The sequence below is a fragment of the Megalobrama amblycephala genome, linkage group LG6, assembly GCF_018812025.1.
Source record: "Megalobrama amblycephala isolate DHTTF-2021 linkage group LG6, ASM1881202v1, whole genome shotgun sequence".
Lineage (NCBI taxonomy): Eukaryota > Metazoa > Chordata > Actinopteri > Cypriniformes > Xenocyprididae > Megalobrama > Megalobrama amblycephala.
In genome coordinates this window covers 31,136,099-31,280,277 of record NC_063049.1, presented here as the reverse complement: position 1 = coordinate 31,280,277, position 144,179 = coordinate 31,136,099, and the positions used below count along the sequence as shown (strand labels likewise).

The following is a 144,179-nucleotide window of genomic DNA, read 5'->3' as shown; positions in this document are numbered from 1 at the left end:
TATGTTGTATTATATTCGAGACGGGAATTACCTCGAAGGTACTGTGGTTCTGTGGTACTGTAGTATTGTATTGTATTATATTCGGGACGGGAATTACCTCGAAGGTACTGTAGTACTGTATTGGTACTGAGTATTATATATATTATATTGACAACTGGAGGTTGTTTGAATTGTCAGTGGTGAAGTCAGATTTGTATTGAGAATTTCCACGACAATCATCTCAATCGTGTATTTATTGTCTTGAAAAGTGTTTATCTGCATGTTAAAGCCATGGTTAGCGACCTCTGGAAGCCTTTGTTAGTTCCTGGAATGTCCTGTTCTTCTTTAGATTACTTTGTGGACTAAATGTGCACAGAGCGCCCTCCGGCTGCAAGTATGCATTGAAAACACAGTATCCAGCGCTCATAGTGATGACAATAAATATTGAATAAATATTACTCCTCTGTATAGAAAATTGACAAACATATGAGAGTCCATCAATATTTCTCCAAATGTGCATGCTTTTAAGCTAAAAGGCTATATGAAATGCCATAGAGGTAACATAATTGTTCAGACACTTTGGATCACAGAAATACATTATAATTTAAAGTATATAATAGAATACCATTATTTTAAATTGTAATAATATTTCACAGTATTGCTGTTTTTTCTGTATGTTTGATATACACCATGATGAGCTTGAGACATTATCACAGAGGGTTTTTTTCACAGCCTACCTGACTGAAAGGCCTCATTATTATGCAAGTCATTACAGGTCATTATGCGATTCTTTTGTCTTCTCAGGTGTAAATCACCCATCATTCCTGATGATTCACGCCTCCACGCATACTGTGTTTCTTGACAAAAAGTGTCTTACAAAAACTAAATCAATATATTGTTATAAATGAAGGAGAAGGCAGGATAATTTGATAAAATCATTCTGAAGCAAAAACTCTAGTCTACAACCTCCAATACCCAGAAGTCTTGTGAACACAGATTTAATATATTTTTTTTGGCTTTATTTCAGTGACTTAAGTTTTTTGTTTTTTCAATAACCATGCATAAACTTTATTCCTTCAAAAACACAAACATGTACATACATGTTCCTCACATATTATTGTAGCCTAGTTTGTGCTGAATACAGTGTAATGACACTTTTTCCATTAATATGTTTATGAAAAACTGAAAAAAGCACAAATGTCAGGGCATGTCAAAACTTCTCCAGGGCCCAGAAAATCCTCAGACCCCAGAGGGTTAAGGAACAAAACTCACCGTCACTGAGATCTTGTAAAGGAGCAAATCCGACTGTCATTGAAATCTCGTAAAGGAACAAAACTCAACGTCATTGACATCTTGTAAGGGAACGAAACTGACTGCTACTGAGAACTCCTAGGTAATAACCAATCTTAGGTAATAACTAGGTAATAATCAATCTTAGGTAATAACTGGGTAATAACTAGGTAATAACCAATCTTAGGTAATAACTAATCTTTGGTTATTACCTAATTTTTATCTAGTTATTACCTAAGATTGGTTATTACCTAGTTATTATCTAGTTATTACCTAAGATTAGTTATTACCTAGTTACTACCTAGTTAATACCTAAGATTGGTTATTACCTAGTTAGGTAATTATGAATCTTAGGTAATTGCCAATCTTAGGTAATAACTAGGTAATAACTAGGTGATAACTAATCTTTGGTTATTACCTAGTTATTACCTAGTTGTTACCTAAGATTAGTTATTTCTTAGTTATTACCTAGTTATTACCTAAGATTGGTTATTACCTAGTTATTACCTAAGATAGGTAATAACTAGGTAATAACCAATCTTAGGTAATAACTAGGTAATAACCAATCTTAGGTAATAACTAGGTAATAACGAATCTTTGATTATTACCTAGTTATTATCTAGTTTTTACCTAAGACTGGTTATTACCTAGTTATTACCTAAGATAGGTTATTTCCTAGTTATTACCTACGATTGGTTATTATCTAGTTATTACCTAAGATTGGTTATTACCTATTTATCATCTAGTTATTCCCTATCTTAGGTAATAACTAGGTAATAACCAATCTTAGGTAATAACTAGGTAATAAATATCTTAGGTTATAACTAGGTAATAACTAGGTAATAACCAATCTTAGGTAATAACTAGGTAATAACAAATCTTAGGTAATAACTAGGTAATAACAATGTAGGTAATAACTAGGTAATAATCAAGGTAATAACTAGGTAATAACTAGGTAATTAGGTAATTACCAATCTTAGGTAATAACTAGGTAGTAACTAAGTAATAACCAATCTTAGGTAATAACTAGGTAGGTAATAACTAATCTTAGGTAATAACTAGATAATAACTAGTTATTATCTATTTATTACCTAAGATAAGTTATTACCTAGTTATTACCTAGTTATAAGATTGGTTATAACTTAGGTAATAACTAGGTAATAACTATTCTTAGGTAGTAACTAGATAATAACTGGTTAGCTATTAACTAGATTAGTTATTACCTAGTTATTACCTAAGATTGGTTATTACCTAGTTATTATCTAGTTATTACCTAAGATTAGTTATTACCTAAGATTGGTTATTACCTACCTAGTTATTACATAGATTGTTATTACCTAGTTATTTTCTACCTAGTTATTACCTGAGATTGGTTATTACCTAGTTATTACCTAAGATTGGTTATTACCTAGTTATTACCTAAGATTGTTATTACCTAGTTATTACCTAGGTTGTTATTACCTAGTTATTACCTAAGATTGTTATTACCTAGTTATTACCTACCTAGTTATTACCTAGATTATTATTACCTAGTTATTTTCTACCTAGTTATTACCTAAGATTGGCTATTACCTAGTTATTACCTAAGGGGCATTCAGAGAACAACGGGGTGCGTTGGAAGCAAGATTTTTAAAAGAGGGGCGTTCAGGTGTTCTTGGGGGGGCGTTCACGAGTTTACACCAAAGATCCAAGCAAGACAAGATTAAACTTGTAATTACTTGCAAAAGAATTGCCTACAACATTCTAAAATCTGCCAGCTTAACGCAACATGTAAGATATGCATTGTTTCTTTTGCAAGAATAATTTTTCCAGTCATAGACCAGCGCTAAAGCGCTGACAAGAATTCACGTACACAAAAATGTGTTTCACGCTGACAACTATCCGGTGGTGGGCACGCAGTGGAGGAATGGAAAGTTGACAAGCCATTAAAAAAGTATTTAATAACTTAATACCAGACTTAATAACCACTTATATTTTCAAATATTTTCAATAAATCATGTTCCCATTCACTACGGTGACAAATTTTAAAATGAATGAAACTAAATTCTATTTATAAGGTAAAACTTTTACATTTTTAAGCATTAATGCCAATGTCTAATGCCAAAATGTTTTCTTCGTTCACAAAGTAATTTACTGGGCATTATTGTTAACTCGCAAGACTGTAAGGAGAAATGACAATTTGATGGATAACTAATTTAAGTATATTCTGTAATCACATTTAGGTAATGTATTAATTCTGCCGTCACATCTGAGCGTGAAACACTGCTTGGATAGTTTCAAGATAGGCTAGTTAAAAATAATTAATAATATAATAATAATTTAATCTAATTTTTCATATGTGTTCTTGTTAGAAGATTTATTTATTTTTTATTTGATTACAAACACAAATTAATCATGACAAACCAAATAAATTTGAATTTAACTAATATATACCATTGATGAAATCAAGCTAATACCAAGGTATTTAAGCCTATAATTATAACAATGTTTGTATTTATTTATTTTTTTCGAAAGTAAGATTAATGTTAAAGCAGCTTTTTGCAATACTCTCCTAAATGCATAATAAAACATTAGCGCTTAAATGACCGTATATGGTTGTTTTTACTGTCCAATGACAGTAAAGTATGAGTGGCATGGGAGAGAGTGTCGGAAGTTGATTTGTTGCCCCTACGAGTTTATAATAGCATATTTTAACTCTATTTTCAAATGGATAAAAACTGTCAAATTGTTTTTAAATGCTGCCTTTATTAAACTATGTTTTAAAGATGTCAATTAACAGTCTCATATGTCTATTTATTTTTAATATAGGCCTACTATTTATTAATTTATAGTTCTATTTTATTTAACATTTTACATTTAACATGAATAATCAAACATTTAACATAAAACAAGTATTGCACAACAATTTTAAATGTCTACTCATTTGTCAATTTTAAAATGATTTATTCATTTACATTTTTATGTTTTAATTAAATTGATTTATGCTATTCCTTATTCTTTCTGTTTATAAGGTGTCACAACAAATCCTGCATTCCTTTTCTTCCGTTCATAATATAATAGCCATAATAATGTCAGAATTATCAAAGAAATTCAATATGCAGACTGTCACAGACACGCCAGGCTCTTCACTCACCCAGTCACAACGCACTCCCTCCCCTGAGTATTAACAAGCTCCACCTGACACTCCTCACAGTCATCATTAGCAGCACTACAAAAGACACTCTTAACCTACCTGTTATGCTTACCTTAAGGACTCCTTTAACACCTGCTTACCTGTCTCCAGTGTTCTCCGTGACTCCTAGTATCTCCGTGTCTTCAGTGAGTGTCATCGTGACCTGTCTGCTCCACGTCTGCCTGCATCCACGTTCCCTGGGAAAAGATAAGAAACATCATCAGATCCAATCACAGCTACAGTCACGAACTTATCCTGCCTTTACTCACCTGCATTCTGCCATTCATCCTCTGGTTGTTAAATAAACACATCTTAATCATTACCTGTGTCTCCGTCCCCTTCTGTGTGTAACATTTCTTAACAAGCATTGATTTAAATGTAATTGAATGTACTAGTACACACTGTATGCAGTACTCCATTTATATACCCTCTTTTAGTACACCATTAACCCTCTGGTATTTCTCACTAAGAGGTCACACTTGTGACCCTCTGCAGTCAATAACTTCTTTTTTTGTAATGAAATTATTAAAATACAATATTTTGGCCCAATACAATTTATTCTTTAATATTTTGTATTTTCAGAGGATTCTGTGGCACTAGACAATATTCACCTCTAAATTGTGCACAATTTATATATAAAATAATACAAATATACAGACATAATCCCTATCTTTGTATTAGGTTTTGTATTTGTATATCATTTTAAGAAAACATCAAAAAGCTAACAAACACCACACTGTAAACCCGAACAATACTACTAACTTATAAAAATAGAGTAATGTTGCAATTAAAGTCTGTTTAATCACTGATGGAACTTAAAACAATTACATTTTCTGAATAATGAATTTAGTTTTATTTTTGCTTAGCTCAACATTTTTGAGTAAACCCTTATACTTAAATTATTATTTAAGTTTACTGAGCAATATAAAGTGATGTCATACAAAGAGTCCATTCAACATTGAACTGGGTTGCAGATTTCAAGTTCCCAGCATCCTTTGCGTCAGGGAGAATAAATGTTGAAGTTGAGTGCTATTTTGTGTTTTTGCACAAGATTAATACAGGGAAAGATGTTTTATAGTTTAATGTTCTGTTATTTTGGTATTTAAATGTATTTCTGTGATGTTGAAGTTTTTAGGGTTGCCATCATGGTGAAGAGTAGTGCCTGTGGTTAGGTTGAGAATGGGCTACGAAACTTCAAGGCATGTTGTTTAACAGTTCATACAAGTAAATATTGATAGTTTCTTTGGTGGTTACATTAGCACATGTTGGTGTTAACTAACACTTAATTTTAGAGATTAGATGTTAGTTTATTCAATATTTCAATCAAAGTATAATTACCGAATTTGTGAAGTATAAAATAATTTTTTTGTTTACTTAAATGTTTTGAGTTATCTGAATTTATTGGGTTTTACAACCACTGCATCAAAATAATTGAAAAATAAAAAAAACATTATACATGGTAAACAATAGTTTTAAGTACAGTGCACTGAAACATTAAATAAAACTAAAAAAAAAAAAAAAATCCAGTTTGACTTAATTGTTATTTACAATTATTCTTTACTTAAAAGATTTGAGTTGCTTTACTTACATTTTTTGAGGTAATCGGTGTCTACAATAAATTTGAGTACTCTGAACTTATCGGGTTTTACAGTGCAGGCAAAATCACTATGATTCTGAGTCATTTTATTTAGATGTGCAGAACATACACAGAAAATAATTCACTTTAATGAGCATTAACATTTTTTCCTCAAGAAAAATGTCTACATTTAAGAGAACAAATCACTAAATTCTGATATCACTTAAATAAAAGCTCTTTATACTGCTGTTAATGGGAAATATAAGCTTTTCATTTCTCTAACACAACTGCATATAGCAACTACAGAACAAGCAAAGATGTTTCATAATTAGAGCATTTGTTTTTAGGCACTTCAATCAAAGGGCAAGATAGTATACTAGCAGTTACATTAGAGACAAACTAACTGCCAAATCAGGTGCACTCTAAAATTAAAGCAACAGCATAAAAACATCCTTGAGGTCCTACAGATGATCAAGAACACAAACATGGATCAAAAACATTCCCTTAGGTACAGAAATAAAAATGTGCTTTTACAATTCCTTTGTTGTAAGCATTCGTTCTACACAGAGAAAGAAAACATTCAATATCCAAGACATTCAATATCCACATAACAAGAATAAAGACATATCCTTAAAGGGGACCTATTATGCCCCTTTTTACAAGATGTAATATAAGTCTCAGGTGTCCCCAGAATGTGTCTGAAGTTTCAGCTCAAAATACACCACAGATCATTTATTATACCATGTTGTATATGCCCATTTTTGAGTGGAAGATAAAACATGCTGTTTTTGTGCATGTATCTTTAAATGAAAATGAGCTGCTTCTCCCCACCCCACTTTCCAGAAGAGGCAGAGCCAGAGAGGCAGAGAAAAACAGAAAATCACTCACTGCTCTTGATTAAATAACTTGGTAGTATTAGTAAGAATACATTTCTTACATGAATGCTACTGTTAAATGCTCTGGCGAGGAGATAAACATGGCGGACTGTGTACAGCTCACTCAGGGGAGGAGCTAAGCTAATAGGGCAGATTCCGTCACCAGTCGTGGCTTCTCCATACTCTTATGTAAGAGTAGTGGGAAATCTGGAAGCGCTTGTTTGGAGAGACTGTTTATGATTTATGTGGATTTAAAAAAAAAAAGAAGAAAAAAGAAAAGGAGTGGGTGGATTTCTACCATTATAGGCTGGTTGTTTACACACTGTGGAAACACATCTGTGTATTTTGCATAATAGGTCCCCTTTAATTTAAAGCGAGTGGGGAAATATAGCAGAATAAAGTCTTATAAATAGATACTGGTAAATAAACAAAAAAGACATTGTCAATATTTTCCAACATAGATGCGAGCCATACAAGGGGGAAAAATGCTTCCAGGTCAGGAAGCAAAAATACTGCAAAGGGATTTTAAGTCAAGAAATGACTGACAGCCCTACACACAACTGAAAAATGCTATGGACCCAACAATAAATTATCTGTTAGTTGTGATCATAATGGCCGTTGAAACATGGCCAAATAATCATTAATTTGGCTCATTCATTTATAAAAAGTAATGGAATGTTCACAGAATGAACAGAATGCTTGGAAAGCCCACATTAAGCCAAATTAAAATACAAAGATGATATACATTCACAGCGTGTACGACTCAGAATGGTCATAATATTTTAAAGACCTTGAACAACTTGACATGCATTGATTAAGATCATAAGAAAATTAGCAGAGACCTTTATGCATTTAATGTAAACTATTATGCTACAATGAAATTTGTGTCAAAGAGAAACCGATTAAGTAAATTACAAAAGCAAATGCAGAATTTGAGAATGCAATCTATCTAACTGTCCATTCCATCGAGGAACTCTCCTTCAATGATGTGCTCTAGGCGTCTCATGACCTGATCACTGCTGGGCGGTGGGTAGTCCGCAGCATAATGTGGGAGGTGTGCAGGAGAGCCGTTAAAAGAGCAGCAGAGGGTGCTGAAGAACGGCACGAGATCCACGATGGAGCAGAGGGAACGTAGTGTGAGCAAAGGAAACTCCACTCGATCTGTGCTCGACTCTCCCGCTGTTCCATTCAGTTCCTGAACACAAAATTCAAATATTTATAGACTGACAATGCACGGGTTACTTCCTGGTTGTCGTTAAGCCAGCTCGGGCATTTCCGGTGAATTGTTTGCTGTTCATTCTGTATACTCCCTGTAAGTTACATCGATACAAAACCATCAGTGGTTGACTTTTTAATATTGTATTCATGTTTTAATGCAGTTATCACATTAACCTAATTTGCCAATAAACCTGTTTTATTGATTGCAATAAAGACGAAGCTATTGGGACCGTTTAAAAACGCTGTGTCTGTAAATTTTTCCAGCACTTCAAATGTTATTTTTAATGTGATGACCACAAACATTACTTGTTCATCGTTCTGAGATTGTCCCCATTGTAAAACCGAACGTTTAAAAATTTAGGAAATTCAACATTTGATAGAAAACACTTATTTAAAAATAATATACCACTATAACCAGCAGGTGGTGGCAGAGTAGCATTTATTTACTCTAAATACTCATTTCCTCTAATAGTTTCACTTAGTTTTGCTTTTCAATAAATATTAAACATTATAAAATAACTAGGTTTAAAAATACATTTTGTCAATGTGAAGTATGAAGTACTCACAAAATCTTCTTGTGAATGAATTACACAGAGAGCGCTTTCCTTTTGTAATCACAGCAGCTGTCAGTCAGTGCAGCACATGATCAATGATTTCGACACACTTGTGAAAATTCACATTTTATTCAATGAATCAAACTAAAGTGCACAATAAATATTCAATTTTCGACGCTTTTTTTCACATAAGATTGTAAAAACTGAAGGTTCGAATTGAATTTAACAGAGGAAGAACAATGAGGTACGTCTTTATTTATTTATTTTTTATGCTGTCTTACGTTTGAATAACTAAATTAATGCTATGCCTGACTATTTAAGTGACTATATTCTGATTATAAACTAACTTCTGATGCTCAACACACCAGCAAATGACATCTCACCGGAAATTTTCGAGCTGGCTTATATTATTGCGGAATTTCTAAAGAAGGCTCCGTGCATATAGTCCATTGGGTCACACAAAGCACAATCTTTACTGGTTCGCTGGTGCTGAGTCACAGATACATTAAAGTATGTCTTGTGTAAGGAGATCTTACCCCATAGCGTCGGTTTATTCCATCCAGTATCCTAACAATATGGGGTTTACATTCTTGTTCTCCTTCCATCAGAGTGTTTCCTGGCCCATCATAATGGTCAACATCTACTTCAGGAATGAAAGCCCAGCGATACCTACAAATAAATACTTGCAATTCATTAACAGGTCATGAACAGAACATTTTAGGATTTGGATCAGATCAGAAGTCATTTATGTTGGGCCAGGCATGACAGGTCACCTAGAAATAATACAGAACCTAATGATCTATTACTGAACAGCCATGACAGTCCACTTAGGTTAAAAATGTCAAAAGACCTAATAAGGAGTTAAACATGTTATATTATTAGATGGTCCCTGTGCCTAAAATAAAAGGTCTTTGTGAGGTTAGGTGTGTAATGAAAACGAATAAAGGAATAAATGTTGTTCATTCAAAAAAAAAAATTGTTCCTTCCATGGAACAAAAAATATTTAGCAGAATGCCTGAGCCATTTTAATTTCCATACAATGAAAATGGGCTTATGATTTATATTGCCACAAAAGAATTGAAGTGGAATAAAATTGATAAAATAGTCTGAATTGTGTGCTATATTTCAAGCCTAAAATATTCACTGAAAGATTCAAATATAATAATAGTTTATAAAAACATCCATAATAATGAACAATTAAACTGTTTCTGGTAATTTATCACAGGTATGGCATGAGTAAACACTGAATAACATGCATAAACACAGTTCACATGAATCTCACATTTGAAACAGAGGCATCTGCTCAGGAGGGAAGGACACAGCGGTGTCCAGAAACTTGCAGGCTGACAGGTACATGTCCAGTTCTGCCTGAGGGAAGCACAGCAGACCATTCTTGTCATGGCCACCCCGCAATTTACTCCTGGAACAGAGAATTGTTTTTCCATGAAAACTGAGGGAAAAAATATATACAGACAGCATTTTGTCATAAAGGAAGACTCACTTTGAAACTTCTTTATCATCCAGCAGTGTCTTCTCAAGGCGGTTAAAAATGCGTATCTGAAATATTCAACATAAATATTATAACTATACCCAACCAAAGTAGAAAGAACATTCAAAACAACTGATGAAGCATTTGAACACAATCTTGACATTTGATATTCAACAGTGTTTTGATCTGCCTGCATTGACACCACTGTACGTGAACTGAACTGAGCTGGATGATGACGACATCACTGTGCTGATATAGATAAATTAACTAAATGAATAACTATTGATTCTTACATCGGAATGAATCAATACTGAATTTACTTAAGATGGATACTGACACCATTTTCTTTAAGAGCTGCTGTGCAGCCAAAATGACATACCAGTTATCACTGTAAAGCTGCTTTGACACAATCTGCATTGTAAAAAGTGCTATATAAATAAAGGTGACTTGACTTGAATTGACAATCAAGGAAACAAATACTCTTTGTAAAGAGAGGACCACTGGCGTATTTCTTACCAGCTCAGTGACCATGATTGGCCAGAGAGAGGTGAGATGTTGTGGTGATATCCTCAACAGGAGAACACGGAACATGAGGAACATCTGAGCGGACACTGATGGAGTCTGTCCCACACGCAGGTTCTCTGTTAGACGCTCTAGAATATATTTGATGAAGAAAGTGTTTGCTTGAAAATTTTCTTATGCTACATTACAAGTTAGCTATATTTGTTTTCCACACAGACTCAGTGATACCTTGTATGAGAGGCAAATAGAAGTGGTACTGGTCATTCTCTCCGCTAAACATGGCAAAAGCCTGTCGCTTCAGTAGCATGGGCTTCTGCTCAGCGCTGCTGAAGAGCTTCAAAGAACTGCTCTGCATGCCTGCATATGGTATAACATGAACCCACATAAGTCGTACATACCGATCATATAACAAATGACTGTCTAAAGCAGAAATATGTACATATACTCACTCATCAAGTCTTTGAACATTGTTTTCTCGTGAGTCAGAAGATGGTCTACGATGGCTCTCCAACTAAAGCACAATATGAGAGTTTAGTTGCTTCAAAGTCAAACTAGAGATATATTATACACACACACACCACCCAAACTATTTGATTATTTTGATTTTATGGGCATGACTTTATAAAAACCACTACATTAAACCAGAATCAAATTTAGAATGTTGTGAAAGGATCCATCTTACTGGCAGGAACATGAGGACTCCATTGTGAAAAACAGTGGGTCCATGAAGAGCTCCAGCACCTCTTTCTTCCACGCCCGTTTAGTGTAGGCATATCCACTCAGACTGCTCAACAACTGAGCACCCGCACAGAAACTAGGCATGTTATAGGCACTAAGAGAGATATAAATTGAGAAACAGTTACAGAAATATTAAAGGAGTTGTCTCATGAAATGAGACAATACACAATATTTGGTTTTACAAGAATGAGACGAAAGGATATTTTAACAGTTTTTAAGACTTCTTTAATTAAGAAGTATATGACTGGAAAAAAGTCTTTTATTTTGACTGAAATTCACAAAATGCAAAACAATGCAGGTGCATTTTGAAATGATTTACTTAATCATCTTGTAATGAATGTCACTTCATTTCTACTTTCTGAGTATGTATGAATTATCATATGCAACAAAAGACAGAACAATATAATGCCACAAACTCAACTCCGTCATGCTATCGTGAGACAGCTTTTCACATTGACAAGAAATATTGTCACATTTTAATAACAAGATCTCGTCACACCCATAGTTTGAAATGAAAACAATCGGACACCACTGTCATATGATAATAAATAAACCAAAGCTTCTGAATAAAATACTAAGCAGTATTGATCACTACCACAAGTGTATAGTTTCAAATGAAGTGCATCTTTGGCATACTCACCTGTGATTTTTTAGATAGGGAAAAACATAATACATAAGACGGGAAATGAGAGGCACAGCTTTCTCCTTCTCATCACTGCGATAGACCATGTCCAAAAGAGGAGCCAGAACCTACAAAAACACAACGAGCACAAACGAGAACACTCTGGTTGCATTTCTCCACCTAATTTCTGTAATTTTTTTTTTTTTTAAATAAGCATAAATTAAATTCATTACAACAAATAAGGCCAAACTGTTTACTTACAACTGCACTTTACAATTTAAATAATACAATGATATTTTATAATTATTATTTCTGCATTTTGTATATTATTATTTAAGCATTTTGTATAGTATTTTTGCATTGAAGTAATAAATGAGAATTTTTTTGCATTTCTTAAGCATATGCAGCCATTTAGCTGGAGCCATGCATCTGTGTGTACATTTCTGCATATCTCTTACCTCAGCCAGCAGAACCAGAGCTTGTACACTGAATACAGATGGCACTGAAGATGACACCATAGCGCTGCCCTGGCCTGCACACCCTGAGAGAAAGACAGAACAGAGTCCATTTTAAAACTGCCTCTGTTTTGAAGTAGATAATACAGCTAGGCATTATTATTATCTAGCATTATTATTGCCATGCTGGCAAAATGAGTTAGAGTGTGCATGGGCTAGTTTCGAGCTACAACAAGTGAGAAATGTAAATTTTGGTCAAAATAGCGGTTTTCACAAAAATTAAAGTTAATTAAGCCCTCATTTAGCAATCTCAATGCTCAATACAGCAATTAAACATGTAAAAGTATATTTATTTGTACATTTTCTGAGAGGAGTACCTTTCCTTTGGCCATGAAATATGCTGTTTTTCTGACCTACAGATCTGAAGCAGACGCACAAAGACACCTCAGACAGCGCGCAATCCCGATAAACATATACACAGATTTACAGTATTTGATAAAATCTGTATTCACGCAAACATCTGTTATATCTTAAGTGAACGTTTGGTTAACTGTTGGGGAAAAACTTCTGATGTGTAACATTATATTAGATCCGTTTGGTACAGTTGGTCTTAATATATAGGCTGTCTGTTTCATTAATGTCAAATTTGTGGAATCATGGAAAAAAAGTTGAATATAATACAGTATTTCCTATAGATAAGGGTTTTAACTTGGTTTTTCACAAATTTGGTGGTATTATCAGGGATTTTAAAAGGTATGGTTGCTAGGAGAATTTGTTTTGAAACCTTCAGAAAACTTTATCTCGATTTCTCTATAAAATGACAGAGCTGAGGTATAACAATATCACATTTTTGCTCATTGTGACTCATTTTGCAAGCATGGGTCACATATCATGTTGGCAATACAGCAATGGGCATTATGCTGTAAGCATAAGCATTTCTGCATAGGTTTACCCTCAAACTCATTGCCATCATGGTCATCTTCATCTCCCTGAGGACAGACTTGAGGCTGTGCTTTCACTTCCAGGTTACGGCTCAGCCAGCTAGTTTGCTCAAGAGATGAGCCGGCCACAGCTCCCACTGCTTCTAGTATGCGCTGGCTCACTTCCTGTTGAGGGTACAATTGCTATGTAAACATATTTTGACATTTCTACTATATCAACATAATTCTGGTTTTGCTGTCTCACTGTATCTGTCCTACCTGCAGTTCTTTAGTATCCCTCTTGTTGTCGATATTAGGAAGTCTGTTTACACAGTCATTAAGGATGCTGCAACAGTAAAATAAACAGAGTTTAGTGTTTCAAAAGACGTTTTACCTTTCAATAGTATCCAACAAGAATGATATTCATGTAATTAATAAAAGCTCTTATTTATCTTTAATAGTTTTCTGACTGCCTTTTTTTAAAAAAATGTTGCATTATTGCTAAGGTGTTCTAATTCTGTTATTAGTATGTTGCGGTGTAGTTGCTAAGGTGTTGCTAGGTGGTTTCATACTGGTCAATTTGCACTGGTCATACTAGCACCAACTGGTGCAAGACAAGCTATGCACTAAAGGTTAATATTTAGAGTTTGTTCATAAGCAAACATAACAGTATTTTATTTTAAAATAATTTTTTATTTTATTCACCCAAGGAGCAAGAAGTGTCCAGGAGGGGCGAGGTTAAGCTGGGCAGATTCTCTGAGCAGACAGAGAAGAGGATTGATATTCTCCTGAAGAGCTTGAGCAGTGAGACTGCGAAAAAAGACCAAGAAGGAACAGTACAGTCAAGGCTGAATCTTTCAATGAACAGTAAATAGCACTTTAGCCATTTGCTTAAACTGGATTGCAACAGTTCACTGGACTATGGTCATTTTACTGAAAATTACATTATATGATAGCAAATGAGATAAGGTACAATTAAAATCAAAGATGATGTCAATGGAAACTTTTACCTTTGAATGTAGACGTAGCTGAACTGTAGCATTGGAATGTCAACTAATGTAGTCTTCTGATAGTGAGAAAGAGTTAAGATTAATACATGATGTAATAAAAACATCACTGTGTGTGTGTGTGTGTGTGTGTGTGTGTGTGTGTGTGTGTGTGTGTGTGTGTGTGTGTGTCCACTATTTTGGGGACAAATGTATAACCAGAGGTGAGCTAAATCTGACAAAATCTTCTTTTTCTTAATCTTTTTTTAAATTGTAAAAATGAAGAGTTTTCGTTTAGGTTATAGTATGTATAACTAGCTGTACATAAAAACAATAGAAGTATATGAAATGTCCCAATTTAGATAGCCAAGTAAATGTGTGTGTGAGAGTGCAATACCTGGTCTCCTTTGATCTGGTGGGGTTTCTTCACCACCTCTCTGATGAGCTGCAGTATGTTGTCTGTACGGAGTGTGCTTAGTGCCTTAACTAGGTCCACTAAGGTCATTTGAGAATCGCTTGCCTCTGGTAAAATCTAAGCATGAATACACAAACACAAACAAAATTTAAAAACATAATTCCAGAAGTCTATTGTATGACAGTGTTATTTTTGCATTCCGATATCCATTGTTCACCTTATTTCTGGAACGTCTTTTGCGGCTCTTCCTGCTGCTCCACACAGCAGCCACAGAGGCCATGATCTGCACCCCAAACTGCTGAGTCAATGGCATTAAGAACTCCAGAACCTTTTGCCTCAAGATCTATAGAGAACAAAAACTAAGCAGTTAACAACACGGCATGATCTTTAATTAAACAAAATTGTATAAATCATTTTTGTTTTCTTCACGTATCAGATATACCTTTGTGCCTTTAAAGTACACAGAGGTGGGTGAGGCTCTGCTGCCACGGGAGGAGTCACAGCCCTTGACCACACCCCAGAGTAAGGCCATGCTGCTAATCATGTGTGGAAACTCCTCCAGAATGGCATTGCTAGCATTTCGTAGGTCTGGAACATCACAGCCAGCAGCTGTCTACAGGCACAAAACAAAACAATAACGTAAGTCACATTAGTGTTTTGAAGCATTATTACATGTTAAGTGGCGATCCTGGCGTTTTTGATGCCCATGGCAAGATCAGACTTGATTGCAACTCTATATCAGTGGATGTATATCAGGAAAACGGGTGAGTATTTGGTTGAATTTTATGGTGCAGACAGTTTTTGCAAATAACCTACAATGCTATACACATACTAGCAACCAACAGTACAGTAACTTTGCAAACTTTAGATTCAGAAATGTAGTGTGTGAACAGACCTTTAGAACTATGAGAGTGACACAGGAGGATTTTGCCTCACTAGGCAAATGTCTATACCTATGCCAGGATCTGCCACTATTTGCACTAGCGGGTGCTTGTGCTTGTCTTACTTTTTTGTGGTCTAGAAGACAGTAGTGTGTGATAGTGGTCAGTCCTTCCAGTAGTGTCAGAGGATAGTCAGGCGCTATATTCTCCCGCTTTAAGGTACCACTAAAGAAAGCCACAAAATATACACCCATTTCAGGCTATGGTTGCAACAAAACAACAACATGTAAGTATTGACACCTTATCAGCCACTTCATGCGCACTCACTCTCACACAAACGCAAACAACCACACGCATTATTTACTTATGTGAAGCCTTGATTCCATCATGCTCGTGCTGTTTAACCAGTTCATCCAGGTTCCTGCAGATCTGGGCAATAATGGGTGATACAATGATGGCCAGTGATCGTCCTAAATAAGGTAGAACTTCACATAGCAGAGTCACCCAGGCTGGATGCATAGCGCAGCCATACTGTGGGTGCAAAGCTCGAGCTGCTGCCGACACAAACATGCCCTGAGTGGTGATAGGCTGACTGATTACGTAACGCACTGCTTTGATGGACTGCTGGAACATTACAGCTGTTTGCCACTCTCGAGCCAAGGCTGAGGAGGGTGGTTCTGCACGTCGCTGTGGGTTGGAATGGCTTTGATCGTGATCTTGTGCCTTGGAGTGTGGTGGACACACGTGGTGCTCCAATACAATAAGAACCTTCAGAAGCTTCAGTAGGGCAATCTGGAGTGGGTGCTCAGCCCAGATCCCATCCCGGCCAAAGTTGATCAGGCTCTCTTCTGAAATCTCCCCTCCATCTTCTCCTTGGTCTTCTTCAGGCAATGTGTGCTGGTCAGGCCGATCAGTTCTCTGGCAGACATACATGGAGGCGGAAAGCATTAGAAGGACATACTGCTGCACCTTGTAGCCCCAAAGAAGGTTGCGGACAGCCTCCAGACTAGCAGTTCCCTTTGCCTCTCCAATTTGAGCTTGCTGGGCCACTCTCACCAACTGGATCATCAACTCTGTCAGCACCTCCACGCTTTTCACCTGCACCTCCCGATTGGCCTGGAGTTGGCAATTGGGAATGTTAGCATAGGAGGGATAGTGAGAGCGGAGATAGCGCATACAAAGGCAGGTGAGTAGCTCTAGCAGGAGAGTTGGTGGAGAAGAAGGAGAAGATGGTGAATGGAGAGGTGAAGAGGCTGGCTGGGATGGGTCAGGAGTAGCTCCACTTGGTGGAGTTGAGATCTGCAATTGCCCATAGAAGCTGCCACCATCCTGAGCCTGACGGTGTCTCTGCAGAAGGTTCTGGATGAGGTTGAGATGGGCAATGGAGCTGCAGTCCAGAGAAGTACTGGATAGAGCCTCCACAAATGGCCCTGCACTTGTCCGGAGGATGGTCTCTAAAATAGTGAAGGCATAGAGAATTCGCCTGCTCTCGTACTGCTTCTTATAGAGTAGAACATGGCGGAACAGTGAATCCACCGCCTCACGTTTCTCTCGCTGTCGCTTCAGCATCCGGGATTTGGCCATGGCCTCCAACTGCCCATCATCTTCATCACTTGAGAGTGAATCGGAAACCTGCGTTCGTTCTGAATCCACCCTCTGTAGGCCATTGGCCACACCCTCTTCCTCTACGCTACCATCGTCATGTCGCTGCAAGTAAGGGGTGGAGCTTGAGGTGGAGTTTTCGGTGGAGTTCTGAGCACCACTTGTGTCTGCAGATTCGGTGTGTTCACTTTCCTCTTCTTCCTCTACTTCTTCGTCCTCTCCCTCAGTCTCTTCACTCTCACTCCGGGACATTGCTGGGGAGTCTGGGGGTGTTAGTTCTGGATCTCGTTCCAACTCCGCCCACAATGCTTCACGGTCTACTATGGTGATGCGACTGACAAAGCTTTCTTCTGTTTGGCAACCGGGCATCATGTTGTCTTCAGCACTTTTCATGATGGATCTGTCTCTCCAGCTCAGTGACTTTACATTACCTAAATCACATATACAGTAGAATCAGAGCCCACGAATATAAATATCATAAATTCATCATTTCCATTACCCTAAAATAATCTATTTTAAACAAACATTTCAATTGACAAGGTGGCCCATGCTTTAAACTTTTATATAAAAGAAAAATGAACTCTTGCTATTGCTATCTGTCTTGAACACTATTTATGCAAATTACTATATTAATTATTTTAGATGTAGAGGTTCAGTACCGTATTATAATTGCCATACAATTTAAAATGAAATTTTATTCAAAAAATGATACTCCCAAACTCAAGCTCAGGTACCTCTGAGAGTATTTATCTGGTGAGTGTGTTTTTGTGTGTTTTGATCCCATACCAACAGAGAGATTCTGTTTGACGCTTTGTATGGGTGATCTCTGTGTTCTCGGATCCAACAGTAAGAGTAGCACCGGCTCCAAGATACGGACCACATCACTGAGGGAAAGAGCTCGCACCAACCAGTTCTGTGCTGAGGCACTAACGCTACCGTCCTGATTGTTCAAACTATCTAGCACCACAAACAAAGATCTGAGAAAAAAGAAAGATATAGAGAACATTGAGTGGATATGGCACAAAACTATGGGAGAATATTATTAACATATAGAAACATAAGAAATATGGTGTAAATGGTGAAATATGATGCAAACAATTAAATAAGATTTATGGTGTATATGACCTGTCAAAGGAGCGGTTGAGAGAAGTGCTGCGATTTGTCTGGATCTCTCGTGTCAGGTGCCACAAAACTGAGAACCTGTGGAGCGCCTCCAGACAAACAACCTTACACAAACACACATACACACAGAATTTAAAAAAAAATGTTTCAATTGAATGCACAGTATGTAAATGTATTAAATGAGTTTTCCACGATACCTTGTCCTCACTGAGTAAACCTAAGCAGATGATGTCCTCGCAGATGGATGCAGATGGAGCCAAGCAGTGAAGCCGATAGAAGAGCTCCACACAAGATACGTGATGCTCTCTACGCTCTGTGTCTAACTGAGCCCATAACACCTGAGATACACGCTACAAACAAATTAAAGTGAAGGGAATAATTAAAGTCAATGACGGCAGCACCAAAGTCAGATCACTCTGCGGCCATCTTGGTGGCACCCCTAGGCAACCATTTTCTATGTTGGCAATCTACTTGAATGCAGAAAGACTGAAATCTCAAAATATGTTATTAAAAACCGTCAAGTTTAAGTTATAATAACATGCCAAATTATCAGTAAAATTTGACAACATTAGTATCATAAATGTTGCTTCTTTAGCTCAAATCATGCTAAAAAAAAAGGATTTTTGTATTTTAGTTAGTCTACATAAACATAAATACAACTTCTATATTGGATAAACAAAAATAGGCAATGCAACTATCAAAAAAAAAAAAAAAAAAAAAAGGTCTTTTAAACGAATTGCAGAACTTCCACTAAAAAACAAATCATAAAAATAATGATCTGTCTTTTGACCCTTGTAATGTCTCTGGAATTCCCATTTCTGTTTCATACATTTTCCATTCACAACAGAACAAACTATAAGAAACGCAACCGGTTAATCATAATGTGCATTACCAGGTAAAAGTCTGTGGAATCCTCCAGAGTTTTGAGAACAGCTGGGTAGATGGGAGGCAGGGTGACCATTTGCAGCTGTCCGCTTAATGGGTTAGCATCAGATTTCTTATAACGTTGGTTTTTATCCTTAATGACAAGGGCTAAGGACTGAGAGTGATTGATCAGCTCCAACAAAGAGGAGATAGCAACATGTTGCACCTACAGGCACATAAATGAAAAGAAAGGTTTATTATAAAATGATTCCATTTTGGGAATGCAACAATTAAAGATGTAGTATAATTTTTAAATGTTAAAATACTTCGTCCAGTCTCAATTCATTGCGCAGATGAAACTCTAAATAAGCCATTAGTAGGTTGACTCTCCTAAAAAGAGTAAACAGTCCATCACTATCAAAACAATAGTTGTGCTCGATGTGAAGCAGCGCTGCGTAGAATGATATGTGTTTGACATCAAAGTAACGCGGGAATGATTAGAAATTATACAGAGCCGTCAACTGTCTAATTGCTGTTGTGGTACTTTGATGTCAAACTGCTTCAATTCGAACACACCTACTGTTCTGTTTGACCTCAAATTCTGACTCAACCAATAATGTGAGTTTGGGGGGAGGGCTATCTGTTTCTCAGAACATTGGAAGATGGAGGTGTATGTGAAAATTTTGCATATTTAAAAAAAAAAAAAAAAAAAAATTAAGGTGAAAATAACAAAAGTCACAGAACAAAGACTAACATTACAACATCCATGCCTATGTGTATGAATACTGAATGAAGGAAATTCTTTTACTGTTTATGTCTATAATAATAATAATAATAATAATAATAATAATTGTTACATTTTATGGAATAGTGAAGACAAAAATGAGAATTCAAATCATCATTTACTCATTTACTTCATTTACATGTTATTCCAAACCAGTATGCATTTCTAATAGAAGAACTTTGAGAACAACTTTCTAGTCCACTTTCTTATATTGTTGAAAACACAGACATTTTTCAAAATAAATCCTACAGGTTTGAAACAAAACAAGGGTGAGTAACTGATGAAAGAATTGTCATTTTTGGGTGAAATATCCCTTTTAATCTCCGCCTTTGAATACTCGTGAACTTGTACCTGGTAGTCTTTCGTTAGGCAACACAGAGTCATCAACGACCTCAACCACTCAGGAAGACTTCCCTCAATACCTGAGGAGAGAAAAGCTCAGTTTCTAGAAGAATATGCCACATAAGAAAGCATAGTTTAATGTAGTATTGGAATACAATTCCTTTATTTACCTGTCTTGTTGAACATGGATGTGTGCAGGTCTTGGTTCTCTTCCTCAGTAAAATACACAGGAAAAGTTGTGCATTCCAGGAGAAGCTGGCAGACCACAGTGAAGGCCTGGCGGCACGACTCCGATATCTCCCCTTTGCCCTTTGATTGGAAACTTCCCATCCACTCCAACTCTACTGGTCTGTGGTCTTTACTCCCATCCTTAGAAGACCAATGAAGGGAATGGATCCTCAGTTTACTAGGGTTAAAGAACTCAGCAAGTCTGTCTTTGATAAGACCCAAGTCTCGGCTGCCTTTCCGTTTCAATGGAGATCGCTTACTGCCTCTAGGAGAAGCATTAGGATCTAGCTGATTTGCTTCGTCCTGTTTCTTCTTCTTCTCTGGATCCACGACATTTAACAAATGCCTGAGAGATACAGGGAGTGAATGCAAGTGAGACAAAGTACAGCGAGTATGCATGCTGCTAGTTGCAGGCCCAGAGCAGAATACTCCAAGCGGAATAAGGCAAACTTCCAAGGGGGCCTCAAGATGACTTCAAATTATTTAAAATAAGATTAGCATTAACAAGTATTAAAATAAGCTATTAACAATTTTTGTTCTTTGAAGAACTTGAAAAACCTGGCTATATGAGATAAGTCATGTAATTAATCAAATCTTTAAACTCCATTGCTATTTTTAGAATAAACACAGTCAATACATATTGTTCTAGCTATGCCAAATATGAAAATATTTTATTATTTAAAAATCTTTATCAATAATCCTTATCCAGTAAATCACAAAAAAACAGAAAAGTCATGAGTCTTTTTTAGAGTCAAAAAGAACCACTGACATACAAGAAACTGGGCAATACTCATTGTGTAAAGTGTACTATTTTTAAAAAGTAGTATTAAAGCAAAATGCAATGCTAAAATGTCACATTGTTGTCACATGACTATACAGCATTTTATTTCATCCATCCAGTTATCACAGTAACATTTTTAGCATTTTTATTTACACTTACAGTCATACCGGATACGGTAAAAATCTAAATTTTGGTGCATTTGTCACACTGCAAATGAAAGGTCAAGTCATGTGCATTGCATTCTGGAATATATTATTCCTTGCCAGGAGTTCTGGTTGTATGTGCACATTTTGTTAAATGTAGCAGGTAATTTCGGTATTTTACGAATACTGAAAATATGCATATTGGGCACACACAGTATACACTGAATTTGTAAATTACCTTGTGATCACTGATGCCAGTATGTCCTGCACACATTTGGACATGTTTTCCATAGTTCCTCCTTTTTTCCACACGTGCTCTGCTTCAGAGTTCACCCCAGAAGCAGCTTCTGATCCATTACAGCCTGGTAGGAGGTGCTGTTCAGATGGAGACGCGCTCAGGCCTAATCCACTGTCTTCAGAGCGTAAAGGAGGATACGGAGTTTCACCTGGCTCCGCCTCCTGTGCCTCCTGTCCATTCAGACCGACCTCACTGGTGCTGCCGTCATGGTTACCATTCACCTGGTCACTTTCCTTGACTTTGTTGCTGTCAGTCATCACAATCTATATTTGTACAAAAACAGATCCCTTTTAATACACAATAATATTTTCAAACCATAATATGAATGGAATTAGGATATAAGCTTTAATTTGTATGATTATTTAAAACTCTCATAATATACTAAATGCAGTGGCCCAAACATGTACACTACTGCTCAAACGTTTGTGGCCAGTCAGATTACATTTTTTGTTTTGAAAGAAATAAATTAAACAAAAGTGACAATTAAGACTTTTATTAGTTTACAGTAAAACTAACCCATCATACCTGTGTTTGCTCTACATCTTGTGTCTGCAATTCAGCCTCCATGTCCATATAAGCCACCGGCATCTGGATCTTACTGAGCACTTTAAAACATGCTCTCATGGCCTGTGTGAGTTCCTGTAGGCTAAGGGATGTCATGTGACTACGCAGCGAATAAAGCATGCTGCCAAGCATCTGTGGCAGGTATTGCGTTTGAATCTCTGCATAGAGTTCCTAATAAGAAAGCCAGACCAAATCAGACCAAATGACCAAAATTTTGGAAAAATGTAGTCCAAAGATGAATCACCAGATCATACCAAAGGAATAACATCCAACAGAAAGATAATGAGCGTTGAAAGTTCAATCACTGAAGGAGAGCTGCTCCAGTCTTTAGATGGCCCCTTCCCAGCTGGATCACTCAGTGCTCTGAGAAACAACCATAACGCTAGGCATAATCACATAATCCTATTTGTTCACGTAATGCAGTTTATTATGAGTTTGTGCATGTTTACCTGAGAGAGATTTGGAAATGCCTTGTCATGTAGTCCCAGAGATAATTGCTGCTCATGGCACTCACAAGCATATTGACAGTCTTTATAATCTCTGAGGCATTTTTATTCTCCTTGATTTTACTGCACACATGAATCAACAATCAGAATATTAATCAACAATGAATAATCAGCAATCAGAAATGGTGTTCAATTGCGTATTATTAACTCATCTTGTACATTTATACCACCATTCAATTGTGTGAGGTCAGTGAGATATTTTAATGTTTTTGAAAGAGGTCTCTTTCAAAAGAGGATGCATTTATCAATATATATTGTAATTTATACATTGTAAATTATTATTACAATAAAAGCTTCATTTTCACCAGCCTTAACTTCATTCTTCAGTTTCACATGATCCTTCAGAAATCATTCTAAAATGCTGATTTGGTGCTAAAAAAAACATTTCTCTTTTTTTTTTTTTTTTTTTTGTGGAAACCGTACATTTTTTTATGTTTCTTTGAAAAATAGAAGGGGGAAAAAAGGCATTAATGTGGGGAAAAAAACAATGTAAAAATCTGTATCGGCATCTCTTTTTATCAATTTAATGCATCCTTGTATTCACTTTTGAATGGTAGTGTATATTCACTTGTAGTTCATTCAAAATATAACATAATATAACAATATAACAATATATCATTATGTATTGGTTCGAAAGGTTTCACTTCTGAATGGTCAATGGCAGAATTCTGCAGTCAAATCATATTCTATAATAAACCTCTATACTGGATATTCGACTGTTGTGTTGACCCTGTTGACTGTTGAACACTGTGATAGTTTTATGTTTCTCATAGCACTCTGGTGCCCTTACATAAACAAATAACTTCAGCTCAAAACAATTTCATGTCCATTTATTTGGTAAAAAGGCATGTAAACAGTGGCATAATGTACAGTCAGCGAGTCATTATCCCAAATTAACCTGGCTGGTTTGCATCATCCTAAAGGTTTTTTTTTTTTTTTTTGCAATAGTGACTGACTGTACATCATCCCTCATTTTTGTCCCATGTTGTGTGTTATATCTGGACCCTGACTTTATTTGTGTTCTCTAGGAGTCAAAATCATGATGTCTGTGTTACAGGTATAATTCTCTACCAGCTGAGCTATAGGAAAACTTGTAAAAAATATAAGCACTGAATTCTTCTCTCTGACCTGTTGAGTTGGCTGCCACTGAGGCTGGTGTTGAGACTGTCCTCTCCCAGCATCACTTTACAGTAGCAGTAAAAAGCTCTGACCACCTCCAACAGCACATCAGACAACACCAATGGCCCTGTGAGTGAGAGAATGAGATTCATGTCAAGTAAGGCCAAAGTAAAGCACTTCAAATTTAAAAATTTCAACCATGTGGGTGTCTTTACCTATCTCAGGTTTGTCCAACAGGCTAATGATGATGCGAAACGGTCTGAGATATTCTATTAGATTGTCTGGGTTGGCCTCTATATCTTTCTGCTTCAGAATATTCACCAGAGCCTATGAAGAAAATATCAAACATGAGTTGATTTTAACTATGCATGTACAGAATGCACACTACATACATGAAATGTGTTAAGTGAACAACTTCTAATTGAAAAGCTCTACGCTAGTATTTTGAATAAGCTCATTTGAGTTTGAGTGAGTGTGTTATCTTCTATACCTGCACCAGTAATTCTCTGGAGTGTGTACTGAAGTAGCATGCAGTGTATTCCTCCACAGTGTTAAAGCGACTGGAATCTGCAGCCACCATTCCTCCTTTGATGTCTAAGCCTGACAATACACACATATAGAAAAATACTCAACCATGTTGTTTCAAACCTGTACGTTTTACTTTTCTTATGAGAAAAAAGAAATGAAATTATTAGCAGAATTTAATTTTCCATACAATGAAAAGGAGACAGTTTGCCTTAGAAGATCCATAAAAATATCTTCCATGGGATCACTTATTTAAGACTTTTCAGTTTTAAGCCAACTCATCTCTAATAGATAAATGGCATTTATTTTATTAAACAGTTTCTGCAGTATTCTGTAACTTTCTGACAATTTGTGTACGGTACCGAGCATCCATGCATAGAGGCGTCGATTCAGAGACATATCTCTCCTGAGCAGGGTGAGTGAGGCAGCAGACACCACCCAGATCACCTCATCTTGCTTTAGTGGAATGGCACATTCCTCAGGATCCTAGAGATAGGATTGTTTAAATAAATGTCTTACACATAGTCTGGGACAGGCCAAATGTAGTTGGGAGTGAAAAAAAAAGAGGGATAACCTGGCAGGTTGTGAAGGGGAAGAAGTAGAGAAGGATTTCCAGCATGTTTCTCTGGACCAAAACATTAGAGTCTTGTAAAGCGAGACAAACAGCCTTTACCTGGAGCAGAGAAATGGGAAGGTGTCCATTTCAGTTATATAACTCCTTCAAAACAAAAGACCTTAGTCAGAGCAGACAGACACCCTGTGTAATTTGACTCAAACATCTGGCTGTGAGGAACAAAAGTACAGTCTGTTCAATGTGTCACACCGGTTCTAGGTCGTGTCTAACTTTCACAACCTCTGCAAAAGATGTACACTACCTGACTAAGGTCTATTCTTGTATATATTTTCAAATAATCTGGGTTTATGTACAAAATATGTTTTTTTTTTAAATATAATTATCTCCAAACACATGCACATACTCACCACTAGTTTGTGGTCTGTCCCAAGCATATACTTCTGTTCTCGAGCAGTGACTGAGTGGTCAAAGTGTGCGACGATGAAGAGTGAGGCTGGGAGCCGTACCAGAGGACATATAAGCACTGAACCCCACAGAGCCCCATAAAACACAGACTGACCCACCAACAGCGACAACCTCACGAGCAACGCATCCGTCCTTAGACAGGAAGAAAGATGGATTGGGGTTTGCAACATTGAAATCAGCAAGTACAGTAGTTGCCAAAAGTGATGTCCAGCCAAGGAAAATTTAAATCCACCATACTCTCTGATAATTTTGAGATCTTGTCTAATGCAAGTCTATGGAAGTCCCATGTTTAAATGAATAAGTACACATACTTTTGCTCCAATAAAATCAATAATCTCACATAATGTTAAATTGGTTATGTATTATTTGAGGCAGAGCTGCAGTGAAAGGAGGTCTGGGTGCCGTAGTGAGTATGTTGTAGAAAGGTTAGGAAAGTTTAGGATCAGATCTCTGGAGTGTCAACTTGTGAATCATTTATTAATGGTTGGTGTCAAGTTGTACCTGTCATAGACCTCCGCGCCCTCCTCCAGTCCAGGCAGTAGGCCCATGATAAAAGCCTGCAGGCTTGGTAACAGTGCCCTCTGAATGGGCAGGAAGTATCGCTCGTACAGCGTCAACAGAACCGGCTTCACTGACATCGCTGCATGACCCAACAATGGGAAGAGCCCTGAGCTGAAGTGTACACACATGCACAAGTGATTTAACCAATGATTTCAGAACCACCATAATCACCTTTGAGGGTGAATCTCACAAAATTATATTTCACTCCACTTGCATAAATGTAGCCTATTTTAGTACCATTATGATTTTTCTGCATTATAACATTGTTTTCATGACAGTTAATTACATTTTCTCTCAAATCCCAAATAATTTATTATTATTATAAGATATTATTATTTAAATTTTATTAAAGTATTTACATTTCATTCATATTTATCATGATTATTACTTATTAGTTAAAGAAATTAGATAAATATGCTTAAGTGTCATTAGAAAGTCAATGCAAAAAAATTATTTTTTTATTATAATTGTTTTTCATTTGATTTTAGGGAGAAATATGACCTGGACATTTTCATGTGAGATTCACCCAGTGTTTATCAATGACACCGACCTGTATATGAAGAGATCCTTTGCTAGCCATTTTGTGCCGATGATTTTGAAAATGACTTCATAGGTCTCAAGTGCTTTGAGATGGACACCACTGGGAAGGGCAGGATGCAAACACTGAGCCAGACGCTTCCCGATGATCAACCGCCGTGGTAAAAGGGAGTACTTCAGATTACTCTGGAGAGCCTGAGAAACACAATGAGTGGGAGAGGAGAGCAGGTTGGATGGTGTAACAAAAATGTTAAAATGTTAATGTCTGGTCCAAGTTTTTAAATGATTTAAACGAATAATTTGTGTTATTAACCCAGTCACTAACTTTCCATTCTTCAACACATATCTCACTCAGCAACCACATTTGCTGAACAGGTTTCAAACAAACTATCAACAATAGCTCAGAGGAGGAACTGAGACAGAAGGTTTAGTTTGTTATTGCACAGCACTTAAAACATGTTTTACAAGACATACCGTCAATAATGTCACTCTGTATACGGAGTGAACAAGTGTGTTAAAAGGGAGATTGTAGATCATAGCGTCATGTTTAAATGTCAAATATCTGAAACCAATACAAAAAAAAAACTAATAGATATCTTTTATATTCACACAGGTTGTTTTGTAACTCGCATAATATCCGGAAAGCTCCCATTGAGCAAACAAGAAAATCACATGCCATATAAAGTGATACAGAGAGAAAGAGATCTATTTAAATAAGACAACAGTTTTTTTTCACATCTGCACATTAACGTGGAAATGTGTTTGGGAAAAAAAAAAGCGCAGAGGACGGTTGAGATGAAAAGCATTTGTCTAATCTTAAGGACAGTGTACACAAGTCCTGTTCAGCTCATTCAAATCAGCTGCACTTTGAACATAATGTTTTAACCAATGCCTTCATTCAACAGGACTGATCATAAAGCGAAGTCTCTCACTTCCCTAAAAAACTGTAACTAAAAATCAATCTTGAACTGAACCAAACTTCCTTGTCTACTTGCAGAGGGAGGTAAAGCTAAAGTGTGCCAAACTGTGTATTTTGTTTTTTATTTTAAAATACTTCTCTCCCAGTTTAATGTACAGACACAATCATAAGTAGATTTCCCCGAAACGTATAAAAACCTGTTTTTTCAGTGAAAAAGCAAGATGTCATCAAAATTCTCTCTTTTAAAAACACCTGGAAGGAGATTTTAAAGACTTGCTTGTATTGATACTGCTTGTTTTTCAACTAAAGCAAATGATAACCTGAATCTCTAAGTGTATTGATTTGTTTTCTCCAGGATTTAAAGGTGCCTTAGAACCAGTTTTTACAAGATGTAATATAAGTCTAAGGTGTCCCCTGAATGTGTCTGTGAAATTTCAGCTCAAAATACCTCATAGATTTTTTTAAATAAATTTTTTTAACTGCCTATTTAGGGGCATCATTAACTATGCACCGATTCAGGCTGCGGCCCCTTTAAATCGCACGCTCCCTGCCCCCCCAAGCTCGACTATAATACAGTGCATTTACAAAGTTCACACAGCTAATATAACCCTCAAATGGATCTTTACACGATGTTCGTCATGCATACTGCATGCATGCGTCGGATCATGTGAGTATAGTATTTATTTGGATGTTTACATTTGATTCTGAATGAGTTTGAGGCTATATGCTCCGTGGCTAATGCTAACATTCCACACTGTTGGAGAGATTTATTAAGAATGAAGATGTGTTTATGCATTATACAGACTGCAAGTGTTTAAAAATGAAAATAGCGACGGCTCTCTTGTCTCCATGAATACAGTAAGAAACGATGGTAACTTTAACCACATTTAACAGTACATTAGCAACATGCTAATGAAACATTTAGAAAGACAATTTATAAATATCACTAAAAATATCATGTAATCATGGATCATGTCAGTTATTATTGCTCCATCTGCCATTATTCGCTATTGTCCTTGCATGCTAACCTAGTCTGATGATTCAGCTGTGCACAGATCCAGACGTTAATACTGCCTGCCCTTGTGAAATGCCTTGAACATGGGCTGGCATATGCAAATATTGGTGGCGTACATATTAATGATCCCGATTGTTACGTAACAGTCGGTGTTATGTTGAGATTCGCCTGTTTTTCGGAGGCCTTTTAAACAAATGAGATTTACACAAGAAGGAGGAAACAATGGAGTTTGAGACTCACTGTATGTCATTTCCATGTACTGAACTCTTGTTATTCAACTATGCCAAGGTAAATTCAATTTTTGATTCTAGGGCACCTTTAAGTACCTTGTTGAGTTTTCCTAGTGAGGAGATGAGATCAGCCCATTCACTAGATGATTCAAAGTTCCGCAGCGCCTTCTCAATGACAGCTCCGTAACTACGGTAGCGGTAGTCATTCTGAAGCTCGGCTTCCTCAGGATCCATCATGCCTCAGTCATGTCCCAGCATGCTCAGCATCTGTCTATGAGAGAAAACAGAGAAATCCTGCATTACAACTCATGAGAGTTGTACAAAGAAATAAAAGGCATCATAAAGAGGTGAAATCCTGCGCATGACAATTGATTTCTGATAAAGAAATGTACATAGGCAGATAGCTAGTAAACAGAGATACATGCTAAGGCAAGTAGATCATGTTTAGGGTTAGTGTTAGAGGTTTGTTCAGATCCCTAAGTACTAAACTCAGTGCTGCAGACACGAATGATACCTCAAATCATGTGTGGTTTATTAAGGAGATATGTGCTATAACTTCTACATCCCATTCAGTACAGTGAAAGAGAGAACCAAGTCATATTTGATTACCAGAATAATAAAAGACTGGAATTGAGATTAAGGAGCGTAAGCAAACACAGCCACCACCTAAGAAATACTTTAGCAGGCCATCGCAGTTTACATTGCCATATAATGCGTAAATGCTATATATATTCTTTAATTTCCGGTACTCAGTTTCTTAAAACTTTCCTCAAAAAAACAAAACAAAAATAAGATGAAATAGGAGAATTAGTAGTATATAAACACTCATTTTAATACTGTTTAAGTGTCCAGCAGAGACATCAGAGGATTACAGAAGGACACAGCGTCTCTTTTGCCTCCCTTGGACTCACTGTTCTAATACATGCCATGTATGCAAGGGGGACAGAAAAATACAGGCGAAAAGTCACTTGAGAGGAATCAGTGCCTCCATAGCACTATGATTGGCTGATTACACTGTCGATGCAATCTTCGCAAATCTGCAAACCGGCCTGAATACGTCAAACTGGTGGAAATGGATGGATTAACTGCAGAGTAACGAATCATAACAACATATACAATGTCAAATAACATACCTGACAAAATAAGGGCAAAAATGTCTGCATATTCTGTGTGGGCCAGCTTATAAACAGACATTACAAACAACAGACAGAAGAAGATAGATTATGGTCTCTGCTTAGATATGGTGACATCTGCTAGCTCTCTGGTGATAAAAGCCCTGAGAACACTCATACACAGTGACACTCTGTTCAATCTGATGCTATGAGCATCAAACGGGCATCTAGAGATTTACAGAGGATTTAAGAGACAGAAGCAAGCCCCGAAACACGTGCCCGTTGAACACAAACCAACCCAAACAATCTGATTCATGTGTACTAAAATAACTATTCCAAGCACTGTAAATACTACATCTTCAGCTTTCTGTTCTTACCACACAGAAATATGCACAACAACTCCCATGATGGATTTAGACTCATTACAGTCCAATTAGTTGATATGCGTCTGAATATGTAAACTGTACTGTAAAAAAAAAAAAAAAAAAAATCCTGTTAAATTTATGGTAAAAAAAAAACCTGCAGTAGGGGTTGCCAGAAATTCACTGTACAAATTACTCTGACAAAGTTTCCAGTTTTATAGAATGGCTGTATATTTTATTTACAACTTATATTTCATTATAAATAATGTTAATATACCTACTTTAACTACCAAAATTAGCTTTTTTAAGGCAGATTTTGCGGCCTGTTCATAAAACATGGTCAACACTCGTATATAGACAGTGCAAGTCATACAAACAAAGACAAAACACCATCAGGATAACATACATGACACTAATATAATGCAATAAATAAAACAACATTACATTACTGATAGCAAAAATAAGAAGAAACAAAATTATTTAAAAATGTAATCATATGTGATGTGTAACGCAGGGAATTCTGGGGAATGTCTTTTTACTGTTTTGATTTACTGTTTACTTAGTTTTTTTTTACTGGCAAAAAAACATAGATTTAACAGTATTTTGCAGTAAAATTACATATATTGTGATGTTAAATATTCACAGTTTTTCTCCATATATTGTAAGGTAACTTACAGTTAACCAATTAACATGTTTTTACAAAAATTACAATCATTTTTTACAGTGTCCACTTTTATTCACACATCAAAGAGATTCTGTGTCTGGCAGGGGAAGGCACAAAGCTAGCATATAGCAAACACAAACACTCACACAATTATCCTAGCTTATGTTCTTAATATCATCAGCAGCTTACGGTCATTACAACAGCAGCTCATTAAAAAAGCCACAAGGAAGCAACAAAAAGACTTTAAAATGATGACGGTGGTTAGTTAAAAGGTTAGTTCAGCCAAAAAATGAAATTTCTGTCAAACCCGTAAGACTCGCAACACGGGTAAACCAGTAAGACGGGTTCCAAACCGTAAGACCTTTGTTCATCTTCAGAACAAAAATTATATTTTATATTTTTGATGAAATCTGAGAGTTTTTTTTATCTCCCATTAAAAGCAACGAAATTACCACATTTAAGGACCAGAGAAGTAGTAAAAACGTCACTTCAGTGGTTCAACCTTAATGTTATGAAGCGACGAGAATACTTTTTGTGCACAAAAACAAAAAAATAATGACTTTATTCAACAATTTTTCCTCTTCGCTGTCAGTCTGCTACGCAGTTGATGCAGTGAATGCAGTGCAGAGCTTTTGTGTTCTACGTCAGAACGGCGACTTTGTATTGGCCTGCTCCTGCTTTAGCATCACACGCATATGTTGTGCAGCTCACGTGAACAGCGTCGGCCAATACTGAGCCGGTGTTTGGACATAAACATGGAAGCTCAGCATTGTGTTTACAACTGCATAGCAGACTGACAGGGAAGATAAAAAAATTGTTGAATAAAGTGGTTATTTTTGTTTTGTATGTGCACAAAAAGTATTCTCATCGTTTCATAACATTAAGGTTGAACCACTGTCGTCACGGTGTATTTTAACAATGTTTTTACCACTTCTCTTGACCGTGAATGTGGTCATTTAGTTGGTTGGGAGATTAAAAAAACTCTCAGATTTCATCAAAAATATCTTAATTTGTGTTCTGAAGAACAAAGAAGGTCTTGTGGGTTTGGAATGACATGAGGGTGAGTAATTAATGACAGAAATTTAATTTTTGGGTGAACTAACCATTTAAGTCTTAAAAATTATAGCACAATATTATTATCCAGTTTCTACATCTTTTACACTGCTTGCCTGAAAATAAAGAGGTTTATATTTTCTGCAGCTATTGGAATATTCATATGTAGATGTCAAGCATATTTTGAATAGGTAAATGAAGACATGTACATTGTTTTACGGTAGTTTTCTCCTGTAAATACCAGAGATGCTTAATATTGCTATTTTAGTCATTCTGGTCAGTAACTCAGTGAACCTAACGAATTAATTCTAACAAATGTCCTAAAGAATAAAAGACAAGAGCATGGTTTTAAAAAAATGGAGGTCAAGAGTTTCTTTTAGTGATAAAAAAAGAATTGCCTTTGATTGGAAATGAGCAGATATCAATTTTCAGTGCTTATAGGGTGTTACGTTCACATAGTGTACATAAGGTGTTTACATACTGTAAAACTCTGATTAAAACATATGACATGACAGCCATCTTATTCAGATTTTTTAGAAAATGTAACATTGTCTTAAACACTGACTTACAGAAATCATGTTAATGAGTTGTAGTTCTAAATTCTGATTCAGATTAGGCTATTCCTGTGCATGTCAACTACTGTTCAAAAGATTGGGGTGGGAACAATTTTTAAAAATGTTTTTAAAGTATCTTATGCTGACCAAGGCTGCATTTATTTTATTCAAAAATACAGTAAAATGATAGTATTGTTAAATATGATTAAAATGTAAAATAACCACTTTCTATTTGAATATTTAAAATGTAATTTTTTCCTGTGAATTTTCAGCATTATTACTCCAGTCTTCAGTGTCACATGATCCTTTAGAAATCATTCTAATATGCTGATTTGTTGCTCAATTAACATTTATATTGATTTTCATTGTTGAAAACATTTCTCAACATTTTTGTGGAAACCACAGTATATTTCCTCAGGGTTCTTTGATGAATAGTGTAATTAATAAAAAGTTCAAAAGAACAACGATTTTTTGAAATAGAAATCTCTTGTAACATTATAAATGTTCTTGTCACATTTGATCAGTTTAATGCCACCTTGCTGGATAAAGTATTAATTTCTTAAAAAAGTAAAATAAAATAAAAATTCCACCCCCAAGACATTTTAATGGTAGTGTAAATGTCAACTATACTTTTCATTTCCATGCACCATATATTGTGAGCAACAATCTCCACCTTCCAAAGGATTGATTTGTCTGCCACTCTACAAAGCATATACAAAGTCAGCTCTCCCTAGGCCATGTATTTAGTCTACAAAGCTGCACATAATAATATTGGTCTATTGATCTGGTCATTAATAGTGCTTCTCTTAGCAGCATACCATCAGCACTGGGTGCAAGAGAAATGTACTGCAAATGGATATAGATGTGTATGAAATAAACACACAGGCCTTCATTTCATCGGTTATTGAAGCTGGATCTCTGGTATACCCCTTTCACAATGTTTGAGCAACAGATTCATTCAAGCAGCAGTGAGGCACAACAACACAACACACAGAGACCTGTTACATAACTCAAATCTGTCCTTGTTGCATCCATTGACTTACTGGCTACAACACAGAACGTATATCCATGCATCGGCTATACATTTCCATCCTAAAGAGTATTAAAACCTCACGGTTTGACCATTAATCACTGTCCATTTACAATACACATTATATGATTCAATGCATTTACATAAATAATAATAATAATAATAATAATAATAATATTTTTTAAACAAAAATCTCACCTAATGTTGGGACAATTATATACTTGACCAGCGTCAATCATCACATTTGAAAGCTATCTTCTGTTTGAACTAAAGTCATGATTACAGAGATACTATTAGTGATGGCTTACAATAAACTACCCTTTAACATTTTATCACATCCATTAAAACATGTCGTGCTATTGTAAGAACTGAATGACTCACCCACTGCAGCAAAACAGGATGGTCAACAGATCACAGGTTCTCGTGCCAAACAATCACCTTACGATTTTAGATCAGTCGACTGTTTAAAAACAGTAAAATGCGAGCGCAGGAGAGCACAGATACGGTACACTAATATTCAAAGCTTCAACCAGCTAGCCTAGAATTGAATCGCTCAGCTGATTTCCACCAAACAGTTCATTTGTGTACACTTCCTGATGGGAGGGGAGGGGGCGGACCACGCGACGATGACACGAGTATATTATTTTATGTATTATTTTAAGCTTTTGTTGCATTCTTAATTTATGTTGTGTACATTTCAATAAACATTAGTTATTTGCTCAAATATTGAACTTGGTACGGTTTTAGAGCTGCGCGAAAACACGGTATTTATGAGACAGCTGTTTTATTTGTCAGCTTCACCCTTATTCGTTGGTATCTTCCAGGATGTCATCTGTTTACATTTCTCGCACCAAGTTGTCACATTTTACAGCGGCTGACCATCAGTGCATTAGTGATAACAGCGTTTAGTTTACCTTGGCATCGTTACACCATAAATGGCTTTCAAAGTGAGATGACGCAATGGCCATCGCCTGAAAACATGGATGAATAGAGAGAGACTATCAGACAGATACAGTAGATTACCTTTTGTAACTTATAACTTGAATAAACGTGCTGTTGTTTAAGTATAGTTAAATGTAGCATAATATTATGACTATCCCATCATATCCGTTTTTCTGCCTCACGTTCCTCATAATCCTAGTACAAACTAGAATTACAAACTATAAATCTAGTCACTATATTCAAAGAATATACACTAACAAGAAGCGACAGTCAATAGAAAGTTCCACTGAAACACCGGCGCCCAGCAGCAGCCCTGCGTTTCCGCCATTTTGGGGTGAAAGCGAATCGGCAGTCCGTTTCTATGGCAATATCAGCTGCTTTGTTAAAAAAAACGTACTGAAATCCAAACTGAATGATGACAACACAGAATAAAATACTATCACTAGTGATCATCAAATCCACAGTTTATTTTACACACTTTGTGCTTAAGTCTCCCACTTTTTTCACAAAACCTTTGCTCTCTAGAAACCCAGTCAGTTCGGGTTAAATTCTTTAAAAGGCTTATAAACACTGAATTAAAACCAACATATGGAATTAAATTAAGGAATGTTGGATAATAAATAAATGAATAAAACAGCTTGATATTGCAGTGTTGTCTAATGTCCGTTAAAGCAAAAGTGTCCAAAAGTGTGAATTATGCGATAACGGACACAGCAATGCATCATGTATTATAAGATCATTATGTTTGTAGCGTGATCCATTAAAACGTACAATATATTTCAATTCAGACCTACTATTATTACTCCACTAGGTCTGAAATATAATGTTCGCTGCAAACATGATGATCTTAAATTTATTAATTATTAATTTACTATTAAAGGTTCTCTAAGTAATCCTGGGTGGAGTAACTTCCTGTTGACGTTCTTAGTGTTGTCAAACAAAACAGAGGCTAGCTAGACCGAGCTAGACCCTCCCTCCTCCTCCTCCTCCCCCTCCCCTCCGTGCTTCCTGAAACAGTCATGAACGCGCATTTAAAACATTCTTGTCGGTTATTGGCTGGAGCATGTTTATTATGATTCGTGGTCCAGGCTGCACCAGTTTGTTTTTGTTGCCGTTTTTGGAGCATGTGGCGACTACATAGACCGCGTTTTTTACAGTGTGTTCAGGGGACAGGCAGCTAGCGGATAGTGAGGAGATGTTTGCTGTACGTGACAAAAAAAGGTTTTGGCCTAAAAACGCGTGACATCGCTTAGAGGACCTTTAATAAATGTGTAAAGTTGCATAAAATGGAAATAACGTTACTCAATAAAGTAGGCTAACTATGTTACCTCAGATGGTTGAATGGTTGGATTCCACAACTGGTAAAATAAAACATATATAAGACAATACAACATTTACTGACCCATTCAATTTACTGATGACTTAATTAAAAAAAAAACTGCTCTATTGCGCTTCTGCTTTGGCAGTGAAATTCGCCGATTTTGGGTGCGTAAGATGTGAAGGATTCAATGGTCCAGTTATTTTCAGCCCATAATGGCGGCCGCGCTACCGGAGCACCATCTAGTGGCTGTTATCCAAAAATTATCAGTGTCGCCTCTTTGGTTCTGCTATATTAGTGAGGACATTGCATAGACTTCCATTGATTTTATATCAGGTTAATGATATTTTCTAATGCCCAACCTAACCCGTAAACCTACCCATCACAGAAACATATGTAAAACACTAGATTTTTTTTTTTTTTTTAAAAATGGCCGATTTATAAGCCTTTTAAACTGAGACCATTAAAATGTGAGACCATTAAAATGTCATTATATTTTATATAAGGACATAATGTCATATTATTATCCTAAATAATAGAACATATATAAGCTTTAGAATCAGTAGATAAAGCTATAAAATGTGAGCTTAAATGTTCATTTCTCTCTATACCTATTTCAACTAACCTCACAACATTTACTTGCACTGATATAGCAAGATTTTTTCTTTTAGTTGTCCTCTGACAGCTCTTTTCTTCTTGGTGCAGTTTCTGCTTCTCTCGCGAGAAGTGAATCGCAGTTTCACTGTTCCACAGCATGTGATTGGCTGTTCACTACTGATGTGACCCCTAAACTCACTCAGGATGAAAGCTGAGTTGACAGAGCAAGTTGATGGTCAGCGTCATGGTATAAAGCCTAGTTGGATTGGTTTGGTTTTGTAACTCGAAACTAAAACATGTAACCCTGACTTTGTTCAACAAATTCCATGTACAAATTATGCGTTGCTAGCGCCCTCGTGTGTTGATTATGAACAACATATTGACCAATAGGAAAATGCTGGGGATGACAATGAAAGCAATTTAAGTCAGGACCTTTATGAACATATAATTACAGTATAGTGTATATTGAAGATACAAGATATGTTTTAGATAAAGATATATAAACTTTGTAATACAAGTGAAAGCGTTAAATATTTGAAAAACCAGAAGAATGGCCCAGCTTACAATTGCTCTGAGTGAATAAGCTTTAAGCCAATGTTAAAATCTGCTGTATAAAACATTTATAGAGACCAAAAAACACATAGTACACATCAGCCTGAAACTGCACAAGAAAGTTTTGACCAGCTCTGTACGTTTAGGTATTGCGATAGCGTTCCTCAATCACAAATGCAGTAAGATTCAAAAGATTAGCAATTTCAAGTTACATTTCCACTAAATATACACTGTAAATAGGACTATCATTTAATATTTAATATCATACTAAACTCCCTCTCAGTGGAAAAAAAAAAAAAAAAAAAAAAAAAAAAAAAAAAAAACACCACACAGTTTAAATGTTACATAATATTTATTTGGAACACAACTGGACAAGTTCATTCAACTACACAATAGCAGAGAGGTCGCCCCTTCTTCAACTCCTGAATCTTATTAGAGTAGGTCTGGACAGTCCACAGGACTTAGGTCTCCCTGATCAGCTTGGTGAGCTTCTGGATCTTTGTCTTGGTAGACATGTCAACATACTTATCACCAATGCTCACGATCATACCCCCAAGAATAGAGGGATCAGACTGTGGGAATGAGGAAGAGAAACAGACAATGAACATCTGTATTATAATAAATATAAGAAATCACTTTGATAGAAGCAATTTATTGCACATGTTCATTTTCACAAGGATGAGCAGACGACAAAACATACGAGCAGATGAAGGTTTTGCTTTAGTCTAAATTAAATGTTTGGCAATGCTTTCACACTCTTTCTCTGCTACAATACACAGAAAAAAACATTTGCGTTGTTTTAAACTTTAGTAAAAAATTCAAATTCAAACATTATGCCGACCTGAATACACTCTTTAAAAAAAAATGCATCTTTATTTTAAAATTAGCACTTCAAAATAACATGAAGCCCACTCTCTGGAACAAGCCCTCCTACCTTGGTCTCAAGCTTGATAGTTTCTCCCTTTGAGAGGAAACCATTCAGTGCCACCTTCAGCTCTGCAAGATTAGCTTCATCCAGAGGCTGTTCAGACATTCAGCATAAAAAAAAAAAAAAAAAAAAAAAAACAACCACAATGAAGACGCTAAAATATTTAATTCAAAATTTTAAATCAAACTTTATGCAAAGCAGATAACCTTTTAAAACAAGTAATTTAAATTATATTACGGTTAAAATAAAAAGAAATGTGTACAAGGCGGGCAAACAAATATACATTTCTGCACGGCTTACCTGAGCAGTGGTAACTGAGCATGTGACCTCTCCTCTGTGGGCACTCATCATTTTGCCAAAGGCTGCGATGACATCAGAGGTCAAGGTCAAGCGGCCATTTTCTGCCAGGACATCTGTAAATAAGAATAATTGAATACTATGCAAATATATAATATGATTTGTTGTCGATTTTCTAAATGCAACAAATATCAATTTCAATATTCACATCTTTTGAATATAGGACACTTCCTTACAGACGTTTCACTTAATATGTGCAAACTCTACTTCTACGCTGTGATTAAAATAACAGTACTTCTCAGTGAATTAATGAAATGGCTGGTGAGAAAACTCACTGATGAAGTTGATGGTGATGGGGGAGAGTTTTGCCTTGGTCAAGGCATCAATGAAAGTCTTCTGTTTGATACTGCGCTTGACATGGGGGTTCAACACAATACTTGACAGCTTAGGATCCTTAATCAGGCTCTAGGACGCAGGAAAATGAAATATCCAGAACTGAGTGAAGCAGTGTAAAACAAGCAGAAACAAATAGGGAAATCTAAAGGGAAACTCACAAACACACGTCCAAGTTCCTGTTCAACCTTATCGAGGCTCTTCTGCTTGCTGGCAGCAGAGAACAGGGCAGTAGCATAACGTCCCTCGACCCCATAGACCTGGATTGGGGGCTGAAGAAATATAGTACGGTATGAATACAGCCTAATGTGCAAGAAAAACTTTTACACTATTACAGTCAGCATAAATATAAAAATATTAATATAAAAACAATTATCTGTTACTATGGCAGTATTTCATATTAGTATTAATTCATAGTTAAATCAAGAGCTCAATAACAAATTTAATACTATTACACACAGAAATGTCTGTGCATTTCACCAAAACACCATAATTAATACTACTATCAGTACTGCAAAATCATACATTAAATTTATACTGTGTCAGACACTTTCATATTATTATATTATGCAGAATATTTATTTTTTATATTGAAATGACATTGATAGCTAATACGTGGTTTAGTTATTTTAGGGGGAACTGTGGGGAAAATATGTATTTGGTTTTTTTTTTTTTTGTCTTGGTGTGTAATGAATTAAATTAATGAATGATTTTTTTTTTACCTTGACAAGTTTTGCTACTGGTCGGATCACAGAGGTGCTAAACTGGCGCACCTGAAGAGAGAAACAGAATATCTTACATGCAGACATGTCAAAAATAACTCTCAATGACACGACCTGGTCATAAATATAATAAACATATGCTCTTCATTTCAGTATTGTCATTCATTTTGTCTCAAAACCTACACTGCATCATATGATAATTCAACTTCAATAGGTTTTAAAACATAATATGTCCAATCACATTTTCATCATTGTATGCTTCAGCATGTGTGGAGCAGAAACTCGTCAGGTCCTTTGGACAACTATGAATGAATGAACAACAAAAATTCAGCTAATACAACTCAAGATACAACATTATTAACCTGATAACGGACTATTGGGCTCTCAGAGGAGCACAGGGTTTGACTCGCTGTACATGTTGCGGATTAGACGCTGCCTGTCAAGGCCTCGTTCAGTTATCAGATAAATCATCTTGGCTTAAGCCGGTCAAATAATTACAGTTTCAAAAGATCAAATATATTTAACGACACGAAGCCAAACAAGTCGTGGTTTTTAATACAACTACCAAGGTTTTCAGAATGTCATACCTGCAGCCCCAGTCCAAGCGCTGCCATTTTCTCCTGCGACTGTGTAGGTCAAAAGCACTGCGCGTGCGTGCAAGTCTGGGAAGAAATACGCAAGAGCTGCGCTCATGCATTGTGGGAAATGTAGTTAGTCATTTCAGTGGAAAATTACTCGGAAAGATCACGGGATAGTTAACAAAAGCATTTTGGAAATATTTATATAACGACTTTTTCCTTAGGACAATACCTTATAGCTATGCATCTATAACATGTCTTAAGCTATTTGTAAAGCAAGATGAATGCCTTAATCTACATCTGGTGGTAAATCTAAATTCTGCAAAATTATAGCCTATATCTTCTTATTAGCTTAATAAAAAATAAATACAAAATTTAGGTTTACCAAACCTGATATAGGCTACTGGTATTACAGAAAGCTTGAGCTGCCCTTGTTCATAAATGACAATAAAACAATGTTATCTTATGTTTTGCAATTTGATTACACTGAACTTTTTTCATCGGTTTATTTTGTGTGATATCACCTCATGAGCGTATCAGCTGCATATGACATCATGTCCCTAAATTATCTTGATCCTTTCACCCAGATCACTCACAGGATATTAAAGATGGAACGTTATTAATGAGTAGTTTATTCATGTGTTTTATTCAGCTACAAAGTGTATGTGTGCGCTTCAGGTGCACCTGTGTGATGATGATTGGGACCCCGTGGATCTGTCGTAAACTATAACTCTATTTAGTTAGCTAATTCCCAATGATAGACAGGCTGTAAAATCTATTGTTGCGTTGGATGAAATAATAACATTAATAGCATTCAATAAAAAGAAACTAAAGTAAACAAACTTTGTAAAGAACATTCTTAATAAGCATTGTGAACCCCACTGCTCAAGAGTCTTTTGGTGCATTTCCAGATTGTTCTTTTGACTGCAAAACCTAAGAGGCTTAGAATTAGCCTTTCCAAAGACCTTGTCTCGTTTAGTCCTGGAGGTCTGCTCGTGGCTAAAGAAGGGTGATTTATGGAAGTTTCCAGTATTAAGGGACTACAAGAGGTGATAAGTCATGAAACAATAGCTCTTGTGAGATATAGAGTAGGCGTGGCTTAATATGCAAATTACAGCTTTGGCACTAGGACACGTCACGTTTATACACACTAATGTAAAGGGCGTGTACAGCGGAAGAAAAAAAAGAAGCAGATGGACGTTTATAAAAGGCGCGTTTACAGCACCATTCATTCCGAAGGACTGAAATCTACAATTTCTGAACTTTTCAAGACCTGTTTGACTGCGAACATTATCCTGCACTCTTCTGCGCTGAAGCTGTCAGAAACTGAAGTGGAGGATCAGCTCGCTTGGAGCAGTTCATCCGTTCTAGGAACAAACGCTAATCAATTCTTTATTTCAAGACTATATCATAGAAGTGGTAAGTTGTATCTTAAGTGTAACCATTGTGTAGGTCAAAAATAAATTGAGAAGTGTACTGAACCAATGAGCATAACAGAATAGGTCTTGTTGTAGCAGCGTAGAAATGCGCCATATTCGAAGAATTCCGTCATTTAGTAGTAAATATCTGCAATATAAATATTAAATCTTCCAAGGTACTGTTTTTCAAATGACATGACGCAGTATACGTCTTGAGTTAAAGGGATAGTTCATTTAAAATCGAGCAAGGAGGCGTGACAGCTGGGTCTCCATTCACTTTTATTATTTAGATTAAAAATGAATGGTGACTGAGGCTGGAAGGAAGTCATACAGGTTTGGAGGGTGAGTAAATATTTAGTTTTTGTCTAAAATGTTTATTGGTATCTTTAGCAAATAGCCAGCACTCCAGCTGGTGAAACCGTCTTGATTACAATAAAGACATCGCTCTGTTGTTGTGGATGTTTTACGTCCTATCCGGCGAAGCGCTGCTTCTAGAAATTTCGCAGGAGTCGCGTGTTGGTGTTTCACCATCGTCGTAAAATTCCACGCAAAATGAATCACATTTTTCCAAACAGCACATGTGTGTCAATAAGCAGTGTAGGTCTTTGTTTTAAGTCATCCATCCTTTAATACACTGTGTAGATCTCGTTTGCATTTACTGTCATGTGTTTTTTATATATCTGTATCTATAAGTCGTTGCCATTGGTTACTAGTGCACATTTGGAGTTGTTGTGAGGTGAGTTGACTTGCAGTGGAAATTTTCCTCCTTGCCCACCCCTCCTCCCCACTCCAAGTGTCTGTGTTTTTTCTTTTTTCTTTTCTTGGCCCACTAGAGGATCCATGAGAAGATTAACTGGCTGGTTATCGTTAGATTTAATGGCATGGCATCCAAAAATTAAAACAATGTCATCATTTACTAATTACTCTTTTTCTAACGTGGAACTCAAAAGAGGTGGTGGGCACAATGTTACAGACTGGAAGTCAAGGTCACTTTCATTGTTGAGACTTGTTATTTGCCTACCATCTTTTTTGTGCTCCACTGGCCAGGCACCAGAGGGGGTTATCCCTGTCTGTCATACCTCCACATCATGCCCTCACCCCCGAAACGGGACCACATGATTTCAATTTGGTCGCTGGCCCCCATGAGAAATATAAATGCACCCTAAATACGTGTGTCCTGGTGCCAGGCCTGGCTCCACTGAAGAATGAAAGTCATATGAGGTTTGGAATGACGTGAGGATCAGTAAATGGTGAAATAATTAAGTTTAACTGTCCTTAACACAGAGGGCATCTTTTTATAGTATTGACTGTAAGTATTGTGTCATTTGTGTTGTGTTGTCAGTTACACTAAATTTATAGCACTAATGTGCATCTGCAAACTGATAACATCAGCTCAAGTTGTGTCATACAGTCATGGTGTCAAAGCTAGTGAGAGGGACATAAACAGAGCAATGTTAGCTGGTAAGGGTTTGGCATATGGCTCCCAGTGTTGTAACATGAGGAACAGTGTTTGCATTGTACTGATATATGTGATATACATACTGAATGAGTTAGGAGAAATTTCTTAGTAATACCAACAGGCGGCAGTAGTCACTGCTTATTGATGTTCCCTAGGTTTTTTGCTTATTGGGATAAGCATCTGGTAGTGTGTGTTACCATTTTGATTAATTTTAAATCTTTCTTTCTTATTTCCGCTTTAAACCTCAACATTAATATGACCAAACTGCTTGGATAGTTGTCAGAGCTGTTGCAGTCTGACCATAAGCTTGCTGTTAGATGAGATGTTAAGCTGGCTGTTAGAACCAACCAGTGTAGTGTTATGCAATAATCTGCCCTATGGTTCACAAAGAATTAGTGCCTGAAGTCCTAGCTGGTATAGTTTTCAGGTGGCAGAGCAGTGGATTGGGAAGTGATGCACATTTGCGTATATCTAAGTTACGCAACCGCTAAAGCCAGGCGATGATTACTGGGAGACCGAGATGTAAAAACATCCAGTCTAAAAAACTGATCTGAATTCTTATACATGTTGAAAGGGAGACATAAATAAATAAAAACAATTGTTTTGATAAAGCTTGAAATTGATTATTATGATGACTGTTTTGTTGATCATCATATTTGAAAATGGAGACTTTTATTAAACAGTGTATTTTGTTTTTATTGCTGTTATTCATGTCTTTTAAGGGATACACTGATATTAAAATTCTGACCGTGATATGCTGATAATTATTTTCATGTTATGGCTGATAACTGATAAATTACTAATACTAAAATTCTATACTGTTTTGTTTAAATAAATAAGAAAAAACACTATGAACTTATATCAGTCATTTTTTAAATGCAGCACTACATTATAATGTACTGTATGAAAAACATTAATTTTGAAATTCACTAAAGATTGCGTTTTACAGTGTTATTAGTGTTAAGAGAGGCAAAGCTGTAAAAATTGTGAAATTAGCAAGTGCAATTAAATATCCTATATTTTCCAATACTGATAAATGAATAATGGCCTGGTTTCACAGACATGGCTTAGATTAAGGTATTCAATCAGAGGCCTGTACCATGAAGCTGGATTAGCTGGCTAGCCAGGTAAATTTCAGATTAGTTTGCACCAATCCTGGGTTTTAGGTACCATGAAAGTGACTTGACTTTTAGCGGCGTTCATCACCATGGTAATTTACGCTGCACAGCTAACCTGCTCCGGGGCAGGTTATGTTCTGGGTTAGAGATCGCAAACTGAAAAATGGACCAATCAGATGTAAGATAAGTGACACTGACACACCCAACAAGTCAAGTCAAGTCACCTTTATTTATATAGCGCTTTTTACAATGCAGATTGTATCAAAGCAGCTTTACATTGATAACTGGTACATATTTTTTGCTGCACAGCAGCTCTTCAACACAATAAAGTCACTCCCCCAGTTCCTCTTCCTCCAAATTAAAGGTCATTATATAGTAAAAACAAAAATTTAACGATGAAATTGTGTGGTTTTAATGATAATTACTAAGAATTATTTTATGATTTATATATGATTGTATAATTATATGATCTATATTTTTATTAATCCATTACACACATGCAAGTTTAGTTTAACAGTTGTTATTAAGCATTTAGTTTCAATGAAAATTAATATATATAGATCATATGTAATATAAATAAGGTGTAAATATACTCTTTAAATATGACTACATGTGACCTTGTATGTTTGAGTATCTATCGTTATATATTATCAACTATATAAACTAACTTCACAATTTTCACTTGCACTGATAGAGAAAGATCATTTCTTTTATTTGTCCTCTTTCACAGACAAGTATTTTCCATTAGTGTAAATGTGTTTAAATTCTTCATGTTCAGCAAAAGAGTTTTAAATCGCGCTGGCTCTCTCGCGAAAAGTGAATCATAGTTTCTCTCTGTTGCAAGGCATGTGATTGGCTGTTTGCCACTGATGTCACGGATTCATGTGCACGCGCTCCACAAACTCAGGATCAAAGCCTGAGTTGACAGAGATAGTTGATGATCAGCATCATGGTACCAACAAAGTCGGAGTGGAGTGGTTTGGTTTTGTCAACTCGAAACTAATCCTATAAGTTTGTTCAACTACCAGTACAGGGCCCAGGTACTTAGTTACTTAGTTCATTCAGGACATTTAAGTAGCTTTTGTAAATGTGCCTTAGAAAAAAACCTTACTGGTGTGCATCTTGAGACAAAACAATGGCGCTGACTCAACATGCATTTTAGTCTGGAACTAGCCTTGTCTGTGAAACAGGGCAAAATGTATATTTTATATTGTCTATGTATATTGTTCAACAGAATAACAACTATAACAGTAATCAAAAAATCTTTTTTTTTGAAAATGTTTCCCTCTTTGTGGTAAAGTAAATGGCTAGTAATAATGAATGATCTACACCTGTTCTAATGCATGCCATGTCTCTCTCTCTTTCTTTCTGTGTTTGCTGTCTTGCAGGAATGTAAACTCTTGCCATTTCTAGACCAGAAGCCAGAGACATCCTCCCCAAAATAACTCTTGTGCTTCATGAGAGCACCGTTGGATTACCAATCAAATCTAAACCAAACACAAACCATATAGAAATTCATCTGACAGATGGCGGATGCTTCCGTTTCCTTCTAGAAAGACAGCAAACCAAAGGAATAAGAGATTTTATGTGCATTTGCTTGCATCTTTACTCAAATAAACCTATTTTTTCCAGACAATTCCATTTTGAACTGTGATAGTAACTTTAAACATGTTAAATAAAGGACCAATGATGGAGGCGGCGGATATCGCAGTTGTGGCACTTTATTTTGTACTTGTGCTTGTGATTGGTCTGCTCGCCATGTGGAAGTCCAACCATAGCACTGTCAGTGGCTACTTCCTGGCAGGTCGAACTATGAATTGGGTGGTGATAGGCGCCTCACTGTTTGTCAGCAACATTGGCAGCGAGCATTTCATTGGCCTCGCTGGTTCTGGTGCAGCAAGTGGTTTTGCAGTGGGCGCCTGGGAGTTCAATGCCCTCCTTCTGCTGCAGCTGCTTGGCTGGGTGTTCATCCCAGTCTACATCCACTGTGGAGTTTACACCATGCCAGAGTACCTCTCCAAGCGCTACGGAGGCAAACGGCTAAAGATTTATTTTGCTGCCCTCTCACTTCTGCTGTATGTCTTTACTAAACTCTCAGTGGACTTGTACGCAGGAGCTCTTTTCATTCAGGAGTCTCTTGGCTGGAATCTCTACCTATCAGTCGTCTTGCTTATCACTATGACTGCCTTCCTGACAGTGACCGGTGGACTGGTTGCTGTGATCTACACAGACACTCTACAGGCCGTGCTCATGATTGGCGGTGCATTGACCCTTAGCATCATGGGTCTGATCAAGGTAGGCGGTTTGGAAGGGGTGCGGGAAAAATACATGGAAGCAGTCCCTAATGTCACCGCCATCCTGGCTAACAGCAACTTCAGCTTCCAATACACAAACTCCTGCCGAATCCATCCCAAGCCAGATTCTCTCAAGCTCCTACGAGGACCGCTTGATGAGGACATCCCTTGGCCGGGCTTTCTGTTGGGTCAGACACCCTCATCCATTTGGTACTGGTGTGCTGACCAAGTCATCGTGCAGAGAGTCTTAGCTGCCAAGAATATCGTCCATGCCAAAGGCTCCACACTAATGGCAGGAATGCTTAAGATCCTTCCCATGTTTATCATCGTTATCCCAGGAATGATCTCAAGAATACTGTTCCCAGATGAGCTGGCGTGCATCGGACCAGAGCACTGCATGGCTGTTTGTGGCAGTCAAGCTGGCTGTTCCAACATCGCCTACCCTCGGCTGGTCATGAGCGTGATGCCGGTGGGTCTCCGAGGGTTGATGATGGCTGTGATGATTGCTGCCCTCATGAGCGACCTGGACTCGATTTTTAACAGCGCTAGCACCATCTTCACATTGGACATTTATAAAATGCTGCGTGTATGTGCATCCTCCCGTGAGCTGGTGGTGGTCGGCAGGATGTTTGTGATCTTCATGGTGGCTATCAGCATCGCTTGGGTGCCTGTCATTATTGAGATGCAAGGAGGTCAAATGTACCTGTACATCCAGGAAATTGCAGGATACCTCACACCTCCCATTGCTGCCCTCTTTTTACTCGGAGTCTTCTGGAAACGTTGCAATGAGACCGGCGCATTTTGGGGAGGTATGACTGGGTTTGTGCTTGGCACCACCCGCCTTATCCTTGGCTTTGTATATCGTGAGCCAAGATGTGACCAGCCAGATGAGCGTCCAGCTTTCATTACTCATATCCACTACATGTACGTTGCTGCCGGGCTGTTTTGGATTTCCGGGCTGGTGGCTGTGGGTGTCAGTCTGTGCACACAACCGCCAGAAGTGGAGAAGGTCAAGCGTACCACAATCTGGGGCTTGAGAAAGCTGCTTAAGATTCCTGTGACTGAACGAGAGGAGATGTACAAACTCACTAATGGCAATGGTGTCCTCAAGAAAGATGTGCCTGAGGATGTCCAGAAGGAGAGACGTCTTGATGGGGCTGACATGAAACTCCTTATGCCCTCGTCTTGTAACCAAGATCCCGCGACCCCCAGCACAGAGGCATCCACGCCAATGGAGCTGTACAGCAATGGTCATGCAAAGCTTGTGAAAGAGAAGGATGAAGTCAAGTGTGATGAAGAGAGCTGCCTGCAAGTATTTGACTGGATTTGTCATAAGGAGAAAAGGTCTTTCATCGTACCCAAAGTCATTGAAGAAGATGAAGAAGCTGTCCGTCAAATGCTTTATGAATCCCCAAAGATCAAGCTGTTACTTAACTTAGGCCTTGTATTGGTTTGTTCAGTGGGTGTCTTCATGTTTGTGTACTTCTCCTTGTAATGTGGCCTGCGTGAAAGACAGCACATTTTATATGAACTGTATGTTTTTATAAGTCATCTAGGGTCTGTAATATTTACAGTGTCATTTCTTTCATTTTATAATTTCCTTTTGGGGATCATTCTGATAGAAGTTATTTATTGTTTCTCCTTGGCTCTGTGTCACACCTCCTTGAAAATATTTAAACTCTTCCTCGTGGTATGTTGATGACCAAATGCATTATTGAAACAAGAGCTTTTATATAGTTTATGGTTGGTCGAGTTAAGCAATTGTAGGATTTGCTGTTTTTCTTCTTGGTGAATTTTGCCTTAATATTGTCACTCGTGTAACTGGAATCATATTTCCTCTTTATGTGAAATGGAAATTGTGAAAATTATGAATTTTAATTGAGAAAAGTTGGGAAATTTATTGTAAGATTCAAAGATTTTATTTAAAAAAAATCTTTTGCACAAAAAGATGCCATATCACTAAAGTGTTGTGCCGTCTGATTAAACCTGGTACCTTGGTGTACATTTCCAAATACAAGTAAGACTATTTAGGTCCATTAATGTAAATTGTAACTGTAACTCTATGTAATTTGTTGTATTTTCATTTCTTTGTATTTAGAGCTACTTTCATTGGGGGTGAAAAAACACCAAAATGCCTTTTGTGCAGAGCATAAGAGCCTGCTTTGTCTTTATTTTGGGAATATAAGTTAATGTGAAAAAGGCTTTCAAGATGTTTTCGATCCAAAACAAATCAACTATAAAATGCACAGACTGGCCATGTGGATGTTACTGAATGACCCTCAGAACCGCCACAAGAAAGACTCAAGCTTGAGAGCACTGTCATTAATGTTGTAATCTGATAATATGATATCCCAAAACAGGTTATTAAGACTGGGATGTCCAATTTTGATTGCTGCGCAAAATAATATCTTGTTCTTCTAGAAGAAGAATTTGAGTATGGCTGCGGTAACGGGCATTACCTGTTGTTGATCTGCTGTTGAATGCTCGGTTTGTTCAGAAAAAGGGGAACTGGATGGCCTTAGTGAAAATGAAATGGGCGTGAGGGATTTTGTAAACAGATGTAACTTATTTTTTTAAGTGCAAACTCACAATGTTGTATTAATAAATGTATTAATACTTTGACATCCAAGCCCGTCATTTTAATGAAAATTTAACCCAAAGGTGCAACAAAATTATTATGAAGAGGTGCAATGTTTATTTTGTGTCATGGTTTGTTTTTTTTTCTCGTTTTTTTTTTTTTTTTTTTTTTTTTTAAATCTGCCTTCAAAAATCCTTTTCATCATAACCAAATAAAATAAACTGGGGTTAAATTGGCTGATCATTGTTTTACATTTTAAATTAAAATTGTATTTTTTTTTATCCATTTTAATAAAGATATCTTTGTATTGGAAAAACAGGTAAATAAATCAAATGAAAGTTAAATAGAGACCTTATTAATGATTTGGTTTTGGTCTCTTATGTTCCATGTCAAAGTTACTGAAGTGATTCCCATTTCTTTGCAACTAACAGTTAATCTTATTCTGATTAAGTTCATACTAGTTCATAGCGTTTATTATAACAATCACTAAAGTAAATACTGGGGTTGACCTCAATCTCAGTGAAGCAGTACAGTTATATTATTGCTTAAGGTGTAATAAATTAACTTAAATGTAAAATTGCAAAATTTGGGAGCTGTTGTGATTATCTGAGGCCTAAATGATAGTTTGTACTCATCCAAAACTGATATCTCTTTGCATTTACAAAATATAGGTAAACAATTTTCTTTTTTTTCTTTTATTTGTAGTAGACAGAGCATCTTATAGCACACATTGAACACTTGTATGCGTAGATGTCTTTTTTTATTTATTGGCAATACCATACTAACTTGCTTAGGGGTGTGGAAGTGATTGTTGGTTTTGGGTACACCACGGATTTTTCAAACCAAAACCCAAAGTTTTTGAATATTTATCCATGCACTTAGAAGTAAAATGATGACGAGGTTCTTTTTTTTTTTTTTTTTCACTTTTATGTTGTTTGTGTTTGATAATGTGAATTTTAATAGACTGTTAGTTCATTTAATATCATCCTCTATGGTACTTTTTTTTTTAACATGGCCTTTCATGACAACAAAAGGGTTTTGTGTTTTATTTGATTTCAATGGATCTTGTTTTACATTTGTACATTTGTATTGAATGATGTATAGATACCAGAAATTTCTTTTGTGTTTTAGTTTAGAGTGTGTACATCCCTTAGGATATGTTGCATAATATGGGCTTTATCAATTCATTGTGAAACATTCCATAAGCTAAAAAAAAATGCTTATGGAGTTTATTGCTTTCAATCTCTGATCTATTCAGACATACACAAATGATTTGTACATTTGCTACTTTTATTATCAAAAGTTGCGGATGAATAAAAAGACATTCATTTGAGAACGACAAACTGTGTGAGCTTGGTTATTTGACTTTAAATCTTATAATATATTGCATTGTATACTTGCATGCTGTTGTTTTTTATTTATAATTTTTAATTCTTTAATTCATCTGTCATATTGCAAACAATGAATTGACTATAATATTCCAAAAACCACTGCATTTCAAGATTACAGTTTTAGGGGCTCCATAATGTCTTGTATGATTATCCTGTGTTTTATGACATTCATAACTTTGCCATCAAAATACTTCATAAAGTTATTTAGTCCTGTTGTTTATCCTTAAATGAAGATAATGCATAAATATGATAATCCATCGACAATATGAAGACAATAAGTCAAGTCAACCATAGCACATTTAAAAACAACAGAAGTTGACCCAAAGTGCTTTACAGATCAAGCAAGAAAATAATAATAATAATAAAGTATTAAATATAAAACAATACAATAAATCAGAACATTTAAATAAAGCAACATATATTTTATCAGCTTCAAAACATATTCCATAATCTATTCAATAGCCACAGAAAAAAAATAAAGAAAAAAAGATGTTCTTAAGGAAGATTTAAAAATGGCTAGTGATGATGATGACCTCACATGGAAATATTATACATATTCTCTGGGATATAAGGCACAGATATGTACATGGTGAATCACAATGACAATTGCTTTTATACATTAAGATGATGATACACAGGGCAACTTTTTGAGCAATGTTGCAGGTGATGTTTCTTGGGCACTTTCCCATTGAGAATGGGCAACAAATTTTCTAAAGTATGCAGATAGAAATTTGTTGCCCTTTCTTAATGGCAAAGTGCCCAAGAAACATCACTCAGCAGCATTGCTCAAAAAGTTGCCCTGTGTATCATCATCTTTAGATGTAAAGTCACGCAGTAGTTGACATTTGCAGAACTAGTAGACTACTTCAAATACATGTAAATTAGTGTTTGAAAATATAAAACACTTAAAATTATGCATTGCTTTAAATGAACAAGTGCATTGTAAAGGATAAAGTGTTTCACAGTGCCGCTAGTGGTGCAGAAATGCTACACTTCACCTTTAAACAGTCACTGCATCGTCACTTGTCCTTGTTTCTCTCTCTCTCTCTCTCTCTCTCTCTCTCTCTCAACACAGCATGACAGTTTATATCTGTGCACAGTAATTTTCCATTTAGATGTATGTTAGGAATGGAGGTGACCGAGTGACTATGTTGAGGAAGAAAATGCGTAGGTGAATAATTGTTTTGGTCTAACCTCCACCTAATACCTGTGTTTGTTAAAGCCCTGCAGGTCGTTATAAGGGTGTGTCACTAAGGGATTAATGTTGCTTTCTGAGAATAGGAAAAAAAAACAAAAACAAAAAAAAAACGGGGACAACGTTCCAAGAATCCATGAGTGAGAGACTCTGTTTTGACTATGTCCAAAATACATGGCCATGATGTGAAGATCCTGCGGCTTTCCATTTCCATAACCTTGTCTAACCTTGAGTTCAGCAAGATTTTAACTTACTATTTATCCATGAGCAATATTTTAAAGAGAGTCCTCAGAAACGTAGTATTATAACTGAAATGCTGGACTTGAGACTGATGCGTAATGAGAGCAAATGCAGTGTGACATGCAAAGGAAAGTCTGAATGCAATAAATTCAACAGGCATCATTTTACCTCCTCAGGTTAACAGCATCTCATCAGATACAGAGCTGTTCTTTATTTACTTCTCTATTTGATTAATGTTACTGTGACCCTTTTTTCTCACTGGATTTCCTCCTGAGGTTGGTCCTGCTACTACTGGCAGTGGAAAAGTACTGGCAAAACAATACCGTGGGCTGCTCTTTGTTCATTGTTGCAGCCGGAGAACACAGTGAAGAACAACAAATCTATTTCACCATCTATTAGGCATACACATTTAAACTGACCACTTGACCATTATCTTCAGGACTAAAGATACAGAACTCTGGGAAGTGCACTCATAGCAGAATATCTCACTCCAGTTGATGAGAATGCACCTTTGCAGATAAGGTGCAACACATGCTTGTTACTGTTACTGTGCAATTCAGAAACTAACTTAACATGGTCTTTTACAAATCATTGTTTTTCTGTATCTATCTATCTATCTAAATAAAAAATATTTGAAGGAATATTCTGCAATTACCTCAAGGCAAAACACTTCATTTACAGATTTTGTTCCAACTGGGTGGTATAATTTTTATTTGCAAATAAAAAATTTGACAACCACTACACAGAAGCATGATTCACCATAAAATGCAAATGCAAACTCGTGCATTTGATTATGAAATGACTCTTACATAATGGCACATGCCTCACTCTTTTTTCCCCCCTTGAGAACGTTCACAAGCATTTCATAATTGTATCATCCACAATTCCTGTATAATTTATTTAAAACTCAACTCATATGAACTCTGTATAATATCAGTTTTAAAATGCAAGATATTTAAAGTGTTCCTATAGTATACTTGCAGTAGTTCCACTTTAGCACAATCCAATATACTTAAAGGGTTAGTTCACCCAAAAATGAAAATTCTGTCATTTATTACTTACCCTCATGCCATTCCACACCCGTAAAACCATCGTTAATCTTCTGAACACAAATTAAGATATTTTAGTTGAAATCCGATGGCTCCATGAGGCCTCCATATAGGAGCAATGACACTTCCTCTCTCAAGATCCATAAAGGTACTAAAAACATATTTAAATCGGTTCATGTGAGTACAGTGGTTCAATATTAATATTATAAAGCGACGAGAATATTTTTGGAGCGCCAAAAAAAACAAAATAACGACTTATTTAGTGATGGCCGATTTCAAAACACTGCTTCAGGAAGCATCGGAGCACAGATGAATCAGTGTATCGAATCATGATTCAGATTGTGTGTCAAACTGTCAACGGCTGAAATCACGTGACTTTGGCGCTCTGAACAGCAGATTCGATACACTGATTCATTTGTGCTCCAATGCCTCTTGAAGCAGTGTTTTGAAATCGGTCATCACTAAATAAGTCGTTATTTTGGTTATTTTGGCGCTCCAAAAATATTCTTGTCGCTTTATAATATTAATATTGAACCACTGTACTCACATGAACCGATTTAAATATGTTTTTAGTACCTTTATGGATCTTGAGAGAGGAAATGTCATTGCTCCCTATGGAGGCCTCACGAAGCCATTGGATTTCAACTAAAATATCTTAATTTGTGTTCTGAAGATTAATGAAGGTCTTACAGGTGTGGAACGGCATGAGGGTAAGTAATAAATGACAGAATTTTCATTTTTGTGTAAACTAACCCTTTAAGTATATCTTTATTTGGACCTCAGCACTACTTCCACACAATTAAAGTGCATTTACAAAATTAGTTGTTTCAGTTTAGCAGTCTTTAAGTATACCAGTTTAGTATACTAAAAGTACACTTTCAGGGTATTTTTTATTTAGCACATAAATATGTAAATGTATTTGTAGTATCCTTAGCACAAAAAAAATGTATTTCAAATAAATTTTTGTATATTTTTTTTCACTACGGCTTACCTGAACTTTTTATATAACGTTTGGCAACTTATGTTATGGTGATGAATAACATATGTTGTGTATGTGTGTGTCCATTATTGTGTAAGTACTGTCATATTATGAAAATATCATCTTATTTTTTGTTTGTAACCGTTTTATGTTGTAAAATTACAAATGGGACATTCAGTGCTGCTTGGATGTTTGTTAAATGTTGTCTTGAAGAACCAAAATGTTTTGTTTTTGTCTATTGCTCTGAAATGTATAAAATGACAACTAACGTCAACATTGACATTCTTCATTCTTGTGATGGTATATTACACTAGTAACTGAATCATGTAACATCTGAATCCGTCAAAAACAACATCCCTGTCAAGGCTTAGGTAATGTAGTAATGTAAACCTGTCACAAGCAATCACACACCAGGGCAGAGACACACGAAAAACAGCATTGTTCAGCATCTCATATGATGAATCTGTTCTCCACCACAACCCACAGCAAAACAAACACGGATGCCACACATTCCCAAAATTCTATATAGATGGCCAGTTAAGCAGTTCTGCTGTGCAGGAAATTCTTCCACTAATGAAATCATTCCACAAAAAGGCATCTGAATGGAAAAGGGAAATATTTATGGATGTTGGGTTAATCAAGAGGCTTTAGAGGTGTTTTCAGGCATGTAGTAACAGATCTCAGAAGAGTCACACTGATGCTTAGTCATCAGAGGACCGAACTGGTTTAGCACAAGGTGCAGAACTACTGATCAAAATATAAGTAAAGATGGATCATTTTCATATCTGAGCTTACTGCTTGCATAACTGATGTTAAGCCCATGATGAGTCATTTGCATAAATTCTCCATCTCATGCTCCTGTTTTTCTGCTCCAGTACCTTGGAACGTTACATTACCTCACACCCCTCGGGTCACTTTATTGTGTTACGTATTAAAATGGCCCTTTAGATTCTAATCATTAGCCATACTTTTTAAGATCTGTGTCCTCATTACTTTAATGCATAATACAGTACATTGGTTCTCTTTATTCTCTTTATAGTTAGCACACAGACAGATAGTGCTTTTAGGGGGCAGTTGTGGCCTAATGGTTAGAGAGTCGTAACCTGAAGGTTGCGGATTGGAGTCTCAGTACCGGCAGGAAATGTAGGTGGGGGGCGTGAAAGAACAGCGCTCTCTTCCACTCTCATTACCCATAACTGAGCAATGCACCTAACCCCCAATCTCTCCCTGGGTGCCGCAGCAAAAAATGGCTGCCCACTGCTCCAGGTGTGTGTTCACTACTGTGTGTGTTCACTACTGTGTGTGTGTGTGTGTGCACTTGGAAAATGCAGAGCACTAATTCCGAGTATGGGACACCATACTTGGCCACAGGTCACTTTATTAATAAGTGAAACGTGTCATAATTAACAACAATATTTCTAAAGCAAGTAAAATACCTTGCAATGAGAAAAAAAAACAAACACCATATTTCTTGCCCATCATTATTTTTTTCTGAGCTTTGACTTGTTTTTACACACATCCAGTCACTTATTTGAACAACAAACAAACAAACAAAAAAACTGCACTCTCATAAAAAAAAAAAAAAAAAAAAAAAAAAAAGATACAATACAAAAGCTGTCACTGGGATGGTACTCTTTAAAATGGTTCTAATGTGTACCATTTAGGTACACTTTTTATACACGTTTGGTAACAAAATATTTACCTTTGAGGTACTAATATGCAGAGCTTAAAAACCAAAAAAAAAAAAAAAAAAAAAAATGCAATCGTTCGAGCAGAATCGGTAATTTAACGTTTCTGTTCCAGCGTTCCTTCGTATTATAAACGTTCCGAAACCGGTTTGATTAGAAAAAAATAACGGTTAATATCGTTTTTTTTTTTTTTTTTTGCATGTAGCCTACATAATAATAATAATAATAATAATAATAAAAATAATACGTACAGCATTTTATTTATTAAAAACAAAGAGAGTGTATTTGCCGTCTTAGCTAATAGGCCTATCTTTTATACCAAGATTCTGTCCAAACGTAAACCTATTAAACGAAAGGAAAAACAATGGTTTATAAATTAAAGTATTTTTCAAGTTATTTTAATGTTTGCTGCATGATTAAAAATACCGACGCTTTTTTCCTGAGAGGAAAAAAGATAATTCGCATAGGCCTATACGTCGCATTTTATTATTAGGCTACATTCAGAAATAATGATAAAGTTATCGGTAAATAAAGTAAAATGTAAAAGTAGCCTAGCCTACATAGCTTTGTTTAGTATAATGTTTGTACATAGCCTAAATTATGAACAAAACTGTCCTATTATTTTACCTATCCACTTATGTACTCCACAAAACCTCTAAAGTTAACAGTTGGACTATTCAGGCTATATAAACGTCAAGCCAAAACGAAAAAAAAAAAATCTCTTTTCTTTTTTTAACGCCATTCCAACTTCTATTTCTATATTCAAGACGAGAAACAGGTTTGTTTATTGGAAATGAAACTAAATAAGATGCAAAACGAATTAACTTAAAGTGAATCTGTAGCCTACCTTTCTCATTCGGCACGAATCCAACTGTTTTCATTTTCGAGACGAATGCTAAACTCTTACTATTTATTATATGAGCTTTGTACTTCACTCGCATTATCGACATCATCCTTCACATATAACAGCACGGTGAGGCGGTGGTCGCGGGTGGTAAACGGCAAATTGTATTAAAGAATTTAATTGAGCAGTGTAACGTTTGGTCGATTGTATTTTATTTTAATATTTAACAGCTGCAATATCAAGTAGCCTATAAGCAATGCAAGAATTTGTGTGCGCGCGTGAGGCGCCGGCGCGACCACTGGATTTGTTTTCCTTCTATAAGACAGTAAACTGTCTCCGTAATTTATGGTCATACAGGTAAAAGCAAGACATCATTCATACATTTACAAAAGACACTTAAATAACGAAAACAAGCAGACTATGTCTGTTTCCTTTTCTAGATCTTTGGAGTGCGCCACAAATAACCACTTTCGTTTTGTTCATCTGTAGACCTAATTATTTGAGTGAAATATTTCGCGTAGCCTATAGGCTTAATTATTGCCTTTTATTTTATATGTGTTATGTAGGTAGGCCTAGTTTTCTCCGTTCACAGAAGCTGCAGATGCGTTATTTGACGTTGAAAATTGTAGGCTACTATCCTGCAATTTTCGCTGGTTTCAAAACGCACAACAAGCTGCATATTACTTGACATTCATTTTCACTTAAATGTAGGCCTAATACTTGACGGTTGGCGACATATATAATAGGAAAAACTTATGCCAGTGCATTGCCATTGTGACTTAACTAACTAACCTATGATGACTTGACAGCTGAGTCTGAGCGTGTCAGCGCGGGCATTTCACTCGTTGGATGCATCAGCGTCACATTTGCATATGCTCTAGGCTACTATTTGAATTCGTGATTGGTTGACTGCCAAATCAAAATATTAAACGGAACGATAACGTTATTAACCGGTTAATGGGCATTTCAAATCAGCGTTTCTGTTCAGAACGATTAAATTTGATTTTGTTTCCGTTTCTGGTTACGTTCTGGGCAAAATTTCGTTCGTTTCCGGTTTTCGTTCCTTAAACCGTTTCAGAGCCCTGCTAATATGCATTCTTTAGATACAAAGGTGACAGCATTTGAAATGGTACCACCCAGTGACAGCTTTGGTAACTTTTTTTCTGAGAGTGTACAATGGTAAAAGTCAGAAGGGTGGAGGGTAGAGGTTGACACCCAGCGACAGGAACTGGGTGAGGCATGATGACACTAAGTGACAGACTTCATGGAAAAGTACCATACTGTCTTTGTACTTTCTTTAACCTTCTCAGAATTTTCTATCTGGTTATACATAATAAAATCCAAATAAACTTACTTTAGATTGAATTAAAACTTTCTGAAGAATACAAGTTCAGAAGCAATGAAAGCATTATCATCAAGAACAAGAAGCTTAAAAAGTAGCTTATAAATGAATGATAAAGTACAAATGACAGTATTGGAAATAAGCATTTTAGTGTGCAAGACAATATTGTTCATAATAGTACAGTACTGAATGTATAAAACTGAGATAACACAATCAGGATATAACTAAATCAATAACTTTATATTACTGTCTGCTCTTGCTGCCTAACTGTTCAATGTTCAGTCAATGACCATTCATTTGCATAAGCTCTTGCACTGGAATTTTATGTTACACCCCACACACCCTTTATTGTGTTACATATAACGTTCTTTTGATTCTAATCAGCCATGCCTTCACATCACAGCGTTACAATTCTTACAACTTTATTTGCACGCATTTATACTGATTTACCCCTTGTGTGTAAATCAAATAAACCAGAGAGAGAGTCTCTTGAAAAATTGTCCATTTTAAATGAGAGAAAGGCGAGATGTGTAACTGATTTAGGGTACACCTGACCTTGCTTACTTGTATTGTTCTGCATTTTTAAAACATTTTATGTGCCAGTGGAAAGTCAAACATTTCCATCACCTTTCCCCTTCTCTCTCTGTTCCTCCCTCCTCATTTCTCAAACTTTCTTACATGAGTAAGTCTCACAGGAACAACATCATACCTTATCTGTGTTGGAAAGAAAGAAAATAAGGCAGTGTCTGCAAGAAATTTATTCTGTATCCAAAGTGATCATCCGTCTGTTCTAAAACTCCATTAATCAATTTAATAATGAAATATTTAAATATGTAAATATATAATTATATAAAATATATATAGCCTGCTTTAATATTTAGTCATATAATCATGTCATTTGTAACTCATCATTCATAGAGTATCACTTGGTACAACTCTTCCAAAAGAGGGTTTTTGCAGTGGTGCTACCATTTTTGGTTTCCCAAAGAACCTTTCTGTGATTAGTTCTTAAAATAACTCATTATTTCTTTCATGTGAAGAACACCTAAAGAACCATTTTCAACTAAAAAAGAAACTTTTGTGCATTGGAAAGATTCCATGGATGTTAAAGATTCTTTGTGGAACCATCAATGCTAATAAAGAGCCTTTATTTTTAAGAGTGTGGAAAAAACCAAGAGAGAAATGATAAAGATGGTTACATAAAGAGATAGAGGAAACTGAGAGGTAAGTTCAATGTTGCGACTTTAAGAACAAATCCACAGCATTCCACAGCTTGAAACCAACAATATGCATCTGTGCTTGTGAAGTATGCTAAATTGCTTTAAATGTCAGGGCTTACAACACAAAAAACACTCAGGGTTCATTTAGAATGTCACAGTTTGCTGTGTCCAAAGCCGTTTCATTTGAAATGTTCAGCTAAATGTTTACATGTGTCCATTGTGGTTTTCTTAAATGTTTTTTTTTTTTTTTTCCTCAAAATAAAAGTGTCCACTTTTAAAAACAATTCTGAGTGACTATATTGTTTGCTACACCACTATACAGACTTCAAATCTTGTGTGATAAATTGAAAGGAATCATTCAAGTGTGACAGCAAATAAGTATTCATGAATGTAGTAAACATAAAAATTGAGACTAACAGGTAATTTTGATTAAAAGAAACTTCTTTCCTTCTCACCCCAAACCTTTTAAAAATTGAATTTCATTCAATGAAACACATGCCATCTAATGGTTTCAGTGAGCAACTTCAGTTGAAACAAATACTGAACAGAATCAAACAAAGTTCTCTCTCCACTGTTTTCTTTCTGCTTCCATTGCGATGACTGATTGGCAAAATCGGAGCCTCCCTGAACCTGCACGAGTCACTCACAAGCGTCATAAATAAACTCCTTGAGAACTGGCAGCTCAGTGTCATAGTTCCAGCAGAGCCTAAACCAATGGCTTACTGAGGAATATATCTGCAACATCATCAGCTGTTTGTGATGTGGTAATATTAATACTAATAAGCAGTGCACAAGAGAAGGGTATGCTTTACAGTACCACAAGTACAAAGATGTAGACACATCCAGTGTTTTTGTTATCTGCAATGGCAACCAGACATCCTTCAATGGACCCTGACCCATCTATATGGACATAATGATATGAAATTAGTTGCATCTCCGAACGTGAGAGATTTGTACAGCATGTTAGCAATTTGAGTTTAAGATTTATCCTTTGATGTTGTGTTTTAAGACCAATTTTAAGACAGTGTATATGTTAATATTAGAAAGAGACTTTTTAGGAATGTCCAGAGCAATTAGACAGGAATCCTTGAGACAGCTGATCCTAATTTGGGCATTGCTGGAGTCATTTCTATGGCAACAAATTCTATTTAAAGTTACACAGACTTAAAAAAATTCAGTTATAAGATGTGATTAAAATGTAACAAGTGTGAGATCTGGGGACAAAAGAACATATTTAGAAGCTTAGGCATAATTTGTCACTTAATGCATTTTAGTAAGTCAGTGTTCATTTGCTCCTTCAGAATTAAACTGAAATGGTAAAATTTATATATACACACTATAATGCTCTTATAATTCTAATAACTGATTGTGTGTCCTGTGCAGGGATAATGTTCCAGGGTTCTTGCCTCCATCAGGGATTCCAGTTATGACTTTTGGCCATCTATCCTTGTGCAAATGGCTTTTTTTCTTGACACTCACACACACACACACACACACACACACACACACGTATGTACACAAGTGTCCGGTTACAGTACAGTACACTCATGTGCACAATGACTTTGTCACTAACCGCAAGCTGTTTTCCATCTCTCACACATTAACATACTGTAAATAGTGTATTTGCTCTTGTTTACATCTGTCTTATGTTGTAGTGAAGTTTTCATATCACTCTTTCCACCTCTCATTATCAAATGTCATTAGCTGCGGCCTAATCACTCTCCCATAGTGCTCTTGTCCCTTTGCTATTCAACCAGGGTATTTTTAGCCCTGAAACAACTGGGCTCCTAAAAAAGGGTTAGAGGAACACTGCTATGTAAGGTATCCTGCCTGCTCTCTCTCTCATCCTATTACCAGCACAATCCATCAGCCACTCTTTGTCTCAGCTCAGGAGAGAAGGCAGAGAGTCAAGGGTTTGCTGAAGAAAGCTGAATTTTCAGAAGAAGGGTACATAAATCTTCAGAAAGAACAGTGGAAGAAGGCCTGGACGGTTGGCACTGTAATTATTTCTGTTAATAACTCTTATTATTTCTCACATTTCTAGACATAGTTTTCTGAAAGCTAGTGAAGCTGCATGAAGAGCCAGAGTTTCTTTTTGGAAAGGTCTTAGTCACTAGTATAGACCATGCAGACCACCTGGATCCTGCTGCTTGCCTCTCTGGGTCTCTCTACCCTGGCTGGTGCTGAGAAAGGCCTCGAATTCCCACGTTATGATGGCAAAGACCGTGTCTTGGACATAGATGACAAGAACTACCGCAAATCCCTGAAGAAATACGACATGCTCTGCCTGTTCTACCACGCTCCTCCACCAACTGCAAAAGAGCTGCAGAAACAGTTACAAATGACAGAACTAGTGCTCGAGGTAAGAGAAGAAAAGTGTGAATGCATGATATAATGTAAGACTGAATGGAAATCAGAGTGTTTATTGGAGCAAAGCAAGATGGGATTGCTTAGACAGTACGGCCTTCAACAATTGTGCAGTGGTTATTAAAAATAAATACATTATATTTAGGCCTATTCATTTTTTGTGGGGGTGTAAATGGGTTTCTGGTATTCAATTCAGTTATTTTTATTTCTGTACAACATGGATATGGGTGGTCATAAATTAAAAAACATTTTTGCATGCTGCATGTAGTAATATCAGTTTAGAGGCCCACAGACTGCAGCTGACTGACATGTCCATCTTCACATGGCTCTCTTTTTTCACTTTTCTTCAGTCACCATGTTAATCAGGCACTTCATATTCCGTACACCTGATAGCTTCTAAGGGCCTTCTGAATATCTGAATGTGGGCTTGGGAAACAGGTCATAGAGTATTAGCTTTTAAAATTCAGTCATTCAAATGACTTGCATCATAATGAAAGCAGAACACCAGGGTATTTATGGAACAAGAGCACTTCTAAAATGATTACATAAGTGTGCTCTCCTTTACTCTAAATTCATGGATCACAGATTCACGATCTAGACTATGATGTCAGTGTGACTCAGTGCATGGTACTCTTTGTACTTCTAATATTCACAGCAACATTACACAAGGTTTTTTAACAAAAATCTGAAGCATGCTCATCCACTAAATTACAATGCTTGGGTGTATATAAACAGCTGCTTAACTCATGCCTTCCAACAATTCCCTCAGCATTTCTTCCCCATATTATAATATTGAGGGAGAGTCTGTATGTGCATCCCAATTCGCGCACTATTCCATGATGTTTTTAAGTACAAATAGTGTGAGTAGTGCATTCACACAGAAAATTCCAAAAAGAAAAAGGGCACTTTAAAATACCTGGATGATGCACTAAATTAACGGAAAAAACGAAGTGTGGAATTTTGGACACTTCATGCACTCAACTGTCACAGCTTTAATTACGTTGCAGAGAGGGAGGGGGGATCAGACTCCAATGTTTAAATGACAAAATAAACTTACAAAATTCATACACTACATGGATGAGTGTGTATAAGTACATAGTGTATAAGCGCATAGTGTATAAGTGCTGTGTATATGCGTCATATAGGACGCAACTTGTGTCTCACAGAGGAGGACAAACTGCACTCTACAACCCCTCTTGTTCTGAGTAAAGAAATATTTTTGTTTGAAAATGTGTATGAATTTGTGGACAATTTTTGGTACCAACTTAAAGGTCCCGTTCTTCGTGATCCCATGTTTCAAACTTTAGTTAGTGTGTAATGTTGTTGTTGTTAGAGTATAAATAAAATCTGTAAAATTTTAAAGCTCAAAGTTCAATGCCAAGCGAGATATTTTATTTAACAGAAGTCGCCTACATTGAACGGCCAGTTTGGACTACATCCCTCTACTTCCTTCTTTAATGACGTCACTGAAACAGTTTGACTAACCTCCGCCCACAGGAATACACAAGAGTTGCGTTTGTAGAGTGTGTTTGTCGCCATGTCGTCGAAACGCTGTTAATTTCATCCCGCAGTCCAATCACCGGGTCTGATTCCGGCTCAAATTGATAGGGTAAAATTAAAGACATGTTTACAATAACACTGAGCGCGTGCATCTCCACGTTATGGTAAGAGGCGTGACCTTTCCGGGCAAGGAGCGCTAAGCTGCTGTCGAATCACAACACAGGAACCGCTGGCACAATCAGAACTCGTTACGTATTTCTGAAAGAGGGACTTCATAGAACAAGGAAGTCATCAGCCCGTTTTTATGACAGTGGAAACAGCGGTATACAGATAAGTAAATTATGTGAAAAATACTGTGTTTTTTTACACGCGAAACATGAACACATGTTATATTGCACACTATAAACACAATCAAAGCTTCAAAAAACCACGAAAAACGGGACCTTTAATAGCATAATGCTATATACCACGATATATTGGCCTTTTTATTTTTTATTTATTATTTAAATTATTTTTATTTTCCTTGGGGCCTGAACTAATACTAAATAAGACAAAAACATGCTGTTATAGTACAAATCATGATTTGTTTTTCCACAGTTAGCTGCTCAAGTCTTGGAGGAAAAGGATATTGGCTTTGGAATGGTTGACTCCCAAAAAGATGCTAAGGTTGCCAAGAAACTAGGTGAGGCAAAACATGTATGTATTTATCAGCCACCATGGCAACGGTACATCACTCTGCTCAAAGTGGCACTGCTTTCACGCCTCTCGTATCACACGGTGAACGTGATTTCACCAAGTACACCAAGTATGTTTGTTGATCTTGGAACAACATTCCAATCAACCAATCAGATTTAAGGGACAAGTTTACATTTTATGTCAAGTTTAGGCTTGCAACCAGAGTTAGGTGCTTCTACATCAGTGTTATTCACATATCATTTACCTCTGATATTATGGATAAACCTATCCCCTCCCTTAGGGGAAGTTCCAGGATCAACAAAATATGTTGATCTATGCAGAAACATGTCTTATTCTGCAAAATCATTGTGACCCGTATGACACCATGTACTTGCGCTCTCGTTTCATATAAATGCAACTGGTGCTGATTTTTGCAGTTTTCATCTTGTTTATTCTGACTGTTATAATTGTTTTTATTTTTTCTGAAAAAAGAGAGATACATACATGATTATTAGCATTTTCATCATTAAATATCACAGTTAAAGAAATGTTAAACTATAAAATATAAATATATTCTAACACAACATCAATCCCTGCAGGAGATTTGCGTCAACGGATGATGATACAGTAGGCTATAAAGGCTGTACATTATACAATGTATTTTCCACTGCCATGATGAATGACTATAGTATGTGTTTCACTGGAAGGTTTACATGAGGAGGGCAGCGTCTATGTCTTTAAGGAGGACCGTGTGATTGAATTTGATGGACTGCTCTCTGCAGACACTCTTGTGGAATTCATTCTTGATGTAAAGAATCTGTATTGATCATACTTCCAGACATCTCATTTGTTTTAGTACTTTTCTATCTCATTTTAACTTTCTGCCTTTCTTTCCCTCATGCTTCAGCTGCTGGAAGATCCAGTTGAGATAATTGACAATGCTCTGGAGTTGCGAGCTTTTAACCGTATGGAAGAAGACATTAAACTCATTGGCTTCTTCAAAAGTCAGGAGTCTGAACGTGAGTATGTGTGCGTAGACTATGAGAGACAGGAGGTATCTGAATGTTCAGAGACAATTATATCCTTCAGCTGCAGTTATCTGATCTCTGCATGTTTAAAACACACATCTACATAGTATGAATAAATACCATGCAATAAATGTTAACACATTTTTAAATGTCTGTACATTGCAGTTCTGTTTTTAAAGGAAACCTAATGAGCTCTCTTGAGCATTGTAGGCTATTACTGTTTCATGCTTTAGTTGATATTTAGAGGTCATTTCTTTCAAGTCACCAGCCAACACAGTTTAAAATAAGGTTCCAGTTACAATAAAACTGTAATTTTTTGCAATTTTTTGTAATTTTAATGCCTTTTATAAAATGCATGCATACGCCTCACCTCCCCATTTTTTTCCTCAGATTATCTTGCTTTCCAAGAGGCAGCTGAACAGTTTCAGCCTTTTATCAAATTTTTTGCCACCTTTGAGAAATCCGTGAGTATCATGATATTTTATGCCCTGTTTATGTTCAGAAGATCTTTATCATTGTGTGATTATTTTTATTTTGGGAAGGCAGTAATTCTCTGAAATGAGAATGAGATGAGTTGCTTTTATTTTTGCGTTGTAGGTGGCAAAAGAGCTGACTCTGAAGATGAATGAAGTGGACTTCTATGAGCCCTTCATGGAGGAACCAGTCACCATTCCAGACAAACCCCATTCAGAGGAAGAGCTGGTGGCCTTCATAACTGAACACAGGAGGTAATCAGGAAAGCTAATCTGATGATTTTCTGAAGGATGAATATAAAGATATTTTATACTGATCTCATACTACATTACTGATGATATCCTTTATTGATCTCCACAGACCAACTCTAAGAAAGCTCAGGGCAGAGGACATGTTTGAGACCTGGGTGAGCAATATTTTTTAAATAAAGCTTTGGTAACACTTTAGATTAGATACACATATTCACAGTTGCTTTTTAGCATTCATATTACCAGCATATTGACTGCTTATTAGTACTTATAAAGCACATATTAATGCCTTATTCTTGGTGACCATATTCTAGATCCATTAACCCTACTCCATAAACATAACCACTACAACTACCACCTTACTTACTATAATTAAACAGTAATGAGGCATTTATTGAGGGAAAACTAGCTTTACATTCATGCCTCTTGTATCACACTGCAGACTTGCTCTCTCTCTTTTCATACAAATGTGACTGCATGCCATCTTGCACCATCTCAGTTATTGATTTTAATAAAAATGTCCCCAGACTACTTCACTCTTAATATTAGTATAATATTGTTGGTTTGGTTATATTGTCAGACCCCGATTTGGTGTGGAGGAATACATGTAGATATCATAAAACAATGAAATAACTGTTCTCTTATGCAGGAGGATGATTTGAATGGAATTCACATTGTAGCCTTTGCAGAAGAGGAGGACCCTGGTATGTGCAGTTTCAGGACACTTCTCTTAATTCCTCACAAAGCCAAATGATTTTTGTTTGGTTTAAGTATCATCGACTAAACGACTTAATGAGATGAGGACTTGACCTTGAATTTGTTTTTAGATGGTTTTGAATTCTTGGAGATTTTGAAGGAGGTGGCCAGAGACAACACACACAATCCAGACCTCAGTATTGTGTGGATCGACCCAGACAACTTCCCATTGGTGACTAAAATAAGTCTGGATATAGATGCATGACTATATTGAGTCAGTAATACTGTAATATGAAATGGATGTCAGAAAATGGAAGAAAAATCCTTCGTTTTTAAACCCCTCTTCATATGCACATTTACTTTTTTAGCTCATTCCGTACTGGGAGAAGACCTTCAAGATTGACCTCTTTAGACCACAGATTGGCATAGTAAATGTTACAGATGTAAGTACAATACTTAAATTTTTTAACCAGATCTGTTGATTTCATTATGAAGGCCCTCTTTCTGCTTGGATCTGTTCCACTGTCATGGTACATAATGATAATTTTATTATTAATATTATTAGAACAAATGTTTACTGCTGACATAAGTCCATTGACTCATGGCCTCTATGACAGGCGGACAGTGTCTGGTTGGACATACCTGATGATGATGAGCTGCCTTCACCTGAAGAGCTGGAAAACTGGATAGAAGATGTGCTCTCTGGAACAGTCAACACAGAGGATGATGATGATGATGATGATGATGATGACGATGATGATGATGACGACGACGACAATGATGATGATGACGATGACAATGATGATGACGATGACAATGATGATGACGACGATGATGATGACGATGATGAATGATTCATATACTGTGAACCTCAAATCTGCTGAGATAATTTTGTCTTTTACAGTAAAATCATTTTGTACATCAGTGGATAAACTGCAGTGTTCTTAATGTTAAATTGAAATGATACAAGTGAAAAATGTCTCTTATTTATAGATGAAAATCATTTATTTTAATCAGCTCTAAACTGGAAATTGATAAAGGGATTCAAATAAAAATTAAGAAAGTGCGTTCTTATTTAAATATATAAGGCCTTATGGGCTTTATTTATACAATTTGTCACAAATCTGCTACAAAATATATTCTGTGCTAAATTTGGATTGTGAATTTATCAATGATCAATGAACACTGACAGATACTGCAGCTGCTCAAACACTATCACACACACTCAACAACAGACACTCATACAACAAATATAAAGAGATTCTCTCAGAAAGCTTTCTTTAGATAATATATTTTAGATATAAATAAATAAAAAAAGATATACATTTTAACAAATTTTGCTGTAAACAGAAGTTAGGTTGTGCATGTTCCTCACCTGTCAATCATAACTGCTTACGTCACTCCAGTGAGAATATTCTTCCAGCATCACTCCATCTCCACCTTTACCAGCAGGCACAGGATGTAGACTCCAACACCGATCAGACATTGGATTGTGGTTGAAAATGAAAATCGGGTTGGTCTCTTAACCCAACATTTGTTTGATGAATTTGAATTTTGGTTGACACCAAAAAACAAAACAAAAAAAACAACTGAAATCCACAACTCGCAATTCATTTTTTTTTTTAAACAAACATCTTTAAATCTTGAATCTTAAAGATGTTTGTTTTAAAAATGAATTGTGAGTTGTGGATTGTATGTAGGTATTTCGTATTGTATGCAAGCCTTTTAACCTAAGAAAAATTTCTATCATTGGTGACACAAAGTTTCTCTGAACTGTGAAATCCATGGTAGTACAGGGTGCCAAATGTTTACCATTAATGGAATTAACAATTGAAGAGGTTACAACTGACTTCAGCCACAGCCTTAGATTAAATCAACTGAAGATAAAAGATATTAATTACTAACCAGATTGACTTTATTTCTGTCAGATGTCTACAGAAGTTCTCATTGAGAATTAACAGAGGTTTAGATGTTCATGATTTTCTGTTGAAAATGTTTAGTTTGAAATCACATATTTGTGATCAGTGTTTTAGTTTTGCAGTTTTACTCCTGACTAAGGGGCTGTTTACCCGACACTGTTTTCAACTAAAAACTGAAAACTTTTTATGTGTTTTGGTCATTCATTTAGATAATGATGGTGTTTTGGTGGCCTGAAAATGGAAACTTTTGAAAATTATACACTTATCTCCGTGTAAACTGCAAAAACGTCAATCTGTGAAAATGATGATGGCATGCACATGTGTATTACGTGTTTAGACTATCCACCTTATTTTTCAAAGCAGAAAAAAATTATTTTCTGTGAATGTGTGAGACTTCCAATTTATTAGCAGCTATAGGCAAATAACGATAAGAATATCAAAGTGCAGTAAACTGTAAAAATAAGGTGGATAGGCATGCATGAGGCAAGTGCTCCGTAAAAGAATATGCATACATGCACAGGCGTGTAGTCTTTCTTTACAAAGTGACAATGCCAACTAATTGTCTGGCATGTATAATACAGCTTTTTTAGTCATTTGCAAGGATCCATGTGAACGGGGATGGTTCTAGCTGTGGTAAAAATAGCAAGGGAAATGTGGTCAGGTGAATATAAAAAGAAATTATATAATTTGAATGAATCCTAGATGACACCAGCCAGCTATACAATGATTGTATTATCCTCATGTAGACAATATCATCAGCTTCTCTTTTCACAACAAACACAGTCACAGCAGCCAAAGAACAACTAATGTTAACAAGACAAGTGTCAAACTGAACAAATACAGCAAACACTTTAAACAATGCCGTTTGTGGAGTTGTTTTATCCAGGGGTTTTCAAACCTGACCTGGAGGACCCCGAGCCCTGCACATTTTGTATGTCTCCCTTATTTGACACACCCTCTTCAGGTCTTGCTGTCTCTACTTATGAGCTGATGAAAGATTTAATTCATGTGATAAGATTTGGTACTGCATATTTATAAATTTATTGAACATATATGCCAGTGGTATCAAACTCAGTTCTTGGAGGGCCATAGCCCTACAGTGTTTAGCTCCAACCAGATCACACCTGCTTGGATGTTTCTAGTAATCCTGAACACCTTGATTAGCTGGATCAGGTGGTTGATTAGGGTTGGAACAAAACTGCACAGAGCTGTGGCTCCCCAGGAATTGAGTTTGAAAACACTGATATAAGTAATACGTACATAGCAATTTAGAAGGCACTATTTAACATTATGGGGCAGTTTCCCAGACAGGGTTTAAATTAAGACAGGATAGGCCTTAATCTAGAATAGTTAATCATGTCTTAAAAAATGGCTTTCTGAAACACAGATTAAGTACTGATTACTAAAACCTGGACTATGGAGTCCTGAATTAAACTAAACTAGATTAATTTAAAACCAACTGTGCTATTCTGAATTAGCATGAGAGAGGTTGCCTAGAAAACAAGGAATGAACCAAGGAAAGCTTAAAATTACATGGAACTGAAGCAAATCCAAGGAAAATAATGGCAGCAGAAAAAACTGCAATCTTAAAAAAAAAAAACCCAAAAAAAACCCTTTACTAAACAAGAGACAGTTCCTTTAAAGCAAGCAAAATACATCAGCTGTGAAAAAAAGAAATGCATGGAAATCTGTTTGCAATGAATTCTATTTAAATAGATGAATTATAATAATCCTATGATTATTAATGCTTTTGTTTTGTCCTATATCAACAAACTAAACATAACTATTTACACATGTGATAATCAGTGTTGGCAGTCTAGAAATGATATTGGTTTGATCCAAAGCATTATCATAGTGGATGCTTCAATATATAAAGAAAGCAATTCTTGTTAGCAGGTCCTCAACCCAAGCACAAGCGCTACACTTCACCACAATGGTAATCTCCAAAAAACACTATCATATAAACTTTTACATAATAGGACATTAAACAGTAAGAAGTCTCTTCATATTCTCATCTTTCTAAACACTGCATAAAATAACACTTTTATATATAAAAATTTAAGCCTCAGTTCAGTCCTGTAGTAGCTCTAGTCTTCCTCCAGGAAATCAGTTTATTAAACTCTGGACTAGACTGAGTCTAGGACTATTTTAAACCATGACAGAGAAAGCAGATTTCTGTTAACCAGATTAACAGAAATCTGCTTTCTCTCAAAAAGCCATTTTATTCTAGGACTATGCTTAACCTCTGTCCAGGAAAACTACCCCAAAATAATGTATGTTTTATATAATTAGTTATAAACAGCAAAAGCACACCTGCATGTATTAAACCATGCACCAGAAAGCCAATTATAATCTGTCATATCTTTATATAAATAGCATACGTTTGTAAGTACTTCAGCCTAACCACTACTCTTCAGCACAATGGTAACCCCAAAAACTCACACATACCAGAAATCATTTTAAACTCCAAAATAATAAAACATTAAACACTAACAGATCTCCCTCTATATTGATACTGAGCAAAAACCATTTTGAACCATTTTCTTCAGTGGGTGTGCAGGTGAAAGCTTCAGGTTGACTGCTGCAGGGCTTCTCAAGCATCTTTCCAACCATAGACCCTCTTATATAGCAAAAAATATATGGGAATATGGACATATACTGCAAAATATAATGAGATATATTACGTAATACATATATGGGAAACCAGTGCTAATATTTTTCAATGTACTGCAGTATATACACATTAACCATGTATGGCTATATATTGATACAATGTTTAGACATGAAGACAAAATAGCATTATATGTAAAATTCATAAAGTTTGATCATTTATTGTGCAAATATATTGCACATACATGTTCCCACATGTGAATGTATGTACACACACATTCACAGAATGAGTTACAGCAGATTTCTAGTTCCCAACATGCTTTGCTTCTGACTGTTAAAGGAAGGGTCAATGCTGAAATTAAGTGTCATTTCATGCGTTTAGCTCAATATTAATAAAGAGGGAGATTTGTTAGGGTTTAATGTTCTATTATTTTGAATTTAAAATGGTTTCTGGTTTGTCTGACATTTTGGGGTTACCGTTGAAGAGCTGAACAGCGTTCAGCACAATGGTACTAAAAAGGTGCTTGAGAAACCATGCAGCGGTCAACCTGAAGCTTTTATTTGCACACCCACAGAAGCTATATGGTTGAGCCTGGTCTATATTTGGATGGGAAACCTTCTGGTAGACTGGGTAGCTGTTAAAAGAGGTGTTAGAGAAGCCAGTTGGTCTGATCAACCTGTGGTTTGAGTGGGTCCTAACACCCCAGTACAGTTGCAATAAGCTGTATTGTATAAAGGGTGTCACCCTGGTGTAAAATAGCCCATACAGCACATCACATATCGCCCAACGCCCCAGTACAGTCGCCATAAACTGTACTGAATAAAGGGTGTAACCCTGGGGCAAAAATAATCCCTACATTAGTTAGTTTCACATTACAAATGATATAGAAAAAAAGTGAACTGTCATTAAAATCTTGTAACGATACAAAACCGACCAAAATTACAATCTCTTTAAGAAATATAACAAACCGTCATTGAGATCTTGTAATGAAACAAAACTGACTATCTTTGAAATATCATAACAGAAGAAAACCGACAGTCACTGAAATCATGTAAAAGAACAAAACTGACTGTCATTGAAATCTCACAAAGGAACAAAACCGACCGTTCTTGAAATGTCGTATAAGAACAAAGAAACAAAACTGACCTTCAATGAAATCTCTTAACCGAACAAAACAGACCATCACTGAAATCTCGTAATGGAACCAAACCAACTGTCATTAAAATCTTGTTAAGGAACAAAACTGATCATTCTTGAAATCTCGTAATGAAACAAAACTGACAGTCATTGAAATCTCGTAAAGGATGAAACAGACCACTATTGAGATCTAAAGATCTGACCATCAAGATCTCTTAAAGGAACAAAACCGACCGTCATTGAGGTCTCACAACTGAACAAAAGTGACAGTCATTGAAATCTTGTAACAAAAAAACCTCTGATCACTGAAATACCGTAATGGAACAAAACAGGCCGTCACTGTAATTTCATAAAGGAACAAAACTGACTATCATTGAGATCTCATAACAAAACAAAACTGACTGTCTTTGAAATCTCGTAACAGAAGAAAACTGACCTTCATTGAAATCTCATAACAAAACAAATCCAGCCGTCACTAAAATTTTATAAAGGAACGACACTGACATTGAGATATCTTAAAATATGAATCACAATTATCCCTTAAATGCATACCTCGGGTCTTTAGTGACCCGGGACGTCATTCACTACCCTCCTCCTCGTTCATTTTTCAAAGTTAGACATCAACCTTCTTGGTATTCCTCAATCAATTCATTATAAAGAATATAACAAGAAAAAAAATCATAAAATTATAAAAGAATGCCTATTTTTGTATTCATTTTTTGAATATGAGTGTATATATTTTTTCCGCACAACAATAATTGAATCTTAGATGACAGAATAAGTGCAATTCACCTTTATTCCACAAGGTGGCAATGTCTGATACACAATGCTGAAGTGACGACTCATTTAGACAGAAAACAAAATAATAAGAGAAACATGAAATGGTCTCAGTGATTTACTGCAGAACAAGTACTGACCGCAATCAAACATGACTGTAACTGTCACTGGATTGATCTGGTGAAGCTGTTAGCGATCGAAATATTGATTTTGAAGATGTTGAAAATTATATAGTTCTGAGAATATGTTTGAGATCGTGAATGGGCTCATATTCGTGACCTCAAACATAAAACTAGCCCATTATTTGCTGAATTTACTGGGAAATGAGCTCTGACGAGGACAGTGATGATGGCAATAAACATCTGCTCAAACGGAGCCCTTTCAAGCTCCAAAAGGTAACAAAATATGATTTAATTTATTCTTCTGTAATTGTTACTCTAATATCAGAGAAGTTTTATATTATCACGACAGGTAGAGATCCTTCCCTGTTAGATATAGATCCGGGTTGATAAAGACCCGAATATGTAAGAATGATTGGCGAAACAGTCATGCATTTAAGGGTTAAGGTGACTTCAAATGAAATAAACACGAGCGTTAAACTGTAGATGAATGACAAAAATAAAGTCAATCTGGTTAGTAATATGTGAAGCTGTAATGCAGTTTGTGGAGTTGTTTTATCCTCCTCTGCTTTAATTAGATTTAATTATCTTCAGTTGATTTCATCTAAGACTGTGGCTGAAGTCAGTTGTAGCTCTTGTGTTTCTGTTTTTATGCTTGTTAAAGTGTTAGTTCACCCAAAAATGAAAATTCTGTCATTTATTACTTACCCTCATGTCGTTCCACACCCATAAGACCTTCGTTCATCTTCGAAACACAGTTTAAAATATTTTTGATAAAATCCGATGGCTCAGTGAGGCCTGCATTGCTAGCAGGATGATTAACACTTTCAAATACCCCAAAAATTATTAAAGACATATTTACAACAGTTCATGTGACTACAGTGGTTCAACTTTAATGTTATAAAGTGACAAGAATACTTTTTGTGCAAAAACGACTTAATTCAACTATATCTAGTGATGGGCAATTTTCAAAACACTGCTTCATGAAGCAGTAAACGAGGCTTTGTTACATCATAAGTGTTTTGAAATTTCAATGGTTCACCACTGGGGGACTTTGGCAGTTTGATACACGCTCCGAACCACTGATTTGAAACAAAAGATTGATAAAGCTTCGAAGCTTCATGAAGTAGTTTTTTGAAATTGCCCATCACTAGATATTGTCGAATAATGTCATTATTTTGTTTTTTTTGGCACACAAAAAGTATTCTCGTCGCTTCTTAACATTAAGGTTGAACCACTGTAGACACATGAACCGTTTTAAATCTTTAGTAGCTTTCTGGGCACTGAAAACAATTCTTGCTTGCAATAAAGGCCTCACCAAGCCATCAGATTTGATCAAAAATATCTTAATTTGTGTTCTGAAGATGAACAAAGGTCTTACAGGTGTGGAACGACATGAGGGAGAGAAATCAATGACAGAATTTTCATTTTTGGATGAACTAACCCTTTAACCGGCTTGTTAATGCTAAGATGATTCTATAAATAATATATATAAAATTTTGTGGCTCAAATAATTTCAATTCTGGTTTATTTCTCTGCTCTTGGGTGACATGTGGCATGGCCTGCTTGTGGCTCAGATCTGGCAAACAGGAGCAGTCCGCCCAAGTGCCATCATTCCCCACCACATGTGGCCCAGATCATCATACCATGCATGGCAGATGTGGGCCGGATCTGGGCTGGCACAAAGTTGCTATCTGGGCTTTGACTTTTTTTTTTTTTTTTTTTTAACAGAGCCTGTTTAAGAATTTGGTTCTAATGTCATGTCTCAATAAAGCTCTTACTTGATGACACATAGGGTGGATTTTAAAAAAATTTTACTTAGCCAATATAAAGAAGAAATTATTTTACAAGTCGCACAAATGACCGAAAAAGCTTATTTAGTGTAAACATGATGCATCGCTCCAGCAACGGTTGGTTAGGGTGAAAAATGAAACATATACTGATTAATCATTATAGTGGTTTTAGAATAAAACCGCGGACTTGGCAACACTACCTGTGATTGATCTATGGTTTTGATCCAGATTCTATTTCAGAAGATGAGTAACAGCGCCCCCTACCGTATAACAGTGAAAACACAGCCTACATTTCAGTCAATGGAGAGGAAGTATTGAATCATAAATGAGGAGAATTCAGTCTATGGGTAAGAAGTAGATTCTTATGTACACTACCAGTGGACTACACAAAAATTCACATTTAGAATTAGTAATGTTACATCCATCCAATGTCTTCAGGCAATGTTGCCATGTATGTTTTGAGTGTTTTTGTGCAAGAGAAGGTGTGGCCTGCGCAGAGGTCCTGATTGGTCTGGGCCCTATTGGCTGATTCAATGCTGTGATGATAAAAGGGCCACCCCAAACACCTTATGGAGGCCAACTTTTTGCCATTTTGTTTGTTGCTCCGTTTTGATTTCTCCTGTGTTCGTGTGTGCTTTGTAGAATTTGTTTTTGTTCCGTTCGAGTTATAATTTTCAGCATTGCTTTTGCCTTCAGTTACCTTATGTAAATATTATTTGTAAATATTCTAAGGGAAGTAGGGAGTGATGCCATTTCTTTTTGCATATATCTTTATTCTATGTTTTGAGTTAAGGGAGTTTTGGAAGTTACTTTGTAATTTTCTTTAATTTTTTTTGTTTTGTTTTAGGGAATTTAGAGGGTACTTAAATTAGTTATTTTTGTTTGTTATTTTGGCCTGGTCCACTCCTGAATTGAATCCCTTTTTTTGTTTATTTTCATTATATTGTATTAATAAATTTACCTTTGTTGAAAACGTATCATCGAGTGAGCACACATTCATGTTACGGCTGGCCCTAGACGGTCGTAACAGTAACATAGCCTATCTGTTTTCTTTATAAATCAATATTTTATATATTATACCCCGCTAGAAATTTTATGTTCCCAGAACATTCTCAGAATGTCCCCACTGGTGTTAAAGACGTTGCCTAGTAACGTTCCCAGTATGTTCAGAGATGGTCACGATGTGGAGTTCTTTTAAGGTTTGGGGGACATTATTTGGTGGACCTTCACAGTACATTCAAGACGTTCTCTGAACGTTTAGGGAACCATATTTTATTTGGAAATGTTCTCAGAACATCCCTGCTGACCTTATCAAAAAATTTAATTGAAAATTAGAGCTAAATTGACAAATAAAAGTGGCTGTTCAAACAATTTTTTCTTTAAATGTCTTGCAAAAAACAAAAAGCTCTTTACAGGTAATTCCTGGATTATTATGAAACCTTTTCTTTAAAATGCAAATCTCTTGCCGTAAGTCATTAGCTGACAACAGCACATGCATGAACTAATGTACCTGCTGTATTACTGCATCAACAACTACACAGTTACTGCAGTCTTTAAATAAATCAACATACAGCAGATCATCAATGTTTCTGGATCATCACTGACTGAAGCACAGGATCTACTCTCCAGCACAATGGTAACCTCACAAAACTCAGATAACAGAAACAGAACATTAAACACTAACAGATCTCTCTAGATCTCTGCATCTTCACTTATTACAAACCACTCTGACTTTATATCTTTCATACAAATCTTCTTAATGAGGTGCTGATGTTTTATCAAAATGTATAATTGTCACCGTTATGTAGGCAAGCGCTTGCTGTAGTTGGGCTCCTAACCCTTGACATTTTTTTAAAAAAAAATGTGCAATTATTGTAACTGTGTGTTTCTAAAGCACATCTGTTACAAAACAAATTGTGGGAAAAAATCTGATCAAATGTATTTGATTGCTCACTGTTGATGATTTCATAATCATACAGTGGCCTTATTCAGTGATCTCTAAATACTGTTTTTTTTTTTTTCATGTTGTTGTAGTCCTATTATAATGCTTAAAATCATGTCCTGCTTTGATAGTTTGAAAGTTTTTATCATTGTGCAGAAATTATTCAGACAGGATCATGTAGACTCACACAGACATCAAGATTCTGCATATGATCCTCAACAATGGTGACAAAATTTTCAGATAAACAGATTAACTCTGAACATCACAAAACAAGCTACTAAAGTCACAAAAAAGATTTTTGTTTATTGTCACCATTGTTGAGGTAATGACTTTAAAAAGTCTCTGTAAAGAATCACCATCATTAAATAACCAAATTCATCTGATCAGACTTTCTCTTGCATTTTTTGCTATAACAAGCGTGTTTTGGAAACACAGTTAAAGCAGCCAGAGAAAACCTAATGTTAAAATATCAAGAATCAAGAGCCCATCTAAAGCAAACGCTCACCTCCATAACAGTGACTTCAAACTTATTATTTTCTATAAAACACCCACGTAGAAGGCGAAGTTCTCGTGACCTTGTGTGACGGTCTTGCCCGGGTGGTCTTTCTGCCGAGATGCACAATGGAGAACACGTAGAAATAAGGGAAACAGCATGGAGAATTAAATGACTTCCACAGCATGTGTCACTATCTCTGCTGTTTATTTAAAACAGTACTTTAATCTTTTTAAATCAATTAAATCTTTATGATTTGTGATCGTATAGTGTATAAAATGTTGCAATTTGACACCTTCAATAGACATTTAAATTAATTGATCACAAATAAATGAAAAACTTAATTCAATTCAATTAAGTTCAATCGGAAGGTAAACATCCCCACCTAGCGGCAAACATATACAATTCCATTTGAACAATTAATTAATACACTAAACACATCAAAACACCACATCTTACAACATACCTGCACAATGGAGAACACGTAGAAATATGGGAACAGCATGGAGAATTAAATGACTTCTACATAAAACAAAGACAATGCACAAATTAATTACGATTGGGCCTCGTAATACAAACTAAAAATAACTCAATATAAAACAACACATTCGACGCCAAACACATATCAACAGTTCTATAAGTAGTTCATTGCAGGATAAATCTACAATAAAAGCAGTTATGTGTTTTTAATCATTTTAACGAATAATTCTCCGGCTGCTGAAAACGTGCGACTTACCCACAGCATGTCTCATTATCTCTGCCGTGCTGTGGGCGTCCTTATTTCACGTGCTAAATGCCATTACGCAGCAGACAGATGGCGCTGTCCCCATTTATGTATCAATTTAACACTTTCACACACCGTTACACTTGCGCAACTTTGCCTAAAAGTTCTCTAAAGCTAAAGGTGACGACAATTCTGAACCTTTACAGAACATTAGGGACAAAAACGTCCTCTTTCGTTAATAAGTGCTGCAGTTTAAGGTTTCTTATATGACTTTAGGGGGACATTCGAATTTGGTTAATTTTATGGTCAAAAAAGAACGTTACAAAGAGGATATTTGGGACATTAACAGAACGTTCCCACACGGTCCTCTGTTGATCATTTAATAACGTTCCCGAGTTTAGGGGGGCTATTTTATGGTCGCGCGAGAACGTAACAAAGAGAACATTTGGGAAGTTAACAGAACGTCCTACAGTAATAGTCCCCTAAACATTCCCAGAACGTCCTGAACGTTCCCCAAACCTTAAAAGAACTCCACATCGTGACCGTCTGTGAACCTACTGGGAACGTTACTAGACAACGTCCTTAACACCAGTGGGGATGTTCTAATAATGTTCTGGGAGCGTAAAATTTCTAGCGGTGTAACCTGTCACCTAACGTTCCCAGAACGTTCAGAGACGGTCACGATGTAGAGTTATTTTAAGGCAGTGGTTCCCAAACTTTTTAGCTTGGAGTACCCCCTGAAGGGATTACCATCCTTCTGCGTAGCTTACCCCCTCTCTTCCACTTCGACTGCAGTCACACCTTTACCATTAAGGGACAATATTTGCCCCCTAAATTGATTTTCCAGTGCGTATTTTTTATTTTTTTAGCTTTATGAATAACTTCATAAAATAAATAATGTTTTAAATAAAACATGTCCAATAGAGAAATATTCAATGATGGTAAAACTAAGTAAAACTTTTAAATATTAAACTAAAACCGCCAGTAGGTGGCGGCAAGTCACTGTTTTTATGAGTGAGTCATCGAGTCATTCATTCAGTAAAGAAGCAAGTGGCTGTGAATGAATCATTGAATCTCACGATTCGTTCAAAGCCGCAGAATTGTTCGCGAAACACAGACGTGTGTTGTAGTTCTGCTGTGGTTTTCGTTAGAACTATTATTTCATTGCAAAATAGAGTAAATAATGAAAGTACTGTGTTTAAAATTTACGTTTTATTTTTTGACCTGTTGTTGCCACATTTGCAGTCATGTGGATATTTGGGAACAATTGCATTCTTGCTCGTTATCATCATTAAATACAACTCACACATGTTTTTGTATCGGAGAAAGTTTGAGTCTTAAATCTAAATTAATCCATTATCTGTGTCTATATTTGTTCTTCATGCGAGTAAGTGCTAAATCTCTAATTTTACAAAGGTGCTTCTCCAGTCCGAAGATATCGGCGAAAGTTTTTTTTCTAAGGTCATTTTTTCACTTCACCACGTCCCTTCCACATTGAATAGCTTCTCATCATTACATGACTGTTAAAGTTAACTTACATTTTCGTAAACCTTATTCTGTGCTCTAAACACTGACATATTGCATGACTTTGTGTCATACAAGGTCATCGTAAAATCTAGAGAAATGTTCAGGTCTTGGAGTCACTAATGAGCTGATTTGACTTGAATCAGGTGTGTTTGATTAGAGAGACATGCAAAATGTGCGGTGTTGGTGTGCCTCCAGGAACAGGGTTGGGAACTTGGGAAACACTGGTCTAGTTCACTAGTTCATGGTAGCACAGCGACATCTAGTGTCCCAAAGAAACATCACAATATTATTATTATTGTTCCAAAGGTCTAGTTGTTCAATTCCTTAAAGGGAAGTTCACACACAAAAAATGTAAAATTCTGTCATAATTTACACACCCTCATGTCGATCCAAACCCGTAAGACTTTCGTTCAACTTTGTCACACAAATGCTAATCCATTTGAATTAAGCGGTTTAGTCCAAATTTTCTAAAAAGACATTATTTTAGGCTTTTATTCACATAATTAAAAAGACAATTTTCATTTTTGGTGAACTAACCCTTTGAAGTGAACATAAAAGACCTGACTTGAAAACTCTGGATTCGGCATTCACACTTGTGTCCATTGTGGGGACATGATGAAGAAACAAGTGGCAAAAAATCTACTTATGAATTTGAGTTTTTGTCTTTGCTGTCTTTAAATGATTTTCACACATACCCACAACATTTGTATTTACTGCTGAAAGCAAACTTCTAGTTCAGTTTAACAAATAGGTTACCTGGGAACATTTATGAGTAGCTGGACTGCTGAAAAAGGTCAAATCAACAATGTCTATATGAATGCTAAAACACGTTTCACTTGACAGGATAACAATAGATCCTTAGACAGCTTGTTAAAATTATAGCATTGCTGTTGACTTACTGATAATAGATAATATGTAGCTATTCACAACAAAGATGGCTCTGGTTTAAACGATAGGATCAACATTATATTTAGGACAGGGACTAAAAAACAAACTAAAAAGAAATATGCTTAGCCTAAATTGTTAATTGACAATCAGCATGTGACAAATGAAAGAGCACCTTAACTATTCATCAGAATCAGATTATTAATTTGCCTTCTTGCTCCTTTATGTCTCACAGTGCACTTCAGACAAATCTAGACAATCCATTTTAATGCAGTTCAACTATCCAAAAAGATTTTATATTTTTATATCCACAGTGGAAATTATGGTGATTACAGTAATAAAACATTTGCACATGCAGAGGTGTACACAAAAATGATTGTAAACTACATACACTAATAAATAAATATATACATATGGTACAGTTTTAATACATGAAATATTCCATATTTATATTTACATACAGATATATAGGTTACGACTCTAAAGACGACAACAAATTCCAGTTTGAAAGTGACTAGGAATCTACCACAAATCATAACATTTTCTTGATGAACATATTATGTAAGAAATACCCAACATGTTTGTCCAACATGAAGTATTATACAATTAGGAACTTGGCACAAAATGTCCTGATTTTGATTTGATTTAAGTCTTAGGCCAGAAAACAGTGCCATTATCCATAACACCAAAGATCAAAACACAGAAATGTATATTTGAAAGGGGAAACCTTGTTTATTTAAAAAAAATTTGCCCAAAGAATTTTTTTCTGGCTCCTCCAAAGGCTTTGATTTACATTGACACAATGAAGCAAAGCATTGACTCTTCGCGACTCTTTGAACATTTCAAAACTTTGAAACAAATTTGACTCACTGTGAAACGGACCAGAATCGTTAATATTTTTTACATTAAACTTTCAGTTGAAAAGTCTTGTGCTTCTACTGTTGTTTAAGAGGAACTGGGAGGTTCTGTAGAACCTCTTTTGATACAACCAGGATCTTCAGTAAAATAAATCTGTGAAAATTCCCCTTTAGAAATGTAACACTGATGAGTAAAATTTGAAACAAACTTATTTGTGACTCATAATGGGTTATGGCATAGATTGTTGTGCTTAAAGGGATAATTCACCCAAATATAAAAATTCTGTCATCATAGTAGGCAAAATAAATACTATTGTAGTCAATGGGAGGTGAGATCTGTTTGGTTACTGACATTCTTCCAAATTTGTGTTCAGCAGAACAAAGACACTCATACAGGTTTGGAACGACTTGAGGGTGAGTAAATGATGACAGAATTTTCATTTTTGGGTGAACTATCCCTTTAACTCATTTCTGACAAACTGAATGGGGTGGGTTTGTATGATTAGATAGGACAGAACTGATAATACACATTGAGAAAATATATGATGAAAATGTAGAAATAATATAAAACATAATTGTCCTGTATCATTAAATACAAAATAAATCATTATCCTTATTGGAAAACATCACTAGAGCAGTATAAAAAGGCATGACAGGTTTATTTTTTGTTTTTGCTACATTAGCAAAGAAATTTCAAGCTTGGACAAAAACACGGTCAAGAGCAAGGTTTATAAATGTGTTAGGCAGCATTAATGGGCACACGGACGATAAAAAATAAATTAAATGTAAAAATACCTTATTCACAATTTAATTACCACACAAAAAAGAGGCAAACTAAAAATCACAATTTATTCATCACACAGGAAAAGGCTGTTTTCTTCTTGCAATATATTACCCCTTTTTCCAAACATATAAGAATGGTAAAAATCAAGCAATCCAACAGGCTGAAAATGATCATGTATGTTTGGCTATCATGCCACTATTATGACACTGACAATTCCTACTCCCTAACTGATGTTTCCGGCCTTACCACAATCTCATGGAAGTCCAATATGATGCTCATTTATGTTACAGTCAATTGAAAAAACATACATGCCTCACAAACATAGATATGATAATATCTACTTGCAAAAAGCAGAACTTCATCCGTGATGCCTCAGTCTGATGCTTATCACAGTACGTAATTAGCATTTGCTCTTTGCAAAAAGTAACATACATAGCAGCACAAACACACAATCACACCAGTCAACACTAGGTAATCGGATACATACAATACAGGTATACATTTTTTTTTCCTTTTCTTTTTTTTCCTCTTCTGTGCTTGGCAGTAACAAATATTGTATCAAAATACATCCATTATGTAAAATGCCATTTATAAACTGTGAAAAAGTGAAAAAGAATTTCAAACAAAATAGTACTAGTCCAAAATTTACAAGCGTAGAAAACCATATGGACAAAAGCAACTGAATCCATCAGACGGAGGTCTCGGACTGTAGCTGTAGTACAAACTTGTGAGATTTGGGGTGGACGTACTCCTCGCTGAGTTTGAGGTGAGGGATAGCTTTGCTGGTGACCACTAAGCTGAAGTCAGACGATTTGAGCTGGAACTCAGAGCCGTGATGGAGGGGACTGGTGACGGACGCTTCGCTGACCAGCGTCCACTGCCGGGTCTGCCAGCACTCTCTCCCATACTGCAGCGTGGGCCCAGCCATCAGGTAGCTCTCGAGAAATGCCTAACAGGGAACAACAGCATCATACAGGGTTCATGCAGGTTTCAGTAAGTCAAATTTAAGACCTTTTTAAGACATTTTAAGACCATGAAGATTGAAATTTAAGACCTACTGATCAATGACCTATTGATCATTATGACATACGGCCCGGTAAGAGTACGAATCAATTCCCCCTTTATAAACTCCCCCAATCCAAATCTCGCCACATAAGTGATCTTGTTGGGCCTGCAGGAGAACGTCTTTGCGATTACTAAATCAGGGAACATCACTTGGAAGAGATCGCTAATCTCACTGTTGCTATTAAATGAGTGGTGTTTAGTCACCGTGTGTAGTATCCAAAGCACCTTGGCTTTCTATGTGTCAGGCGATCCAAAAGTACCCCGAAGGTTGTTCGGTGGAGCTGCGATGATATTACGCTGGAGACCGGAGGGACCAGGCATTGAGGAGGACAACGGCAGTGGTGAGGCTAAATGGCCGAGTCCGCTGAAGGCATTTTGCGGCTAGCTTGTGTTTCTCCGCTCTGGCGTGTGACTCCAGCGCCTTCACACTCAGAGTACCTAATTGAATTTTTATTTTTTTTGCAAAGTTTGCAGTGAGCCTCGTACCTGGAGCTGGGTACTGCTTGTAACCAACAGCAGAAATCGCTGTGATCTAGCCATGTCTCGTTGAAAATACACTTTCCCATTTTCCACACGTACCTGAACTTTAACTTACTTTGAGGAGATGCAGACGTATTTTGCGGGCAGGTGTTGCATTTATCACGGGATTTGTAGTTTTATCACCGCGTACGTACCAACACCAATATCCCCCAGAAACTACGACTCACTACTTTTTTGCTACTTTGTAATAACTTTCAGCAGATAGCGTTTCTGGAAATGGGTAAAAAAAAAAAAAAAAAATGAGACCTGACTAAATTAAATTTAAGACCTTGGATGAAAATCTGGCTGTTTTTAAGGCCTTAAATTTAAAGTTCAGAATTTTAGACTTTTTAAGACCCTGCGGGAACCCTGATCATATCTGTTCAGTCATATCTGCTAGTAGTGTATAGTGAGCTGATTAGAATTTGTGAGTAATATTTTAAAATTGATTTGACACCTGTCCAGTAAAAAAAAAAATTGAGCAAATAATTCAATACTGAGACAGAGAGATTTATAGTAATATGCAGTGCAGACAGATCAGTTTAATTGAGAAAGAAATGACCAATCACAATTCAGTATGCAAATGTAATATGACATCATCGCTAATGTACACACTGCAACTATGGTAAATAGCGGTTGACGTTTCAGACATTTACTGGAGAAATTCTGAGTGAAAATCGAAAAACAGAAAAACAAGACAAAAAACAAAAATCATGAGAGATATATATATATGCCCTCCAAAAGTTTGGAAACGCCCTAGAAAAGTGGGGTTTTGGACAATATTGGCATGAATCCTTTTTAATTTGGGATAATTTTGCACTGATAAGGGACAACACAAACTACGAAAACATATTTTATTACATAAACAGTTTATACATAGAATAAACTTAAATTTGATTAATCAAAATATCCACTATTAGCAGCTATCTGACCTAAACTGGGTTCTAATTGGTTCATTGTATTCTAAACTTAATTGGCAATCAATTGTTGAAGCTATTAAGCTGTGTTGACCCAAAAATCTTTTACAAACCTGGGCCAAGTTTAAACCAGTAATCAGGCATCACAGCTGACAAAGGGGCATGTCTGACTTTGACATGTATATATTGCCATTATTATGTAATCAAAATGAAAATTATTATTACTGGTCTTCAATGATAATGTCAAGTTATTTTAATGTATTTGCACCAAAAATGATAAGGATTTATGCTAATATTGTCCGAAACCACACTTTGCCAGGGGTGGTTCCAAACTTTTGGAGGGCAGTGTATACAGTGGCATGAAAAAGTATGTGAACCCCTTGCAGAATCTGTGAAAATTAGAATTATTTTAATAAAATAAGAGGGATAATAAAAAATGCATGTTATTTTTTGTTTAGTACTGTCCTGAGTAAGATATTTTACATAAAAGATGTTTGCATTTAGTTCACAAGACAAAACAATAGCTGAATTTATTAAAATAACCCCATTCATAACTATGTGAACCATTGATTCTCAATACTGTGTTTGGTTACCTGATGATCCACGACTGTTTTTATGTTTTGTGATGGTTGTTCATGAGTCTCTTGTTTGTCCTGAGCAGTTAAACTGAGCTCTGTTCTTCAGAAAATTCCTCCAGCTCCTGCAGATTCAGCAGTTTTTCATCAGCATTTTTGCATATTTGAACCCTTTCCAGCAGTGACTGTAGGATTTTGAGATCTGTGTTTTCATACTGAGGACAACTGATGTCACGAAAATCACAAAGTCCAGGAAACAAGATCCATTTGCAGCATTTTATTGGGGAAATCCAGAAACGTAATCCACAGACAGGCAAGGGTCAGAATCCATAAAGGCAGTCCATACAAAAAAAACACGAAACATGAAAACCAAAAACCAAAACGGAGAACCGGGAAACCACACATGAAACACCATAACAAGAGCAGAGACAAACCAGGTATAAATAGACAGACACTAATGAACAAACACAAAACAGCTGGTTGCAATGACAAGGTGTAATGAGTCCGGGAAGTGAGTATGGGTAATGTAGTCCAATGGGTGAAAACAAGAGTCCGGGATGGAGTGCCCTCTAGTGGCCGATTAGGGCACTCTCACTAGTGATCATGACATTACCCCCCCTCAAAGGAGCGGCTACCAGACGCTCCACCAGACAAAAAAACAAAAACACAAAAACTCAGGAGGGAGGTGGACAGGAGGAGGATCAGGGGGAGGGATGGCGGGCCAGGTCCAGAGTCCCCAACTGAGGGCCAAGGGGGAGCCGGAGGAACAGACCAGGCGGGTTCCAGCTTGCTGATTGCCAGGGCGGCGCTGGAGGAACTAACCAGGCGGGCACCGGCAGGTCTGGAGTCCTGGCTGATTGCCAGGGCGGCACTGGAGGAACTGACCTGGCAGGTTCCAGCGGTTCAGACGGCCTGGGCAGTGGCGGCAGGGCAGAAAGTCTGGGCGGCGGCGGCAGCAGCAGGGCAGAAGGCTTGAATGGCGGCTGCAGGGCAGAAGACCTGGGCGGCGGCAGGGTTGACCAAGGGTGCTCCGTGGCCATAATAGGGAGAGCGGGCAGCTCGGTGACGGCCTCCGTGGCAGGGCAAGGCACTTGGGAAAACAGAGAACAACCTCTGGAGTGGACTCACTGACTGGAGCGGGCTCTGGAGTGGACTCAGTGGCTGGAGCGGACTCACTGGCTGGAGCAGGCTCTGGAGTGGACTCACTGACTGGAGCGGGCTCTGGAGCAGACTCAGTGGCTGGAGCGGACTCACTGGCTGGAGCAGGCTCTGGAGTGGACTCACTGACTGGAGCGGGCTCTGGAGCGGACTCACTGGTTGGAGCAGACTCACTGGCTAGAGCGTACTCACTGGCTGGAGCGGGCTCTGGAGTGGACTCACTGGCTGGAGCGGACTCACTGACTGGAGCGGGCTCTGGAGTGGACTCACTGGCTGGAGCGGACTCTGGGGTGGACTCACAGGCTGGAGCGGACTCACTGGCTGGAGCGGGCTCTGGAGTGGACTCACTGCCCAATGACTTCTGTGGGAGAGATAGCTGACAAAGCCCCAAAAATCCAGGGTCTGGAGCCCCTCCAACTCACACTGAGGCAGAGGGTCATCGAGGCATCCATTGAAAATCCCTTTTAGCGCCTCATCATTATAGCGCAGCCCTTTCGCCATAGTCCAGAAAAACTGGGCAAAACACCCTACCTCTCTTCCCTCCTGTCGCAGAGCCACCACTGCCCGAAATAGAGCCATCCGCTCTCCAATGGAGGCTGGGGAACGAATCCGAATGCTCATGCTGCTGGATCTAGAAATGGTGTTTTCTGTCACGGAAATCACAAAGTCCAGGAAACAAGATCCATTTGCAGCATTTTATTGGGGAAATCCAGAAACGTAATCCACAGACAGGCAAGGGTCAGAATCCATAAAGGCAGTCCATACAAAAAAAACACGAAACATGAAAACCAAAAACTAAAACGGAGAACCGGGAAACCATACATGAAAACACCATAACAAGAGCAGAGACAAACCAGGTATAAATAGACAGACACTAATGAATAAAACACAAAACAGCTGGTTGCAATGACAAGGTGTAATGAGTCCGGGAAGTGAGTATGGGTAATGTAGTCCAATGGGTGAAAACAAGAGTTCGGGATGGAGTGCCCTCTAGTGGCTGATTAGGGCACTCTCACTAGTGATCATGACAACTGAGGGACTCAAACTCAACTATTAAAAAAAGGTTCAAACAGTCACTGATGCTCCAGAAGGAAACACGATGCATTAAGAGTCGGGGTGTGAAAACTTTTGAACAGGATGAAGATGTCACAATTTTTCTTATTTTGTTTAAATATCATTGTTTTTCATTTAGTACTGCCCTTCGGAACCAACAGAAGATACTTGCATGTTTCCCGGCAGAAAAATTAAGTACAATATCTTGATATTTGAATTCAAACGTTTTCACCCCTTGGCTCTTAATGCATCGTGTTTCCTTCTAGAGCATCAGTGAATGTTTGAACCTTTTTTAATAGTTGTGTTTGAGTCCCTCAATTGTCCTCAGTGTGAAAAGATGAATCTAAAAATCATACAGCCACTGCTGGAAAGGGTTCAAATATGCAAAAATGCTTGAAAACTGATGAATCTGCAGGAGCTGGAGGAATTTTCTGAAGAACAGAGCTCAGTTTAACTGCTCAGGACAAACAAGAGACTCATGAACAACCATCACAAAAAAAAAAAAACAGTCGTGGATCATCAGGTAACCACACACAGTATTGAGAATCAATGGTTCACATACTTATGAATGGGGTTACTTTAATAAATTCAGCTATTGTTTTGTCTTGTGAACTAAATGCAAACATCTTTTATGTAAAATATCTTACTCAGGACAGTACTAAACAAAAAATAACATGCATTTTTTATTATCCCTCTTATTTTATTAAAATAATTCTCATTTTCACAGATTCTGCAAGGGGTTCACATACTTTTTAATGCCACTGTGTGTATATATATATATATATATATATATATATATATATATATATATATATATATATATATATATATATATATTTCAGAAAATGTATGTAAAATTAACAGTAAAAAAAAAAAAATTAATAGTAAAAAAAAAAAAACATTTTTTCCAAAAAATGTGTTACACAAACTAAATTATTTAATTGAGATTTTTTTGTGTTAAAAACAAACATGCACATATAACAACACAGGGCTAGTAAAAGTTCACAAATTGCTGAAAATACAGTAGCTGGTGATTTTTTGTTAAAATGAGTGTTGTTCTGAAGATAAACAGACAACAGCTCAGTTATTTGCATACTACTGCTCTCATGAAATATAAATAAATTTTATTCTAAATGTTATTCCTAATTAGAGGCTTCTGAAAATATTTAGTTTTTTTGTGAGGTTATGTATGTTGACGTTATAACTTATGAAGTCATGCCCATTTACAGAAGTGAATGACTTAAAATCAATAAAGCCCTCTCGCTTATATAGATTGTGTGCAAGTGCTCATGACTCCTGTTACAGGCACTTGAATCATATATTTGAAGACATTTTTTGGTGGTGTCAAATAGGAGAAGTCTAGATTCATGTCACACACACTGTTTCTCACTCTTGTGTGAGAAAGCGTGTCTGTGTGTCTCACCTTTGGGGTCATGTTGTTTGTAATGCAGAACGCCAGGTGGGCCTGAATGCTGTCCATGCTGTGGCAGTGCTGCTGGCGGGTGGTGCGCAGGTATTTCTGCAGTGCTCGAGCCATGGAGGGGAAGATGGCCTGCGCTGCCTCACGTGGATCCATCTCATCTCCCGGCGGCTTCTTTTTCTCCTCCTCCTGCAGCCGTCTAACATGTGTGAACGCCTCCTCTACGGCCACCACCAGCCTAGAAAACATTGCATATTAAGTTGCAGTAGTTTCAATAAAACCACTCTATTTTAAATTTTTAAATAATATATGTGATATCTACTGTATATCACAATTTAAAGGGATAGTTCACGCAAAAATGAAAATTCTGTCATCATTTACTCACTCTCAAGTTGTTCCAAACCTGTATAAATTTCTTTGTTCTGCTGAACACAAAGGAAGATATTTGGCAGAATGTTTGTAACCAAGCAGATGTAGTAGGTAGTAGGAAAAAAACACTATGGCAGTCAATGGGGGCAAGATCTGTTTGGTTACAAACATTCTTCCAAATATCCTCCTTTGTGTTCAGCAGAACAAAGAAATTTACACTTTTTTACACTAAATTTACAAGAACTTTATGTTTGGAACAACTTGAGAGGGAGTAAATGATGACAGCATTTTTATTTTTGCGTGAACTATCCCTTTAACATATTTATGTTCTGGTATCACTTTCATACTTGTTGTTCCACAAACTCTTGTCACTCAATTGATTCTCTTACCGTGCTTTGCGCTTTCGGACTCTTCTATCATGCTCAGCTTCCTCGTAGTACAGCTCATTGTGGCTGGTGTCTCTCTGTCGGGCTGCAGCTGCTATTTTAGCCCGAGACTGAGCGGTTGCAGCATCGCTGCCAGCACCTGGAAAGACAAAGATCAGCATTATCAGAGAGAACAGATGCAAGCAGATTTCAATATACTATAACACTACTAAAAACCATCTTGACACCTTGTGTTCAATATCACAAGAAAAACAAATATCTTTCACAAACTGACCCATTGCCAAGTCTATTAAGCTTTTATACATTATTACCAAAAAATCTACTGCGGGTGTCATGCAAATTCCTATCAAACTTGGACCCCAAGGCGATTGTAATGCCTGATCAAAAATACATGCCACATCATCCTGTGGCAGATCATCCTATAAATGTGTAATTTAACTGCTATAGTAATTAAAAAGCACTTTCATGAGGATAATATAGTATGTGTTTTAAATAGTCTAAATATTACACAATATTGATCAATGAAACAAAAACCAAGATGCCAGCAATGCTTTAGGTCCATTTAATTCACCAATCTAATCACTGATTAATTAATTTATTTATTTTTTACATCCAGTCATCATTCAGTTTGTTTCCCATCAGGCTAAGACAGGTCATATACACTACCATAAAAAAAAAAACTTTGGGGTCAGTATGAAATTAAGAAATCCTTTTATTCAGCAAGGACACATTAAATAGATCAAAAATGACAGTCAAGACATTTATAATGTTACAAAATATTTCTGTTTTAAATAAACATTGTTCTTTCAATTCATTGAAGAATAAAAAATATCATGGTTTACACAAAACAATTAAACAACACAACTGTTTACAAAATTAATAATAAGATGTTTCTTGAGCAGCATATCAGAATGATCAATTCAATCAATCAATTACATTTCAAAACATATTAAAATAGAAAATTATTTTAAATTGAAATAATATTAAACAAAATTACTTTTTTTTTTTTTTTTTACCGTTTCTATTCAAAAACATTTTAAAAAACGACCCCAAACTTTTGAACGGTATTGTATATGTACTGCAAAATGCCCATTGGCAGTCAAGTATATCATTATGTGGAATCAGGTTGTAATGATGATACGTAATGCATATTAGCTGAGTGTGCATAGTAATGTGGTGAACAGAATAATTTATGCATATTTATCCATATTCAGGTCACAGATATGATTAATAATGCATGACAAGGGCAGCATGACTCTCCTCTGTAGCAAAGCAGGTCTGTGATCTGTACTAGAACTCTCTGAATCACCTCCAGAAATCACATATACTAAATCTGCTCAAGTTGATTTTTGGGAATAACATGACAAAGACAAAAAAAAAAAAAAAGTACATACAAACACATAACACCAAGGAGGACCATTATAAGAAATAAGATACTAAAATAATTTTACCCACAGACAAAAACAAGTTAAGTGTATTCAGAAGGCTTTCAAACCTGGAAAAAGGGAGATGTGGATTTTTTTTTCCAGGGGAGAATCTTAGTGATGCATTATTAATACTCTGACAATCCGTGCAAAGCACAAAAAGAGCTACGCACTGCTGTTTTTTCATATACGTGCACACTCGCACTCATCATACACACACATTCCTGGCCTGGTTCGATAGCCACAGGCATGAAGGAAGGCTTGAGTGCTTAAGGGGGTATCTTGATCCCAAGTATGCATCTCTGGATCATGGTGTGTGTATTTCTTGTGCTGACAGCACATCATAAATGTCAAACAGAGAGATTGAAAGAGGGAGGGAAACTGGGTGTGTTTGAGATCTAGGGTAATTATTTACATTTTTTTTTTCATATTTTTACAGCATAGTAAGTGCAGAAATGAGTGTCTTCTTCATGGCATGTAGAAGGATTTCTCGATGCATTTCGCAATTGTTTTTGGATGAGTCTGTGACCTTGTGCTTGGTGTACAATGACTGCATGCACAAGCAAATAACCAAGACATGTGGAGCACGTGACAATTCATTGTCTCTGTGAAAGGATTTTTGAATGCATTACACAGTCCAAACTTACAATCAAAAAGATAGCTTTTCAGTTTGGCTTTAAACTCTGCAGAAAGAAACAATCACAGAAGATTTATTAGATGTTGGTGGTGACTGAGTAACACGGCCAAGTTGCTGCATTAGAAGTGTGCATGAGTGTTTGTTTTTTTAATACGTTCAAGAAAATATTATTGCTCAGAGGTTGCTCTTTCACAGCTCAGCAGACAAGAGTTAAAGGGTTAGTTCACCCAAAAATGAAAATTATGTCATTAATGACTCACCCTCATGTCGTTCCAAACCCGTAAGACCTCCGTTCATCTTAGGAACACAGTTTAAGATATTTTAGATTTAGTCCGAGAGCTTTCTGTCCCTCCATTGAAAGTGTAGGTACGGTGCACTGTCCATGTCCAGAAAGGTAATAAAAACATCATCAAAGTAGTCCATGTGACATCAGTGGGTTAGTTAGAAGTTTTTGAAGCATCGAAAATACATTTTGGTCCAAAAATAACAAAAACTATGACTTTATTCAGCATTGTCTTCTCTTCCGGAATCCTTTCCATTGAATTGATTCCACTGAATTGATTCCACTGAATCGATTCCATTGAATCCTTTCATCTGTCGGCGTTGGTAATGCACTTTTACGTTGTTGTTTTTGGCGATTAGGACATCCGCGACATGCACACTTACACACCATTTTAAAAAATATAGCAATACCAAAATACAAACAATGTAGAATAGCTTGAATATAGCGTGCGTCTCCCTCAGACTGTAAACGAAGGTCTGGAGCACCGGATAACACGTCAGCAGCGTCACTGCAGAATCGTGAACCCGGATTGACAACAGACCCGGAAGAGAATTCAATGCTGAATAAAGTCGTAGTTTTTATTATTTTTGGACCAAAATGTATTTTCGATGCTTCAAAAACTTCTAACTAACCCACTGATGTCACATGGACTACTTTGATGATGTTTTTATTACCTTTCTGGACATGGACAGTATACCGTACATACATTTTCAATGGAGGGACAGAAAGCTCTCGGACTAAATCTAAAATATCTTAAACTGTGTTCCGAAGGTCTTACGGGTTTGGAACGACATGAGGGTGAGTCATTAATGACATAATTTTCATTTTTGGGTGAACTAACCCTTTAATGTAACCAATTGTAGGATGTGACCCCTTTAACTGTGGTCTATCTTGATCCCAAGTATCAACTTTGTCTCAGATGTTTCTATTAAAATTCCTCATGAGGGATACAAATAGATACAAATGAGACAATTGTTAATATAAGCAGTGAAGAGCAAGGTGGTCATATACAAAACAAATAATTTTCTTAAAATATTAAAAATATTCACTGTAAAAAAATATTCAAAATATATTTTAGATATAATGCTCTGTTATGTGTATAAGTAATTCAGTAACTACATTAGGTAATATGAAATAACAATGAACAATACTTCTACAGCATTTATTAATCTTAGTTCATGTTAATTTCTACATTTACTAAAACGTTGTCTCTGTTAACATAAGTTAAAGGTGCTAAAGAGGATGTTTTGTTTTATACATTTTTGCAATATTACTTGAAACTGTCTTTACTAACTGATAAAAGACTATTTATTAGGTGCACTGAAAGGAATAATATTAATATACATCATCTGTGCACGAGGTAGGGCCTTAAAAACATCAGCCAATCGTTTACGTGATCATCGCGTAAACGATTGGCCCTCTGGCTTGTCAATCACTGCCATTACGTTCCTGGTGAAAGAAGTGCGCAGATTGGCCCTCTGGCTTGTCAATCACTGCCATGACATTCCTTGTGAGAGACGAGCGCGGCTGCGCGCTCCAGTAACTTTCCACACTCCACAGGCGCTGCATGCAATGTTTTTGTCAGGAGTCAGGAGTAACAACTGCAGATTATGAGTTACCTGCGGTGAGTCCGACATAATGAATCCACTAACACGACACAGCGAATGCTGGTGGTAAACACTCGTGTTCCAATACTCGTGAACGAGTTTTGGGAGGCGTTCCCTCGAAACGAGCTGTGAAGGAGGGGGGTTGTTCTTACGCATGCGCTCATTTCAAAAACTCAATAACAGTCTTTGGTTTCTCAGTCGACGAAAAGATCCTCTTTAGCACCTTTAATGCACTGTGAACTAATATGAACATTTTAACTAACATTAACAAAGCATAATAAATACTGTAAAAATCTATTGCTCATTGTTAGTTCGTTAGTTAATGCATTAATGTTAATAAATGAGACCTTATTGTAAGGTTTACCAGTAATTCTTATACATATTGATATACAAAGGCAAGAAAGGTTAATGTTATATGTATTATGAATGTAATATGAATGTATTATGATCCAATGCATGCTTTTAAAATGACATTTTAAATAAAATGCATTAAACAAAATGTCGAGTTGCATTGAGGTTTACCAATTATGGCTCAATTATTGTTTAGATAATTCGATGTTGGAAGAAAATAAGAATGTTTCATATTGAAATAACATTTTTTTGATTTGCAGTTTGTTTTTTCTGAAACACTAAAGGAGACGTGTTGCATTACTAGAGTCTTTTACTCCAAACAATAATCTGTGAAGCAAGACTCTTATTGCTATCTAGAATAAACTTTTGAGAATTGAGTATCTCAATTTTCATTACTAAGCATTTCAAAATGAATCATTCAGAATTTCTTGGTCAAGAGAACAATAAGCAATAAGTCAGAAAACGGACAGTGATTTTACACAGATTAAACTCACCATCCACATTATAGACTTTCAGCCCAGCCAGATGTTTAGCTGCCCTGGACTTAGCAGCCGTCAGTAGGGCAGGGTTGTGAACTGAGAAATCCTTATAATAGTGTTCAAGAATTACCAGGGCTGCCCGCTGAATGCTAGAGAGAGAGAGAGAGAGAGAGAGACAGTTGATCGGTCTGAACGTTGTAAAAAATCTTGTCATGTTCACTGGTAATAGGGATTTGGGTGTCTCTTAAAACACAGGAACAGACAATTCCATCATATATTTCATTAAACAGACGTCAGATACTAATAGATTTCACTCTGCTTTGTGTGTGTGTGCTGCCACTTGACTCTGCAGTAGCGCTGGATCAAAAATGTCCAACCAATGAAACAATGAGAGCAAGAACAAAGGAAAGTGTTGGGCAGGAGAGCGGAAGGGAGAGGGGAAGTAACGCAGGGCAAAGTAGGGAGTGTCTGTAATGGGGTGATTAATGGACCTTTTTCCCTCGGCCCAACCTCAACTCATTATTAATGCATTAAACAGTGCACACACACACACAATTTTGTGTATATAGACAAGCACATATAATATCTAAGTAATAAAGCAGCTCAGCCATAAAATCAATGCAATTACAGAGGCAAAAGATTTTTTTTTTTAACATGTTAATATACAGTTAGTTTGCAGATTTGATGCATAGTTCTTGGAAAAAAAACATTTTCACTGCAAAAGGTTCCTTAGATTTGCTTAATTGCTTCTAGGTTCTTGGACACATGTACATAGATGGTTTTCTTTGCCTTTTAACTACAGACCATGTAACAGACAGCGGCCCTATCCCAAATGGCACCCTAAACCCTCACGGTCTTCCTCTGAGTCCGCATTTTCGATACGTAATGCCGCTTTAACTGCAGGGTAGAAGTCCCCTGCATAGCTCGCAGACTTGCGGGCTCAGCTGAAGTGCGCATTGAGGTCTTGCGAGCGCCCTTCTGAAAGCTAAAATGACGAATGGGACACCCTACAGTATTGTGGACTTAACGGACATGCACACGCAGCAGCCACTGTAAGTCCACAGGACCGAAAGTGCACATGAAGTGTGCCATTTGGGAAAGGGCCAGCATATTGTAGTTCAGGGGTGCCCAATCCTGTTCCTGGAGATCTACCTATCTGCTCAGTTCAGCTCAGTTCAGACCCAACCAGCGTATACAGTGATCCAACAAACCTGTCTGTAATTATCAAGAGCTTCTGAAGATCTTAATTAGCTGGTTCAGTTGTGTTAGATCAGGGTTGGAGCTGAACTTTGCAGGAAGGTAGATCTTGGGCACCTCTATTGCAGTTGATTTATTCAATGTTTGGTCATCATAATCAGCTGGCACCTGAGTTGTCCTAGGTTGTAGTGGTGAGTCTCTCCATCAGTGGAGCGGACGACACAGAGAGAAAAGCAGGGCTGAAGATGCCGGATCTCCAGCAGAACCACTGCCAGGTAATGGATGAACAGCAGAGCATCCACCAATGACACTGCAAACTGCACTATGCCTTGGTAGTTCTCTTCCTGTCAAGCACAGAAAGTAAAGCAATAAATCAAGGGGGTCAAAATGACCTGCACTGAATTTGATGAATTTACTAAATTTATCCTATTTTATCTATGTTTTCTGTGTAAATAAATAGCTAAATGATTTGATTATACACAACTGCTTAAATGCTTCAAAATAATTCATTTGTTCACTTCTACATATACAATAAAAATACAGATAATTTTTTCCCTGAACCTATAAATAAATATAGACCAATAAATATTTAAACACTGCTGAGGCTCACATACAATATTTATGAGGAACATGCAATTTCAAACAATTACATGATTTTAGTGAACAAACATTCTAATATATTCCCATTGAACCTTATTGATGATGATAATAATAAGTAACATTAGAAAAGTCATTAGCCTAAATGTAAGTTACAATTGAAGTGTGTAATTTCAGCACCAATAGCATCATCAAATGGATCATCAAATAGCCTACATATGTATTTTTGGTTTTGAACATGGCTCATCCAATCAAGATATTATAGCTGAAACTAACTATTTTATTAAAAGAGACTTTACACAACCGCAATTCCACAGATCTCAACATGTTTCTCTTTATGGTTCCCACACACATATGCCCATACCTGTGAGTCCAAGATGCGCACTCCAAAGAACAGCCAATAGGAGAGAAGCAGGAGGAGTGTGAGCAACCCCAGCAGGGCGCGGAACACTGCTATCCGGGGCAGGGAGGCTCGCGTTGGTCGCACAAACAGCGCCCAGCCAGCCAGCAGTAGAATGAGGAGCTTGAAAGCAAGTGAGAGAAACAGGCCCTCGCAGGCAGTACCACAAGCCTGCAGGCGCTCTGGCCACAGCACCTGGGGTAGCACCAGGAAGGACAGGGGGGTGACTAGGACCAGCAGGCCGAGGAGGAGGGTGAGGGCCAAAGGAAGGAAGCGTATACAGTTCAGTTTCTCTACTGGTCCTTCCGTCTCCTTCCCGAAGCCAGCCAAGTCCTCTTGAGACAAGCTGTGGTCTGATGTTCCGGTGACCGCTGTGGTGGTCTCGCCCCAGTTGTCATCCTGTCAAGAGGTGGGAGAGGAACAGCAATGTATCAAGCACATAAAAAATTCAACAGACTCCTAAAAGCCCATTATGTCAGAGACCCAGCACTCAAACCCAGCACTCAGGATCGATAATACAGAAAAATACAGATTTACAGCTTCTGATTTGCTCCCCTTCCCCTCCCTGTTGGTGAGATGACAAATCTGCTTCACAGCTAATTCAGAAAGACAGTACGGAAGTACCTAGGTCTCCCTCATCAGCATATATTAATGACAAATACCCAAAACTCACATACATCTGCATATAAATGAGCTTGAGAACTGAGAGACACACTAACAACAAATGAGTACTTTCTAACAGCAGGACGTCTGAGCCAATGCCACTAGAATGTGAAGTGCAGTGCAGATTAGAATTCCATTAAAGGTTGTTCTGCACTAAGGACAGTAATTCATCTGCAAGTATTTATATATTTATTTATGGATTTGTTTGCTTATTTATGCATCTATTTGTATGAATAGAGGCTGTATTTTGTATGGTAATGTAGTTTAGCCAATTTAATCTGAATTGATAATGTTTTCACTTCATGTAAATGACAGCAATAATATTATCATAATAATAACAGACATAAAATACAGCCACATGCAGCAATTATTGACCCAACTATTGACTATTCACTGAGCTCAACACAGTATTTTAAGAAAAAATGCTAATGCAACTTTGCAATATGACCGAGTCCAACCTTGCAAAACCTGGTATTTTTGGACTCCAACCAAAAAAAACCCAGATTCTTAGAGAAATAAAGAATAAGACAACTAATGAACAGTGAGTATGCAGTATGCACATTTGTGAAAAAAGAAAAATGGAGGGATTACTGGTAAGTGAGAAGAATAGTGACAAATTAAAAGTGAGTTGTTTATGCCTGATGGTGTTTTAAAAGTAAAAGAAAAGAAATTTCCTTTCCGTTCTACACAGTTTAGAGCTTGCGGCAACCCTTGTGCAAAAATAACTTTATGGGTGATCATCAGAAGTGAGGAAATGGCAGATGGAAAAGGTTAAAGAAGCATATTGTGTTGTAAAAGGTGCTGGAAACATAAACACAGATGCACATAGGCTTTTTTATTTAAAAAAATGGAGCCCACTGGATGAGGTCTCAGGGTCAACATCCAAATGAGTTTTGGGGGCAGTTGTGGCCTAATGGTTAGAGAGTCGGACTTGTAACCTGAAGGTCACAAGTTAGAGTCTCAGTACTGGCGGGAAAGAGAATGAACAGCGCTCTCTTCCACTCTCACCCACAACTGAGGTAGCTTGAGCAAGGCACTTAACCCCCAATTGCTCCCCGGGCGCCACAGCAAAAAATTGCTACCCACTGCTCCAGGTGTGTGTTCATGGTGTGTGTGTGTGTGTGTGTGTGTGTGTGTGTGTGTGTTCAATACTCACTGCTATGTGTGTGTACTTAGATGGGTGAAATGCAGAGCACAAACTCAAAGTATGGGACACCATACTTGGCTACATGTCATATCACAAAATTATATTAAAGGTGCCCTAGAATTAAATATTGAATTTACCTTGGCATAGTTGAATAACAAGAGTTCAGGACATGGAAAAGACATACAGTGAGTTTCAAACTCCATTGTTTCCTCCTTCTTATATAAATCTCATTTGTTTAAAAGACCTCCGAAGAACAGGCGAATCTCAACATAACACCGACTGTTACGTGACAGTCGGGTTGTACGCCCCCAATATTTGCATATGCCAGCCCATGATCAAGCCATTAGACAAGGGCAAAACGTCTGGATGTGCACAGCTGAATCATCAGACTAGGTAAGCAAGCAAGAACAATAGCGAAAAATGGCAGATGGAGCAATAATAACTGACATGATCCATGATAACATGAGATTTTTAGTGATATTTGTGAATTGTCTTTCTAAATGTTTCGTTAGCATGTTGCTAATGTACTGTTAAATGTGGTTAAAGTTACCATCGTTTCTTACTGTATTCACGGAGACAAGAGAGCCGTCGCTATTTTCATTTTTAAACACTTGCAGTCTGTATAATGCATAAACACAACTTCAATCTTTATAAATCTCTCAAACAGTGTGTAATGTTAGCTTTAGCCATGCAGCATAGCCTCAAACTCATTCAGAATCAAATGTAATACATCCAAATAAATACAATACTCACATAATCCGACGCATACATGCAGCATGCATGATGAACATCTTGTAAAGATCCATTTTGAGGGTTATATTAGCTGTGTGAACTGTTTTTATGCTGTTCAAGGCAAGCGCGAGCTCCGGGGCGGGGAGCGGGAGATTTAAAGGGGCCGCAACCTATATATCGGTGCATAGTTAATGATGCCCCAAAATAGGCAGTTAAAAAAATGAATTAAAAAAAATCTATGGGGTATTTTGAGCTGAAACTTCACAGACACATTTAGGGGACACCTTAGACTTATATATATATCTATTAAAAAGAAGTTCTGGGGCACCTTTAAGTTAAAATTAAAATTATCTAGCACCAGAGTCAGCTACTGCCATAAAATATAGCTGTAAAAAACACATTTACACTTAAATTTGTGAGCACTTAAGTCTTAACATAGAAATGTAGTTTTACTTTACAATTTTCCACCTCCTGTCTGATCCCTAAAATTAAAGGTGGTACAGGGGATGTTTTCGTCGACTGAGTTTTTGAAATGAGCGCATGCGGAAGAACAATCCCCCTCCTTCACAGCTCATTTCAAGTGAACGCCTCCCAAAACTCGTGCACGAGTATCGGAATACGAGTGTTTACCACCGGCATTCGCTGTGTTCTTAAGCCGGGCACACATTTTACGACTAGCTAAAACATTCTGACTGTGCTCAACATACAGCAATAGTTTTCTGCTCCTGAAGCAGATTTATATACTTTCACATGGAATTTGAACACCGACTGTAATCGCAGACTAAACGCAACTGACTCTGACTGGACGCGTTTGAGCGCGATCAGTCATATCAATTTACATTCATAATCGGCCTTACAATCGTTAAGCCGCGCACACACTTAGTGGATTCATTATGTTGGACTCACCGCAGGTGACTCATAATCTGCAGTTCTCCTGTCTCCCGACAAAAACATTGCATGCGGTGCCTGTGGAGTGTGGAAAGTTACTAGAGCGCGCAGCCGCGCGTCTCTCACAAGGAACGTCATGGCAGTAATTGACAAGCCAGAGGGCCAATCGTTTACGCAATGATCGCATAAACGATTGGCTGATGTTTTTAAGGCCCTACCTCGTGCACAGATGATGTATATTAATAATATTCCTTTCAGTGCACCTAATAAATAGTCTTTTATCACTTAGTAAAGACAGTTTCAAGTAATATTGCAAAAATGTATAAAACAAAACATCCTCTTTACCACCTTTAAACAGTTTTTGCTACTGTAACTTTACATTTTTCAAAAATAACATTTGAAATGACTGGCTCTTCACATGTAAAATAAAATATTAAACAAAAAAATAATAACAATGACTACTACTAGTCTCTTTGCAAAGGTTCACACAACAACCCGGGCTGAACTGTGCAGTACAAATTGTTACAGTTCCCCTATTATGGTATTTTTATGGTTCCTAACTTTGTATCTAATATACACTCTGCTCTGACTGGTCAGACAGCCCAGTCTGTTTGGTCTACCGCTTACAGCACGTGTCAGAAACAAAACACCCATTACCCATATGAATTTCAGGTCTGAAGGCTAACAGTAACGATGGCAACATTTTTCCATATCAATTCCACAAATATACTTGTGCTAGAACTTAAAGGGTTAGTTCACCCAAAAACAAAAATTCTGTCATGTATTACTCACCCTCATGTCGTTCCACACCCATAAGACCTTTGTTCATCTTCAGAACACAAATTAAGATATTTTTCATAAAATCCGATGGCTCAGTGAGGCCTGTATCACTAGCAAAAACACTCACTTTTTCAATGCCCAGAAATCTACTGAAAACATATTTAAATCAGTTCATGTGAGTACAGTGGTTCAACTTTAATATTATAAAGTGATGGGCGATTTCAAAACACTGCTTCATGGAGCTTCAAGCTTTACGAATCTTTTGTATTGAATCAGTGGTTCACAAAAATCTTTTTTAAAGTCTTTGTTAATTGAAAAACTCTTTTAAGTTAATTCTTTGTGAACAGAGGGCAGGCTATTGTACAGGACTGTGGTCTGATCTGTTCCATTTTGCCTACAGTCCACATTGCTGAATGTGCTTCCCCCACTGAGAGAGACAAAAGAAGCACACAACACAGCTAACAGTGTGTGTGTGTGTGTGTGTGTGCGCATGTGTTCTGCTTGACTCGTGTACAGCTCATTTCCCTGTCACAGAGCCACAATCTGAACTGTACCACAGAAAGAAAAGCAGGAAGAGAGGGAGTGGTAAACAAGTGTGAGAAACTCCTGCACCTCTCTCCTCTCCACCCTCCATCCTTTTCCTCTCATTTTTTTCCAAAATAAACCTGCATAGGCATTTTGCTCAGATTTACAAATCCAAATCAAAAGGAACATGAAGGAGACAGACACTATTATAGAATTACAGACACTATGAGCACAATGATTTGAAATGATATGCAGTAGTACTTGACAGCAAGTCTCAGATACTGCATTTTTCTCGATTCTAAAATAAACTGTATTGAACCCGGGACATTGTAGTTGACTTTGAAAGGTTAGAAGCAGCCTTAGACAGGTAAGATTTATGTATGTCATTATGACCCTGGGCTAGTAACTATGAGAGGCAAGATGAATCAAAATCAAGCAGTCTTTTGATTCAAGCACAAGTGAATCTGGGGTGAAGGGGGAGGGACTAAAATAGACATCTGTCATCGGTGATGAGGCTTTGATAAAGGCCAATAGAGTGCTGCAGAGATAAAGTATTTTTGTAGGCCAAAACCCTGAAACGAATTAGTATTTTAGCACTTCTGGTTCCATCGGCCTGAAGTCAATGGGTTTTTTGAAAGGGTTTTTGACTAAAAGCCTGAAATAAGGTCTGTGGTTAAAATAAGTTCAAGATATTTTCCCGTTTGGTTCTATGACATAAAATACATCATACCCCCTTGTGATTTTTATAAAGCTTTTACTTGTCTTTATAAAACACAGGTAAAGCTCACAGGAAAACACATCTACTCGCTATTCCACTTTTATAGCTTCATTGTGTTTATAATTATGCTCTTGAAAACTATTCTATCTCAAATTTTCCGGGAACATGTTTTCAAAGATAAAGAATGAAAGAGTTGTTGGAAGCTTATTGGTAGTGATGTCTGTGCCTATGGTTTACTTTTTACTTCTGGCAATTGTATTTAGACTTTAAAATTCATAAAACTCATATTGGGTTTTTGTTGAGGGAACCCTGGTGATGCCAACTTCTGGGTTGGTCAACAAAAATATGTCATCACTGCAGCAGTCAAAATTGACTTAATAATTAATTTAATGTTTGAAGCATTGAAAAGGCTTGAAGACCAAAACAAAGGTTGAAGCAATGGATACATCTATGTAGTCTTTGATATTCATCAAATCAAATTACAAAGCCAGAGCTATCATTTTATAAATAAAAATGACACTAGCAAGAACGACACACTCAAACAAGGGCACAACAAGCAAACATAAACACAGACCCTTTCTTAGTGCGCTAGTTATGACTTACATGCTTGCTATTCCAAGTCATTCTGTTCACTAACGTCTAAAGTTTCCTCACTGGAGACAACATTCCAGAGGCCCAGGCTGAATGACAGGAAGACGAAAGAAGATCAGAGCCAACATGATGAAATTACACAGGGAAGAATAGACCTGACAGCCGTTCATGGGCATGGCATTAACCTGTTAGCAGTGCCAGGGGCTTTCCTCGGTTTACTATGATATTCTTATCAAATAAACTGGTGAATATTTGCTCCTTTATATATCAAATATCTGCCATTGTGATTTAAATTATTTATGAAAAGATTAAACCTACCTGATGTTCAACGATTCTGAAATGGTGCTATTGGCATATGAAGATCTGGCTGATTCATGTTCGTTTCCATACACACAACACTTCAAAATTTGTGGTTGGTAAGATTTTTATTTATTTATTTATTTATTTATTAAAGAAGTCTCTTATGCTCACCAAGGCTGCATTTATTTGATCAAAAATACAGTTAAAATAGTAATATTGTGAAATATTATTACAATTTAAATAACTGTTTTCTATTTTAATATGTTTTAAAATGTTATTTATTTCTGTGATGGTAAAGTTAAATTTTCAGCAGCCATTACTTCAGTTTTTAGTGTCACACGGTCCTTCAGAAATCATTCTAATATGCTAATTTGGTGCCCAAGAAAAATGTCTTATTATTAACAATTTAATTAGCAATTTAATTATTAAAAATAACAAGTCTTTACTGTCACTTTTGATCAATTTAAAGCATCCTTTCTGAATAAAAGTATTAATTTCTATCTAAAGAGATAGAACTTTGACCTTACCCCAAATTTTTTAATAGTAGTGAATATATATAATTTTATTCAGCATTGATCTATATCTCTCTCTCTCTCTCTCTCTCTCTCTCTCTCTATATATATATATATATATATATATATATATATATATATATATATATAATATATATAAAATGCACTAAAATTTCAGAACTATGTCTGTTCAATCAGAATTCTTCCATAGCTTAAAGTCCTCTCAAGAGAAATGTATAGTATTTAAAGACACACACACACACACACACACACACTTGCACAAATGAATGTAGACAGACATGAGGACCTATAAAAACTTTGTGTGCCTTTTGCCCCTGAGGGGGAGCCAAGTAGGTCACAATAACTGAGACCCTGTAGGAAGTACAAAGCGACGTCCTTTCATACTGAGATGTGTGTCACTCCGATTTAACATATCTGCCTACACAAACACACACCCTCTCATTACACACACACACACACACACACATTACCCTGTTTCTACCCGATTCTCTCATTCCCCTTTTCATTGTTTCTCTAATAAATATTCCAGTACAAATCACTTAAGAGCAGCTATGCCAGTGCGTATGAGGTTACTGTCTCATCATGATAACCAACATCACAAGAAAACTGATATATAAATATTAGGCCTTGTTTCACAATGTATGCGCAAGGCAGCAAATACTTATTTTCCCAGTAAAGTTTCATCACTGAGCCTTTTGAAACTCTTATTTTGTCAGAGAAAATACATTGAAAACTACACTATAAACCATTTTATTAACACAATGTTTTACAATATAGGCTTTTAACAGCTACTTGCCATTTGACAAAAAAATACAGCTCACTCTAGATTTCAAAATCCCATTCGCAATAATAATTCTCAACTGCCCACTCCCAATACTCTTTGTGGTAATACAGAAACCACTTTTCTGTATAAAGCTCCAGCTCTTTCATCCAGTTAGTGTGAAAACGCAATGCGAGCCTGTTATTGCAATTAAGCTGCAGGACCGCTTACATGCTGTTTATGCATGCGGTGTGAAGCGCAACCGCATCTGTGGCTTGCTCTAACAATGAGCAATAGAAGGCAAGCAGAAAAAAAGCACAAATGTGAAGCTTGTAATTTTGATAAAGAACTATATTCATGAATAATATTTTTTAGCTGAGCTGTAAATGTGTCTAAGTTGTGTTTTTGAGGTGAGACTACTCTTCTTCGAAGTTTAAATTCTGAATATTCCTTTAATTTAATCTGGCATTACACTGAGAACTTCACACATGAATTACGCTGACAGGACAGAACATTCAATAAAAAAATGCATTTTTCTGTTTTCTGGAGCATGTCACGGTCTGAAATCCCTGTTATCCTCTTTAACTATGGCCAGTGTTTCCCAAGGTAGAGCTCAGAGTTCAATATGACAGATGCACCCCACGTTTGAAATCACATACAATCTCATCATATATATTCTGCACAAATGCATATGCAAGATATGCATGTGTGGCTTTATTGTGCATTTGCAATGAGTGTAATGAGTGAAATAAGTATTAGATAATTATTTAATACTACTAATCATACAAAAAATACAGTAATATAAATATATACAGTGCCGTTCAAAAGTTTGGGGTCGGTAAGATGTTTAATGTTTATAATAGAAGCCTCTTATGATCACCAAAGCTGCATTTATTTGATCAAAAATACAGTAAAAACAGTAATATTGTGAAAATTATTGTGAAATCTGTAATATTCTGAATTATTACAATTTTAAATAAGGGTCTATTTAAATATATTTAAAAATTAATAATAATAATTTAATCCTGTGATGCAAAGCTGAATTTTCAGCATCATTACTCCAGTCTTCAGAGTCACATGATCCTTCAGAAATTATTCTAATATGCTGATTTGCTGCTCAAGAAACATTTTTTAATACTATCAATGTTAAAACATATGCGTATTTATTTATTTGTGGAAGCCATGATGATACAGTTCTCCAGGATTCTTTGATGATAAGTAAGCAATAAGGTACGAGAAGCTGTGCTGTATCGTGAATAAGTCACGGCTGAAGGGCGCTGTTAGGCACGACGCGAAGCAGAGTGCCTGCAACCCCTTCAGCTGTGACTTATTCACGATACAACACAGCTTCTCATACCTTATTGCTTTTATAAAACGGTTACCACACAATACACATATTATAGCCAAAAAATATGTATCAATGCAACTTCCATTAAGTAAAATCACTAAAAGCCTTCCTTCCGCCAGAAAAAATTGTCCCTGACCGTGAACAGCAACAGAAGTTACATTATTACGCCATTAGATGGCGGCAAAGATTGTCTTTAGAGTGATTTACTCAGTCGCAAAGACTTTTATATTGAAAAGACTGAAATTGTCATTGCAATTCCAATATGATTTTTTCATTTTTCACTTTTCCTTTAACAGGCAGTCGTCACAGTCCCTGGCCCCCCATTGCTTTATTCTAATCCTTGTCAGTCTGAAGAGGGGGACTGCTGGGTTGTTTTATTCAGTCAGTTTACAGGTTCAGTTCCTCTGGAGTAACATGAAGTTCCTCAAGGGCACAATGGTGATACTCACAATCACATTCATTCTCTCAAACATATCCAGTGTCTGACTCACCTGGGCATCTGTGGGGGCGGAGCCTTGATCCGGCTGCTGTGGCTGGGCTGACGATGCACTGATGGTGACATTTTTGTCTGAGCGGCTGCTGCTGTCACGGCTATGTGATTTGTGCCGATCCCTGCTGCTGCGTTCACTGCACGAGAGAGACACACACAGCGACGGAGGTGAGGGAAACGCTGTCGCCATGGCGATGGGAGCAGGGAAACACATTCACACTAATGACAGGATAACCACCATCATCATTCTCCCTCTTCATCCTCTCAGTGACACGTGCTGGCTTCCTCTAGCGCCATCTCGTACATGCCCTAGCTGGAGCATCTGGTGCAAACTGGGTTAGATGCAGTGAGCTGTGACGACCCTAATCCAAGCACAGCTTTCTCTCTCTCTCTCTCTCTCTCTCTCTCTGGCTCATTCCTGTCTTTTTAGTCATAGCTAATGTCTGGCAAGCCTTAGAATAAAACAAAACCGATAAAAACAAACAAATACAGCATTATTGCACACAGGCCCTCTCTCGCATATGCATTCTATCAAACAGCAGCAAACATAGACGTCTCGCTCTGAGTAAATCTTGACATCAACAAAAAACACTGCAAATATTTGCAAAGACAGCCCTCAATATCATGCTGTCTGTGTTTAACAATATACAGCAATGAGGCATGAAAATGATATTGTTACAGTAACTGATGCTCTTTTCACAGCCTAGTGCCTTCTACATACAAAGGCAGCATCCTAACGATCATAGAACCTCACAAAATACTAATTAGGAACAAAAATCACAGAGGATTTGACTCACAATTGATTTCAATAGAGTTTGACGTTGGCATATTAATAAGCTAATGCAGCTAAACTAGCAGATGCATCTGGCATTTGAATATTTTGACTGGATAAAAATAAACTATACCAGTGGTTCTCACCTTTTTTAGCTAATAATTCACTACACAAAACAAAATGTATCATTTTTTTTAATTATTTATTTTACCATCGTAAAAAAACACTATATCAGTGTTATTTTAATATCACTTATATACTATTATAGTTTTGTTAATACTTTGATTAAGATTTTATTTTTATATTTTCAATTTCAGTTAACGTTTTAGTTTTTGTTGTGTTTTGTCATTTAAAAAAAATTTATTTTAGTTTAATACATTTTAGTTGATTTAGTTTTAATTATTTTAGTAATTCAACATAAACTAAATGAAAATAAGAAATTTTGCCCTGGCATCTAGCTGAAATAAAATAAGTTTAAGTTTATACAGTCCAAAATTTATTCAGACACTAGATATAATTTTGTAATATTTTTTTTACTAGTGGGTGCTGGAAACTATAGTTAATTTATGTAAGTGAGGATAGCAAAATAAAGTAAACTGTGATATATCATACCCAAAAAATCTTCATACGGTGGACTACCAGTAAAACTGATAAAAATTTGGGACCAAAAATTATTCAGACACTTTGACCTGACCATGTTTTGCTTTAGTGTTATCTGACATAATTAAGAGTATTTTTTTCTGACACAGTTCAACTCTGAGATCTTGTCATATTTTATTACCATTTTTTTTTTTTAACTGTATTAATGAATGAAATGTTCAAGCTGTCTGAATAATTTTTGGTTTGACTGTATATTATTTTATTTCAGTTGATGTTTATTTTTATTTTAAGACAGAAAAGGTTTTTTTTTAATGATTTGATATTAGTTTACTATACTTGCACTGCACAAGAGTAGTTGCATTTTTAAGTAAGCATTGTTTTTTCCAGTCCATGACCCTGTCAGAACAGATATGCGACCCCTTTTGCGGTCGCGACCCACCAGCTGAAAACCACTCAACTATACTTTTCTAAAGCGACTCTCTGATCATGTTAGATCAACGAGTATGAATAGAGAAAATGCATTATGAAGATTAGAAAATTGCTTTTGTCTTACAACGACTTCTAACTGTTAAGTCTGGAGGCTGGTTGGCAGTTTATAAATGTTTTGATTAGCTAAAAGAACATATATTAAAACATTCATTCCAATACAACCCTTAAAATGCTCCCGTCCTTTTCGAGCTACTCATCACAAAGCCCCCCCCCCCCCCCCCCCCCCCCCCCCCCCCCCCAGTTCTACTCTAATCCTGGACAGCCTGGGAATAGTGGGAACGCTGGCTAGAGATTGTGTCGTATTATAAAACATATCTACAGCTGAGCCTGAGGGACTAAGCCAAACAGCTGCTACAACATACAACAAAGTACAAGGTTCAAGATCTGTGGACAGCCATGTATATGAAGATTTAGTTATTAAAAACGTATATTTGTTTCCTACTACTAAGAGAAAGCATCCACCTCTGGTTGTCTACCAATGTCTACAGTGGGTACATGGAGTATGATGTGGAAAAATGTAATAAGTAATAATTTTTTTATACATTTAAAAAAATAGTTTAAACTCATATTTAAATAGTTTAATAATAATATTACCATATTCTCTAATTCCTCTCCCTTTCTTATTTTATCTAATATCTAAATAACTTTAAGACTACACATATTTATTTTGCTTTTAATAGCGCTAAAGGTCTTGGCACTGAATGCCCAAAGAGATTCTTTAAAAATGCAATCAATGAATAAAACAACAAAGCCCTTTTTTCACAGCAGTGCAGATCTACACAACTTTGTGTGTATTGCAGTATTGTAAATACCCTGCAGGAAGCATGGGATTGTAATTAGAAGTTATATAAACTGGGTGTTGAGGCTGAATGGGAGAGGCAGTATGATAGCCCCTGGTGAAACATTGAGGTGTCCGTCCCCACCCAAGCATTATAAAATGTGTGTTGATGTAAAATGTGGAGCTCAGCTTCATTTGGAAATTAGACAAAAAAAAAATTTGAGCCTGCCCACTGAGACAAGAAAAAGTGGCCAAGATCAGTATATGCTACAAGTTATAGACATAGACAGAGAGAAATAGGCAGGCTGAAAGTGATGTGTGAAAAATAAAGTGAATATGATTTATTAATCATTATTTGCCCATCTTTCACGGACCATTTTTGCCTTGCAATAGATAAAACCAGACTGAGTACTGAACAGGCACGATTACAGTAAGATATGGAGCTGATAGATGATCTAATTCACCCTGATAAGGAGTATTAACAGAAGGAAAGAGAAATACAGAAGTAAAAAGTGGCAGGAAGTTAGAAAGCCAACAGAAAAAAGGATGTGCATTTGTGGCTTTCTAATTAAAGACGCATACATTCTCTGCTTTCATGCTGGAATTCCTCAGGCCTGTTTGGGCCTTTCACTGGAGTTTTTATAGGAAACCTAACAATAGTGAAGCTCAATAAATAGCTTCCTAATTACAGTGGGTGGGGTCATCACAGTCTTAAAGCATTAAAGCATATCAGAAAACAATGACGAGGAGAGCTCAAAGAATTTGTGAATTCTCTGGCTCAGCTCACAGCAACCAAAATTCCGCCCAAATCTGTGAGCAAAATGTGTCATACAAGCATGAACAATTATTTATGACAGGAAACCACTCAAGCAATTTCACAATTGTTGCACACCCAAATAACAATATTGAAGTTCAACCTAACAGGCCTTGTTTGCTTTGTTTAAATGAATCTAAAATTACACAAATCGAGTCTTCATCTCATGTGAGCGTTTTTTATTGTAATCATATTTGTGAGAGTAGTATTTATTTTTTAATTAAGAAAAATTACCAAGTAAAGAACATTTCTTTAATGAGTTATGACACTGATTACCTTTTCAAAGTAATAATTTAGAATCATCAGAGGCAAATTCTCAATAATTTAATCTGTAAGTAATTAAAGACATCCTGTCACTAATGAGCAACAGAATCATTTCTCAAACAAATTCATTTAATTTCGTTAATACACTTGAAGCTTGAAATAAATGCAGAATCTTTTCATGATGACAATATTCATTTTCTGCATGAATAAATCTGAGAGAGGGAGAGATACATGAGAAGGAGAAAGAGAGTTTGGTGTGTATGCATGTGTATGTGAATGCACATGAGCCAGTTTAGCCCTTTACCTCTGTTTGTTTGACCCTCGTGACCTGTTGGAGTGGTGAGAATAACCAGAGTGGATGGAATCCGTGTCCATGGCAATACTGTCTGTGCTGTGATTGGTTTAACACAGCGTAGGGAGGAATGCGGAGACAGTGAAAGTGCAGACGATGATCAGGATATACATGAATTTGTGCAAGAGGACAGGATTGTCTCTAGGGGCTTTCTGTTATCAATCATTCACCTAAAAAGAGAGAGAGAAAGGAAGAGATTTTTTAAAAAACTCATACCTTATACCATAAATGGGTCAATGACGTGAAGAGTCATTTTTTTGTCCAAAGGCCTTAATAATAATAAAAAGCAAAGATTTGACATCCAAAGTATGTAAGGTAGTACAACTAGATCTCTTTTATTGAATCTAAAAGTTTTTAGTTATATTTCGCTACATATAAAAGGTATTTTAAAGATTTTTAAGTGTCAAAAGGTTATTTGGTTTAACCGTCCAAAAGCCAATACAGTCATTTCATTAGTGATTAAAATCTTAAAATGTAATAAATGTACATATTTTTTTTTCTGGCATGATTTTATAACATCACATATCAACATAATGCAAAATGGTATTAAAATTAAGTAGAAGTCGTTGCTTTATTATGAGAAAGAATGTCCGGAAAAATTTATTTCATTGATGTCATTCGGAGTAAACAATATAAAGGGACCATTTTGGATCAAGTCATGCGGTCAGTATCATGTGACAGGATGTGACATCATTCAGACACCATCATTCAAGGACCACATGGTCATGAAGCAAAGTAACTAACTCTCACTTAACTATTTCAAAAATTCATGTTTTCACTTGCTCATGCATTCATTCGGTACAACCGCTAATATTTTAAAAACTTATACTAAATATAAAATGTTTGATTTTGCTAGATATTAGCCTGTTAGCACTGTTTGAAATTATCGTCATTCGGTGTAACCAAAAGTGTCACCGAATTTTTACTTTAAACCGAACAACTTTTTTGGTGAAAAAAAAAAAAAGAAAAGACAAAAGCAGTGTGAATTGATTATAAACCACATAATCTCATTGTTAACACTTAATAAAACTTCAAAATTAATTATATCTCTCTTTTTTTTTTACACTTTTAAAAACCTTATTCGTTAATGACCCAAATACATCAAACACTAATAAAATCATGTTATACTAATGCACATAATTGCATTCAGCATTTAAAAAGGTCAGGGCTAAAAGGTCATGGCTATCTCAAGTCAGTTAGTAAAAAATAACTGCAATACGGTGCAGTAGTCTGGTTCCAGAAATAAAAATCCCATTAATTTTCTTCATAGAAGGATAATTCATTAACAGTAAACCTTTTTAGACAAGCAGGGAAAGCATTGCTGTGAAGCACTGCAAATGAAATATTGCAAATTATCAAGTTAGTCTCCATACACTCTCAAACTTCTTATATATTTGTTTAAAAATGCACTAAACTATCTAAAAATGTAAAGTTTTAGATCTCCTGCAGTATCACTCAAGCAGAAAAATGTAAAATTTAACAATAAAAAAAAGTTCACATCTTTTGTTAACCACAAAAAAAATAAAAAATAAAAACCCTCAACCTAAAAGCCCACATATCGTACTTCTTTTTGCATTGCTTTTCTCCAACAGTGACAACAAACACATTCAGAACAGAAACAAGCGTTCACTGCAGCAAAGCCTAAAGCACTGTAAAGCACCTTTGCTGGCATCAACAAGCTCAAAGTGCATTCAGTTCAGTACTACTCAAATTTAGCCAGTTCAGAAGCCAAACTAAATTTATTCTGCTTGCAAAAAAAACATGTTTCCTTTCCGCTTCCTCCATCCAAGCTGGAATATATCTGCTAGTGATAAATTATTAAAGAATGGAAGGTATGATCCTTAGGATATCAACTATAGTTCATTACTATTAAAGTATTCCTTTTCATTACTATGCCCCCATTGCCCGTTCACTTGAACTGTTGTGGAAGCTATTTTTCTTAGCTGTTCTGTTCTGTTTGAGTTTAAGCTTTTTAGGCCCTCAGTTCTTCACCTTCAGGGAATTCTGCATTGCACTGACTGTTAGGTGCTCGGTTTCATGGTGTTACTTTAAATTTGATCTTTGAAATTGTGAGACTACACCACCGCAAAGCAGACATATGCATTTTCCCACACAATTCAATCACATTTAGCCTAAGCCAGCTTGGTGGCCTGGTGATGTTACTCATAAGCCCTGGACAATAACATAAACAGTTATTCTGGAGGAAAAAAACTTTGAACATCACATTTTTATTAAAGTGTCACTGAGGCTAGCAAGTCAAGAGTATCAAGGCTCTAGACTTCCAGCACAGACATTGCGCATTGATTTATCCACTCATCAATTACTCATTTGGATTTCACACACGATCTAGTGCCACCTGCCATCTGAAAGCAAGCAACCAACACAACGCACTCACAAAGCACACACACATACACAACTATAATAGGATTTACAGGTCTAAAAATTTGATCAAAGCATAGCACAGCAAATTTATTCCATCACAAGTCACTTGCATTAAACCATCATGATGGTATTAAATTCTGCAATACACTTTCTTCCTCTCACATTTCCTGATACATTCACATGATGTTTGGGGGCCTCAATTCATTTCGTGTTTGGCATGGTAATGGATATGACAATGTTGATATGTTTGGTCTTGGTGGAACAGATGTGCTATGCTGCTGCAGGTTATTGCTGCTGCTGCAAAGCAAGTACGGAACTTGTGAGCAAGTAAGACATGCTGCTGCTGTACAATATAGCATACATGAAATCTATACAGGTGGAGCTGGGGAAGGTGAAGGGTTTCTGAAAGTGCTGCTACTGCTACAACAAATGCTGACCAAGTATTTGAAAGTTGAGCAGCGAGCTCATTGGCTACTGATACATCAGCTGTGCCCTATGGAGAATGATGTGATTGCAAGGAAACTGAGGGGCTGTTTACACGACACCGTTTTCAACTAAAAATGTAAAACTTTTTATGCATTTTGACCGTTCATTTACATGACAACTGCGTTTTGGGTGCCTGAAAACGCAAACAGGTTTCAAAGGTTTTAAAAACGGTCTCCATGTAAAAAAACAACAAAAATGTGAAACTGTGAAAACGATGACGTCATACACATGCATATTACACGTTCAGTCTATAGTGTTTCATCGCCACCTAATGGCCTGCCAGCATAATACAGCGTTTTTAGTCGTTTTCACGGATTCGTGTGAACGGGGATCGTATTGACAGTGGTGTTGTCTGTACACGGATAACTCGAAGGAAAAACTTCTCCATATTAAGCATATCGTTGTCGTGTAGAGTTCAGCCTATCAACATCTAAACCCATCTAAAGTTTCATGACAGAACTTTACATTTCTGACAAACTATTCAGCAGATCGTAAAACTAAATTTAAATTAAATTACCTGTATGTTCAAACATTGACAGACAGAGTGTTTGAAACTTGTTTAAAAATCCATTATTTTTGTAATTCTGATTGGTGAAACCTAGAGACATGGAAATTTATGATATTTTGGCACCACCAAAATGCAGATATTGCTTTAAAGGTAGGGTAGGCAATGTTTATCATAAAAACTTTTTGTAATGCTGGTTGAAACTCTCTTCACAACCTGATAGCAATCAATAATGGAAGTTGTCTAAATATATATATAATGTATAAAAAAGTACATATATCTTCTGTGGGAGTCTCAGGACCAAATGCGATGATAAGATGTCTTACCTACCTGTCAACCTACATATTTCCGTACCCCCGCACACCCTGATCACGCAGACATCACACATCAACAGTGCGTTTCATGAGGCTATGCAGAGTTGAAGACAGAGTTACTAGTGCCACAAACCTCAGCCACATTTTACAATTCCTCCTGAACCAAAACAACAAGCTTTTGCTGCATTCACACCTACCCTACATTGAATACATTTAGTTCAACTAAAATTCACTGTGCTATTAACTGCAAATTTTTGTAAATAACTGTATTAGAGCTTTAAAGCCTATTAACATCTGTATATTTTATAGGTATTCAGAACATCCTCTTGAAATCAGAAGAGAATGATAGTAAACTTTGTACTGTAGAAAAAAACAACACTTGTTTAGCTTTTGGTTTCCCTTGAATGGGATGATAGTCTCAATTGCTGGTTTATCTAAGAATTTATAGGTAATTTGCGGACAAATTATGTCCTTGATCATGATGTGGTATGCGAGTTTGCCAAGATAACACTGACCACTTTCAAGTCTTCATTTCTCTTATCAATGGGAGAAATCTGACCTGGACAAGCACACACAGCATTCCTCTGGGGTTACCTCATAGTGCCCTGAAAACACACACACAACACACACACACACACACACACACACACACACACAAAGAATTCCTCTAAAGTTACTCCATGTACACTCATATGCACTAACAGAAAGTGTATCAAGTTAGGGAAGCTGGGGGCTTAGTATTTTATGTTATTATATCCTATCATAAAGGAGAAGAAAGCAATTACAGCCAAATGTTTAATAACTTCAGACAGGTTTCACTCTCCTTAACTCAGTTACGGCACTGTGTGTCGATCCATTACTATTCTGGAGACAATTCAAGGGTTGTTGCATATTTCACAGGGCAGCATAGGCCAAGTAAATCTCTTTTGTAAAAAGCAGGAATGCAAGGTTTTGAAGACTTTGATACGTGATCTGTCTAGATGAACTGTCTAGGGGCAGTTGAAATCTGAAATCTGTTTACAATATTCATTCTATTATTGGGATACACAGATTCTTAATTCAGGGTGAATAGTTTTCTAATCTTATCAGGCTTGCTCTGTTGACTTTAATCAGTTTTCAGAGTTCAGATAAACAATAAACAGGAGAACCGAACAGCAGGCATGTTTAGCTTTTTTTCCCAAACAAATCATTGGTCTCTCTTTTCTTTTTCAGTGCTTTTTTTTATTTTTATTGAGATGCAACATTATGTGTGTATAATACATTATTGTTTACCATACATCTCAGATTAGTATTTATCAGAAATTCACACATAGAAAAGAACAGTTCACCCAAAAACAAAAATTGTCATCATTTACTCATCCTCTTGTCATTCCAATGAATTTTTTCCACTGTGGAACACAAAACAAGGTATATTAAAAAATGTCAATGTACAATGAAAGCCAAAGGGGTTTGATATTGTTTTTTGCCCCACTGACTTTCATTGTATGGGCAAATACAATTAAAACATGCTTCAAAATATCTTCTGTCTGGGCCCATGTCTCAAAATCATAAAGTATTGGTCTATAGCTGAGCCTCAGCTTATGGTTTCACAAATGGGCACAGTATCTTCACCATTACATTCACGAGAATTTCATGGCTTTGAACATCTACTTAGTCATTTTACAAATGCTATAAATGTAGAATTTTCCTTCAATGACCAGTGACCTTAAATTTCAGCCTGTCTGTCACACATTGCTATCGTATGGCTTCATTTGAAATACCCATTCCCTATTTATTATTATTTTCTTGGAAATTATCCTTTTGTGTTCTGCAGAAGCAAGAAAGTCGTATGCTGCAGAAACAGTGACATATTTTAACGTGAGCTGAATGGACAGTTAATATTAGAGCATATAGTCAGAATGTAGTGCTAACTGGAGCAGGAGAGTCCCTGGAGGCCTTTACATTTAGCCATCAAAACTCAGGTTTTCACAGCCATTACACCTACAGAGCTAAGACACATCATTTGACAGAGAGGCCCACTCAGCCAACGTAGCCTTTAACATATGTTCAAAGCGCTGAGTAATGCGTATCATATACACGCATGTAGAAACACACATGCACACGCAAGACTTTCACATTTGCCTTGCCCTAGAGGCAGTCATGGATGATCAAACGCAGAACAATAACATTTCTTCACCTACTAAACAAGAATACAAGTAACAAGACAGGCAGAAAGACAGAATCAGAGAGCAGAAAGAACGAGAGTGGAAGGGGGAGGAATAGTGAGAGTGAAAAGAACAGAAGTAGGGGAAAAAATTTACTGTAGTCTTCAGATTGAGCAAGCATGACTGACACATAAAAGCTAACACATAAACTGACGTATATTATTGCAGACTAAAATAAAACAGTATGTGTGTGTACACAGATTATGTATACAGAGATAATGTACATATCAGCAAATATCGGCTAATGCTATTGCTAAGATAATCTTAAATTCACCTTGAAATCAAAATTGACAATTCTTATTTTTTTATGGAATATTGCAGTGTTTATTATAAATTATTTATTCGTGCACATCATTATTTTTTTTAAAATTCATGTTACCTCTTAATCTTTAATCAAAATAACTTCCCCTCCCTCTCACAATGACATCTCTTCTCTTCTCTGACATGTTTTTCGGCACGAGGGCGGGACAACCTGTCACTCAAATGAAATCAGAACCAACAATCCAATCACTATAGTTTTTCTTGTCTGAGAAGCACTTTCACTTGTACATATGTCACAATGAGAAAGAAAAGTCTATCACATTTCATGGTGACTTTAAATTTAGTAGTGTCCATTTAAAAATGCTTGAAGCTATGCTGCTCATATGAGTGGCACAGGTTCGATTCTGGCCTGCAATAAACTCAGACCATTTCTCCCTTTTCCTAATAATTTCATGCCACTAATTTTAATATCTGTGAGTTCAAATGCAAATACCTCAAAATAAACCCATAAACATTACACAATGATTAACTTTCCCCCCTCATCATGTCTTCAACACACTCTGGGTCTTCTCTAAGACTACTGGAGGTTTTCTTAAGTAGTTAACATCACAGAAAATGTAAATATCATGTTTGGGTGTATATTATGGTAAAATGGACAGAGAAAGAGAGCGAGCAAGACTACGAAATAGAAAAATTGCATTATAGAGCCTTGCTCACTTTAATCTGGGTGTTGAGGCCAGATGGAAATTAAATAATAAGTCTGTCTAAGGCCCGGAACACACCAAGCTGACGCCGACGAACTAGTGGCAACGAAAGCAGACTGCGGGGTTGGCTCACGTCGGCAGTGTCTGGGTCCAAAGTTGCCCTGACACACCAAACCGATGCTTGACACCCAAGTAGCACGTCCGTTCTGCGTCTGCGTAAGATGAAATGCCTTTCCGTACCAGCAGGTGACAGTAGCTGAACAGCCAATCAGAATGATAAGATGGCCCGACTGACCGACGAGTTCCGACGCCGATTCAACATGTTGAATCGCCCGGGGAAAAAACCCAACAAAGACCAACTTCAGCCGACTGTGTGGAACACACTGAGAAAATGGACAAAAACTGCCTGACGGCCAACCGTCGGCTTGGTGTGATCCGAGCTTAAGGAGTAGATGTGGGGAACCACCACACACACACACACGTTTGTTTTTGTGAATTGTGGGGACATTGCATAGGCGTAATGGTTTTTATACTGTGCAAACCGTATTTTCTATCCCCACACTACCCCTATACCTAAACCTACCCATCGCAGAAAACTCTGCACATTTTTACTTTCTCCAAAAAAACTCATTTTGTATGATTTATAAGCCTTTTGAAAAATGGAGACATGGGGTAATGGAGTCACCCTCTCCTAGTAATACCTATGTCATACCTATGTCATTATACAAATTTGTGTCCTGATATGTCAAAAAACACACGCACGCACACACACAAACAGGAATAGTAGTCAAAAGCTGCTGTTTATACAAGACAACTTCATAGTGTAGTCCTCATTTACTAGATGGGCTTTCATTCATATGTTCGTAAAGCATTTCATTCATGCACTTGTGAAACATGCTAACCTCATGCTTGCAGCCTCAGCTACCACACTTTTGTAGTATTTGAATTATATGAATGGTGGTTATAATGTTAATCTTGTCTTATAAACCAGCGTTATTCTGTATACAAATACTGCGCTTATCACTTCTAGATATAAGCACATACAAACAACTACTCTGATTGTCCAAAGTGATAGACAGTGTGATCCTGTTCATACACTCTTGAAAAAATAATTAGCATTGAAGGTTTCATGTTGAACCTTAACCATCAGTGGAACCTTTCCACTGCACAAAAGGTTCTTTAGTGTAAAAAGGTTCTTTAGATCATTAAAATGTTCTATACACTAAGAAGAAAACAGTTCTTTTAAGAACTGATTATTGAAAGGTTCTTTGGGGAACCCAAAATGGTTCTTCTATAGCACCACTGCAAAAACAAAACAAAACAAAAACTTTTTGGAACTTTTATTTTTAAGAGTGTATAACTGCTGTCCATGCTTGAAAGGCCCATCGTGTTTTCTGTCACTCTTCATCTCACTGTTAGCATAGCGATTGCAGCTAAGGCCAACACATGAGCTCTGTTGACACATTTTACAGCAAGGCTTTCCTTGTTAACGCTCCCTTCCCTGTGTGCTGTTTGAAGAAGCCTTTGCTAGAAGTGTTGCCAGGTCAACATATGTTGTGGTGGACAGTACAGACAAGATACTATGAAATTAAAATTTTATGTGTGTGAGTTAGTGAGTTTCTAAATGTCTTATCAAGTCCAGTGTTTTCAGGCTCCATGCCTTTCCATGTTCTCCCTTGGAATACTTTTTAAACAATGATATTTGGTTAAAAGCCTAAGCAAAAAAACACTGAAGTATTAAACATAAGAAAAGACATGTATGCATGTGCAAAATGTGTGTGCTGTGTAGCAATAGAAAGATGGTTTATAAATACATTACAAGTACTATGTGCGAGACCTGTTTCTTTGCGGTGTTCTTGAGATAAAGTTTAGTGTTATTTTAGTGCATTGAGCGTAAAACTTTCAGATAGGCCAATGCATAATTCATGCGCTGTCAGATATAAAATGCAAGAGTTGCACTGACAGATTAAAAGCCAACGTTTGCAAGTGTGTGTTGTTTTCTGATGTGTAAAAGACATAAAAATGTCTGCTTTACAAGAAAGACTGCCTCATTGTTTATTTCTAGTGCTTCAAGAGAAGAATGCACACTTCTACTGTTTATCAGACAAAACAATATGTTCGGTTAAAATACTTGTATACTAATTTGTTACTAACACAACACTAAGTTTAAGTACTTTTTTTAGGTTTCACGATTCAGTCTCCCCTGAAAATCATGCCATCTTTCAGATGATTCTGAGAGTCCAACATTATTATCTGTCCTACATTATCTAGCAGTAGTTTCCTTAAGAGACCAAGAAGCAAAAGAAAGTACAGAGATGGGAATTTATGTCAGATGTTAATAGTGCGATTCTATACTCAATGCAATAGATACAATGTAACTTGTTGTGCAAGTCAAGATAAGGAGCATGTTACAGACCACATTTTACAATAATAACCTGCAGTAAGTAAGGAAACATTTATCTGAAGAAAGTGAAGAGATGGTAAACTCAGTCAGCAATCATAATAAGCACATGCATAAGTGTTTGTAGCCTATATTTATTAAAAAAAATGGATATGGATTAATCCTGCAGACCATGTACCCTTTAAAAGATAATCAACCCCACCCCCTTTTTTGTCATGATTATATGATATATACACTATAAACAAAAGAAAGGAAATTAGTCAATCAGGATTAAAGTTAAACATAAGCATCAATTTACCCTCTGACGACACCAAATCCAACGCAATGTAAAAAGGCACAATGATATGTCATTCCTCCTGCAAGCCGTTCGTTGTTTCCATGCGCACCATGCATTCAAAACAAAAATGATCCGCTTTGACATTGAACATATATTCGTTTCTTTTTGCAGTAATGCGAATGCAACCCTCTCAGCCAAAGAGCATTCTTTGATGAAGGAAAGAAACGGGAACCGCAAGAGGTCATAAATCGCATGTAGCTCATGGGCGTAAATGATAGCGTTGGAAAGACCGGTTCATTTGAAAGAATCGGTTCGTTCGAATGGTTCGTCTCAATGGACAGGTTGAAAACTGATTCACCAATTCGTGTTTCATAGCTCGTACTAGTGTTTCAGACGCAGTAGCATTTTAATGTTAAATTATGCAAAAAAGGTATAATACATTAATAAGAAAATGCAATAATAATAATAACAATAGTAAGAATAAAACAATGAAATAACGTTTAGCCTATACAAAACACATTATTTAAAATTTAAGGCCTAGTTTCACAGACAGAGTTTAGATTAAGCCAGGATTAAGCCTTAGTTCAATTAGGACATTTGAATAGCTTTTTTAAACGTGCCTTAGAAAAAAAAAACATTATTGGTGTACATCTTGAGACAAAACAATGGAATATTTTAATATATGTCAGTGCATGTTGCTTTCAGTTAAACCAGTTCAAACATTTATTTTAGTCTGGAACTAGGTTTAAGCCTTCTCTGAGAAACCAGAGGTAAATTTATAAAATGAACAAAATTTGGCTCATACTCAATATGATTTTTCTTTTACAATTCCGTGGTCATTTCATGCTTAAAATATTATTATTATTATTATTAGCATTATATTACCTTACCCAGTTGTAAAACTTAGTTTTCCTTTTATGAAATGTTGTCAATCCATTCCTTTGCTCTGCTGCTTGGCTCCACAGAAAGGCTAAAATGACTCGACTCAAAAGAACGATTCTATTGCGAATCGGACATCTCTAGTCATGGATACACCACCCAAGTCAACGGAATGCCAACCATGTGCTTTAAAAAGGGCAACCACTGCCTCTAATACATCCAATAAACACATCAACAAATAAATAAACAAGCACTCTACGTGGTGCGAGCGTGATCCACCCAGCAGCATTTTTGGAGGCGACTCAGTGCCACGAGACTCGGGAATAATGATCATATTAAGAAGTCAGTCCACTGCAAAATAAGAAAATGTGTTTTATTTATTGGAGGAAATGTTACAGAAAATGCATCTAAAGTGCTATTAGCATCTAGAGTGTAATGTTAATAGTATGAATTTTCATAGTGAATATAACGGGTTAATTCGTCTCGTCAGGAAGCATCAATAATGATTTTCATTGTAACCTTGTATATGCCTATAATCAATACTCTGTATGAGCAATGATTTAAATCTGTCATTCTAGAGAGCGCAGCTGGGCGTGAGAACTTGAGCATGAATCCCAGTGTCTTCTAACGCCAAAAGGTGATCACTTGTATTTAGATCAATGCAGTGAGCACAAAAGAATAGACAATAGGTAAGCTATAGTAGAAACTTACCTAGTGGCCACGCCAACATCCCCGATAAAATGATCCGACGATCAATACACTGTACCCAGATTTACCCACTGTCATGCATTGCGACCAATCTGACGGCAGTAATGATAGTATCCTTTACAGGCGGAGCACATACGATGCACTTTGGCAGAGGAGGTGGAGGGACTGAGACTCATTACAGCGGGCAGCGCTAGGGGGAGTTATCGCTTCTAATTAGACGTACATTGGTTTATATATATATATATATATATATATATATACATATATATATATATATATATACATATACATATATATATATATATATATATATATATATATATATATATATATATATATATATATATATATATATATGTTAACATTACTTAAAGGCACAATATGGAAATTTTTTGGATTAAAATATCCAAAAACCACTAGAACAATGTTATATATTTTGTTGACTTGTTTACTTACATTATACCAAATGCTTCCAAGAATGTTTAAATCCAGAGAAATAAGCAATTTTAACCAGGACTCGGGACGTGTCCGTGCGTCGCTTGTCAATGACATCATGACCCTCGGTTTCCGGTTTTATTTTGGAGAAACCATGGAAACAGCAAAAACTCTTTAATATATTATGTGTTTTATTAGACAGGTGAGCAACTGTTTGGATGGATACATTCATCGACAGAAAACTAATCATGTTATATTGCTAAAAGTAAGTCTTATTGTTTAAATTTCGTTTTCTTGATTTACAGCTTTGTTTTACCATGCCTAATACTGATCTAGCTTACTGCAGTGTGCAACAAGTGTCTCATAGTAGCTGCCGAGCGAATGCAGAGTAGCATTATAACAAATTTCAACACACAAATATATCTAATGTGATAAAACAGCGCTGCTTTATCCCACATGCAAATGACAGGAAGAAGCAGAAGCGGTGACTGTGGCATAATAAAAGTTCTACTGTTCTCGAGACCTGTGTCGCGCTCGACTCTCATTATCAATCGCTCCAGCGGCCCTGTTTCTGCTCTCACAGCACTCGGCCCTGCTCTGCTTTATACTACAGTAATGTTAATGATCTCATCCATGAACATGATTTCTGCCCGAGTCCCATCCCGATTCTTTTCTACCGGCTGTAGATGTGAAGACAACACATCCCATGATTCTGTGAAATCAAGGCGTCATCAAGCTATGCCTTTGTTTTGAATGAGCGACCTCTAGCGGCAAAAAAATTACATATTGTTGCTTTAATGATTGTATTATGCCTTTATTTGTCTGTGTTTGCTGTCATATATTAGTGTGGGATTGTTCAGTGACTTGTCCTGCGCAAGTGTATGGAGTATGACGTCTGATCCCCGGGTGTCATGACACGTCAGCGCCGGGGGCGGGGTTTGGGGCGTGTGTGTGATAGCTTGTTATTCCGGCTGTTGTCGCCATTAAAAGCGAGTGTTAACCAGCCTCTCGAGTCGGCGATTCATTGTGTCTCATCTACACACTGGCGTGGTGGCAGCGTTACCGAATCCACTCCTTAAATGTATTCTTTGTGCTCACGTGAGATCAGTTCACGCTACGAGTGCATATAAACTAGCAGCGGATTATCTTTGCCGACGAGACGCGAGCCGTAACCATGGCGAACACACACAGAGCGCCGAAGCAGTGGTGCCTCACTAAAGTCGAGACAGCGAACTCCTTTGAGAACTGGCGTCAGAACCTCGTTTATACGTTATCACTGGACACTGAGTTTGCCCCGTTTTTAATGGACGGCATAAACTGGGAAAAGAAGACGAGGGCTTCGCCATATAGGGGTTTCACAGATGATAACGAGGAAATTCCTGCAGCTCAACGACGCACGCGCCAACAAAAGGTTAGCATGCTTGAGCTTATGCTGGGGCAGATCGCTAATTACTGTCCAGTCATATCCCGCAATACTATTGTTAAGAATTCCACTTGCATTGACCATATATGGCAAGTAATCAGACTACACTTTGGATTTCAGTCCACTGGCGCTCATTTCATTGACTTTGCTGCTATTAAACTAGAGCCCAATGAGGGTCCGGAGGATTTATACCAGAGACTAATGGCTTTTGTTGAGGACAATTTACTCCGCAAAGACTCTGGCATTACTTATGGAGGTGTACCCGTTGTGGAGGATGAAGAACTCTCCCCCACAATAGAAAATATCATTGTTCTCACATGGCTTCGACTTATACACAGCGAGCTGCCAAAACTCGTAAAGCAGAGGTACGGTACTGAATTACGGTCACGCACACTGGCGTCTATAAAACCAGAGATATCCCAAGCCCTCAGCTCATTACTGGATGAACTTCAGTTGTCAGAGGATGCCAGAACAATGCGCACTGCGGTGTCCAGCCTTCCAAGGCAGAGACTGACGTCTCTGGGTCGATCCAGGAAGTCGTGTCCACTGTGTAAAGAGGCTCACAGACCAGATAATCATTTTCTCAGTAAATGCCCCTTTCTGCCTCCTCACGACAGGGCATTCATTGCTAAAGCACGGCAAGTGGCAGGTTCGTCGGGTCACACAGAGGGTGAATCTGATGATGGCAACGATGACTCTGTGTGTTGTCCGATGGCAGTGCAGCGCGTTCGTATCATGCAGTCTCCATGCCTCGATGCTTTCCATAGTTATGCCCCAGTCAGACTGACCATCGACAGTGGTGCTACGGGAAACATGATAAGAGCAGCTTGTGCTAACAGACTGGGTCTTAAGGTCACCAGCAGTACTCAGTCAGCTCACCAGGCAGATGGCTCTTCACCCTTAAAGGTAGTTGGAGAAACACACACCCACTTTCACAGAGATGGACATGAGCTTTACTTTGAAGGGCTTGTCGTAGAAAATTTAGACTCTGATATTCTCGCTGGCATACCGTTTATGGAATGTAATGACATCTCCATCCGCCCTGCTAGACACCAGGTCTGTGTAGGGTCCAACACATACGAGTATGGTGCCAGACGGACTGAGGGGGATACTCACGCTGTCAGGCGAGCTCATGTCCTCCGTGCTACGTCATCTCATACTGTTTGGCCTGGCAACTTTGTTGAGCTTGAGCTTCCAGGCGAGCTGGTGAACGTTAGCGAGGAGCTCGCTGTTGAGCCACATAATGCCTCTACACAGTGGCTTGCACCTGCCCTGTATAAAGGAATATCTGGTAGAATCAGAATTCCCAATTTGACTAACACACCGCAGGGTATTAAGAGAAACGATCATGTGTGCCGCATTCGCATGACTTATGTCCCAGAGCCACTACCCAAACAGGCCCCGTCTGCGGCCCCACAGACATTTGCACCCAACTCCAGTCTGACACTGTTTTCTGACCTCATCTCATTAGACCCAGACAGCATAAAGACAAATTTCGGGAAGTCCACAGGGAATTTGATGAGGTTTTCAACCCACAGTTTAGGGGCTATAATGGCGCTGCTGGCCCCTTCCAGGCTAGAGTAAACATGGGTCCCGTCCAACCGCCTCAACGGAAGGGTAGAGTTCCGCAGTACTCAAGAGGCCAGTTGCAAGAACTACAGGCTCAATTCGACGTGTTAGAACAGATGGGCGTCTTTCAGAAACCTGAGGACGTTGGCGTTGCGGTTGAGTATGTCAATCCATCATTTCTTATCAAAAAGCCGAATGGGGGATTTCGTCTTGTGACAGCATTCACTGATGTAGGACGGTACAGTAAACCTCAGCCATCGCTCATGCCAAACGTCAATGCCACTTTACGTCAGATAGCTCAGTGGAGATATATTGTCGCAACCGACCTCTCAAAAGCGTTCTATCAGATACCCCTTTCAAAGGACTCCATGAAGTATTGTGGAGTAGTTACGCCATTCAAGGGAATCCGGGTGTATGCCAGATGTGCTATGGGTATGCCTGGATCAGATACTGCCTTGGAAGAATTGACCTGTCGGGTTCTTGGTGACTTAATTCAACAGGGACAGGTGGCCAAAATTTCAGACGATCTGTACTGTGGTGCTGACAACTTTGAAGAGCTGCTTGCGGTTTGGAGAAGAGTCTTAGCGGCCCTCTAGGCATGCAACCTATGTTTATCCCCTGTAAAGACAGTTGTTGCTCCTGCACAGACCAACATCCTGGGATGGGTGTGGAACCAAGGCACCATCAGCGCTAGTCCACATCGCATTGCCACACTAGCCTCATGCACCCCCCTACTTGCGTTAGTGGGCTGAGATCTTTTATTGGTGCTTATAAAGTCTTAGCACGTGTACTTAAGGGCTGTGCATCCATCCTTGCCCCCCTTGATGACATGGTAGCTGGGTGTGAGTCGAAAACTGCAGTTGTGTGGTCAGATGAGCTTCTCCAATGTTTTCACAGGGCTCAGCAGACGTTATCCAATAACTGTGCGGTGACAATACCGCGACCCGACGACCAGCTTTGGATCGTCACTGACGGTGCTCTCAGGGACCCAGGCCTTGGGGCGACAATGTATGTTACACGTGAGGGGACATTACTGGTGGCTGGTTACTTTAGTGCTAAACTTCGCAAAAACCAGATCAATTGGCTACCGTGTGAAATCGAAGCTCTAGCTATAGCTGCTGCATTAAAACACTTTGGTCCATTTATCATCCAGTCTACACAGAAAGCGTGTGTCCTCACTGACAGCAAACCGTGTGTGCAAGCTTTCGAGAAGTTATGTAGGGGCGAGTTCTCTGCAAGTCCACGAGTCACCACTTTCTTGTCAACTGCAAGCCGCTTCCAGGTTTCTGTCCGCCATGTTGCTGGAGCCGCTATTCTCCCTTCAGATTATGCTAGTCGCAATGCTGTAGAATGCAACAGCCCCACGTGTCAGGTGTGTGGCTTTGTCCAGGATTGCATGGCCTCGGTTGTGCGCCGTTCTGATGTTGTTAACATTATGCAGGGTGTGCAGAAGATACCCTTCTCAAACAGAGCATCATGGTTGTCCACACAGGCAGCATGTCCAGACCTCCGTAGGGTGTGTGCACATCTTCGCCAAGGTACACACCCCTCCAAAAGAGTAACCAATGCCAAAGATGTGAAACGTTATTTGAACACTACCACTTTGGCCAAAGATGGGCTCTTAATCGTACGCCGTCATACACCGCTGGTGAGCTCCTCCGAATGCATTGTCGTTCCAAGGAATGTGTTGCATGGCTTGCTTATGTCATTGCACATCAGATTGAATCACCCTTCTGCACATCAGTTGAGACTCGTGGTCGGCCATTACTTCTATGCATTGGATTTGGAGGCAGCTATCCAACATACCAGTAGGGGTTGCCATCAATGCGCCGCACTGGCGAAATCCCCCTCATTTGCGGTGGAACAATCCAGTTGTGACCCACCTGAGGCTGTGGGGTCCTCCTTTGCAGCTGATGTGTTAAAACGTGCACGTCAGCTCATCCTAGTTGTTCGTGAATGTGTGACATCCTTCACTGCCGCCCTTCTAATCGCAGATGAGCGCAAAGAGACGTTGCGGGATGGTATCATAAGCCTGTGCATCGGTCTCCGTCCACTCGATGGTCCGTTGGCTGTGGTCAGGACTGACCCAGCGCCTGGATTCGCAGCATTAACAAATGATGAGGTGCTCGCTCAGCACAGGTTGGTCATCGAGGTGGGCGAAGCCAAAAATGTCAACAAAAACCCTGTTGATGAAAAGGCCATTCAGGAGCTGCAGGGTGAGGTTTTGCGCTTGGAACCACACTGTCAGGTTGTCACTCCCCTTCTTTTGTCTGTAGCCGTTGCTCAGTTAAACAGCCGTATCAGATCACGTGGCATGTCAGCTCGGGAGATGCTGTTACAACGTGACCAGTTCTCTCTCAAACAGTTACCAGTCCATGATCAGGAGTTAATTACTCAACAGCATGCACAACGTCTAGTGAATCATCCCCACAGCAGTCAGGCCAAATCACCATCGAATCAGTTCGCAGCATGCCCAGATGTTGTCCCAGGTGATCTAGTGTACTTGTATAGTGATCGGAACAAGTCCCAGGCACGAAGTCGATATCTTGTGCTAAATACTGACGGGGCATGGTGCAACATTCGAAAGTTCACTGGCTCTCAACTTCGACACGGATCATATAGGGTCAGACTGAGTGACTGTTACAAAGTTGAGTCTATCCCTGAGCAAATGGTGCCTATTGAAGATGATGCAGACTCAGAGAGTGAAAGTCTGGATGCGAGCTCTCCTCCACCGGTTCCTGACATTCCTCTGGCAATAGCCGAACCAGCATCATCACCCGTCGGGCCTGTTAGCAGCACAAGTAACCTATGCGAGAGCAGGAGTGCATCCCCGTCGAAGTTACAGGTCCCGACGCCGACCCCTCGGCGGTCTGGTCGTCTCCGTCAGCTCCCAGTCAAGCTGATGGACTACGAGCTGCAATAGGCCTGCAGCCTTACCTTGTATCCTTTGTTGGGTGTGGGGGGGGGGAGTTTTGGTGTTATATATCTTTGTGTTTGTGGTGTTCTTTTATAGCCTACTAGGCTGTACTGAATAGTTGATTGTGACATGTTGTTTCTTGTTGCCACACATTGCTATTCTGGTTACCCCGCTGTGTTTCACAGGTCAGCAGTCACTGTAGGAGAGGGAGTGTGCTTTATGGAAAATGGGTGGCGCCAGTGTATGGAGTATGACGTCTGATCCCCGGGTGTCATGACACGTCAGCGCCGGGGGCGGGGTTTGGGGCGTGTGTGTGATAGCTTGTTATTCCGGCTGTTGTCGCCATTAAAAGCGAGTGTTAACCAGCCTCTCGAGTCGGCGATTCATTGTGTCTCATCTACACACTGGCGCTGCAGTGTACATTGTTCCACCAGTAGTTGGCGACAAGTGAATATCTTTAAGAATGAGTCATTGAACCATTGAGTCAAGCGATTTGTTCAAACTCACTTCTTAATTCGAGAAGTGAACTTTGTTATGAGTGAGTCAGTGAATCATTCACTGAACCCATTAGCTCAAAACACTGTTCAGGAACGAAACTGTGTTGCTCAGCGATACAATGGTTGGTTCTGATTCTGCATTGACTTTTTTTGTCCACGCCTGCAGGGAAAAAACTGACAAAGTAAATGGCAATTGTGTCTAAAATGTAAGTTACTCAATATTAACTGCTTGTTTATTGAACTGTTGTAGCCTATAAAAGCAGTGGCACACTCGGCAATCGTTCCCTCGGTTTGATTGCCTTGATCCTAAGGTGTTATACTGTACGTACAGCGACAGCACTCGATTGGTTATGTATGTTAAACAGGTCACACATGACATATTAATCTTATATCTTGTTACAAACCTCTGTCTGTCTCTCTTTCTCTGTTTCCTTTACATCTCTCTGTCTGCAGTCTTTACTGACTTTACTGCATCCAGCTATCATACCCCATAAAACCGATGAAGCGAGAGAGATGCAGAGAGAGCTTTCTACCATTAAATATAGCTCCATCCCCCACATATTCCATCCACTTTCCCTGCCACTTAAAGCTTTTTTCCATGGTTCATTCACAATGGCCACAAAAATAAGGTCGTTTGGACTGATGATTATTGTTGAACAAATGACCAATATTTCAAAGAATATTCTGGAGATTATAAAATATAGCCTACATTCAATATACTTAAGAATATGCCTACAAATACACGTTAACCTACTTTGGTACTGTACATTGTCATATAGGCCTATTATGTAAAGACATTTGTTATCTGTGTAGCCCATTGAGAAGAAAGTTATTCTGTAATAGTCATTTTGATGAAGGTATCTGCTAAATAACTACTATAAGCAAGGACTGACAAGTTGACTTTTGATACTGAGAGATTATTTAGAGTGATATATAGACAAATAATTCTCTCTTTCTGGCAGTATCCACATGTATCTTTGCTTTTGACTCATATAGCTGAATGTGAAAATTAGAGTCTTAGAAAATGAATTTATTAAATAATTTCATAAAATTTCCATTACAAAAAATAGGCCTATCATCAGCATAACAATTTTAGTAACAAGTAGAAAATTCACAATGTCACAGAGTTGCTTATTTAATAAATGACCTAGAAATAGTTTAAAATCTCAGATATGTATTTGTATCTCAAGATGTTGATTTTATTAAATCATAACTTTGTATTTTACACTAAAGAGACAGTGGACTCTTGACAAAGAAAAAAAAAAAAACACTTTTACTGCTCCTCGCTGACCAATAGGGGGCGGCATAGACTTTTATTACACTGGACTAAAGCAATTCTCTAAACAGCTATTTGAAATAAAAACACTGTAGTTGTCATCTGATAGGTAAACATATCATGTGAATAAAGTCTCACACACACACACACACACACACACAGGTTTGTTTTGCTATCAAAGTGAGGACATTCCATAGGCGTAATGGTTTTTATACTGTACAAACTGTACATTCTATCCCCCTACACTACCCTTACTCCTAAACCTACCCATCACAGAAAACATTCTGTGTTTTTACATTTTTAATAAAACATTGTTTAGTATGTTTTTAAAGGTGCCCTAGAATTTAATATATTGAATTTATATTGGCATAGTTGAATAACAAGAGTTCAGTACATGGAAAAGACATACACTGAGTTTCAAACTCCATTGTTTCCTCCTTATATAAATCTCATTTGTTTAAAAGACCTCAGAAGAACAGGCGAATCTCAACATAACACCGACTGTTACGTAACAGTCGGGGTGTACGCCCCCAATATTTGCATATGCCAGCCCATGATCAAGCCATTAGACAAGGGCAGAACGTCTGGATCTGTGCACAGCTGAATCATCAGACTAGGTAAGCAAGCAAGAACAATAGCGAAAAATGGCAGATGGAGCAATAATAACTGACATGATCCATGATAACATGATATTTTTAGTGATATTTGTGAATTGTCTTTCTAAATGTTTCGTTAGCATGTTGCTAATGTACTGTTAAATGTGGTTAAAGTTACCATCATTTATTACTGTATTCACGGAGACAAGAGAGCCGTCGCTATTTTCATTTTTAAACACTTGCAGTCTGTATAATGCATAAACACAACTTCATTCTTTATAAATCTCTCCAACAGTGTGAATTGTTAGCTTTAGCCACACAGCATAGCCTCATACTCATTCAGAATCAAATGTAATGCATCCAAATAAATACTATACTTACATGATCCAATGTATGCAAGCAGCATGCATGACGAACATCTTGTAAAGATCCATTTTGAGGGTTATATTAGCTGTGTAAACTGTGTTTATGCTGTTCAAGGCAAGCGCGAGCTCCGGGGGAGGGGGAGCACGAGAATTAAAGGGGCCGCAACCTATATATCGGTGCATAGTTAATGATGCCCAAAATAGGCAGTTAAAAAAATGAATTAAAAAAAATCTATGGGGTATTTTGAGCTGAAACTTCACAGACACATTCAAGGGACACCTTAGACTTATATTACATCTTTTAAAAAGAAGTTCTAGGGCACCTTTAAAGCTATTTTAAATATGAGGACTCATGAAATGTCCTCATATTTCATGTTTATGTCGTAATACCAGTGTAATACCCATGTCATTATACAAATTTGTATCCTCATAAATCGCAAAAACGAAAAAAAAAAAAAAAAAAAATTATTTTCAAAAACTGAAATTCTGTATAATTTCTAAGTTTGTTTCCTCATGGGGACCAAAAAATGTCCCCACAAGGTAAAAATGTGCAGGTATAGGCCTACTTATGGGGATATTTGGTCCACATAACGTAGGTCCACATAACGTAGGACCACACACAAACACACACACACACACACACACACACACACACACAGGTTTGTTTTGCTATCTTAGTGAGGACATTGCATAGTCTTTCATTGATTTTATATCAGGTCAGTGATATTTTCTATCACCTAACCCAACCCCTACTCCTAAACCTACTCATCACAGAAACATTTGCCAATCATTAGATTTAAATACAATCCTCTTTTGGGCTGAGATAAAACTAGTGAGGACCAGTCAATGTCCTCACTAGTGGGTTGTGAAAGTATTTCACAATATAAGTGAGGACATTTGGTCCTCACAGGTATAGTCAAAACAAGACCATACACACACAATGAGAGAGAGACACACTTGTTATATTTATTAAATATTTCCGGGTGACTTATATTAAGCTATTACTAGTAGTAGCAGTAGTAATGCGAAATGTGACGTTTTATTATTGTACAGCCCTTTCAGATAAATGAACTGACAACTGGTTTGTCCACTAAATGGCGCTATTGAACGCTTCGCATAAACCCACATCACTTCACAATTTTTCTGAATCGTTCAACTCAGTGGAGCTCTCTGCTAATGTGCCAGTGATCTGAATCAGCTGTGTTAAATGAAAGAGAAGAGAAACACGAAATGTGCAGTGCCCCAAGATTAAATGGAAGGATATTTTTGTCTGTAGCCTATATCATGTTTATAGTGGCCAAAAAAATATTTGGAAACTTATGAATATAGAGAGAGTTAGCTACATTTTAGAAAATTCGTGATTGATTACTGTGTAGATGTACAGCAGGGCACCCAACACTATAAATGTGTTATTGTTTTTTTATTTGTTGTTTTATTATTATCGTCATTAGTTCAGGTTTCTATAAAATTCAAGATACTTCCATTCCGTTATGAGTGACATTCATAGTGTTATGATGGGTGCCAGTATTTGTATAGACTGTAAGTGTTTGGATGGTTTTTGTGCATTATTTTTATTTATTTATTTTTATTTTTGAAAGAAATAATGAGTCGAGCTGCGTGCTACTCCGCAGATGCTGATAAAAGCATTTTGTATTTCATAAAATAACTGTAAAATATAGGCCTATGCAGATATTAGACATTTTATCAATAGCGTTCGTTCATACATTTACCAAATAGCTACTTTTTGGAATTACTGTTGGCCTGTAGCACAACAACAACTTTACTGTGTGTTTGAAAATGTAATTTTTCCCTTCAAGCTCTTACAAAATCCTGTAGCCATATGTGGGTGCAGTGCAAATATCTGAAGGAAGGTTGTAAATCTGTACTCTTCAATGCATGCATCAACAAATGCATGCGCCGACTATGTCAGTGTGTCATTGTGTGATGAAAATGCGAAAATCTGATCTTTGTATGTCTGACGCGTGCACAGATGGTCCGGGAAGGCGCGCGCAGCCGGGTCGCATTGTTCTGAGTGTGACACTTTCTATGCGCGAGCTAATGAGAACAGACTGACTCTCGTTTTACCCTCTAAGCAGTTTTTTTCTAGTCTTTTCTTTGTAAACACTCTTAAAATCCTCTGACTCTCATTCGTCCGTTTCCATCTGGCTAATTTCGCCTAACCAATTGGACGGATTGACCCGGGACGTGATGATAGATAGATAGATAGATAGATAGATAGATAGATAGATAGATAGATAGATAGATAGATAGATAGATTTTTTTTTCAATTAGATTTTTAAACAGAAGGAGATAAGATATAGGCTACGTGTTTGATAAAATACTACGCTGTTTTGTTTTTAATGAATATTATGTAAGACATTTAGACACGACAGATTGGCTCATTGCATGAAGGGTCAGCGTCTAATCTGGCTACCTGAGTTTAAGGCTAATGTATTCGACCTTTCTCTGTGACATACTCGCAGACATATGGTATTACATCGGGGCTGAGGGTCATTCATTACATAGCTAATCCTCTAAGGCCTGTTCCCTTCCAGCATGGAACACACAAACTGATCAGCCTGTTTGCCTGTGCGAGGAACTTTATGCTGCACTTCCTGTGATATATTAGGCATAAATAGTTACATGTTAAATGTTTAATTTTCAAATGTAAGATATTTATCTTTTAACAAAAAATGTCCTAAACTTATTTTCTGATTGAGTGACACAAATAGACGGTATAAGTTGCAACATCATCAGCTGAGTAAAGTTATGATCTTTAATGTGAAATAAAATCAAGACTTGGACACACACGCGCGCGCGCACATGCTCTCTTGCATTTTCCCACGGGACGCAGCAGACGGGTCGTAATTTGGTTGCCTTGGCCCGTCTGGACAAGCACCTGTCTCCTCTCTGGGGAGAAAGTCGCCTTTGGGCCGTGAGCAGAGCGGACTGTGCATGTGTGACAGCATAAAAAGGTCTTTTTTCCATGTTTTTTAAATAGTAAAATAACGACAGTGAATTTTATAATGTCAACCCAGAGTTCATTATTTCATTGCAGTTGTCGTCTGAAATGGCAAGCGTAAAAGTAGGCTGTAAAGAACATAGAGAACATATTATTGGTACAATATCTTTAATTTCATATTGTTTTATGCAAAAACAACAGACGAACTGGCGTTGAATTAATATTTTTTTTACTATTTATTCTAAAATAGTTATGAAAAACTGCGATACAAACCAGTGTACTGGCTATTCCACTACAAAATGACGGACAAAACCCCGAATTAACAGGGTAATCTTTGGATATGAGGCAGATGTGAGATAATTTGTTCACTATAAAATTTCCAAAAGGTTCACAAGAATCACGTAAACAAATAATCTCTATAAATAGTTTCTAAAAGAAAAAATAAACTACTTTGAGATCATTTTTGGTCGCAGCAGAGAGAGCGTCTATGGGTAGCTTATAGACTTGGAAGGCAATTAAGCAACTCTTTATGTATTATTCCAAATTATTTATGTGACATTGATTATTATGTAGGCCTATATTTAATTTAGTCTAATGGTACTTTTAATCCATCACAAGTCATCTGGTACCCAAGGCGCTATCTATGAGCACTTTGTAAACAAAATAAACAATACAGCAATAGATCCTATCCGATGGGAAGTGCTTCTCGTTATCATAGGACAGGACAGCGACAGCAACACCATTATAATAACCGTAGTGCACACACAGCGAAGGCCCTCCTACTCCTAAGAAAACTGCCAATGAAAAGTGCAAATGAAAAGCAACAGTAAACCCAAACTCTGCGACATCAGTCTATGAATAATAATAAAACATTAAATATTTACATGTATACGTAAACACTTTAGATATGCTATTTTAAGGACACTCACATAACTTAATTTACTTCATAAATAAAAATAAACAAAAATACATGTAAAAGAAAATAAATTAACGAATAAATTAACAACAAGGTTACGATTCGTTCCAGCACATAGATGTAGCCTATACATTTTTTTTTTTCCCCCCCAGATGGTTGGCCTATAAAATCCGCTTGATTTATATCAAGATTGTGAAAGATAAATGTAATGTTGTTTCGTTTAGGCCAATGTGATGTATAAAGATCCAGCCCAAGTCAAATCTCTCCACAGCAAATTACTGGCACAAATATGCTTATGATTTTGGATGTTGAACAGTTATCCTAAACTCTTGTTATGGTGTTAAAAACAACAAGCTTCACTTATTGCAACACGTTAAACGTTTTTGGGTAACTCTTTATAATAACCTTCATCAAGGCTAATTATTTTAGTGATTAGCCTACTGAAACGTTTGAAAACACTGTCTAACAGAATACATTATGACTTCCTTCTATCTTTTTTTGTTAGGCTTTTTTTTAGGGTAGCCTATTTTAAGGACAGACAGTTCAATAACATTACATACTGTAGGCCTATTACTGAATTATAAAGTGTTACCCATTTTTCTTAATGTTTGCGAGTCTAGCTGTCATGTCAATAAAAGTATTCTTTATACACCTGTAGGATTTTGTTTCAGAATGCGCTGAAAGTTAGTCTAAACGTCCAAAACGTGGTTAAGATAAGAAATGTAACAGATAGCAAGACGAAGTATTTCTATCTTGGACAGTTTCTTGTCGGGTGGAAGTGTTGGTAGCAGCTTTCTAAGCTCAGCGAATGCTACGTTGAACGCTTCCACTCTGATGCGCTCTCGCGTGGCATGCGCAGAGCGGTACTTCGCAGTCGCGCGCCTCCTCCGTCTCTTCTCCTCTCTAGTGAGCGCGGCTGGCACGAGTGCGCGAGTCTTGCCATCCTCGGCCTCTAAGGGCTCGTGAGCCACACATTCCACCTTCATGATGTTCAGACATTCCGTGTCCGACTGTCCCCAGGTGAGGTCAGGATCCGTCTGATCGGGGCTCAGCATCATTTTCAGATCCGTTTGATAAAAACTTCAAAAGTGCACTGATTGTTAACTGCCCTGGTGAATTAGACACAAAGGATTTATGTTTTTCAACATATAAATAGTAATCTGTACATAATGTTAAAATAAATTCATTGCTTGTAGGCTATTTCACCTAAGGGTAACACTCAGTGTTTGCATGCAGCTTCATGGATATAGGCTATTCGTTTGTGTTACTTTAAAAACAGTTGAGTAGCTACTAAATGTTTGTAAATGGTTGTTGTGTGCATTTTGGCTCATTCAGCACACATTACCATCAGGAGATGGATATTCGCTGGTTCTACGCAAAAGTTAATGGGAATCAATTATTGTCACAAAACCCAAGTCATAGTTGACCATCTGTCGCAAATGCAAATGCAAAGCCTATAGCTCCAGATGACACAAGGGTGCATGGTACAAGTCTTTTTTTCCATTGCTTTATTTTTATTTTCGTTATAAGTTGAATGTTTTTGAATAACGATTTGTCTGAGCACACTATAGGCTACGTTAAAATATTATTACCTACTGAGTTATGCAAATGAACTAACACTATAAAAATTATATCCATTACAGCTGAAAACGTTCTTTTAATTGCAGTCTTAAATTTTTAAAGAAAAACATTTTTTTAAAGCGTTGCCAAAGTGACAGCTTCCAGATTAGTTCATTGCACTTTAATTACTGATGAAGATCGAGTTTAAACAGAGGAAAACTAAGACGATGTTATGATAAAATGATGGAAATATACCATATCAATTATTTTGGCGAGCTGCCCATAATTATAGACTGTTGCTATAGCTAATAATTTATTATAGTGCAAGTTAATGCATGCAACATGAACACTGTAAGGTGTTTAAAATAATCACAACATGGAGATGAGTAAAAAGTATTAATCTACCAACATTTATGAAATTGATTTGAAACTCACCTCTGTTGATGATGAATAGGACGAGAATCAGTTTATTCCCCAAAATCCCCTTTATCAAATCTGTTTTAGTGTTTCATGTTCATCTGTCCATTGTGTTTTCTGAATTTTTATTTTGGCATGAGCAACAGCATTTCTCAGCCTAATATTTTCCTCGCCACTAATTCCACTTATAACGCAGCCGGTATCGTAGATTGTTGTTGTATGATGAAATTTCCGTGAGAGGTGTTACAGAATGGATATTATAATAACAGGACCGGTAACGCACGCTCTGAGATGTGCTGCCCTCTGACCCGTGTGCGGATAACAATGGACACGCGTCCTCAGATAAGATCGATGAGATAAGAAAGTGTCGTCTCCGGCTGTCCTCCTCTCTGTTTCCCGTGGATTATTAGAATATTGTTCCAGCCATCCTTACAACCACGCGTGCTTGTCCTCGTGCCTCTGATGATTTGAGAGATAACATTCCACTGGCTCCCTATAAAGTCTCCCTCTCTCTCTCTCTCTCTCTCTCTCTTGCTCCCTCTTACAAATCATTCACTTTATGCACTTATCCACGACAGTCACACCTCCGTCCCACCCCCTCTTTTCTCTCTCCTTCCACTCAGCGAGTTCTTTCTCGACCAGATTGAAAGGAGCGCCTGAGGCTAGAGCTGGACGCGTGTGTTTGGCAGTAACGCATTGGTTGTACGCCTGTCTTAAATTGGTGCAATTGTTTGTAAAAGTTTCAGCTAAATTAACTAAATTATGACTAAATTAAGTGTTCAGTTACGATGTTTAAGGAAACCCCTTGTATATTAGTGTGACGTTTTGGATGACAGCAGTCTGGTGCAGTGTGACACGAAGCCAGACTCTAAAAATTATATATTTGTTAACATTTTTTTTTATTTAATTTAATTTATTTTATTTTTTTTACCGATATTGAGAGAAATAATTGATAAAATAGTAAACAAAATTCACTTAAAATGCAGTCTCCTTCAATCTAAATGGTGGTTGAAAACATTTTAGGTACCTGTTTTTTTGTGTGTTTTTTTTTTTTTTTTTGGTCAACTACCTGTTTACAAATATATTTGTACTTAAGCACCAAATGACAGTTAACTGTTCCTTTTGTTTGCATAATCACAAGCTCATTTTACACTGAACTAATGATTTACCCCTAAGCATTGATGGGACTAGTATGCAAAAAATGATGTGAGTATATTAACCCATGTTCTTCCAAAGATCAATCCTTCTATAATCTAGTAAACAAATCCAGTTTGTTATGATGTGTTGTAAAATGGAAGGTTCTGCTTGTGTTATTATATGGATAGAGAGCAGCCGGCTTGGAGAGGTTTGTTTTTCTAAATTAGAGACAGAATTTTAATAGGATATTTCTGATAAAAGATAAAAGCGACAGGGGTGGTAAAAAAAAAAAAAAAAAAAGTGGGAATGTATTGCCAAACTTCTCATAAAAGACCTTTAATAGACATGTCAATGACAAATAGATCTTCCCAGTCTGTGCATATGATTTAAAAAGACAGCTGTAATGAATGTATAGGTCGATACCAAGTTTGATGAGAAAAAAGGTCTTTAATATAAAATGAAATCATTGGAATTCTTCGGGATCCACATATCATCCTCAGACTGATTATGTTTTAGACTATTATTGATCATGGCTGATGATGAGATGTTCCATTAAAACCTCTTATTTCTGTCCTCTGTTTGTGAACAAAGTCAGCTGGTCTGCTATTTACTGCAAAACACCCCTCTCCTCCTCACACATACACACATAAATACACAGAGTCAAATGTGAGAAAGAGGCATATGGCTTCCAGAGTCACCCATCCCCCCTCTGCTGCCCTTTTTTGCCTGGTGCATGTGTTCAGATCTGGGCATTGCTTTGGGAAGGGGGCAAGGACCTCACTGACTGAATTAAGGTCTACTGTGTGTGTGTGTTTGTGCGTGTGTGTGTGTGTGTGTTGGGGCAGCTGGCTGATGTTGCTGGAAGGATGGAAAGATGGATGGGTGGATGGAGAGATGGATGGAGGCAGGATGTCTGACCCAGGGCCAGTGGAGGGGTATGAAAATAGTAAGACCCAGAGAGAGAAAAACAATAGAGGGGAGGACATGGAGGCAGAAGAGAACTGGGCATAAAGAGGGAAAAAGACAATGGGATGGAGTATTTTGACTGGAAAGAGACAAGTGAAGATCATATGGCAATATTACTATGTTATGTGTGGGCATGAATCTGTTTGTAAAGGCTTTGTTTTCGTATAATTTGGTTTAGTCAGATAATGCCAACTCAGAATGAACATATGTTGTCCTGTGTGCTTAGTTTTAGGAAGGCTGGTGGAGATCATAAGTATTGATCTCTGTTGTTCATGGTGAAAGAACAATGGAGTGCAGCTCATTTCATGGCTTAATTCAGTCCAGTATGCGGTCAATATGAATACCTTCTGCCCGGGCTAAGCTTTGATGCATGCTCATTTAAATCAACAAATTTCCAATGCCTTATTATGATGTGTAGTATAAAATATTCCCCATGTCATACACATTCAAGTATACATAATTCTTGGCAAAAATCCAATAGACTGCATAGAGTACCAGATCTAGCTGATATAAACTGTTGTTCGGCCTAATTTCTGTTTAGTCTTACAGACATGTCAAACCAAAAAAAAAAATAAAGTAAACTGTGACATATTATACCCAAAAATTCTTCATACAGTGGACTACAAGTAAAATTGATAAAAATTTGGGACCAAATAATTATTCAGACACTTTGAGCTGTCCATGTTTTGCTTAAGCGTTATCTGACATAATTAAGATTTTTTTTTTCAGACACAGTTTAACTCTAAGATCTTGTCATATTACCATTTTTTTAAACTATAGTGAACAAATTGTATTAATGAATGAAATGTTCAAGGTGTCTGAATAAGTTTTGGTTTGACTGTACATCTGTATGCATCAAGACTGTGTGCCATTTAGAACTGAATTGAGAATATACAATTCCAATTCATTTCCAGAATTTGAATTGAATTTGAATTAAGGTGACATGTATGAATGTAATGAAATTAAAATTAAAATGAATTTCAAATCAAAGACATTCAAATAACTCATTTTAAGCTAGAAAATAAAGTATTTAAAAAGTTTAAAAACCTTTGATGTTTGGAGGTAGATTGATAGATTATATATTGAGTAAGTTACATTTTAGAATCAAAATTTCCAATTATTTTGACTTATTTTTTGTTCAGCCAGGTTGGTTTATTTAAAAAAAGTAAGTTACCTGGTTGCCTAACATTTTGAGTTCATTGAAATTAAAAATTTGAGTTAATACAATGAAAGTGATTGGTTTAGCAACAGAAACTCAAAATATTATGTTATCTGAACCACATTAATTATTTATTTTTTACAGGTGTAGAACAACAGACAAGTGTGTCATTCCTTGATAAATCAGTGTTTTTAAACGAATTGGCTGAATCACTGATTCCATGACTCACTCATAAAGACAGTCAATATAACCTGCAGAAAGAGTCATCACCACTAATGCACATATACTGAAAGCCTGCTGAACGCACAAACACAGACAATCGGAGTGATACAAACAGTGAAATGTCTCATGCATAAGTGAATTCGGAATAGCATATTTTGCCTTGTCAATCGCATTCGAGAACTAGACCTAATGTTGTATAATGTGGGATTAATTTTTCTGTTTTTGGCATTCATTGGGATTCCTACACCTAATTAAGCAAATGATTACATGCCTATTCATAGAATTTTAGTGATCACAAGTTATGGAGGACAAATTAATTTAAAAGTTTAATTCAGAAAATCATTTAATGGGTTTGTTCACACAAAAATGAAAATTCTGCTATCATTTACTCACCCTCATGTCATTCCAAACCCATGAGAGTGAGCAAATGATTCATTTTACTGTCATTCCAAATCCATAAAGGTAAGTACATCATTTATTTTACAATGCCATTATAACCTTTTTTCAGATCTGTTAAGTTTTGGTTACCCGGACTTTCGATGGAGGGACAGAAACCTCGCAGGTTTCATTAAAAATATCTTAATTTGTGTTTTGAAGATTGATAATTAAAGTCTTATGGGTTTTAATGATTTGCCTCATTAAGTACAGTACATAACTTCTATATTTTTAGGAGGCTGAATGAGTTTGAACATGGATTGTTAAACTGAGGGTAGTCTAAACTCAGCTGCATGACTGACCCAGGCACTGGATAACACCCATTACAGCCCCAATGAGAGCCAGCTGCAGCTCATCAGCACAGGACACCTGAGCTCAGCCTTGCTTGGACATACTGCCCTTTACACACAATAAAACTCTTGCACACAGATGCACAATGCTATACGTACATGCACATGCATGTATACGATTCTCAAGGACGCGATCTAATGTGGTTTTGCTGTTATTGTTGGCGTTAATCTGACAGGAACACAAAGAATTACTATCCTTGTACGAGACAGAGAGAGAGCAAGACGAGAAAGATGAGCGATGGCATATATTTTCTTCTCTCTCACCTCTCCAGGGTGAGCTCAGATCAGAACTCCTCCTCCTCCTCCCCCATGAATTGGGATCAGGTGGGGATCAGCTGGACCTTCGAGAAGGGGGGCAGAGGGTTTATGTGTGTGTGTTTTGGTAGTGGTGCTGATGAGCAGAAGGGTAGGGTGCCAGGCCGGCCGGGGGCCAATGTTGCACCTGTGAGAGATCCTGGAGGCAAATCTGGGTGTAGAAGCATGGATATGATTGGAAAGGTCCATCTTAGCACCTGCACAGAGGCGATTGAAGAGTTTGACAAGCCCAGAAATGAAAAAACAAAACAGCAACCTAACTTTGGCTTTTTATGATACATCCAAGAAGCCCAATGCATCCATGCAGGGTGATGTCTGTGAGTTGTGTGTTGTATGCGTATGTGAGGATGCACTCCTGGGCGGAAAGAACGAATTGGTCAGCCCTTTCCCCCCGAGAACAATCTTTGAGGTGTAAATAACTGAGACAAAGAGGGAGTTAAGAGAGTACCCAACATCTTTCTCCCTTTTTGCTTTTCTCTGTCTCTCTCTTTTTCCCTCCCACTTCGTCTCCAGGGACTGTACCAGCCTGGCTTGAACTGGACACCATCTGCTATAATGTGACAGAATGGAACCCCCAAATACTTTCATTTAATTCTGCTTTGTATGTGTGTGTGTGTGTTTGTTTGTGTGCACATGAGAAGAGAGCTATTATCTACAGTATGTTTTTTTTTTGTTTTTTTTTTAAATACAGCTTTGCTTCTGTAAATATGGACTTGTATACATACACACACCGGTACATGTGCACTAAAGGTGCGTGGGTCATGTCTGCACCCAGAATTTGTTCCCTTGGGTCCTTTGTTGAATTTAAAGACCATCTGTTATCTCTAACAAGCTTTCTCTTTTTCTCTTTGTTATTTTAGCAGTTTCTTTGCATTTTATTGGTTTAAAGTCTCTGTGTGATCAAAATTAAAGTGTTTTAGGCCTCTAAGGTTATGAGAAACGTGGAAAATTCAGTACCATGGACAGTGCTGGAGAACCATATCCACAGGCATTGCCATAATTAAAGAATTATTTTTATTATTTTGAAGTCTGCATGCATATTGCTAAATTTCTTAGGAACACAAAAGACAATGTCAAACTTTCAGTTAGGTTAGGTATGAATCCTGTTCAATTAAAAAGGTGTGAAGCCCTGAAGAACTTCCACAGTTCATTTCTAACCCTTATGGTGGTTTTGCAAATTCAAATTATTAAATGCTAATTATTCAATTGAATAATTTATTAGCTTCAAAGCTGCTAGAGGTTATGGGAAATTGACAAAAGCATTTGAATTGTCTTATAAAATGCTTTCTGCTTCTGCTGTCCACATGTGTTTGATATTATATTCAATAAGGAGAGTGTGGAATGAAAAATGAAATATGTTAAACTAGTGTTTTAGATGTTGTCACTGACATGTTTAGAGAGATTCATTAGTAGAGGGGCTATTTTAATGTCCCATCAAGACCTAGTCTAAAAGATGAATTACTGAGGATCACTTTTCAACCCTATAAAGACAGTATTTTGTCTTATTGATCTCTTTGTTGAAAGCATAATGCCCCACCCATAACACTGTGATGACTTTCTCCTATTCCTCTTGTTAATAAAAACATCCTTATACGGATAAAATTCTACTACTTCATCCAACCTAACATTAAACAATATTTTTAGTGCATATTCAGTATTTGTTACATGCATTTCCTGATTCGGATTCCTCTCTTTGATACAGTATATATGAGATACATTTAGTAGTAATGGGTTCAAAGTTTAAAGAAGCAAGGATTCTTTAAATTTATCAAAACTGACAAAAGATAACAACAGATTGCTGTTTTTTAAACTTTCTGTGCAACAAAGAATCCTGAGAAAATGTGTCATGGCTTCTACAGCATATTAAAGGTCCAGTAAGTGATCTAGGAAATGCTAACTTTAACCTGCTAGCATTAAAAGCATACAATCCCACTCTTCCTGCAAATTGCTGTCCAAAGCCACGCCTCCTCCAAAACACATGAATGCAATCAGACCGGAAGCGAGATGACAGGGACAACGTTATTGGATTAGGGAGATGGGGGGGCAATTGTAACAAATTTTGGTCATGCCGTCATTGCTCAAAAACCTTTTGAAATATTTGGATACAATTTTTATGTCATTAACTTGTATCTGCGTTCTACTTGTTAACAGTCACCAAATGTTTTTATACATTGGAAGTCAAATGTTACATCTGCCCCCACATGCGGGGGCAATTGTAACAACACATGTAATACCTATAAATACCAATGACCATAATAAACTCCAGAGAATATAGATATAGTTAAAACTATTCAATATCCATTACATCCATATTATCCAGAACAATTAATTAACTCCCCTTGCTGTTTTCCTTGGTCTGAACCTAGACATGCTGTGAACAGAGAGTGTACAAGGCCTACTCAGTAAAATGGATCTCCAGATTGAGAGGCAAAAACACTTTTCTTAAATCTGTCAATCTATTTTGATAAGCTGGACAATATTTTGATGGTGTTTGGGGCAATTGTAATGCAGTGTTCCAATTGCCCCCGACTGTACCACCCTGTGACAAGCTACCCTGCTATCTAGAAACAACAAAGCTAATTGTTTGACAAAGATATAAAATGTTAAACAACAAAATGGTCATCAAAACAGATTTAATTTCATAGACATTAATGGTTAAGACAGAAAAAGTTGACCAAGTATGATTTAGAAGCTTGTCCTTTGCATGCAGAGAGGGATCTCCACAGAGCACATGCAAAATGAGTTTTATGGTTCTGTCTTGTTTCTGATTGGTGTAATTTGAGATGTTACATTTGCCCCTGGTCTCCCCCTACATCATGTATCATTCACCAATGAGAAAAGTTTACAGTACAAAAACTTAATGAGGGTTTCCCAGCTAAGCAAGTTATACTTATTTAAAATATGACAATGGTAAAAACTAAATTGTTTTTTTTTAATCTAAAAATGTAAGTGCTTGTTTGTATAATAATTCCAATGGTTTTCGAACTATGAAATGTGTATTAGACCAGTTTGTCAAACAATAAGTGACATGAGAAAGAATCACAGAATGAAAATATATCTTTGCAGCCTCATTTGATAAAGAATTTCTAATAAACCCAAAATTAACTAAGTTAAATCTGACCTTTTTGCATACCTTTTTAATATGTGTTTTAAAACCAAGACAGGAGTCCAGATGAATCTCTAGGTATTTATATTCTGAACTTGTAATATCTCTCCTGAAATTACAATATCCTGCTTTATATCAACAATATGTCCCTTAGAAAAGAACATACAAACTGTTTTTGACACATTTAATTTCAGATAACTCTGATTGAGACAGGAAGTGACTTTTTCCATAACATCTGCCAACTTATTTGCAACCTCTTCTACGTTTTTACCATGTGTGAAAATTACTGTAGCATCAGCATACATTATGATATTACATTGTTGACGCACCATAGGTAAAACATTAAGATACATGCTAAAGAGAATTGGGCCCAATATGGACCCTTGTGGAACACCAGTTGATAGACATAGTGAATTAGATTTATAACGATCAATTTTTACTAACTGAGAATGAGAAGAAAGATAAGATTCGATTAAATTTACAAAACTTTGTCAAAAAATTAAAATTTAATAATTTATGCAAAAGGTTATTATGATTTACAGTATCAAATGCTTTCTGCAAATCAAGAAATATTTCCCTATAGCGGCTAATAAATCGGAAGTCTCGTGCATTCACAGAAAACACCTTACTTCCACATTGAAAAATAAGGTGGATATTTATAAAAATTAATTTAGACTGCTTAACATAGTGATAGACTTTCAACCAGCATAACAAAATATGTTTCAGTAGGCAATCACCTATTGCACTTTAAAGCAGCACAAATGATTTCAACATTGATAATAAGAAATCTTTCTTGAGCTTTCAGCATATTGAGCTTCAGCATATTAAAATGATTTCTGAAGGATCATGTGGCACTAAAGACTGGAGAAATGGCTGCTGAAAATTCAGCTTTGTCATCACAGGAATAAATGACGTTAAAATATATTGCAATACATTTTATTTGTAATAATATTTCACAACATTACTGTTATTTTGATCAAATAAATGCAGCCTTGGTCGATACATTGAAAAAATCTTATTGACCCCCGACTTTTGAATGGTAAAATACATATTTGTTAAGGATGCATGCTGTACTCGTATTCAATCAAGCACAAACTCTGCCAGGTGGGC

At 37.1% G+C, this 144,179-nt stretch overlaps 6 protein-coding genes across 15 annotated transcripts; 2 read left to right on the top strand and 4 right to left on the bottom strand.

Annotated features, from left to right (window-relative positions):
- Positions 1-6,967: 6,967 nt before the first annotated feature.
- dop1b (DOP1 leucine zipper like protein B) lies at positions 6,968-34,261 on the bottom strand. Of its 2 annotated transcripts, none has more exons than XM_048193945.1 (39): positions 34,028-34,261; positions 28,968-29,142; positions 26,721-26,902; positions 26,111-26,281; positions 25,552-25,741; positions 25,145-25,243; positions 24,933-25,056; positions 24,536-24,645; positions 24,261-24,372; positions 24,055-24,172; positions 22,870-22,989; positions 22,675-22,783; positions 22,382-22,591; positions 21,797-22,119; positions 20,577-20,980; positions 20,416-20,486; positions 19,309-19,506; positions 18,614-18,766; positions 18,420-18,520; positions 18,081-18,271; positions 16,057-17,725; positions 15,818-15,917; positions 15,254-15,424; positions 15,029-15,154; positions 14,794-14,928; positions 14,421-14,476; positions 14,116-14,220; positions 13,690-13,756; positions 13,443-13,596; positions 12,494-12,576; positions 12,054-12,163; positions 11,358-11,507; positions 11,125-11,186; positions 10,904-11,032; positions 10,670-10,806; positions 10,166-10,221; positions 9,947-10,084; positions 9,201-9,333; positions 6,968-8,087 (listed from the first exon to the last, which is right to left on the bottom strand). In XM_048193945.1, the coding sequence occupies exons 2-39, from the start codon at positions 29,106-29,108 to the stop codon at positions 7,842-7,844; spliced, it is 6,954 nt and encodes a 2,317-aa protein (XP_048049902.1). In that variant the 5' UTR covers positions 29,109-29,142; positions 34,028-34,261; the 3' UTR covers positions 6,968-7,841. The 2 variants fall into 2 exon arrangements, with proteins under 2 accessions (XP_048049902.1, XP_048049903.1); XM_048193946.1 differs by having other exon boundaries at positions 28,968-29,138.
- Positions 34,262-37,388: 3,127 nt separating this feature from the next.
- Positions 37,389-40,078, bottom strand: atp5po (ATP synthase peripheral stalk subunit OSCP). Of its 2 annotated transcripts, XM_048193944.1 has the most exons (7): positions 39,983-40,078; positions 39,396-39,446; positions 38,835-38,945; positions 38,616-38,745; positions 38,284-38,396; positions 37,990-38,076; positions 37,389-37,627 (listed from the first exon to the last, which is right to left on the bottom strand). In XM_048193944.1, the coding sequence occupies exons 1-7, from the start codon at positions 40,007-40,009 to the stop codon at positions 37,517-37,519; spliced, it is 630 nt and encodes a 209-aa protein (XP_048049901.1). In that variant the 5' UTR covers positions 40,010-40,078; the 3' UTR covers positions 37,389-37,516. The 2 variants fall into 2 exon arrangements, with proteins under 2 accessions (XP_048049901.1, XP_048049900.1); XM_048193943.1 differs by lacking the exon at positions 39,983-40,078 and having other exon boundaries at positions 39,396-39,497.
- A 1,003-nt stretch (positions 40,079-41,081) lies between these two features.
- Positions 41,082-50,183, top strand: slc5a3b (solute carrier family 5 member 3b). The gene is made up of 2 exons (XM_048193941.1): positions 41,082-41,392; positions 45,357-50,183. Exon 2 carries the CDS (start codon positions 45,637-45,639, stop codon positions 47,755-47,757), a length of 2,121 nt encoding a protein of 706 aa, XP_048049898.1. The 5' UTR covers positions 41,082-41,392; positions 45,357-45,636; the 3' UTR covers positions 47,758-50,183.
- A 10,304-nt stretch (positions 50,184-60,487) lies between these two features.
- casq2 (calsequestrin 2) lies at positions 60,488-66,842 on the top strand. Its single transcript, XM_048193942.1, has 12 exons — positions 60,488-60,735; positions 60,833-61,150; positions 63,253-63,337; positions 64,038-64,138; positions 64,238-64,349; positions 64,749-64,822; positions 64,956-65,086; positions 65,193-65,238; positions 65,730-65,784; positions 65,908-66,008; positions 66,145-66,219; positions 66,394-66,842. The coding sequence occupies exons 2-12, from the start codon at positions 60,914-60,916 to the stop codon at positions 66,628-66,630; spliced, it is 1,254 nt and encodes a 417-aa protein (XP_048049899.1). The 5' UTR covers positions 60,488-60,735; positions 60,833-60,913; the 3' UTR covers positions 66,631-66,842.
- A 14,358-nt stretch (positions 66,843-81,200) lies between these two features.
- vangl1 (VANGL planar cell polarity protein 1) lies at positions 81,201-120,608 on the bottom strand. 8 transcript variants are annotated; one of them, XM_048193939.1, is made up of 10 exons: positions 120,450-120,608; positions 109,278-109,495; positions 105,258-105,393; positions 95,746-96,180; positions 94,953-95,128; positions 93,603-93,736; positions 90,878-90,913; positions 88,810-88,945; positions 88,055-88,289; positions 81,201-82,293 (listed from the first exon to the last, which is right to left on the bottom strand). In XM_048193939.1, the coding sequence occupies exons 2-10, from the start codon at positions 109,346-109,348 to the stop codon at positions 82,033-82,035; spliced, it is 1,620 nt and encodes a 539-aa protein (XP_048049896.1). In that variant the 5' UTR covers positions 109,349-109,495; positions 120,450-120,608; the 3' UTR covers positions 81,201-82,032. The 8 variants fall into 8 exon arrangements, with proteins under 8 accessions (XP_048049896.1, XP_048049893.1, XP_048049892.1 ...); XM_048193936.1 differs by lacking the exon at positions 90,878-90,913 and adding an exon at positions 119,998-120,089 and having other exon boundaries at positions 120,450-120,607; XM_048193935.1 differs by lacking the exon at positions 90,878-90,913 and adding an exon at positions 113,572-113,617 and having other exon boundaries at positions 120,450-120,607.
- Positions 120,609-132,637: 12,029 nt separating this feature from the next.
- On the bottom strand, positions 132,638-135,917 carry nhlh2 (nescient helix loop helix 2). The gene is made up of 2 exons (XM_048193931.1): positions 135,398-135,917; positions 132,638-134,511 (listed from the first exon to the last, which is right to left on the bottom strand). Exon 2 carries the CDS (start codon positions 134,458-134,460, stop codon positions 134,092-134,094), a length of 369 nt encoding a protein of 122 aa, XP_048049888.1. The 5' UTR covers positions 134,461-134,511; positions 135,398-135,917; the 3' UTR covers positions 132,638-134,091.
- Between the last annotated feature and the right edge of the window lie 8,262 nt (positions 135,918-144,179).

Bases quoted from the DNA above. Each gene is read 5' to 3' on its own strand.
- dop1b (XM_048193945.1), bottom strand. From the start codon at position 29,108: ATGATGGATCCTGAGGAAGCCGAGCTTCAGAATGACTACCGCTACCGT. The intron at 12,577-13,442 runs GTAAACCTATGC...TCTTTCTCTCAG, and splicing joins TGATGGCAATGAGTTTGAGG to GGTGTGCAGGCCAGGGCAGC. The intron at 10,807-10,903 runs GTATCACTGAGT...AATATATTCTAG, and splicing joins CTATTTGCCTCTCATACAAG to AGCGTCTAACAGAGAACCTG.
- vangl1 (XM_048193939.1), bottom strand. From the start codon at position 109,348: ATGGACACGGATTCCATCCACTCTGGTTATTCTCACCACTCCAACAGG. The intron at 105,394-109,277 runs GTAAAGGGCTAA...TCTCTCGTGCAG, and splicing joins CGAGGGTCAAACAAACAGAG to TGAACGCAGCAGCAGGGATC. The intron at 96,181-105,257 runs GTGAGTCAGACA...ACCTCTTGACAG, and splicing joins CCGCCCCCACAGATGCCCAG to GATGACAACTGGGGCGAGAC.
- casq2 (XM_048193942.1), top strand. From the start codon at position 60,914: ATGCAGACCACCTGGATCCTGCTGCTTGCCTCTCTGGGTCTCTCTACC. The intron at 61,151-63,252 runs GTAAGAGAAGAA...GTTTTTCCACAG, and splicing joins TGACAGAACTAGTGCTCGAG to TTAGCTGCTCAAGTCTTGGA. The intron at 63,338-64,037 runs GTGAGGCAAAAC...TTTCACTGGAAG, and splicing joins TAAGGTTGCCAAGAAACTAG to GTTTACATGAGGAGGGCAGC.
- slc5a3b (XM_048193941.1), top strand. From the start codon at position 45,637: ATGTTAAATAAAGGACCAATGATGGAGGCGGCGGATATCGCAGTTGTG.
- atp5po (XM_048193943.1), bottom strand. From the start codon at position 39,482: ATGTCTGCATGTAAGATATTCTGTTTCTCTCTTCAGGTGCGCCAGTTT. The intron at 38,397-38,615 runs GTGAGTTTTCTC...TCTTATTTACAG, and splicing joins CATCACCATCAACTTCATCA to ATGTCCTGGCAGAAAATGGC. The intron at 38,077-38,283 runs GTAAGCCGTGCA...ATGTCTGAACAG, and splicing joins GCTCAGTTACCACTGCTCAG to CCTCTGGATGAAGCTAATCT.
- nhlh2 (XM_048193931.1), bottom strand. From the start codon at position 134,460: ATGATGCTGAGCCCCGATCAGACGGATCCTGACCTCACCTGGGGACAG.